This window comes from Rutilus rutilus, assembly GCF_951802725.1.
Source record: "Rutilus rutilus genome assembly, chromosome: 7".
NCBI lineage: Eukaryota > Metazoa > Chordata > Actinopteri > Cypriniformes > Leuciscidae > Rutilus > Rutilus rutilus.
Genome location: NC_140221.1, coordinates 21754982 through 21886525, shown reverse-complemented (window position 1 = coordinate 21886525; position 131544 = coordinate 21754982). Strand labels below are relative to the sequence as shown.

General features: G+C 38.0%; 4 protein-coding genes across 15 annotated transcripts; 3 read left to right on the top strand and 1 right to left on the bottom strand.

Annotated features, from left to right (window-relative positions):
- The first annotated feature begins 11727 nt into the window (after positions 1 to 11727).
- Positions 11728 to 27601, top strand: aqp3a (aquaporin 3a). 3 transcript variants are annotated; one of them, XM_084415247.1, is made up of 8 exons: positions 11728 to 11797; positions 21937 to 21991; positions 22756 to 22894; positions 25232 to 25358; positions 25496 to 25633; positions 25724 to 25848; positions 26410 to 26627; positions 26746 to 27601. In XM_084415247.1, the coding sequence occupies exons 3-8, from the start codon at positions 22787 to 22789 to the stop codon at positions 26918 to 26920; spliced, it is 891 nt and encodes a 296-aa protein (XP_084271373.1). In that variant the 5' UTR covers positions 11728 to 11797; positions 21937 to 21991; positions 22756 to 22786; the 3' UTR covers positions 26921 to 27601. The 3 variants fall into 3 exon arrangements, with proteins under 3 accessions (XP_084271373.1, XP_084271374.1, XP_084271372.1); XM_084415248.1 differs by lacking the exon at positions 11728 to 11797 and adding an exon at positions 17047 to 17127; XM_084415246.1 differs by lacking the exon at positions 11728 to 11797 and adding an exon at positions 19008 to 19077.
- A 9710-nt stretch (positions 27602 to 37311) lies between these two features.
- Positions 37312 to 41267, bottom strand: LOC311293175 (uncharacterized protein). 3 transcript variants are annotated; one of them, XM_084413256.1, is made up of 6 exons: positions 41103 to 41267; positions 40941 to 41006; positions 39870 to 40373; positions 39182 to 39310; positions 38834 to 38888; positions 37312 to 38580 (listed from the first exon to the last, which is right to left on the bottom strand). In XM_084413256.1, exons 2-6 carry the CDS (start codon positions 40996 to 40998, stop codon positions 38373 to 38375), a joined length of 954 nt encoding a protein of 317 aa, XP_084269382.1. In that variant the 5' UTR covers positions 40999 to 41006; positions 41103 to 41267; the 3' UTR covers positions 37312 to 38372. The 3 variants fall into 3 exon arrangements, with proteins under 3 accessions (XP_084269382.1, XP_084269383.1, XP_084269381.1); XM_084413257.1 differs by having other exon boundaries at positions 38798 to 38888; positions 41103 to 41265; XM_084413255.1 differs by having other exon boundaries at positions 38798 to 38888; positions 40941 to 41266.
- A 3828-nt stretch (positions 41268 to 45095) lies between these two features.
- On the top strand, positions 45096 to 49612 carry wdr54 (WD repeat domain 54). The gene is made up of 9 exons (XM_084414952.1): positions 45096 to 45876; positions 46049 to 46111; positions 46189 to 46255; positions 46394 to 46450; positions 46577 to 46704; positions 46830 to 46930; positions 47639 to 47801; positions 48013 to 48087; positions 48704 to 49612. The coding sequence occupies exons 1-9, from the start codon at positions 45643 to 45645 to the stop codon at positions 48833 to 48835; spliced, it is 1020 nt and encodes a 339-aa protein (XP_084271078.1). The 5' UTR covers positions 45096 to 45642; the 3' UTR covers positions 48836 to 49612.
- A 14454-nt stretch (positions 49613 to 64066) lies between these two features.
- On the top strand, positions 64067 to 120766 carry rhobtb4 (Rho related BTB domain containing 4). Of its 8 annotated transcripts, none has more exons than XM_084414658.1 (13): positions 64067 to 64171; positions 64563 to 64684; positions 64772 to 64857; positions 90702 to 90903; positions 91315 to 91418; positions 100108 to 100293; positions 101039 to 101840; positions 102178 to 102397; positions 104230 to 104348; positions 114537 to 114687; positions 117001 to 117089; positions 117318 to 117423; positions 118233 to 120766. In XM_084414658.1, exons 4-13 carry the CDS (start codon positions 90712 to 90714, stop codon positions 118412 to 118414), a joined length of 2151 nt encoding a protein of 716 aa, XP_084270784.1. In that variant the 5' UTR covers positions 64067 to 64171; positions 64563 to 64684; positions 64772 to 64857; positions 90702 to 90711; the 3' UTR covers positions 118415 to 120766. The 8 variants fall into 8 exon arrangements, with proteins under 8 accessions (XP_084270784.1, XP_084270782.1, XP_084270785.1 ...); XM_084414656.1 differs by having other exon boundaries at positions 64086 to 64171; positions 64769 to 64857; XM_084414659.1 differs by having other exon boundaries at positions 64087 to 64171; positions 64563 to 64688.
- The last annotated feature ends 10778 nt before the right edge of the window (positions 120767 to 131544 follow it).

The following is a 131544-nucleotide window of genomic DNA, read 5'->3' as shown; positions in this document are numbered from 1 at the left end:
ATCATTCCTTCTCTGTTATTGTTTGACTGCTGAATCTCCATGGTAATTCAACCAAGATGTTTTTGATTTTTTTTTTTCCTCTCTTCAATAGGAAAGTCAATAGGTGAAGGCTTTTATGTCTCCTTTGAGTTTGAAATCCCCCACAAATCATTTCGGTTCCACAAAACAGCAATGAACAGATTTCTCTGAGCCTGCCAGAGGATAAAAGTATAAGCGAGATCAAAAAACTTATAGCAAGGATTGGTCTTACCGTGTATATACCGCATGGGGCTTTCTTTTTTGTTATTGACTTTTTAGTTATTTTATCATCCCTGTAGCGTATTTTACGCAGAGGCTCACTTTTAAGAGAACTAGCCTTTTTCACATTCTTTAAAAAAATTTTATAAAAAGACTGGCAAAGCAATATAAAATCAATTTCAGCCCTTAACGCTGTGACATTGCCATCGTGTCTATAACGGACACGCTTACATGGCATTTCTTCATTGCAGTAATGAGCAGGAAAAGCACTGAATGGATGCAGTGTTCAGTGAATGTTTGTGACCCGAGGCTGTGTTCAAGCGCTCCTTCAATTTTAACACCCAGCATGATCCTCAGTGCTAAGAGAGTCAGGGACAAGTTAATCCAAAAATGTATATTTCCATATTTCACATATTTCCAACATGATTTGCATTGTTTTTTTCTTTCTTTTTTGCAATGTCCTGATTCAAGTTTTTAACCACCGACTTTCTAATGCAACACAGTATATTTGATCCACTCGGTTCAATATCCACTCGGTATTTTTAGAAGAAGGACCACATCAAATACTTTCATAATTGTGTCAACTCTCTCCCCAATTGACAAGATAATTATGTGGTGGCATATGAAGGTGTCGAATGCACAAGCTTTACAAGTACAGGCTCACACAGATGCCTCTGAGGAGAATGAGAGCCTAAAATAATAGTGTTTGACATGCCGAAATGTGATAGAAAACAACATGGCAATGAGTAGGAACGCACAAGAAAACATTCCTGGCTTTATCTCAGTATGTTTAATAAACATACTGCCTGATGGTCTTTATCTTATTAATGAACACCTGATGGTTTGGATACCCTCTGGCCTTTAACAAATAAATGTTTTATAATCATTTCAGAAGAATCTGAGAGATTTTCTGATGCACACTATACTTCCTAAGCCGAGGAGATACTCCTGAGCCGTAGAGCAACAACCTTTGTGATGACGAGAACTCAAAACGAGGAACCTCCTGCCCACGTACACACTCAAAATCACACCTGGACATCATTATGTTAATTAGCTTGTGAGTCTGAAAACATTCCCACTTGTGGGTGTGCTGCGCCCTGAACTGACATTAATATTCCATTATAATGCAGCTTTACCTTAAAAGAGAACTCCGGTCAATTTCAACATTGAGCTAATTTTTTTGTACATTTGGAGTGCTGTCAGTACAGAGAACAACGACAAAAATCGGTGTTGCCTACACCAAGTTATCCTCTTTTTAAAATTTGCACCCTGTTGACTTCAATGGGGCAAGTTTTAAACCTGCTTTTAGGCTCTTAACATCCTTGATGTGTCATTACAAGTGCACAGGTCATGTGAGTGATTTCTTCGGAGTGAACGCGGGTGAATCTGACTGCAGTAGATGTGAAAGATATGAATAAAAATGATGTTTATTCAGCCAGCGCACATACCTGTATTTACATCTTGTTTTCAGTCGAAGTCTACAGTAGTCGATTGTCGAGTTCACGCGCATAGGTTTAGTACCTATGATCACGCGCGTGAACTCGACAGTCGACTACATATCTTTCACATCTACTGCAGTCAGATTCACCCGCGTTCACTCAGAAGGAATCACTCACATGACCTGTGCACTTGTAATGACACATCAAGGATGTTAAGAGGCTAAAAGCAGGTTTAAAACTTGCCCCATTGAAGTCAACAGGGTGCAAATTTTAAAAAGAGGATAACTTGGTGTAGGCAACTCCGATTTTTGTCGTTGTTCTCTGTACTGACAGCACTCCAAATGTACGAAAAAAATTAGTTCAATGTTAAAATTGACCGGAATTCTCCTTTAATGAAGGCACAAACAAAGAGTTCTGAAAGGATGTGAAAAGAAATGAGCGTGAGGGAGATATTAACATCCTCTTTCCAAATGTTCGCTCGGGGAAAAAAAGGTATTTTTGTCTTAGTTACGTAAGTCAAAATTTTCTAGTGACTGGTCACATCTCAATTTTTACATTGGCCCAAGTGCAATTCTTGTTGCAATAGTCTGTTAACATTGGCTCAATGAGAAATAATACATCAGACTAATTGAAAAATGTAGATGTGACCAGTCACTAGAAAATTTTGACTTGGGGATGTTTTTTTTTTTTACAGTGTATGTTTTCGTAACCTCAGGTCTTTCCACACAACTCATTGAATGTATGTGTGAAATATTTATTTTAGTCTGCTAGCTTACACATTCAATATTCCTATCTGAAATATCTCTGTACATTTGTCTATAGTAAAATAATTTGAAGTATACTCTGAGAAATAATTAAATACTTTTCTATACACTGTAAAAAAATTCTAACCTCCCTAACTCAAAATTTTCTAGTGACTGATAACATCAACATTTTTCAATTGGCCCAAGTGAAATTCTGTAAATTATAAAATTAAATGTACAGATTTTCACTTGGGCCAATTGAAAAATGTTGATGTTATCAGTCACTAGAAAATTTTGAGTTAAGGAGGTTAGAAATTTTTTACAGTGTAGTTTTCATTCTTCACTCACACTATAAATGTAAACTAATTATGTATTACATGTAATATGTATTAAATACAGTATGAATTACCAATTAACATTTTACATGCAGTATAGAAACAGGAAATTATTGCTTTATTTTAAATTTCCTTTCCCACACAACCCTTCAGAGGACAAGCTGTTTGAAGAATGGATGTATGGAAATGTTCTTTCTTGGAGTGTAAGAACCCTGCTGTTACGAATGAGTTTCTGTTCATGCAGGTCTATGTTCAGACATGCTTAAACCATGTCATCATGTCAGTGGTTTCTCTCTCCTCTTATTTGATCTAATGAAATTGCCCCAGGTGTGTTTTTTTTATATTTTTTTTATAAAAAGAAGGGACGATTTCTTGGAAATCTGAACATCCTTTCAGTTTGAAAACAGTAACGAGTATATATAGTTCAACCCACACATTGATTTAATCTCGTTCTCTTTGCTTCAAGGTGGAAAGCAGTATGCTGGCCTGTTGGTTCAGGTATGGTATCTTCTCTGAAAACATCACTTTTCCAAGAACACTTCATTCCATTCATCTGTCAGCACAGAACTTTGGAACACTCGTTAGAACTTGGATGAGTTTCAGGTGGTAATAAAGTTTATGTAATCTCTATTCTACAGTGAGCTGATCTCATATTTTCATTTTAAAATCTCTCAAAGTTGTATTCACAAAAGTATTATTTTACTTAATGTTGTTGGATCTAGATTAAGGAGGAGGAAAGGATAATCTTATGGATAGATGCGGTGCAGATCCATCCATGGACAGTTCAGTTCACACAAACACATCACTACATCTCCAGGCATGCGGACATGTTGTTAACGAACAAACATTTTCCATTGGCGTGCCAAAAAAAAAAAAAAAACGACACTAAAATCTAATTAGTTGGACTTACTTCAAAAAAGCATGTCAACCGATTGCCCTAAAAAAAAAAACAAGTAAAGTGAAATAGGAATAGTATGTGGTACTGACAAATACTATAGTTCACTTCGCAAGAGTTCTAGTAACCAAAATCGAAACTAAGAGAGGAAAAAGTACTTGATAATTTACTTTAAATTAAATATTTTGCAGGCTGAATGTTGAACTCTGTGTGACTCAGGTATGATTAATTGCAAGCTTGTCACAAATATAGAGGGATTATATTAGATTACAGCAACATAATTATAAAAGATCATTAATTGACATGAAATATAGTGTTATACATGATTCATTCATATATATATATATGATATTTCCTATATTTTCCTTTGAATCCGAATAACTGATTTCTTGTTGCATTCGCTGCATCAATGGAAAGAGAATTACAGTAGTATAAATGAAGTTCCAAGTGCCCAACCAAAGGGATCACTAATCGCCATGATGGTGACTAAACACATTTTAGGAAAATTAACATCAATTTAAGTCAGCTTATGTGATGTTCTCTCAGTTGTATTAAAATTTCAACATTCAAGATGACTTTGGGAAATGAGTGAATGCAAACAGAGAAAAATAACTGCAGAAGTGGAGGAAATTAGTAAAAAGTCCATGATTTTCCCCGCCTCAAAAACCACACTCAAACCAATCAATTAATCTTAACTTGGGTTTTCTTAGTAAACAAAGCATAGTATGCAAATAGTACAGATTACTAGATTTTTACAATTAAGACATTAAGTAAAGTTAACTAAAAAGTGTTAGTTAGAATCACTGTTGGATTTTACAGTGAAAAAGTAGGCTAGGGTGATTGCTCAGACAATCAAATCAGAACTAACTGTTGTATATAAATTATTTAAATGTGGACATATTGTGTGACAATTCTAGGGTTTAATAACAAAGAATGACCATGGAAGAGAGTAAGTGCAGAGGTCTGTATGCAACAGCTCAGACATAATGAAGGACAAGCAGGAAAACTGGTGATTGAAAGTAGTATTTAACCGTTGTGAATTATCTGAGACAGGGATAATTTGAGCTGACACTACAGCATGATATATATAAAAACTCTAGCTCCTCATAGTTTTAAATATATTGCAATCTAGCATTGTTTTCTTTTGGATAAGACATTAAAATATAATTGTAATGAACAAGGTGGGAGGTAATGAGAGCACCAGGAAGCTACTTTAAAATTGTAGGCTAGTTTGCCAAGATACAAGCTACTCAAAATGTAATGTAAAGGTTATGTTTAGGTAGGCTATAACAAAAGTAGCTGAAGTTAAGGGGCCAATATCTAGTCAACTATATAATACTTTACAATGTATTCAGAGCCGTAAACAATAGCAGTTTTTAAATTAATTAATATTTTAGTTAGGAAAAAGTTAACGCTAAATAGCTGATGAGCAGCAGTATTTCGTTAAACTAAGACCTAAAAACAGAGTTGCCAATGCTCACAAGACAAATAAGCAACTCCAGCTTCAGAAACAAGCCCAATATTATTATATTATTTATTGTCATCAATTTTATTGTCATGCTAGGAAGAGAACAGACTTTAATGATAAATCGGATGATGAACTGCGCCTTGAAGAGCTATGTATGTAGCACTTAGGCCGCAGTATTCCAACATATCTGCAAAGTGCATAGGTGTAATTCGCCAGATAACAGTTCCCCTTTAGGTTCAGCAAGTGGCGAGCGGTGTAACTTAAAGCCATGCATGCAGGAGGAATCCACACCAACAGAAACCTTGATTTCCAAAAGTTGATTCCAGCAGATAACACTCAGAAATAAAAGCAACAATCCAACAGGTGAAATGTGATTCCGCAGAGTTCAGCTCCAACCCCAATTAAACACACCTGAGCTGGAACTACCAGAAACTTCACGGCAGGAAGCTTCAACTCAGCAGGACAATTGCCTTCCAGGACCGAGTTTGGACACCCCTGTGCTCATCCCACTCCTACATCTAAACACCAACCATTTCTTAAAAACTATATACAGTATAAATAAAAACATAACAGACAGTAATCACCATGACTAATGTATTGCTAAAATGTCAAAGGCAGTACAAAAGTTGTCCAAATGACTTGGTGTTAATGCATAAATAAATACTTTTTTTTTTTATGGTCGTTTCTTGAGTCACAGCATAAGAGAAAAATATTTAGTGTCCCGTGTTTAGATTATGATGCGATGAAGAATGCTGTGTTGCGCACTTACAAATTAGTTCCTGAAACGTACCGTAAAAAAATGAGGAATCATGTCAAATTCTCAGGACAAACGTTTGTGGCGTTCGCTCGTGATAAGGCAACTTTGTTTGAAAAGTGGTGTTCTGCGAATAAAGTCACAACTCTACAACAACTCAAGGAGTTAGTTTTGCTGGAAGATTTCAAAAATTGTTTGCCAGAGAAAAGTGTAGTTTATTTGAATGAACAGACAGTGTCTACTCTGTGTTTTCTCTGATGATTTTGTGCTCACTCACCGGTGTTTTTTTCATCACCTACTAAGCGCCATTCTTATGTTCGTACACAAAACGTTAAAGATGTTGCGACTGAGTAAAAAGAATGCAGGTAGTGACAATATGGAAAGCCGCAAATGTTTTAATTGCCATGAGGCTGGGCACCTTCTTTCAGCTTGTCCTGCTTTGAAATGAAAATCTAGCAGAAAGCCTCTCTTCAAAGAGTCGAATATTCGATAGTCGAATATGTTCAATGTGTCCGCATTCAAACCGTTCATTTTTGATGGAACAGTGTCATTTGATGAGTCGAGGTCTGAAGCCAAACCTGTCCGCATCCTGAGGGACACATGGTCGGCTCAGTTGTTTATATTAAAGAGTGTACTATCCTTTTCTACCCATTCTAGCTGTGGGGCTGATGTACTAGTAAAAGGAATTGATCTGGCTATTGTTAAAGTTCCCCTGCCCAATGTATTTTTACAGTCTGGCATAAGTCCCGGGCTTGTCAAGTTGGCTGTTCGTGCTGTTACCTGTTAAGGGAGTATCGCTCGTTCTTGTCAATGATTCGGCGGGTAGGAAAGTTTTCTGTTTACCTGAAGTGATTGATTACCCCGTTGATGTAACTAAAGGTAACAATGTGTTACATGAAACATTTCCTTATGTGTTTAGTGCTTGTGCAGTGACTCATGCTCAATCTCGTAAGTTTGAGGAAACTGTGGATCTTTCCGAATCTTTTTTGTCTACTGATGTTCCTGATCAACCTGCGATTCCTAATTTGAATCTGCCTTTAGGTAAACTGGAATTGATCAAAGCGCAGCATGCTGATCCCACTCTGATCGCTTGCTTCAGAACCGCAGTGAAACAAACTGCCTTGCTTAATATTGCGATGAAGAGGTGTTGATGCATAAATGGTCTCCGCCTAAAGCTGAGGAGGACTGGAGTACTGTTTACCAAGCTGTGGTTCCAAAGCCTTATTGACTACAGGTATTAAGCGTCGCACATGAACATGAACTCTCAGTCATGTTGGCATCAGGAAAACGTATGATAATTTGTTAAAACATTTCTTTTGGCCATCTTGTAGCAAAGTTTTGTAAGTCATGTCATTCCTGCCAGCTAGCCAGTAAACCTAACCAGGTTATTCCCCCAGCTCCGTGAAAACCAATCCCAGTGCTTGGAGAACCACTTGAGCGTATTTTAATTGATTGTGTTGGCCCTCTGCCAAAATGAAAATCTGGAAACTCGTATCTTTTAACCTTAACAACCAGATTTCCCGAAGCAATCCCATTGCGAACTCTTAAAGCTCCGTCTATTGTTAAAGTCATTGTCAAATTCTGCACTACGTTTGGTCTGCTCTGGTATATTCAATCTGATCAGGGTAGTCATTTTATGTCAAAGGTGTTTGCAAAAGTAATGAAGCAATTAAACGTCAAACACCAAGTGTCTAGTGCCTATCACCCACAGTCTCAGGGCGAGACTGTACACCTGTGCACCTGTACTTTCTGTCCCTAATTTCGACAAAGCTTTCAAGTTGGAAGTTGATGCTAGTGGCACAGGTGCCGGTGCAGTTTTAATTAAGGCTGATGATACTGGAATAGAACACCCGATTATTTTTCTTTTTTTAAAAATAAATTTCTGAATTAAAACACTATAGAAAAGGAAGCTCTAGGGTTGTTTCTTGCCATTCAACATTTTGAAGTGTACATAGGGTCTAGTGCACAACCAATTACTGTGTACTGACCACAATCTTTTAGTTTTTCTTCAACGCATGTCAAATGCAAATCACTGGCTCATGCGTTGGGCACTAATTTGTCAAGGTTTTAATTTGAATATCCAGCATAAAAAAGGAGCTGAAAACGTGATCGCTGACACTCTTTCACGTATCCATTCTTAAAAACCTATGGTTTTTATTTTAAGGGATACAGCTTATGTCTTTTAGAAGTATGTGTTTCTGAGTGTTTCTGTTGCAGGAGAAGGTGTGGCCTGCACTCAAGCCAGCAGAGATCCTGATTGGTCTGATCCTGATTGGTCTGGTCTTGATTGGTCTAATTTTGGTTCCATTAGGACCACCCCAAACACTATGAGGCTGAATGCATGCCATTTGTTTTGCTCTGTCTTGATTTCCTCTGTGATTGTGTGGCTTTTGTGAAACTTGCTTTTGTTCATTCGATTTATAACTCTTAGGTTGTTTTGAGTTACTTTGGCCTTCAGTTATATTGTGTAAATATTATTTGTAAATACTCAATTTAGGGGAAGTAGGGAGTGTGACACCATTTCTTTTGCATATATGTTTAATCTGTGTTTTGGGTTAGGGAGTTAGGGAAGTTGTTACATTTTTCTTTTGATATGATTTATTTTTTTAGGGAATTTAGAGGGTACTAAACTAGTTACTTTTGATTATATTTTGGTCTTGTCCACTCCTGAATTTAACCCCTTTGTTTCTGGTTTTCACTATGTTTTTGTTAATAAAATAATATTTGTTTGAACATTATCTTTGTGAGTGAGCACACATTTATTTATGTTGCGGCTGGCCCTAGACGGCTCTACCTGCAGCAAAGAAAATAAATGTTGTTTATTTAAGGTTTTAAATTATAGTCTTTTTCAACATCAAGTAATCCCTTGAAATGTGTTGGCACCATACATCACACAAAACAGATTGAGATGTTAAATAAATGATTTAAAACAAAATCTCAGTGATTATAAATACAATAGTATCAACCAGTTAAATAAATTCCAAGTTACTGTACCAGTTTTAGTTGCAATAGGCCAGTGAGTGACTTATTCGTCATAAGTTGAGAGTTCTAGATCTGTGATGTGATCTGCACTGTGGTTTAACTAACTGACATGATTTAGATCTCAAAAGTAAAATGCCTTGTCAGAGGATGAGCTCAGATGGGCATACATCGACTTATCAAGAAAGAAAAACATGAATTTCAGGTTTTGTTCTTGGTGTCTCAAAACAACTGTCAGTGTAAACATAACTGTCAATAAATTCCTTTGAAGGATGTTGTGTTCACTGACATTTTGTCTACTGTTTGTTTTATACAATTGCTTACACAATTGTCCTCTCTGAGACGTACGACGACACTTGTTTTGATATGAAAGTCTTCTTGGTCAATCATTAAAAGATGAGCTATATTTAAAAAGAGGGTAATTAGTTAAGAGAGCAAACAAAGTTTGAAAAACAAGTTTAATGTATTATGTAAAGACAGATAAATGTTCTCTGCTATACTGTATTCAGGCCTGTGTTTCACTGAGCGTAAAGTCAGTATGTGTCCTTGCTGACATCTATTGTTGTGCACTGAGTTATCAGGGACAATTGCACTTTTGGACGACAGCCCGGACAGCAGCGCAAAACTTGTTTAGGCGGAATTTGGATGAGGTAATTAGAGAATCCGAAGACAGATTAATGAGACTGTAAGCTCACCTCCTCAGTATGTAAACAAGCAGTAGTCCCAGTCCCACGTCATGTGTCAATATTGTAATCAGTTTGCAGTTGGTAAAATAACTGATAACTTCTGTGTGATAATTCGAGGTTGTTTAACATTAATCTAATGTGTGACATTGCTCAGTCTATGTCACACTTTAATCTAGGGATTTTCTAATTTTTCAGACCCAGTGATGATGACCCATTTTTGACTATCGGCCAGTACGTTGTGGATATGTATTCAACATCTTTTTTTTGTTGTTGACAGAATTGGGAGATCTATTCAAATACATGAACTAATAATTAAGACACCAATAACATCTAAAGTAAAAAATATAATGCATTTATAATGTAGTGCATATATTTAACAATGTATTTACCACTGTTACCAATGTTCTTAAAGTGTTTTATTTTATTTTATATAAACTCTAACAAGATATGGGCACTGAAGGACTTTCCTGAGATACATGTAATGAAAGTTTGTTCACAAGCTGTTTTATTCACGTCTTTCCACCGTTGAAGATTGGGTATAAGTTGTTTCAGTAAGTTGCCTATTTCAATGCCTTCTGAAGTTTATTCATGTTTATTTCATTTCATGTTGTCATGACTCAGGTCACTATTGTATGTTTTAGTATCTATATGCAATCATAATGTATGAGTGCACCACATTTGACATAAAATGCCTATAAATACTAATGAGGTCACGCTATATAATCACATACATGAAATTAATGTTTTAGGGAAAGTTATTTTTTTTAAAGTAATGCATTACAATATTGCGTTACTCCCTAAAAAAGTAACTAATTGCGTTAGTTACTTTTTATGGAAAGTAATATGTTAAGTTGTTTTCACAAGATTTCACAATGTCCTGACAGAAACCTAACAATATATGATCTGTTAGTCAGAAAGATTTTTAAGTTTCAGTATTTCAACCGCAATTCAGTTAATGAGAGCACTGTCCTTGGCTGGTTTTGGCTGGTTTTGGCTGGTATTTACTGAACCACAGGAAACAGTTTTCTTTATAGGGCTGAAACATGATCTGATAAATGATCTTTGGCAAACGTTCACAGTAACCGTAACCCCATGTTATTTATGCAAAAGAGTACTTGCAGGTTAATCGGTAAATATAGCCTATGCAAATTGTTCAAGAATTTATTATTAATATTAATATTAATATCTTTATTCAGCAACTGTTCTTCAGCATTTATAATGTTACAAAAGATTTATACTTCAAATAGCCTAAATGCTGTTCTTTTGTACTTATATTCATCAAAGAATCCTGACAGTTTCCATATTAACTAACAATATTAAAATAAAAAAAGGAAATGTTTCTTGATGACCGAATCAGCATAATGATTTCTGAAGGGCCATATAACACTGAAGACTCAAGTATGATGCTGAAAATGTTGGGGGTCAAAATGACAATTTTCACCTGAGATTTGGAGTCAGATTGCAAAAGCACTAGTCTACTTTTGTTTTTTGACCAAAGTTTGTAGGCTATGCCTGTACCTCATATTAAAGACATCTAAATATCCTTTTAGATTCTACTTCTTAACAAACTTTTCTTTGGGTTTCTTAATTTTAAAGGCCCACGAGTAACACATCGGTACACATTTTCAATGGTTGCACATTTTCTGAAGAACAAATAATGTTGAAACTAGAAATGTATTTCAGGTTTTTTATCTATAAACAATTAAACATTCTGGAGTGCCATAAATAGTAGCATAGGCTATTTTTTCCCCCAAAGTTTGTCCCTGTAACTGTAAAAGTATCTCAATATCCATCTATATTCTCTTTCTTAATAAACTTTAATTTTGTAGGCCTAGTCTTCATTTTAAAGGCCCTATATGGTTAAATTATTGAATTATGTATATTATGTCTAAAATGATAGATTTTTACCCATTTTCAATATAGGCTATAGCTACACCAACGGATATTATTGTAAATATCATCAACCTCTATTCAAAATGATAAACTTAAAATACTGCTCCCAATAAGTGACAAAATAACGCCAACATTTTCCTATTTACATGTTGTGATTTGTATAGTCACAGTGTGTACAAATACATGGGTCACATGAGACACAGCCATCTTCTAACCGTATACACGGGAACTATATTCTCAGAAGGCGAAGCACTGCCACTTGGGCGGAGTGATTTGCTCGCAGCACCTGAGAAGCCCATGGTGAGGAGCAGAGAGTTCGCTCAGAGTTGGAGTAAATCACTCCGCAGAAATAGCAGTGCTTCGCCCACGTATGAATACGGTTAGAAGATGGCTGTGTCTCATGTGACCTTGTTATTTGTACACGCTGTGACTATACAAATCACAACATGTAAATAGGAAAATGTTGGCGTTATTTTGTCACTTATTGGGAGCAGTATGCTAGCTGGAGACGTTTACCTCCTGTCTTTGTGCTAAGCTAACGCTGGTAAAAATCTAGAAGTCTCTCATTCACCGCTATAGAAGTTTAATCAACTATTACGACTTGCGCTTCTGAGAAACTCGGAAATGTGAAAAAGGTATATTGACTCAATTAACACACCGGTGTGATCAGTCTAGGCTGGTCCCTGGAGCATGATAGCACTGGTGGTGTAATTAGAACGGTCAGTGTATCACGTGATCAACTAAATTCAAATGTGCTTTCGTGCGTTGGCTCGGCTGGCCTGAAGCCTGGTTATACTCGATGCGTCCGCACGAGCGCGACCCCCAATTTCCACCAGATGCGGAACGGCTGCGGAACGGCTCCGCTGCGTGACAGCTCCGTGTTCCGTCGTCCATCAATACCCACCAGGTCCGTATTTGTTGCGGAACAGCTGCGGTCATGACTGACAGCTGAAGTCACAAGGACCCACGAGATCTCGCAAATTCACATATGATCGCGCGATATAAGCGCTGAATTGCTGCGGAGCTCTCCGGCATCCGGCAAAAATAGAAGCTCTGCGTATCTGCTCCGGAGGGCTGCGGATCGCCGGAGTCGGAACGCAGCTGTACCGCATTCAGTGGAAATACACTCATTGACTTTAATGGAAACCTATTGACTCTGCCGCCGTGCCGGAGCCGTAACGCAGCCGGTGGAAATTGGGGGCGAGGGTGCGCGCGGCAAAAATGACATCATTGCGGTGTGGGCGGTCATGCGCGTTGGGTTCGCAAGACCCAATTTCGCCTGGCAGTGTGCGCGACATTTTTTGTAACAACGCGCGCAGCGCCGCATCCGAAGATGAACGACTTCGAGCCGAATCTGGCCGAGCTCGAACTTCTCACCACACCGGCACCCAGTTTGCACGTCTAAATTAGTTGCTTACATTTAAAAAATGAGCATACAATAGCATAAAGAGATATTTTTACTGAACATAAACGTCCATGTTTAATAAAAATGTTCACAAAACTTAATTAAATGTTTAGTGAAATTAGAAAATATGTAAGAGATTGTTAATTTATTTATATTGTATACACATTCTCATATCCATATATTTTGTTTTATTGTCACTAGTAATAATCTCAGGGTTTACTGGGGTTTACACGATTCTTTTTGTAGTGTGGTATTGGTGGAGGTGTACTAAAATAAACATTGTCACGTGTATAGCTTCTTCTTCTAACCGCTGATTCCTGATGGTTTAGAGGACAATTACTCGAGTTGCCCCCTATCGTTTCACAGAATAGTACAACGGCGAGCGCGTCAAGTATAAACGCCTCGTCCGTTTGCGGAGGTGCGCGCGCAGTCTGCGGAGACTCGCGCTGCGGAGCCAGGCGAAAGTATTCACCTTATTTTTAACGGAAATACGGACGCAGCCAGTTGACGGTATTTTGTGCGAGACTTCCGGTAAGGCACTTCCGGTCACTGGCGAGCGTTGTTCGTAACAACAAACTCATCGTTATGGCTTCGAGGAAGACCGGGATTGTTTGTGCAGTTAGAGGTTGTCATAATAACTGGCACAAAAGAAAGATTTACTTGGAGCAGGAGTGTTTTAATCATCGAATTATTGACATTTTAATAATCAGGCGCCCTATACGACCGGCGACACACTGGCTGCGTGGCGTTTCTGTTGCGTGGTGTTTTCTATGTCTTTGCACACCAGAAACGTCTCTGACGAGGCGTTGCTGCTGCTAGGTGACATGATAAGCCTCATTGGTGATATATTCAACATATGGGGAGAGAGTTGTGGAAGGCACTTATTGTTAAACATAAATATATAGCAGCAAAGACAACGTCGGCAGTATTGACGGCAAAATAGGCTACAGAATATTTCGTTCTGTATTGACAGGTGCAATATTTGAAAATCGATAATATATATATATATATTTACATTTAGGCTATATCTGCATTTATGTCAAAACCTAAATTCAAACATCAAAATGTCATTAATATGTATTCATATCAAAATGACATACAAACATATTTTCCTATTCTATTTTGCCTGGAAACGCTTGCGTGTCGCGTGAAAAATAGGCATCGATTCTATTTCTAGCATGCACGCATTTTCCCTGAGACGCGCGTGTCACGCAGGCAGTGTGCAAGCTCTAAATTAACCTGTTAACATGGGAGCCGAAATAACGGACACGCCACGCAGCCCATTTGAAGAAACGACCGTATGTTTGTTCTTTTCATTTCGTGAACACAAGACCTACAGAAGACCACCCGATACCAGAAAAGTGGCTGGGCTATGAAGTCTGCATAAAAACTCCAAGGAGAAACAAAATCATTATAGTAACCCCTGTATAAAATCTAGTCATCATGGCATGATCATCATGGCATTTATTTTGTATGATTTATAATTATTTATAGCCATCTATGATCTACTTATTGCTATCATGTGCTTTGGTTGCATTCTGATGACATTATTAATACATTTGACATGACAAAATAGCCTACCTCCATAGATATATTAACCCTCAGAGAGTCTTCGTTTAGCAGTCACACTCAGTGCCTTCCCGGTCAGAAGTGACCGGACACCTAAAAATGAAACTTCCTCCATCCCAGTAAAAACCAATGCAATTTATTTTTGTTCTATAATATTTATTCTTTTTAATTTAGTATTTTGAGACAATTTGATTGAACTTATTAATATTTATGCAATATTTATAGTCCATTTTTTGCCATTGAAAATAATGTTTTTTTTTTTTAATTATTATTATTTTTTATTTTATTTTTCTATGCGGTATTTTCAGTTAAAATAGAGACTAGGCTTTCAGAAAAAAAAAAAAAAAAAAAAAAATAAATCAATTTATTAAACATAAAATTAAATAAATCATGTTATTGCATGGGTTTACCACTAGATGCCTGTAATAGCTCTAAATGGAGATGCTTGTGAATTCTAGTTGTTTTTGGACCAAATTACTTACTTTTAAGATGTGGATTGATTGTATTTTTTTTTTAAATTGTCAAATAATACTTTTTGCCAAGGTTTATAACATTTTATTAATTATTATTTTAATAATTTTAATAATTATTATATTAATTATATATATATTTTAATTATAATTATTAATTATGTTATGTTTTTCACTCTTGATGTTTTAGAGTTTCACCCCTTCATTGCTGAGCACTTTTTTTCTGCATCGTGGCCGATTTGTAGAGAATTTTTGTGTTTTTGTCAATTTCCCATTCATTTCCTATGGGGGTCATTTTTGACCGAAGACCATGAGTGTGACTATTTTTTTTACGACCACTTAGCATTCTCGGATCATGACCTCAATTTTTTTCTGTGTTCACATACCTAATGCCAGAAAAGTCACCAAGTTTCGTAACATTCCAATGAAGCTGTGATTTTTAAAAATTCAAAACAGATTTTTTGTAATCTGAATTTATTGGTGTGTATGTGTATAAAAGTGTGTTTCTATGTGTGTGTGTGTGGGTGGGTGTGAATTTTTTGCACTCTTGATGTTGTAGAGTGTCACCCCTTTACTGCGGTGTACTTTTTTTTAGAATCGTGGCCGATTTGTAGATTGTACAGACAAAAATTCAGAGAATTTTTGTGTTTTTGTAAATTTCCCATTCATTTCCTATGGGTCGGTCATTTTTGACCGAAGGCACTGAGTGTGACTATTTTTTTTACGACCACTTAGCATGCTCGGATCATGACCTCAAATTTTTTTTGCATACATATACCTAATGCCATAAAAGTCACCAAGTATCATAACCTTCCGATGAAGCTGTGATTTTTTAAAATTCAAAACAGAATTTTTTTCGGTCAGAAGTGACCGAAGACTCTCTGAGGGTTAACTTAGTCCAGCGTTGGCTCGACCGTGTTTAGGGCGGTGCTGAAGGCGCCGGCGAAGTTTTGTAAGGATGGCTGACGCGAAACAGTCGTTCCGAAGCTTTGCGAGATCCCGAAGCGCAGATGTTTCGAAACACTGATCCGAAGCGTGATTCAAAACACCTATGTCACGTGATTATGGCCAAACGAAGCCTCGAAGTGTTTCACTAAGTGTTTCATCAGGTGTGGTCCGCCGAATCAGCGTTTGATTGACACGGTCGGGAACAGACCACACAGTCGCACATCTGTATAAAAGTGAAATCAACGCATCTTGGCCTCGTGGGTTTTTGTGAGAGGAGTTTGATTTTGAGATAGCGGATTTTTGGTGATATAGTGACATAGTGCGATTTGATTAGTTATAGGCTATTTAGGCTTGCATTTAAATTTAACATGAATTTAAATGAAACTGGAAAGAGATAGCTGTAATCTTTCCTCATTTGTATGTCCTAGCTAAAAAAAAATATCTTCGCCGTCGGCGTCAATGGCCTCGTGGTCAGTGCGCCGACATGTAGCGCCTTTGCACTCGGGCGTCCCGAGTTCGAGTTCCGGGCCGGCTCGTGGACCTTTCCCGCCTCGTTTTTTTGTCATCTCTCTACTGTCCTGTCACAATAAAAGGAAAATCACCAAAACAATATATATATATATATATCTTTGCATGCCAGTAACAAGTGTCCCTTGTGAGAGGATTTTTTCAAAGGCTGGAGAAATTATCTGTAAAAAAAGAAGTAGTCTAAGTCCTTCCACAGCAGAGAAATTAATATTTTTGAATAAAAATCTCTAAAAAAGTGAGACATTGTGGCTTGATTTCTTTTATTAATATTCATTTTGCAAGACCAAAATAACATTATGCACAGTGAGGAGCCTATAGGTTACAATCTTCACATATTAGAAAATTATAATAATAAAAAAACAACACATTTTTTTAATGGCTCGTCAAGGTTGTTTCAGATCAACACCTGCAAGTGACCACTAGGTGTCACCGTTGAGACGGGTGTCGGATTGATTCGAAGCCTCGAAACAATATGGCACATTTGGTTCAACTGTTTCAATTGCTTCACGAGGCCTCAATCTGGCCATCACTAAAGTTTTGGCAATCTGCCAGCTAGATGCATGAGTGTTTTCAACCAGGTCCAGTACCCGACCTGGGTGAGGCGGGGCTTTAGTTCTTTGTTGTATTCATCTGCTACGGCATGTGTAACATTTTTCTGTCAACTCTGCATAATCCTTCGCAATCGATATCGTTAGTTAGCCCAGAGAAGCGAGGAAACGGAAGTGCCGCACAAAAACCGGAAACTGGACCCATATTTACTTCCGCGTTCAAAAATAAGGTGAATAAACAAGGCTTGAGCCAGAGACAGACGCGCTCAGAGTTTAAGTGTAAGTGTTTTCAACCACATAAAGTTTATTTTAGGTTTCAGACATACACATTCACATAAGTACTTAAAAAACAATACACGAGTTTGTAAAATACACACTGATGTCTATGGAAGAGGCAATAATAATCCTTTCCATTATAATTAGACACGTTTTTTCATATTAGATACACATTGCGTAAGTAACTTTAAAGTTTACTCTGTTCTTCTCCCAGTTCACCAGCCACTTACTTTTATGTATTTCGGGAGAAGTGGATGAATTCATGTGTTGTAAATCCAACAGATCCGATTCTCTGAACTGCGGCACAAACTAACATGGCGGCGCCCATCGAGCATACAGTTCGACTAACGCGATCGTTATAAAGGTGTTTAAACAACAAAACACTTCCACTTGCATATATTTGACAATCGGAATATCAGATATTTCACGCCATAGCTAACAAATTTGTGAATATTTTGATTAAGGAAAAATGACATAAAAGCAGATCATCATTCATTCAGCGCTGTTGTTGCTGCGGTGTGTCACGTGACAAGCAATGACGCGTCACCATGGAAACCATAAAGCGACACATTCTAAATAACAGTCGACCCACGCTGGGGGATTAGGCAGAATAATTTAAACTTACTATTTCTTATCTATCTATCTATTTAAAAATTCTAACGCTTGCTTCGTGGAGGTTTGACTTGTTTTATCCAACTTATTTTTCAGGTAAGAATAGTGCGGCCATTTGTAATTTTACCCTGTCTGGTTTCCGGTGTCGTTCGCTTCCAGTTATTTTAAGCAGTACAAAACTCTCGTTATGCCTCTTGATATTGCAAACTGGTATTTCTTACCAAATTATTTTATTGTTATTCTTCTCGTTATTTCCCTATAGCGGCACATTTATAGAAAACACCTTACTTCCGTGTTGAAACATAAGGTGGATAGACTCGATGTGGTGCCCCCCTCGCCACACCTGCTGTGTCTGAATACACTAATTTGCGGTTTGAAAGTTTTCTAGCTTGTTCCAGCCTGTCACAGCCCTCCCTTTAGACAGTAAACAAACTGTCTCGCAAATTGCTTTACAATGCACCTATTGCACTCATTGCCATACAGTGCAAAGTCTTAGAAGCACTGTTATGCACATGAGCAAGGTTAAAAAAAAATAACAGGACGATATGTGGCTCATAATTCCATCCCAATTTCATAAGGAGCTGAAAGTGTTATTCTTATACTGTATTTCTTGATCACATTGTAAGTTTTCCCCATTTGGACAGGATTCTGTAGAGCTGCACTTGCACGGACTTGCAATTTGTAACATTACCTGCACAGGGGTGCATATCTTGTATCAGTTTCTGTTCATAAATTGTGTCATTCAATAATCATTAGTCACATATATTGTAAAGGTACAAACGTAGACATATTTTATTAATTTTACCTTTTTGCTACACTCATTCAACAGTTATCTCACAAGAAAACACTAACTGCTATTTAGTGAAAATACAGCAGTGAAAGCCAATGTTGCTGTTCAATTTGGATGAAAAGGCAATATGGAAGAGAAAAGAAAGATGAAAAGGAATATGATGTAAAAAAACAAAAAATAAGAAGCTATACGAGTGTGGATTAAAACCCATAAGCTCTGACACGCTTGGTAAAAGTTCTGCCACTGGACCATTTAAATACACTTTTGTAATAGTCGGATCTATGTATTTATTCACGTGAAAATTCTCGTCACTAACAACATATTACACCTCAGTAAACGAAAAGTTAAACCCAATGTACTATTTAAATATTATTACGATAATAATATTATATTTGTCATTGTAATGTTTTTGCTATTGTGCTTTTCATTAAGAATAACAATGAACCCATCATTCAAGCAATTGCTGCCCGAAACCCACCCCCTGGTGATACCGGTACTACCGGTAAGAAAAATTTCCTCACCATCACATCCCTATTTGAAGTGTATGCACAGCACAGTCTAACCAGATTGACTTGTCTAGGGACTGCATATAGCTTTAAAGTCTGTGTTGGAAAATGTGCTATAGCCCAGCCATTCCCAAACTGTGGTCCGTGAGGGTACTGCAGGTGGTCCGTGGAAAGGCAAAATAAAATATAAAATAATATATATTTTTTACCTTCATTTTACCAGGAAATTCCCATAAAAAAAAAGCAAAAAGAATATGTAGGCCTATATTTATATAACATTTTAATTAAATTGTCAAGTTATTGTGTGATTACTAAAATAGCCTAGTGGTGTTCTGCCGTGACATTCAAGTTCAGTGCCGTTAGAACCACAACATTGGTTCGGTGGATAGCAACAGGTTCTCTGAAGAGAAAAGGGCAGAGACAAATCTCATCACACGCATAGCCTTTAATGGTGCGTTCACAACGGACGATATTTCGCTCTTGACGCGCGAATTGATCGCGTATCACTAGACGCGGCAGGCGCGAATTTGACATATGATCCTTTTTTGAATTTGACGCGCTATTCGCAATCACATCCGGTGTGAACGCACAGTTAGGCAAAGGCAGTTTATATGAAACTAAATGTTTATAAATGGAATGAATAAGGCCTGTTATTATTTTAATTTCCAGTTAGTTGCTTGATTTCGCGTTTCTGAAATGTTTTGCGGTTGTGCTGTTAAGTGGACAAACTCAAGCCTAGGTACTTTTTGAGGACTTGTAAAACTCTGAAGATTAATAATCCCCTAAAATCGCCAAAGGTTTTGAAATGTTGACTATATTCCAGTGTTCTTATTACTGTATGGATTTCATACTCCATTTCTATGGAAATAAGCCTGTTGTTCAAATGAACCTGATGGTTCGGGCGCTTGAGTAAATAAATAAATTAAATATGTGGCAGCCGTAGTGTGCAGTAAACTTTCTTTTAACAAGCCTGTTGTACTGATATGATGACCAATGATAGTTTTAGTGCTAGTAAGCCTATTTAGAGGTGCGGATTAATTCAGGTAGGACTCTGAGACATATTTTATTATGAGGTGGTCCAGAATGAATGGGTACAGACCGATTGCAGATATTAAGTTGGGCAAGCTACAAAATCCTTTCAAATTACACCCTTATTATAGCAAATGCCTTAATAACGAGTTTCTTTAAATCTATAGTTACTTTCTTTTTAAATGAAACAACTAAAGAGTGATACAAAAAAAAAAAAACTGATATCAGGGAGTTTAGTAGGGCTCCTGTGCAACATTATAGTGTGTGTCATTTCTGTCAGGACCACTATCGTCAAATACGATTGACAGTCATGTTGACAGTTAGCAGACAGTTAGGATTGGCGGTATGGTTCCGTTCTGGGCAAGAGCTCCCTGTGCATCCATGCAGCCTAGCGTGGATAAGAGCAGGGAGAGCAGCGATAACCCCCCCTTAGGGTAAACAGAACAGAACCAACATGAATATATTGCAGATATAATTAATGTCAATATTTTAATAGACAACATAATTCGAGAATTTAGTCTGATTCAAAGGGGAATCAGAATGCCAAATCCTGACTGGATGAGAGGAGGAGCTGGGGATGGAGGACGGTTATTAGCTCCTGAGAAACATGATGGGCCCTATCTTGGACCCAGCGCAATTGACTTTGTACACCGACGCATGTATCATTCCTATTTTGCACCCGCGCACAGCGGACTTTTCCCTCCACAGACGCACGTCGGTTAACTAAGAAATACACTTGCGCTTCCCGGGGCGGTTCAGCGCAAAGAGGAGGCGTGTTCCGGCGCAAACGTTCCCTCATGCTATTTTGCAGGTTTAGAAAACAATTCCGAAAAAACCTAGTTTAAAGTCAGTGGCGCGTTGCGCATGTTATTCATATGCTATTTTAAGGGCGCATGCTTGGCCATAATCAATATAGCGTGTGCACAACGCGCATACACTTTGATTTTCTTATCTACACAGAAGCAGCAGTTTTCATTTTTGCAAATCATGCATTATTACGATAGATAGATAAATAGATAGATAGATAGATCATAGATAGATAGATAGTTTATTATAAAAGCATACATCTAGCTTACACATTTACCCAAATTATCATACGCCTGTTTAACCGAAGTTAATTTGGGTGTGTTTCTCCATCCCCAACGTCACTTCTCTGTCTTTTACGGCTCTGACGAGAACGTCGGTCTCCTCGGCTGTGAACCTTGTGTCTGGCAAATCCGCTGTTATAATAGGACTCCGCTATAGAACAAGCGCGTCTGCTCTTAAAGGGAATGTGAGATGACGCTCTGATTGGTTTATTTCACGTTACGCCCAAACCACACCTATGAAAAATGAAGCTACTTCAGACCAACCCATTTTAGATTTGCGTCGAGCGCAAGAGTCATTTATCCTGCCGGTATAATAGCAACAGCGCCCAAGACCCGCCCACAAAGTTACTTGCGTTTCGCGCTTGATACTTGCGTTTCAGACCGTTAAAATAGGGCCCGATAGCTACTGATTATACTGTAGGGGCTTATGATTGCTGTGATAGGCATTGTATTCCTATAGGTAGATGTGGATCAGCAGAGAGTCAGCTGATGTGAGCTTGACTAACATCACCTGCCAGAACTAATAACTCTTGATAATTACAGACAGGCAATTGAATAAATTTGAATGCATAAAAGGTGTATATAAAGAACATTATTTGACATTTAGAAAATAGCCTTGGCTATTTGATCCACAGTGTGACTAATTCATTATTAGATATGTAAGACTGCACACATAAAAGTTAATATTATGTAGGCTAGATGTATTTTTTATTAATTCGGGTTTTTTTTTCTCAACAGCTGTATTGTTGAAGAACCTGTATGTACTGCCATCTGCTGAACACGTAATTTTGAGGTAAACTACACTTTCTATTTGTTTTATTTTTTCCCCATTTATTCAGAAATTTGCCACAGTCTAAAATTGTTAGTCTTAATACACTTTTTCCATTCAAGTAAACATTTGAGAAATGTTGTCAAAAGAATTCTCATGTTCTGCTGTTTAAATAATTTCAGAATATGTATGGCCTAATTGTAAATACAGAAAATATAAATCTTTAAATATAATGATTGTTTAGATGAATTAGTGCCTAATCAGCATCATTGGTAACAAATTACTTTTATGAATCATACTACTAAGCAAGTGACCCTGCCCGTTCCTGGAGCCAGAGCCTTAGTCATGCTTTATGGTAACTCAAAATGAAACTCTCTCCTACCACTGGCCATATCACTTTAGAGATTAGCCAAAAATGCTTCTAAAATGTTACACACAGGCCCACTTTTAAACCAAAAGCCTTAATAGTGGGTGATGAAGTTTCAAAAATGCATCAATGTGAGAGAAAGGGAAGAAGGGGAAAGACATGAAGAACCTGTTCTATAATAGAGAGGAACAGCACAGGAATGCAGTGTGAAGGGGTGTGAGCATATATGAATAATACAGGGAGGGATTGAGGGAGTTAATGTAGTGTATAGGTGAGTGTGTGTGTGTGTTTGTGAGATAAAGAAGTGTGTAAGGGGGCAGGCCATGAAGGGCTGGTCCTGGTCCATCGTGGCTATAAGAGCAGAGCCCTGGCCTTCACATGAGTATACGTCTTTGAGGACATACAGGTTTTTTTCACACAGTCAGAGGAAGACTTCCACACCGGGCTGAAAGATGGGTTGGCAGAAGGTCATGCTGGATAAGCTTGCACACACTTTCCATATCCGCAACAAGCTGCTGCGCCAGGGATTGGCTGAGTGCTTGGGAACTCTCATCCTGGTGGTGGGTATTTCTCCTTAATCATAATTTAGTCACTTAATAACAACATCTGTAGTAATAGCATCAAAGCTGAGGTCGGTAGAAGTTAATAGAAATGCAGTTAGTCATATGGTCTGAAACAGCATGTTTATGTCTCACATAATCTGTAATAAAAGTCAAAAATATGATTTTTTTTTTTTTTTAGTGCAATGTTACATGTAGAGCATCAGCTGTGGAGTTGCACACTCTTGCTCTTCTCACTCAGATTGATGAAAAAGTCAGGGTCTAATGGGCACTTTAAGCACATGCAAGAACTCACATTTTCCTTAAGCAATTAACTGAATGATAGATTCATGCAAATTAGCATTGAAATCTGTATTATTGTGCACACAGTGGTGTGGAGATCTTACATTAGCATGTTTTAGTTTACTGCAACTGGTCTTCAGTCCAAAAGACTGTTCAAATTGAAAAGTAAAAAAAAAAAGAGCCAAACCTGTGAGTTTCTTCTGTGGAACACAAAATAAGTATTTTTTTTTCTATACAATGAAAGTCAATGGGGTTGTTTGGATCCCTCTGACTTTCATTGTTTAAAAAAAACAAACAATTGAAACATACACGGTGAACCAATAAAGGAAGTGTACTGCACTGTATTTTATTGAAAGTACATTTGAATGATAAATATTCACTGAGGAACTATACTTAAAGGAAGTAATCTGCAAATAAACAAGAAAGAAGGGTAGATATAATCTTAGTCCTGTTCGTGAGAAACAAATGCTCTTGACATGCATGATAAACAGCAAAAAAAAGTACTTGAACATCCTCTAATTTAATGGCAATTTTCTCTGTGACAAACAGCGCACATAATAACTAAGTAATGCAGCTTGTATCGGGAAAGAAGCGCATACCAAAGCTTTCGATGAATAGCACTTGTTTCATCACTTCCATTATAAAACCACAATCCACGCGTGAGAAACAACACATGTTGAGGTTTAATGAATCATCTCAAGGCATCAAGCCAATATCATCAGAGTGCATTTGCCACACCAATAACAAGGATTCATTTTTTCTTATCCTAAACATGTAAAATCTATATTTTGGAAAGGTTTGACATTAATGCAACCATATTTAGTGGCTAGATATTTAGATATTCACCAGGATGAAAAAAAGATATATTATTAACTTGACAGACCCACAATTCCCCACCAGTTTACAGTCAGAAATGTTCTCAAACATTGTGATAAACAGGATGTCTGGTAAATGCACCACAAGTGGCAGACTACAACGAAGAAACCGCCGCTGTAAGAGATCAGGGCTGTGTGTGTGAACGACAGTCACATGAGGGGTATGAAATATGACTCTTGTTAAAGAGCACATTGACACCAAACTGCTGCTACAAAATCCTCTCAAGGCAATTATGTGATTTTTACAAGCACTTTAGTAAAAACTTATTTCAAGAATTGCACTCATAGTTTGCTTTTAAGGTGGCCCGGGGTTATATGAGAGATAATACTTGAACAGAGAGGTCATGCGATAACTGGAACACTCAACAGGTGTGATGTTTGCTGTGTGGCAAAAGGTATTCGATGTGCAAGTTACTTTGAACACAGTCTTTGTCTGTGAAGGTCAGAATTGTAATATTGACTTTATCTGCAAACGTTCTTCCCAGAGCAGAAACAGGAACCATTTCTCTTTGGTTACACAATAGGCTTACTGTGAAGGAAAAAAAGGTTAAATAAAAATGAATAACACAAGGAAATGTATTAGCATTTAACTGTCGTAACTGAAAAAAAGGAAATACTTGTCGGGGCCACGCTTAGGTGATAAATTGGTTTTGTGAGATGCCATTTTTAGGCCTGTGTTGACATTGTTGCGGAGATTTAAACTTATGAAAGCTCTTCAATGCTTCCTGGCAATTACATGACTTTAGTATAGCCTTAGCTTGAGTCTGATAACTTGATATAATGCCACGGGTATTTATTCACACTGAGGTGACCTGTCAAATGGAAACTTCAGCCACAAGTCTGAACAGCAACTTGTAATTGCTTTTTGTCAGAAAGGACTTGTAATGACCTGTCTGAAATGTTCTGTGTGAAAATGTGCAGACCAAAGTCACTATAGATTTGTAGTGTTTCAGCAAAAGGGAATACTTATTTTATTTTTAGCAGAGTTTGAAACTGCAACCTGCTATTCTCATCACCAGTTTAAAGTATATGTTGTGGCTCACAATTTGAATGCTTTGAAAGGCCTGCTCTTAGATGGTAAAATGATCATTCATAGTGCTGAAAGAAATGGCACGCTTGAAACAATGTGTGGTTTCTCAAACCGTAATTAACGCATGTTCTTATTTCACATCATTCACAGATGTTTGGCTGTGGTGCAGTGGCTCAAGTGGTACTAAGTGAAGGATCTCACGGACGCTTTCTCACTATAAACCTTGCTTTTGGGTTTTCCGCTACCCTTGGAATCTTGGTTTGCGGCCAGGTGTCAGGTAGGCAAACTCCTCTAAAATTGCATCTTAAGCTGTTGTTGTGCATGGCTATAAAACAGGACTGAGTTTTTATAAAAGATTCTTTGTGGATGAACTTTTTGGATGAGAGAACTTTTTTTTTTTTTTTTTACCTTTAGGCGGACATTTAAATCCAGCAGTTACATTTGCTCTCTGCCTCTTGGGACGTGAAAAATGGAGAAAGTTCCCTGTGTACTTTCTGTTTCAAACAATTGGATCCTTCTTGGGTGCCGCAATTATCTTTGCTGAATACCATGGTACATGTTACGCAATATTAATGTTCTTTCTTGTCAAAAGTGTATATCATGTTTATCTTTTCTGATACTTTATTTTTGTATTTTTTTTAGATGCAATGTATGAGTATGCTGGAGAATCAAATCTGTTGCTTGTAACTGGGCCAAAAGCCACTGCTGGGATTTTTGCTACATACCCCAACCCTCATCTCACCATCTTAAATGGATTCTTTGACCAGGTCAGTAACTGCAGCTTGTAACTAACTTAAACCAATTATAAAATCTCTCATTAAACCATCAAAGACATCCTCTGTAATGACTACATTTTTATTTGTAAATATTTCAATTATATAGTTTTTATTTAATTACTGGGCACGACTATGAAATTACATGCCTTTAAAAATAATGCAAATAGAATATTTCCTAAGGGCACATAGTGAAGGTAAAAATAAACAAATACAAGGAAAGGTTTTTCAAGCAAAACATTTTTTTACCATCCCCATGTTTCAGTAGGACAGGGGTGTCCAAACTCGGTCCTGGAGGGCCACTGTCTTGCAGAGTTTAGCTCCAGCTTGTCTCAACACTCCTGCTTGGAAGTTTGTAGGATGCCAAGTGAGACCTTGATTAGCTGGTTCAGGTGTGTTTAATAGGGGTTGGAGCTAAACTTTGCAGGACACTGGCCCTCCAGGAGCAGGATTGACACCCCTGCCTTAGGGGGTTCTGTAAAGTATAATGAATATATTATTTTTATTATCTTATATATTTTTGTACATAAACCATAAATATAACCATCTTCCCAGGTGATAGGCACTGCATCTCTTATTGTCTGCATCCTGGCCATTGTGGACCCCTACAACAACCCGATCCCCCAAGGTCTTGAGGCCTTCACGGTGGGGTTCAGCATTCTTGTCATTGGACTCTCCATGGGCTTCAATTCTGGTTATGCAGTTAACCCAGCTAGGGATTTCGGGCCTCGTCTTTTCACCGCCATTGCTGGTTGGGGTGGTGAAGTCTTTACGTAAGTGTTTACATTTAATTCCCATAACATGAACATATTATGTACTGTGCAACGCTTTTTCAAGTTTTTGCTTCTGTCATTAAAAACTAATGAGACTTTCTATTTTGTTTTCCAAAAGTACCAGAGAGTGTTGGTTTTTGGTGCCCATCTTCGCCCCCTTCCTGGGATCCATTATTGGTGTGATTGTGTACCAGCTAATGGTGGGGTGGCACGTGGAGGGAGAGGCACGGGACAAGAATAATAAAGCTAGGGATGAGTCTTTGAAACTTAATGACGTCACCAGCAAGGACTGATCTGCGTGAATTCCATCAGCCCTTCGTACCATAAATCCACATAAGCTTTCTGCTTATGAGTCTCTGGGTTCAGTGAATGTCTTGTACCACACAAGACTCCCTCTTCTGTTTCAGAGCGGATTCTGATTGTCTTGCAGGCCATCAAATGGACTTTAAATGCTGAACATGTCTAGATTTCAAACTTTTGTTAATTGGTCCATCAAACATTGTTGTTATTCTTTTTATTTTTTATAACAATGATTCTTTTCTTTTTTTCACACATCCTCCAGAAGGGAAAAAGGTGTTTCTTCAGCAACACGAATTATATTAATTCACTGTTTTGAAAAGTTAGTAACAATGTTGTGTAGTTCTACTAAAAACAGGTACAATACTTAGCTTTCTTTCTTCTTTTTTTTAAACATTTTTCAGTGTAAATATTTTTTATTCTCATCTTCATTTAAAGCAGAATTTTTTCCTATTACATTTTAGGGATTGCAACTTAACGTATGCATTTTAGGAAACATGTTACAGTCGATAGTGTAGTAATCCTGACAATTGCATCATGACATTACAGTCTAGACTAGTGTCATCCTCTTCTGTATCTGTTATCAGGTTAGTTTCCTAACCAATGTAATTGTGATTAAATGTTTTGAAGCAATTTATTGTTATATTAATAAAGGTTTTTGTTTTAAAAGAAGTCTCACACTGTGAAGTTTTGTCATTTTAATGTTTAGTTGAAACCACCCTTTGTCGTTCCTTTGTCTTTAGGGATGTGCTCATTCATGTACTCCTCCAGGGGCTGTTGGTGTTAATCTATATTAGTTCAAAAAATGCCAAAGCCAATCATTATCAAAACCGTCGCAAGATGAATTAAACAAGCCTTATGACACAATAGGTATGGCCCACTGGAGTCTTAAAGTATACAAAAGAGTAAGAACATTACCAATCTCTCAGGTTCACATTCATATTAAGTTTACTGGGAGAACATCTGGGTGTGTGCAAGTTCGTATATAATACATTCCACCTTCAAGAAAGAAAACAATCTTTAAAAGTGATCTAGTAGACTACAATAGCTTCAACCAAGCCACAACACGCCAGGTTAAAGTTCTCAGACCTCAATTATATCATTTATTATCCCTGCTTTATTTCCCAGAACCCTACAAAAACAAATTGTTGCTAACAACACAGGGTTGTTGACAGAGCAATAACTCACTTTAGTTACATTTCTAAAAGCAATTTCAAAACAAAGGAAGACCAGCCTTCTCTATACACTTTAAATTGGTGCATTAATTCAAGCTTGTGGATTGATGTGTCACATTGTGGTTGAGGGCATGAGGAGGATTCAGGCACAGAGTTCTATGGGCTTTTTATTTCATTTTAAAAACAAAATAAAAACTCACAAACCAAGGCAAGGCAGGGAAGGACTGAAAACATGGGTAACACTACACACTGGAACATTAGACGACAAACTGGCACAACACAGATAATGCAGAGAGAATAAATAGGAAAGCAAATGAGAATGGTAACGTGGCAAATGAACTAATAACAAGATAACAGGTGGAGTCACATTAGACAGGGAAGCACATGGCACATAGAAACAAATGTAAGGGAAGCCATGTGCCTCACACCAAACATCATGACAATACAGGAGCACGTCCAACAAGCCGGGTGCCCAACAAAAACATACGTGCTGAGGGAACAAACACTCAAGCCGTGTGCTCACAACAAGACAAAACATGGAGCATGCATGAATGTCTGGAGCTCGACCCTGAACCGAAACCCAACTAGGCAGGTGTGCATGAATCAGAAGGACAAGACGATACAAGATTGTCAGGAACTCAAGTGATTTGATTTTCCTTTCTCCATAATGTGATTACTACCGTTCGAAAGTTTATGGCTTTCTTTTTTGAAAGAAGTGCTTTATTCTCACCAAGGCTGCATTTCAGTAAAAACCGTATTAACTTGATACATTATTACAATTTAAAATGATTTTATGTGATGGAAAAGCTAAATTTTCAGCAGTCTTCAGTGTCATCCTTCAGAAATTATTCTAACATTTCTTCTTATTATCAATGTTGAAAACAGTTGTGCTGTGTAATATTATTGAGGAAACCATGGTATGTTTTTCAAGATAGTATCCATTTCTTTTTTTAAAATGAACAGTAAACCTAAACTTTATTAATCATCTACATATGCTACATGTTTTTTTTTTGATATACATACATTCAAGTCAGATATATCAGGAAATCTTCTCAGCCATCTCATATTCCACCTTTACAAAACCCTCTCTTTTGAGTAAATGTGACTCCCTTGCCATTGCGTCCTTTTTCTCCTTTGGGTACATTAGCACAGATTGCTTCTTTGTGCCTGAGGCACTTTCAGATCCTGGTTTCATTTTTCAGCGAAAAAGACCACTTCCCTGCGACAGCTCCTGTCTTAATTTCCACTCAAACAAGTTTGGAAACAAGATGTGGGAAACAAACAAGTTTGGATACAAGATGATGGAAACAAGTTGAACAAGTACCATGACAAAAACACGCGCCCTGTTTAAACTCCATAAAGCTTATCTTATTGGACTGGCATCCAGCGCTGGCTTAGAGCCCACACACCTGCATGGAGGTCTCCGAAAACGGGTTTCATGTTGGGTACGGCACGGGTAAACTTGCGTTTAGGGAATGCATGCCAACTTTAATAAGGCGTGAAATATGAAGTTATTTCAGGATTTTTGCCATGTTTGGATTGTTTTATGAACATTTTGCTTGATAACATAAAGCTTTGTCCTTGGGTGTGGGGTTCTTACGTAAACAGGAATCTACTTAGCAATTACAGTGTAGGCCTATGTCCTAGTCCGAATAAATTTCCTGTGCACAATATTAGACCGACAGAGCCACACATTTCGCATGATGGCTGGCATGGGAAATGCAGAAAGAATTAGTTTTTTGGTTTCTAGTTTGGTAAAATGATCTAAACAATAAATGATCTTCTTTCTGCAGCTTAAGACTGTTTTGTAACCTGAGACAGCGTAGACCTCGACTAAGAACGTGAGTGGTTCTAATAAAACGCCCAATGGGATGATGCCTCGTCTTTTTTTCTTTTTCTTTTTTTTCGCAGAAACTTGTAATTTATGTGAAAATCCTCTTGAAAGACTTCACAGCTGGAGCTATAATCACTGGCCTCAGTAGCCTACCACATGTGATGTCCAAAAGAACATTATGTCTTTTCATCTTTACACTATGTGCGTAGTTTGTGAGGGATTCATTTTTTATTTAATTTTTTACCTTAGTGAAACAGTAGGCTATGGTTTAGAGTGTACCTCTACAATATTCTCAATATTCAATATTCTTTCAATACAAAATGTACAGGTCATGATTCAGTTGCACTCTTTGAGGTCCACAAGTACTTGTAAAGCACATTCCCAAGTTTACTATGTTGTTTCCTGTTGTGATGCACCAAAAGTGCCTGAAGAAATGCTTTGTAAAGGGTCACTGCTTCTGTAGATGGGAGCTAAAACATCACAGCTCCCAGATACCTTTAAGATGCTGCCAACCCATATGCTGCCCACATGTGGAAAAACAAGCTGAGAGGAATCCATACTGATAACACTTTTTTCAGATGTTTGCCAAAGAAATTGCGATCAGATCGTAACACCTGTACCTGATTTTAAATCCCTTGTGTTTTATTTTTTTTAGCAGGAGCGCTCTGTAATTTTTCAGTAGGCCTATAGCTGATTAAAGCATTGATACAGTAATAATAATAATAAATAATATAGCATACTTTAGCAAATAATAATCAAAATGATGTGAATTGTATCCCGCACAAGATGATTTAAAACATGTCTAAATGACTCAAATTTTGAGTCCCTTACAACAACAAAAAGGTAGAAATCAATCTCATTTTCTTCTCTGATACATCAAAATAACTTGTCAGAATGCCTTTAAAGGATTTTCTTATCCGCTGGTAACATGACAATTATTTTATACAAACAAGGTCCTTTGGTGTAAGGGTAACAGTTCAGTTCATTTTCCTCCACAAGACATGGTTTATCTGTTACAAATATGACCACCTTTTCATAGTTTAAATGATCTGCAAGACAACTGTTGTCAGCAATGTTGATCTGACTGTCATATTGTGTGTTGGCCTTACATTGGCTTTTCAGATTTTGTGGCTTTAACTTTGTTCTAATGCGAACAATGCCTCTTTTTCATTTATGACCTTTTGTGTTCATCCTCAAACAATAACCTATTGTTGTTTCAGAGTTCCTTAGAAAAAAGGGGGAAAAAAGATGACCACAAACCAAAACTTTCCTACACGATAATTAAGATCCACTTTCACTGTACATTCCTTACAAAACAGAGCATCATTTAGATGCTCTGCACATAGTGTTTCGTCTATTTGTTTTCGTTAAGGGACTTTAGCCAAATTAAACTAATCTTTTGTAAGGAATTATCTGATCATCCCTCATTATTTCAGCTCCCTGGTGCATTTTAATGAAGCAAACTACGTGCAGTTGGTGCACATGACAATTATGACTAATTTCCATAACTGCATGCTTCTTGGAGGACAGAAAAGATTGCGATCAGAGATACAAATGCACAGCCAATGAAAAGAGGGCGACAGAAACGGATAGGAGCTCAATCAGTGAATCGGGTGCGGACATCCTCTTTTATCCTGATAGGTATCCTATGGGAGAGCCTCTGCTTACAAAGACAACTGCATTGCCCATGGCCCTGTCTCATGTGTGTAACGTATACCTATATTCAGTGGTGTAGTCTAGTTTTTTGTAGTGAGTATACTCTAATATAACACCCCCAGACCCCCCACCCCCCCCCGCCGCCGCCGCCGCCGCCGCCGCATACTCACCCATCCCAGAGCGTCACCCCATAAGCACCACCACACTCACTAATGCATACAGTATGCATCGACATGTAATTGAGAGCATTATGAAATACTAAGTGTTATCAACTTATTTATTTAACTTATTCAACAATTTATTATAAGCAAGCAACACAAGACTTTAACAGCCAATGACATTTACAGCTGGGGAGACTGGACTGATTTTCTACTGTTTAGTGTTAATCACCATCTAACTCAGTGAGTTAAGAGCTACCTTTAGATGTTATATGAATATGGTCCCTGAAGCACAGGTTTTATCAGTTGACAATTATCAACAACAATAAAAAAAAAAAAAAACATTATAGGCACAAATACAAATTTACTTTTAGAAATGGTGTTTTTGAAAAAAAATAATTTTATTTTAAAATACATTTTACTGTGCAATTCCTTTCTAATTAATATGAGTTAGACCGAACTTTTATTTTGGTGGGTTGTAGACATTTGAGTTTCTGTGTGTTTTAATAAACTATTATTATTATTATGAAGTATACTCTGTGCAATAGTAATATATTTCTGTTATAATTTATTCAAGTTATACAGAACTTTTATTTTGACAGGTAGTCGTAAAGACATAACAGTTTCTGTGTGTATATGAAACGAATGAATGACGATAGTTTTATCAAATGAAATGGTGAAATTCTCATCAAGTGACTCTCATAGCAGCTCTGCGATGAAATGCACATGTGTAGCTTACATCATGTCTCAATACAGTTGAAACGCTGAAAACACCACGAGCGTGAGTCACGCGTGCTTCTCTGTGTGTGTGTGTGTGTGTGTGTGTGTGTAGTGGAGCACACACTGAGCGCTCATTCCCAGAGATGCGTAGAACAATTGCAGTCTCTTTTAGCTTTAATATTCATAGACACTAGTCCATATCGAGATTTGATTCATTGTACAGCAGCTACTTTTAATTTATTCATTCAAAAATAGCCTAATTCCGTGACGTTCTGCTTTATATATTAAGTTCCATTTGTGACTGGATTCCGCGATTCGATCCGTTGCTTAGCAAACACAGACGGGGTGAATTTATGAATGAAAGTGTAAAAGTTCTGACACAAAAAGAAGGTGATACGTATCCTCACGCTTTTTTTAAGTGGGTATACGCAAATCCTTGGCCTTTTCTAGTGGGTATACGGCGTATACCTGCGTATCACGTAGACTACACCACTGCCTATATTTGAGAGCAGGGAGCTTGTGCTCTACAGTATGTTGCACATTTTGAATTCTGCAACACATTTGTTGGGAAACAGATGAAAGATTCTTTATAAATGCTGGTATTTCAGGGACAGTTGTCACAGGGACTAAAACACTCAAGATTGTAGATGTTGCGTTTTTGGTTTATTTGCATAGCAGCACACTAAATTGAAATCTAAAGCAATGATAACAGAACAATAGAGATGTAATATATACATTCAGTGGTATAATGCATAATGATGGCCATTTTAAGATATCTTTTCTCTGGAAGGTGTCTGCATCTGTCATGGTTCAACAATGACGGCCACAATCCAAATATATCTATAGTATTTTGTTGTAACAAAATGATAATGATAATAAAACAAAACCAACACATTTTTTTTTTTATGTATTTATGCAACCTGCTCAAATACACGCCTGCTTTCAAAAAGCTATCACACCCTATCACTTGCCCAGTCAAGTCTTCCACTTCTTGGTGGTTATCTTGTCCTCTTATCTTATAAAGTTTTAAATAAATACAACTCAACCAAAAATTATGTGACTGTGACTGTTGCCAATATGCTTAATGCATGACAAACCATACAACTACAACCACAGTGCCAGAGTACCACGGCATTGCGGTGGAATGCAGCTTTCACATACTCTATAGGCCGTATCTCTGTGAGCTGTCTTATTGTGCTGCAAAGGTTTAAAATCATTTTAGAGACATTTATTTAGAAAAAAAAAAAAAAAAAAAAAAAAAAAAAAACGGTTTACCCTGTAAAGAGATAAATACACTACCGTTCAAAAGTTTGGGGTCAGTAAGATTTTTAAATGTTTTTAAAAGAAGTATCTTCTGCTCACCAAGGCTGCATTTATTTGATAAAAACAAAAAAAACAAAAAAAAACAGTAATATTGTGAAATTTATAACAATTTAAAAATGACTGTTTTCTATTTTAACATATTTTACATTTTGTCAGGTTTGTGCAGGTTGCTGAAGACAAGGGAACAGAATTTCAATGCAGCTGGTTTATTCACAAACTCAGGTTACAGGAAGTTACAGGAAAACACAACCATACAAAGACAAGAACTGACAAACACTGAGGGAAAACACAGGGCTTAAATACACTGGGGCTAACAGGATAATTAACAAGGTGATTGACAGGACACAGGTGAAAGACATGACTAATTAGAACATAGGAGAAACTAAGCCTGCGTCCCAATGTGCATACTATCCATCCTATATAGTATGTGACATTAGTAACTGTCAATACTATTTAGGGCAGATAGGGCGGATAGTATGCACATTGGGACGCAGGGTAAGTAACAGGACTAAACCAAAAGCACAAAAGACAGGGGAAAACTAGATAACATAACTAAACCAAAACAAATTTATTCCGGTGATCAAAGCTGAATTTTCAGCATCATTACTCCAGTCTTCAGTGTCACATCGTTAGCCTCATAGCATAATTGCCAAAGTAATATTTAAAAAAAAAAAAGGACTTAGGCAATTATGCTATGAGGCTAACGACATGATCCTTCAGAAATCATTCTAATATGATGATTTGATGCTCAAGAAACATTCATTATTATTATCAATGTTGAAAACAGTTGTGTACACATTTTTTTTTTTTAATTCTTTGATGTTCGTGAATGAGTTCAAAAGAACAGCATTTATTTAAAATAGAATATTTTCTAACATTATATGTCTTTACTGTAACTTTTGATCAGTTTAACTCATCCTTGATGAATAAAAGTATTGATTTATTTTATTTCTTTCCCCCAAAAATAAAATTTAAATTCTTACTGACCCCAAACTTTTGAACGGTAGTGTTTAATGTTACAAAAGCTTTAGATTTCAGATAAATGCTGTTCTTTTGAACTTTCTATTCCTCATAGCATCATGAAATAAAAATGTAAATAACTGTTTTCAACATTGATAATAATCATAAATGTTTCTTGAGCATCAAATCATCATATTAGAATGATTTCTGAAGGATCATGTGACACTGTAATGTTGCTGAAAATGCAGCTTTGATCACAGGAATAAATGATACTTTACTGTATATTCACATAGAAAACAGCTGTTTTAAATTGGAATAATATTTCACAATATTACTGTTTTTGTTTGTATTTTTAATCAAATAAATGCAGCCTTGGTGAGCAGAAGATACTTCTTATAAAAACATTAAAAAATCTTACTGACCCCAAACTTTTGAACAGTAGTGTAGTTTTTATTGTATGTTTTGTAGAATTTTTTTGTTTTGTTTTGTACATATATGCTTCAAATTTCTCACACACACACATTACAATCCCTAACGATTCAGCACAGCACTGGCCTCGAACGATTCAGAACTACCACAGTACATGTTGAAGAAATCTTCTTAGATGGATCTTCGCACCAAAACAACACATCGTCAGTTGTGTACCACCGCCTCATTGGATGTTTCGGCCTTTTATCACAGGACACCCTCAGCAGAGGCAGGCCCACCACAAGCTGATCAGACCTGGGTGTCTGATCTGCATGGCTGGTAATTTGGTGGCCCACACCGTATCCTTTCGTTTCAGCCACAGCCAGTGACTACTTACTTCGGCGACAGTGGCAAGTTCCTTAATTACTTTCCGCTGGGCCTGGCCTCTGATACCCACTTCCTTCAGCAGCCTTATGATGGAACCGGCCCACCTGGACGCACCCTCACCTTCCAGCCCTGCTTCAGCTGCCAATAACTGCAGCTTCTTCCTTTCATAAGCCTCCTCGAAACCATAATAAATATTTATTCAATATTTTGTATGCATGTTGTGAAGTTGTGCCTGGAGTGTAAAACTAATTGTACGTGTTCCACGTTTCAGTTGTATCATTTGTGTGGACATCATTATTGGGCAATTGGTCACACCAATCTTGCACTCATTAGAATTCAATAAATCACTATGTAACTTAACTATATTATTACAGCCATTTTGTGGGTTTTAGTGGAAATGACCAGATGGAAGGAGCTGTCCTCTACAACCAAGGAGAATATTGTTGAAATGGCTGGTCAATCATTTTGGGATATTTCTCATGTGTAGAATTACTTCAAAGCACCGTGAGACCACTACCATACAGAATGTAAAGTGCTGTGGCTGGTCAAGAAAGACCATGAGCATTTTGACAGGATGGAAATCACCTGAATGTGGGACCACCTCAATTCAGCTTCTAAAGACATTCTTCTTTTCAACCTCCAATTTCATCTTGAACTGTAAACCAAGGGCTACAAAAGGGCTGGACTGAGAGGTTGGGGATGCATGTTTGCAGCAGGTGTTGGAAGGATGTACAATGTTGCTGGCTCTTTCAAAACGGACCAATACTTGAGAATCCTATACTGAACACAATGAAGCCAAGAGTGGAGGATCTGTTCGGAGATCAAATGTGTCTTTTCCAACATGATAATGATCCCAAACACACCACGAATGCAACAAAGTTGCAAGCAATGAAAGTGCTCGTGTGCTCAGCATTTTGAAGACTTCAAGTGGCCTCCTCAGTCCTCTGACCTTAAAGCCATTGAAACCCTTTGGGAAATGATAAACCTGAATTGTGATGAGTTATGCAGGTCTGCAATGACACTTAACTTTCGAAAGAATTTAAGGAGGATTGGAAAGAAGTTGCATGACAAATTCAGAAAGTTCAGTGAGTCAATGCCCAGGAGAATGGCTGCTGTAATCAAAAACAAGGGAGAACCAACAAACTATTAACCTTTTTTGCATAATACAATAAAAGTCATATTTAATTATATGCTGGAGTTTGCCTTTCTTGCCAAACAATTTAATTACCTTAACAAAGTTTAGTGTACTTGTTCCCAATGTAACATACTCCTCATATTGTTTAATAGAACCTGAAGTGTCATTAAAAGCAAATATTATGCAAATTTACCCTCCAGACTGATCACTACTGTATATCAAATACTTTGTTTAGTTATCAAATTAACACTGATTTATAAATGTAATCAAGTACATGTCCTATACGTGACATGTATATAGTCTAAAAGTGTGAATAAAATATCACATACTTTTCAAAGAAGTGAGAATGTACAACACCATGTGTTTCTGACTTTGGTTTCATGCTTGCATGTCAACCTCACATTTACCTCTCTCTCCTCAAAATATGTATGCTTTACACCCTAACAACAAGCTTGCACAGACATGTTTTTCATTTCTTAGCTCGTGTCCTCAGCAGAAGAGCTGTACAAAACAGTGAGTCAAAAGAAACAGGTAAAGTTAGTCTGATAATAAATCTGAAAAAAAAAAAAAAACAGTTAAGGTGGTGCCCCTCCACCCCTTCAGTACAAGTTACAGCAAGTTTAAGTGTAAGTCAACAGTACTTTATTGGAAATGTGAAATGTAACTATTACATGATGTGATATTTAATAATATTATTATTTTTATACAAAAGGTTTTCATATATTTGACATTAATTCCTAATCACACTAACAACAACTTTCTTCAGTTAGGCTTATGCAATTCAGAAATAATCTACATTACTGCTAAAAACATCACTTGTTATAAAAACATTCAGGTTTCTTCAATGCCAAATCAGTATTTTAGAAGAACAGAACATTCCTATTTTACATGCACATAATATAGAATGCAGCTTATATAACCATTCACTGTTAACTACACAGAATATCTTTTAAGTTTGATTTGTATTTGACCTGAAGTTACCTCATATCTTTTTTGGCAATGTACAGACTATTGTCTTTGATCAGAACCCAACCTCAGTTTTTCAAAATTCAACAGAGTGATGGCATTCTGCTTGCAAGAGCACAGTACACCCAACAGATGTGATTGTTTTCAAGATGTTGGATATGAAAGGGAGAACGTATAGTCAGACGGTCATTATAGCAAAATGAATCGTAATTTTTCTTTTAAAAAGGCACATGAAATATTGATTTGATTTTGAATTATCTCAAGTGAGAAGCCTTTGCGTTGGATTCCGGAAGACTAGTTGTACAAGTTAGAAATCAGTTTTTTTTCTTAGTAAGTTACATAAAAATGTAGATTGGTCTAATTTGATACAGAAAAGCAAGACTCTTGACTAACTGCTAGTGGGTCTTATAAGTTCTTAAGACATTGTCTTAAACTAAGGCTATGCAACTGGCCCCTTGGTGGTAAAGTTGTGATCATTTCTTGCAATAACTTTATACCACTTATTCCACGGGCTACACGACAAATAAATAAATACATGGAAATTGGGCATGAGCATGCAACTGGCAGTGATTCCCTGGACAGCGGTCAGTATCAAGAAATAATATCAAGAATCAGAATCAAGCATTCCGTGTAATAAGTTAATAAAGCCGCCAATTCTGTTCTGTCAGTTTTCTTAGGAATGATACACAGGTCACTCTCACATTTATTTCTTCTACATAATGCTGTTTAGTCGGTTAGATACGTTTCAAACAGTGGCGTGACTGTTCCATCTTTCCATTCAACAAGGATCTCGCCTCGCTGGATGGAGGGGGACTGAGCAGGTTTCATAGGGTGTCGGGTTAGAGGGGCTCTCTCACTAGGCACCGGAGACCCTGGCTGACTGACCTCTCCTGTCGGAGTGTAGGATTTCAGCACCACCACAGTCTTCTTCCTCCTGTGCGTGAAGACAAAAAGTATAGATCAGCCACTCATAAAGGAGGAGAACTTGTTACTGAGTATTTCCTTGTTATGAAACCGATTTCAACCAGCATAGATCAGTTACATAACAATGAAAAACAGATCAATTTCCTCTCTATGTGTAAAATTAAATGCTGCCATTCAGGGTAGCAATGCCTTGAAGGTTTATTTACCAAAAATGAGAAGAATCTTACCTGTTCTGGTAAATGTTAAGAATGATGATCACAAACCCAAGTAACAGGGCCAAACTGCTTAGAAGCAACATTGTCATTTTCCAGCCTGTTCCTGTTATTAAAAACGTTATACATCACCAACTAACATTCTCTTTTTTTTTACCCACACCATTTTCTGTATTTTTACTCATTTTCTGTCATTAAAATTCAGTAATCTTTCATTGGCTCGTGACCTTAGACACGGCACCGTGTTTAGGTTTCCTCTCCTCTACTGCCCTCATGTGGACATAAGGCAAATTAACTATTCCAGGGGGGAATGTAATGTTTTGAATGTTTGATTGTCCTAACCGATAAGCATTCAACTGTTAAAACGAATCAAACTTTCTGAAACAGATGAGAACTTACCATAGTCTGTTGTAAAAACATTAACAGAAGGTCCCCCAGGCTCTACGCTACTTTTAGGTTCAACCGATGCCTCTGCAGTCCGTGTCGCTTCAGTTGACTTTATTTGTGAGGTCTGGCCATTACTCCCAGCTTAAGTAAAGTAATACAAAGATTATAAAATGATGTTATATGTGATTATTAGAAACAAAACAGACAATGTACACACAGGAACCTTGTCATTTTATACCATGATCAGAGATTTTTGGGAAGGAATTCCATTCTGTATGTCAGGTACCAATCCTTGGAATTAAGATATGTAAATATGTACAATTAATAATTAATGATAACTTATTTGTGTCAGCCTGAGATTTGAATGTGGCTCAATTGAGAATTTGGCTTTCTGACCCAATTCTAACCAAAAATAGTCAGTGGCATTTTATTATACTTAAATATCACTCAATCTTCTCTGATATTTCCAGGTTTTCCAATACTGTGGGGACCCTGGTTCAAATTTAGTAGGACAAGATGAGAAAGTAAAAAAACAAACACACATGACAGAGGATGATATGGTCTGGTATGAAAGGAGTGACCTTCAAGAGACGCTCAGCTGAATTCTGTGGAGTTTTAACTGAAGAAGTGGATGAGATGTAATTTATCAAAACGATGGGATGACGGAATGCAACACAAACTCCTAATCTAACTCTCTTACAATGCCAATATCGAATTTGAGTGAGGATTCGGGGTCCAGTTGAAAGTGTCTGCTGAGACTCTTGCAACACATTCTGGCCGTGATGTGTGCTGTCTGTATCCTCGCATACCGTTTGATTAGCCATTGTCCTCCACTTGCTGCCTTTCCCACGATCTTTGGAAAGGAAGACCTTGGAGGAATCGTGACGTACGCTCAGGTGTAGACCCTTGCTGTGTAATGTCAGGAGACCCTTTTTAGAGCAGCTCCAGGTCTGGCCCTCACGATCCTCCTCCTCAGAGCTGCAAGCTTGCAGCCAAACACTCTCATGCTCCTGGATCTGGGGTGCAGTTAGACACCCTCCTGTCTGCGGGTTGCTGAGAGAACGTGTCTCTGGGTTCCAGTGCCACTCTTGCAGAGCTGAATCTGCCCTGCACTCTTGCAGGGTTAACCTGCTGCTGACTTGACCTTCATTTACCTGTACACACTTCCTCAGCTCTTCATTCCTGATCATGAGTCCTGTAACTTCTATTAGGGAAAAGAGATATTATTGTAGCTTATAATACTTAATATGTTAGGTAACATTGGCAAATTCATATTGCAAATATGGACAGTATGTGGTAAAATACATCTTTAATCATGCATCAAAACCTCACATATACAGTATCTGTGGCTAACAGCACAACAAACAACTTGACAGTCTTGACCAAGTTAGAAGACCATCCTTCCCTTTGAACACTATAGCAAATAACATATTTGCCAACTTTCATATATGTGGAGCTGTAGTCTACTAAGTGTGAACAGTCTGGGCTTTTTTACAGAAACATCCTCAAAATCCTATGTTTTTAGTAGCCTAACCATCTTAATTTCATTTAGGAAGCTGCACTTTTTAAAAATCTTAAGTCAAGTTGCCTATTAAGACTGGAAGTTTCTGTAATACAGCCAAGTTAGCGACTTCTACTGACAAATGGTAGCTACTAATATGATGACAACATTGTTTAACAACAAATGCGATTTGTTCTTTTTAAACGATACAATAAAAACACATTTTATTTCAGTTTAAACGTTGAAATAAAGATAGCACATGCTCTTTACCTTCAAAAACAAGCGTTGTGAGAACAAAAGTGCACAATCCTCTCCAAACAACATCCATCACCCCGACTATAACGGCGCAATAACAACACTAATATTAGACTTTCATATTACAGTTAGCTGTTCTGATACAAATACAGAGTAGGCTAAAGTAATAATTCTCACCGCGCCTGATATCCCCCTAAAGGAAAGCAGAAAGTGAAGAGTGACGATGTTGATCCACCCGACAGTTGACACTGTAGCGCTACAGATTTTCACTTGAAAGAAGACTGGAAATTTATGGCGCATGAAGCGCAAAAATGTTTAAAGAGTGAGTACAGAATACTAATTAACAAAAGACGATGAAAGGAAATGAAGTGCTCTGCTAAGTTGGGGGAAAGACAGTAAAACTAAGGGAATCACGACAACAACCATTGTGCACATTAGCCTACATGAAACTCGAGTTTGCATATTAATGTAAAAGACGTGTATTTTCAACATCACCAAACAATAATAGTGTGGGGAAACTTAACTGTAATCTACAGAAGATTTACAAAGAGAATGCTCATTTTATGAGGCTCAGCCATTTGAATGGCATTCCATTCAAGCTGAGATGACAGAGCTTCTGTTCCCGTTGCTGTGTTGTTGCTAAGTTGGCGTCGACAGAGTCACACGGTATTTAAAAAGAATGGGAGTGTGAGCAAAAACACTTCAGAATTGTTCCACTTATTTGTGTTTCTATGCTGCAGACAGAGAAAAAATAATGCTACAAAGTCACTAAGAAATGCCACTTTTGAAAAGGAAATAAACACTTTTACTATAAAATAAGTACTTCAATTACTATTTTGCTAACCAAATAGCCTAAATTAGCCTTTGGCTGACAAGCGATAGAGCATGATGCTACATCCATTCCACACCATAGGTCTCAGTCAAGAAGACAACTGTCATACCAGCCAAAATTCAGTCAAAGATGTGATCCATGAAAATATCACATCAAAGTGAGGATATTTGTCTATTCTGAGCGTGGAACAAAACTTTAAATTAAGAATTGTGTTATCAGAGTAATGTCATTTACACAATGCTACAACATATCCTGCAGATGATGAGTTTTCTCAAGAATGTTCTTACAGAATCTGAATTGCAGTTAATAGGCCTACTATTTCTGATTGAGATCAGTAATTGGGCAGTTTTCTGTCTTCATCACATGGTCAAAAGATTACCTGGACTCTGCCTTCCCTCTCTCTGATGCCCATTACATGATGTGGCCCATGCTCACTATCACAAGCTACACAAGATCCTTTGTACCTCCCACAGAGTGCTAACAATTAGATCTTTCACAACTGAATATCAAAAGAGATTTTGATATCTGTATGTAGGAGGGTTACAGGCAGCCTCTTGTTAGTCAATGTGCTGCAAAAAGTGTAATTAGGATAATCTTTATATTTTTGTATTTATTGGCAACCCCCAATATTTGTTTGTTTGAAAACTATGAACCCTTTTACACATGTGCAACTATGCCATAATGCACATAGTGCATGATCCTATACACTGCCACCAAGTGGCAATCCTTTGTGGATTTTTTTTCCTCCAAACCAAGATGGCCTTCGGAATATCCATCTATTCCTTCTATCCTAGGAGACTCCATAGACAGTAAAAGAAATGGACACAGCGACCCCATTGGATTCAACGGAGACAAAGTGAAGCCCATTAGAAACTTTTACTTCCTGGGGGTCCAGCGTACTGCGCAGACTCAAACTGAGCTCGACGACGTAGATGTGACGTGAGCAAACCGTCTGTCTTCTAGTGGCTGTGCCAAGATCAATCTGAATCATTACCTTCCGAAACTCGCAGAGACGGAGAGCGTGAGTAGGAGCTGTCCATGATCTTGGAGCAGGAGAAACTTTTTGTAGGTGTTCTGATTAATTACTTTGTCATTTTGCCTCGACGTCCTCCCGATTGCCCGCGAGCTTCTCTTCCTGTCCATACGGTAATTTCCTACTGTGCGACAGAGAGTCGCGTGGCTGTGACGCAATCGTTAGCCTACTTTTACAAAAACTGCTTCTACAGGGCCATAACGTAAGCTACAAGGTAATGGAGCCTTTTATACATTTTCGTGTTTCTTTAGAAATAAATAATGGACAAATGGAGTCTTTAAACGCCTCAGATGTGAAGTTATTCGCTGTCAAAGTGACGCCAAAATGAATGGGAGTCAATGGGATGCTAACTGCAGGTGGGGTTCCGTTAGCCAATGGCGGCGTCCGGGGGTGCTTCAAAATAATACAAATCCCTGCCCCCTTGGGAGACTCTTGCAGTTAATAAAATAAAATAAATTGTTGTAACATCAAGTAACATCCAAGGAATTGTGTCATTGTTGAATTGATAACATATGTGTACAATTTATGTAAAATGCAAAATATGTGTAAAAAAAAAGAAGAAAAAAAAGTTAAAAATCTTGTTTTTCATGTCCTAGAAGCAGCAAAAACACATAAGGAAAAAATCCTGACTGTGGTTATCATAATTCATGCATTTAAGGGTTAAGGTAAAAAACAAAACAAAACAAAAAACACCAGAAACAATAATCATAAAATATATATCTATTTTTAATAATGTAACTTTAATAAAGTTAAAGCACTTGTTTTGTATTTTGGGCTGGGGAATTTTTTTTATACATAAATAGCCTACATACATTTATACATTATACATTGTATAATATTATAAAAAAAATTGTTCTATCTTCACTTAATGCAAAATCAAGCAAAAGTATCTTATTCAGGCAGATTAGTGCCATCTGGTGGAGGGGGGAAAACTGAACAAAATGTAATGACATGGTTTAACCACTAGAAGGATGTATATTTTCCCAAGCTGTTGAGAAGGTGATGATCTGCATCATAATCCTCTTCATCAGAAGGCTATTTTTGTGTGTGTGCTCCTCATCAGACTGTCAAGGAATGTGTCATCTTCTTATGAGGGGTATATTTGTGCACCAGTGTTCTCTAGCTCTACCAGTTTTTTTTTTTTTTTTTTTTTTTGGTATAGCTACCCTCAATTCCAGGAATGATTTATTTTCGTCCACAGCACAAAGAAACCAATGGAAACATCCAGCATGTTGAAAAACAGTGCCATAGGCCAGCAATTTGTCTTCTGTGGGAGCTCTCTGGCTTGTTCCTGCACACAGTTCCAACCATGGTCAATTTTCTCTGAAGAAGCTCTGTGCAAAAGGCATGCAATGTGAAGAAATCGCACGTTGTGTGTCCCTGGAGAGCAGCTGTCACTTGGAGTACAATGCGTCTGCCCTGATTTCTTTCAGGCTGTGCCCCACCAATTTCCCTGTGTAGACTGGCAAATTCCAGGCATAGCTTGTATACTGGCATCACAGGTTGCCAAGATTTGAATGCAATATTTGACAGCTTTACTTGTATTAAACCCATTAAAGCCATTTTCCCCATCTGTCACTAACAGTTTGTTGTGTTCTCTCCTGGCACATCGTTTCTTTGTCATCAAATCGGATGACCCTTAACAATTTTTGAAAATTGCACAGTGGCAATGGCATGATGGCCCGAAAAATCACCCTCCCTGATTCACCATGCCATAGTTGTGGCTTCATTGTGAGATTTGTAGACACCAGCAAACATGAGGAGACAAATAAATGCTTGTATATTAGTCCAGTCTAAAATCAATCCATTAGAAATACAGCAAACACAAATTTGTCATGTCAACCATCAGAAAAAATAATTTTGATGAACACCGCCCATTTTAGCACTGCTGTTTCAGAACATCTTTTACAAAAAGGTTAGGGCTCATTATATTGTACAAAATATGGTTTAGCATGGTAATTAGATATTAATTATAAATCCAATATTTTCCCCAAACAATACAACCTATGAAACTATTCAAATAATAGCATCTGTTTGAAACAATATATGGATATTTTTTTTTAGTGTTTTTTGAAAATGAACATACAGTGATATAACCATACAGAACATAGATAGATAGACAGACGACAGACAGACAGATAGATAGATAGATAGATAGATAGATAGATAGATAGATAGATAGATAGATAGATAGATAGATAGATAGATAGATAGATAGATCAAATAATAATAATAAAAAAGCTGTAGCCTGTGTCTTTAAGACGCTCAGAAGCGTGCACCGCAGATAATTGTGACGTTCTACACAGGTACACATGTCTGCTCCGTCACTATGGCTGCAAGAGACGCGAGATGGTGATGAGACCTTGCTTGAATACAATTAGACAAAAAATATCCATTATACCTCTTCTCCGACGTTGACTGGTCTAATAAGATGCGAAACTGCATATGTTCTTTCCATATTAGGCGCCATTCTATCAACTAGTTGCACTGAAACGAAGAGGATTAACAGGAGAACCCAGTTGCCTTCATTCAGGCTTGGCTGTAACGTTAATTACCGTTATTTATGTCTCACGCGCGATTACATGGTAAATTATAATGTCTGGGATTAATTAAATGTCAGTGTGTTGTTACTGGAAAATAAGCAGTATTTTATACTTTACATCTTGCCGCGTTGAACCAGGCTGGACATAAGTTACCTCTAAAATCCGATTTAGTGTTTTGTTTGAACAGCACCGCCCTAATTCTCTAGTCTAAAGAAACTCTCAGGATTTACAATTGCCCATTTTGTTTGGAACTGATTTCCAAGTCCTGCTTCGCATTTCGGAAATAACATCCCTAATTACTCTTCAAAAATGGCGAAAATGTACCACAAAGAGAAAAGCATTCCGATAAAGAGCAGCGCGTCCGCGCTCTACAACAACCTGAGCGTCCTGCGCATCGCGCCGCGCTGCCTCACCTATTTCACGGTGGTCCACGCCAACGTGGTAAACATGGTCAGTGCGTCCTGGGACGGCCTGAACTATTCCCACCGACAGCTGCAATCTAAAGAGGGCAACGTGACCACCAGCTCCTCACTCATCATGCAGGTAAGAGGATTTGAGTCCTACTAAACACTGTTGATTATCTTGTTTTAGTGCAGTTTTGTTTGAATGCTGTCACTATTTTAACACCCTAAATTGGTAGGCTGATAGTATTTGTACTTTTCATTGTTTTAACATTTAACCCTAGATCATAATTAACTCTTGATTTGTCTTACAGGCAGCCTGGTGTGTCCTGCCCTCAAGAGATCTTCTAGTTCTCACTTCTCAGAAAGGAATTCAGGTGGGTCAAGTGTTATGCCATGCTCTTTACATGCACGGGAAACGTGACTTAAACTAGGGCCTATGTTTATTCATCAGATGTATGAATCAGATGGATCGATTATGGTCTATTGGCATGCCCTGGACACACCAGAGACCCCCACAGGTTAGTGCACACCTCTGCCTCCGTAAATAACGCAAACGTGTATTCATTTTCACCTAATTTGAAGAAAGAACTGTGTGAAATTGGTTGTGATTAACTGCGTACCTAATAAAACTGACATTATCTGTTGTAATTTCCCAGCTAAGGCAGTGTTTGCCCGAGGGATTGCAGCGGTGCGGGAAAAATACATTTGTGTAGGTAAGTAGCTTCATCTGTCAGCAGTGGATATATAGTAAATATCTGTCTGTTCTAAGCAAGCCATTTATGTGTTTCCTTAGTGTGTGTACTAAAAGTGCCCCTTTCCATTCCTCACACTTTTTTCAGGGGTCTCATCTGGCTCAGTGCTGGTGTTTGACGTTCCCAGTAAAGGCAGTAACATCACCCTGTCTGAGGTTTTGGAGGAACACAAAGAGGCCATTACAGACATGGCCTCTGAGTGCTCAGGAAGTCTGGTATTAACTTCTAATAACTTTAATTTGTAAACCATTTCATTTGTTTTATTTGTCATGTTTGGTTCAGTTGATTTAAATTACTGGTGGCTCAAATGTTTTAATATTAAATTGGCCTCTTTTTTCAGGAGGGCATTGCTGATTTAGTAAGCGCTGATGACTCTGGTCTCCTCTGTGTGTGGAAATCAGGAGAGGATTTTCAACTGCTCAACAAGATCCCTGGTTTTGAGTATGTTAGGAAGTAACACTCACTACAAGAGACTATGGGTTTCATTCATGACATTGAGTGTATTCTATATAATTTGAACGTAAAGTGGTCCTTCCCAAAAATTCTCCTACGGATTTGGAAACACTTTGTAAACCTGAGATTTGATAGTCAAACAAGTGAATTCTAATAATTTATAAATAGGGAGCATGCACGGCATGGCATGCACGCTTATTTGTAATTAGCATACTTCCCGCCCATGAATTACGACAATATGTGAATTATGTGTACAAGAATCCTGTGGGATCTTTTGGACTCCCTTCTTAGGTTTGGCACCAGTATATTGCATAGATGCAAGATAATAATTGGCCATATTTTTAACAAAACATGTGTTAAGCTTGCTGACAAATGCTGGTGCTCCGAATAATCGTGTTCTATAATAAAAACTCACTGATTTTTGTTTATCAGTGAAATTTATAGTTACATGTAATTAATTGGATAATTAATTAACTTTGTGATTATATATTGTTATGGTAAGTGTTATCAAAATGCAGTGTCAGTTTGCCTAAAAATACATAAAACGCACCGCTTCATAAATCCGAAAATTTACATCAGAACGACTTTACAAACGGTTTACACAAAAATGTATTCTGCCTGTGTTTCATGAAGTATACCAATACATCATTATAGTACATATACAGTATTATTCAAATGTGTATCTTCTTCTCTCAGCACAAGTTGTTCTTCAGTAAAACTCTGGAAGGGCACAGTCATTGCCGGCTATGGGACAGGACAGATCCGTCTGTATGAGGCGGTCACGGGTATACTGCATGCAGAGGTCAATGCTCATGCACGCTGGATCTACACACTGGACATTGCCCCATTCACTGGCCTGGTGAGAAAAGATGTATATAGTCTGTGTGTTTTACAATTAATGTATGGATCAGTACATATGTGCACTTTGAGTCTAGTAATCGTATTATTTAAATACATTTTGAGCACAAAATAGGCTTAATTAAATGAAGTTTTTCAGATTCAGATCATGTATTCTTAATATGGTAAACTCTCATATACTGATATTGTTTTCCTTTGTTTAATGAAAAAAGCTGCTCTCTGCTGCAGAAGACTCTTGGGTTAGAGTGTGGCATCTGAGCTTGACCCCAGAGACTAACAGTGTAGAGGTAAAACCCTTCACAGACATACACTGCATTTCAAATTTTGGCGTCAGTTTTTTTTTCTTTTTTTTCAGCAAGATGCATTTAATTGATCAAAAGTTACAGTAAATGCATTTATAATGTTAATATTATTTCTATTTCAAATAAATGCTGTTCTTTTGATCTTTCTATTCTTCAAAGAATCTTGAAAAGAATAATGGTTTCCACAAAAATATTAAGCAGCACAACTGTTTTCAACATTGATAATAATAATAAGTGTTTCTTGAGCAGTAAATCAGCATATTCGAATTATTTCTGAAGGATCATGTGACACTGAAGACTGGAGTAATGACTGTTAAAAATATAAAAATAGAACACAGTTATTTTAAATTGTTATTATACTTCACAATATTACTGTTTTACTGTATTTTTGATTAAATAAATGCAGCCTTGGTGAGCAAAGAGACTTTCAAAAACATGAAAAAAAAAATCTTAACAAACAGATTTTGTACGGTAGTGTACATGTTACATTAAATGAAACCATTTGACTTGATATTTTGTTCTGGAGTATTCAGTGTTGCAAAGCACTTTATGTGTGTTCAGCTGATTTCAGATAGACTCTGCATTTCTCTGCCCTTTCTAGATCGAGCACATGTACAATGAGTGTGTGACTGACACGCAGATCTGTGGAGCCAAGTTCTGTGATGGGGACGGCTACGCATTTGCAGTGACCGGCTATGACTTGAGTGAGATCATTCGCTACACGCAAGCCTAATCAGCATTACATCATGCTAGGTCATGTCTTGACAAAATATTTGTGAATAAATTGGTGTGCAATTCATGATAGGCAGTGTCAGGGGGCAGAGAATGTTTTCTTAAAACCAAAAGACACTACCTGAAATTGCCTAAACAGCCCCACTTGAACACCAGGAGGCTGTGTTAAGTATGTCTACATGACTGACAGTTGTAATGCATACAAAAATACACTTTTTGTGTATAAATACAAAATACACAAAAGTGTACTTTTCTGATATTGAGGTAAAATGCATAACAAGAGAACATATAGATTGCCTTAGAATCTGGGTAGAGAAGTATTAATGTAAACAAATGTTAGAAGAGGTAGTTCTGTTGTTTTTTTGCTCCTTATATAATTTGTTTAGTAAATATATTTACTAAAGTGTTACTGAAAAATGTATTTTACCTCAATGGAAAATTTGAGGTCTGCAATTGAATCAAATGGAATGTAATCATATTTGTGATTCACAACACAGAAATGATGGAAATATATTTTATTTAATGTGTAATATTATAAAAATTGCAGAGGCTATTTTTTTCCAAAGGGAATTATAATGTTCTTTATATTTGTCTAATAGCCTTTGAAATAATCACATTGTACCTAGATAGTTATTTCAACTTGACGTAAAAGCAAATATTTTATATTTTGTGTCGTTGTCTTAGTTTTTATTATTCTCTGTTTCATTGTAAGCAATTGTCAGTGACAGTTCAGCAAACTATAAAAAAATAAAGAAATAGGTTTCACTCATTGACGGTGGCTTTTATTGCAATTAGAAATGTGTACCAGTAGATGGCAATAGAGCTTATATCTTTAATGTTTTTTGAACATTTGAGATCAGTATTAAAACATATATAAAGACGTATCATAGAACATATCCAGCATAAATTAGGGTAAGAGTCCTGTGTGCAATGGTTTAATTGTCTCCAGTGTCATCTCTGTGAACTCGTACATTTTTGATCAACTTCAACACATTTTATGTTTTTGTAGTTTTCTAACAAGAGATTTTTTTTATTTAAGCAGCATTTTTTTAATCCTTGACTAATATATTCATCACTGTTAAATTCAGTCCCTTATTTGCGTCTCTCTGTTTGCCTTTAAAAGACGAAGAGGAAGACTTTGATTGTCCTTCATGCACCTGCCATGAGGCCATGATGAGTCGTTATGACACTAATGTTTTGTTGTCATTACATCATTCATCTGTGTAGGTTGTAAAAGCAGAACACCAGAGGAATGCGCATTATCACGCCAAGCTATTTTATCAGTAATCTGTTGAAATGTTTTATGCTCATTTGACTGTATTTCCACCATAATATTTGTGCCCGTACTGTTCGTCTGTTGTTCCCTCATGTATTATCCACACATGACCTCCCTTGCCAGCTTGTTATTGATAAAACACCCCATGCTCTCTTATGCAAGACTTTTAACTTTGTCCTATGGATGACACTGTGTGTGCCCTATATCTGTTATTAAGAGAGAGTGAATATCAATGACACATATAGGGACAGACCTAATAGACTGAGAAAAGAGCGCTGACCATCATATTTGATGGTGGACGGAGAGGAAGAGAGTCCAGGGAGTGTCGATGAGACCTCCATTAGCTGTGGGTTTAATGGAATTATGTAACGCTGCCGTGCGGCATTGGAGCACAGTGAGATGTGTTTAAGGTCATTGTGTTTAGTGGGATCTGTGGTAATAAACACTATGGCTGGTTTACAGGCTGTGTGAAATTCAATAGTGCTTTCCAGACACATCAGATCTGTGGCCTCCAGGGGGTCGCAGTGTTTTCATATGGGAACCGCCAGTCTGCATGGCACAATGCAATTCCAGTGGAAAAAACCTAGATGCTCATTTTTTACACTTAGGTGGATTTATTGCACTTAAGTGGAAGTAAGAAAGATTATATTCTGTGCTTTCTATGCATGTGATGTGACAAGTCTTCAACTATGGGCACTCTTATGTCCAAGGGATTGATTTTTAATGATACAATTTAAGTTTTCTTTTTGACCTTTCAGATGTCTTTATGTATAGATTTACATTGTACACTTGATCCAGACCCAGAAAAATCATCACAAGAATGTTTGCAGTGCATCATTTCCACTCAAGCTGTAATATTGTCAAAAGTATGTTATTGTAACATGTATGTTCTGTTTTGGTTAAGTTTTCACTATTTCTGTTCTTGTTTGCCTGTGTTCATTGTTCACTTTGCTTGTCAAGTTTCCATGGTTGTTAATTAGTTCCACGCACCTGTTTCTGTTCAGATGATTACAACTACTTGTGTATTTAAGCCCTTAGTTCTCCACAGTGTTTTGTCTTGCGTTAATGACGCAAGTTTGCGTCATGTTTGTTTAGTGATTATTATTCCTGTTCTTGTATTCTCCTGAGTGTCGGTTAATTACAGTATATATTGAATTCTCTTTCATAGTGTTTACTGACCAGCAAAACATGGCAATATTGTGTACAGTATTATATTTTGAAACTGACACATAAAAATTAGCTATGACTTTTAGCTTTAGATTTAGGAGTCAGCTAGTTTATCAACAAAATGTTTAAATGTCATTTCTATAACACAATACATCAATGTGCTGGAAATGACAGTTAGGATTGTACAGTTAGGAAAATAAAATGTTAAAAACTTAAAATGTTTTAAGAATGTTATAAAGTCAGTATGGAAATGAAAATGTATGTATTTTCTAAATGCATGTTATTGATCTTATTGTGAACGATTGTCAGTGTTATTTTAGTATAATTTAGACACTATTATAGTTTTATTAAAATTATATTTTAATTTCTATTTGGTTTTTAGTAATTTAGTTTGTTTTTAAAAAATTTGTCTACTGTAAAAAAAAAGTTGCGACCTTAAATTTTTAACTTGGATGTTTAAAGGGATGCCCTTTTCACAAGATGTAAAATAAGTCTCTGATGTCCCCAGAGTGTGTATGTGAAGTTTTAGCTCAAAATTCCCTACAGATATTCTTATATAGCATGTTAAAATTGTCACTTTTTGAGGGTGAGCAAAAAATGCACCGTTTTTGTGTGTGTCCCTTTAAATGCAAATGAGCTGCTGCTCTCAGCACAGGGGGCGGAGCTTCAAAAGCTCATGTCCTTTTACCTCACACAGACATGCAATGGAAATGTCAGTGTTTATGTTCAAACTGGAGTCAGACAATGATGGAGAGGCTCAAGAAGAAGTGACAACATGTAGAATGCAACAGGACGTTTCTGAACGGTTAGTTGATGAATTTATGTAGCTTATGTGTAGTTATCTTCTAGTCATTGATTAGCATATTCTGTCATGATAATCTATCAATCTTGTTCCCAGGGGCGGGGTTTATGTAAATTATAGGGTTAGTGATGTCACTAACCCGGGAGGAAGCTTGTGTAGTCCCTACCAGCCATTTGCTGTCCTTAAAGGTGCTATAAGCGATCTCTGTTGGCGTAACCCTTTTGTTGATGTTTGAATTATTATCAAACAAAACGGAGGCTAGCTAGACCCTCCCTCCTCCTCATCCGCGCACTTACCCCCGAACCCCACCCCCACATCATTCTTGTCGGTTATTGGCTGGAACAGTTTGTTATGTTTCGTGGTGCGGGTCGCTCAGTTTGTTGCTCAGTTTGTTTTTGCTACAGTTTGTGGAGCGTGGGCTGTCTGCAGAGACCGTGTCTTTTTACAGTGTGTTCAGGGGACAGGCAGCTAGCGGATAGTGAGGAGATGTTTGCGGTATGTGAAAAAAAAATGTTTTAGCCTAAAAAAACGCGTGAGATCGCTTATAGCACCTTTAATAAACGATTTCTTTAAAAGCAAATATCTTCCTTTGCTTTGAACTTTGAGCGTTGTAACTTTGCAGATGTTGTTTATACTCGAACAGCAACATTACACACTAACTAAAGTTAGAAAAGTGAAATCATAATCAACCACCCCTTTAAGTCTTACTTGGATGTTTAAAGTGATACTCCACTTTAAAATTAAAATTCTGTCATCATATACTCACCCTCATGTTGTTTCAAACCTTTATGAATTTCTTTCTTCTGCTGAACAGAAAGGAAGATATTTAGAAGAATATCAGTAACCAGACAGTTTCTGGTCTCATTGACTTCCATAGTATATTTTTTTCCTACTATGGAAGTCAATGAGACCAGAAACTGTCTGGTTACTGATATTCTTCTAAATATCTTCCTTTCTGTTCAGCAGAAGAAAGAAATTCATAAAGGTTTGAAACAACATGAGGGTGAGTATATGATGACAGAATTTTCATTTTAAAGTGGAGTATCACTTTAAGTCTTAAATGACATAAAACTGACTTAAAAAATGAGTTGAATCTTGTATAACTTAAATTGCTTATTTTGACGAGGTCAAGAAATGTAAAAAAGTTGTCATAACTTATTTTTTACAGGATTCATTTTATTTAAGTTTCAAGTTAAACTAAATGGAAATGAAAAATGTTGCCTATAGGCAACTAGCTGAAATAAAACAATTTTAACTTTATATTGATATGTATATAATATATAATATTTATATTGATTCATACTGATTAATATTTTAATTTTGTGTTTGATTTGATTTCAGTTAACTTTTAATTCATTTCAAGTAACAATTTTTTTAAGTGGTTTTTAGGACCTTTTCATTTTTAATCAAAATGTCATACCTTGATCTTCTGTAATGTATGCAGTACTTCTCCAATCATTTAGTCTGCTTAAACCCTGTCCTTTCTTACAACTGACAGCAAGCTCACTTTCAGATCTGCCTCCATTCAATCATCAACCGATTGATGGAAGCAAGTCCTTACTTTTCTTTTTCTTTTTCTTTAATCCGTTTCACTTGGATGTGCCTAACAATACAGAAGAAAATATCTGTTGCTACTTCAGTTTCATCTTGACTTAAAATGTGTTTTATATTTTCTAAAATCCCAGAGGGAAGTGCCCATGCATTAGTTGAAGAAACACTCATAAATGAGGGCCTGTTGCACTCTTTTTCAACTTGACAGCTACACATGGACACATCGTTTTATCTTTAATTAGCCCTTGGGATTTAAATAAACATGCATTAGTTGTTAGCTGGCTTCCGTACTTGATATTAGCCAAACGAGAGGCTCATTAGTCTGAATGGAATATGTTTTAATACAAGATGGTACATGTTTATTCATGTAAATGAGATGGAGAGAGGGTTTTGAGGACAGTACAGACGCAAGTGACTACAATCATAATACTCTGCAGACGCATGTCTTTTTATTCATGAAGAAGAGATTGAACTGGCTTTGAATTGTGGAGAATAATCTGTCCATATAAAACATGACAGTTTATTCACTTTCTGTCCTGCCTGTTTGTCATCATATTTTTAGCAGTAGCTGAACCCAGTGACCAGGCTTTAATGTTCAGCAAACAAAAGCCGCTGGACGAATCCCATTAACGTGAATGATTAATTTGGAGATGTCTGGGTGGAACACGCAGCACTCGCTCTCCCTTCCAAAACTTTCCAAAACCTATCGGCCTTAGCGCAAAGCCTGCTGGGAAAGCACTGCCTCACAGGGATTGACAAAGTAATTCCTCACCAGTCTGGAGCTGAGGAGAAAACAGACGCAAGGAGGAAATTGGGGAAAAGTGTCTCCTGAAAATAGTTCATATAAATAGACTGGAATCAGCAGGAGGGGGAAGGGGGATCAGACACACAGACAAATGCCGGATGAGAGAGAATGACTGGATAGAAAGTGGAGTGAGAAAGAGGTTATGATTCATCTGGTCATCTGGAGATTGAGACGTTTGCACACTCCACCCGCTCCAACAGCTGCCTCCGTCTCTTCTGCTGGGGTGCTGTGTGTGAGAAAAGAAAACAGAGAGAATGAGCTGTTTTAAAGATATGTCCTACCTTTGGAGCACTGCACAAAAACAAAAAGCATCTTAGTCATGCAGTTTCATGGTCACACCTCGAATCTGACTTTCATTTATCAAGTAGGCCTATTTCATTTATGAATCAGACAGACAGTGCCGAAGCTGGTTATGATCACTGGTCAGTCAGGTCTTAAAACCTGTGCTTGAAATAAAACAATCAAATCAATGAAATAGGACTGGAAAATATTCTCAGCATTGTCACAAACGTCAACCAAGACACGTAGCGAGAATAACTGACGATCAGAAACATGTCATGTGAATTCCTCATGAATTTGTCAGTAACTGTCATTACCTGTGGATGTAATTTCAGGAAATTCAAACAACTTCCAAAATGAGCCGTCCAGGCAGTGACCTCAAAAAGTATTGGAACACCTTTGGTAATTCCCTTCTGATGAATTTAATTCCATTATGCAAAATGTCAAACCAAGTAGCATCTGCTATTTCTATTCATTTATTTATCTTTAGCCAATGTGATTTTTGCACAGGTATATTAGAGTAACCACTTGTAGCAGTGGTTTTCATCAAAGAGCATACAGAATTCAATTCTGTATGTATTCTGGAATCACAAAATGAATCATGATTCATGAGTACCTTTGCCCATATAATCTTTAAGCTAATAAGGTCAAGTTTATTTGGCCTGCTGTCCGCAGTGGAAGGGCTTCAACTCAAGCTTAGATATACTCCCCAGTGGGACTGCTAATGCTTGGGTGATGAGTATATGGTAGCAAAATGCCTAAATCATGTTGGTGGAGTTGGGGAGGTAGAGGGATGCCAAAACAGCTGATGCCAGATCAAGATGAGCGGCTGCTTATGTGCTCTGGCAGTTGATTGAAAGATTAGATGGGTTCATTCCTCCCGAAATTACGTAGTGAACTTCACTTAATTAATTTAATACATTAACACTCACAGTTTCTGTTCATTAAAAAGGTTTGAAAACAAGTAACATTGTCATAATTACAGTAGAAATGCCAGAGGAAATTTCTTAGTCATAATGGGGTGACTTTGTTGGACAATAGGAGTAAAAAAGGTTAAGACCCAGACTTAAGAGGAGGATTACAAATCTCAGTGGAGATCCCTGGAAATAGAAATATAAAGAAAGATTATAATAACTCCTCATTTTGCCTTTCATTATAATTTAATTAAATACAGACACACAGTCAGTATCTTACCTGAGAAATCAGTGCAGAGAGTGAATATTCTACAATTATAAACCTCACCTCTTTCCCATTGTTGCTAATATTAATTGGCTGGCTCAAGAAACATCCAAGTGTTTTACTGTTAAATAAACATGCAAGCTGTAGTGAAATGGTAGCGTTGCCAGGCATAGATATTAAAATAAAAATATTCCAATGTCTATGTTTAATCTGGTCATCCTTAAGCGTAGCTAGAGACAAGCATGGAACAATGCCTGCCGGTTTCTCAAAGCTTCATTAAAAGTGGTAATTGTGTATAAAGATCAAAGTGTTCATTGTCATCGGGGTGAATTTGCACCTCAATTATCAGACACGGACATCCTGAGGCAGGTGTAATCAAGCACAGCAGGATAGGGCACAAGGGCGTGAGTTTGGCACAGAGAAGTGAACAGACAGCCCGGAGGCTTGTCACTAGCAGGCAGGCATCAGAGATCAACACGTTAGCAGGGGCAGAGCACTTGACGGTGGAGTGCTGTGTGTTTGAGTGCTGGGGTTGTGTTGGGGGGACTCGACCGTGACCTCACACTTTGGCCCTGAAATGTGAGATAACACTCCAGTAGCATGTGTAAGTGTGTTTGTGTGTGTGTGAGAGAGAGAGAGAGAGAGTTAAAATATGATCTAGGAGGCTATATAGACATGTATATGTGCGTGTGAAATATCATTCAAACTGTTTCACAATAAAGTTTGGAAACTGGTTCTAACATTTTTTTGAAAAATCAGTTGGTTGTTCAGCTGATGAAACATCTTTCCAAAAGACTTTCTGTAGACATTAACCTTTATAAAACCGTTTTGAAAGGTAGAAAATTGCATGTAATCTAGGACCTGTACAGCACATGCCATTATAAAGACTGTTAGTCTATATCTTCACAGCCTCATTTTCATGCTAGTATTATTTTTATCTACCCTGACTAAAGTCTATAGTCAGGGTTTCCTGGCGTGCTTCTCAATACTAAGGCTGCATATCTGGGCTGCCACATCATCGAGCTTTGTCGAAGGACGTCTCAATTTGAAGGATTTTTTGAAGACAGCAATTTGGCATCCTTCATTCAGCTTGTTTTGAAGGATGCATCCTTCAGTCACCCACAATCTTTTGCACACATTCCAATTCACAAAATGTCACTACTTAATAATGCTATACAAAACAATTATTTTGGAGATGAAGGCATTGTTCTTTTGTGTGTAAATTAATTATATAATGCTAAACCATATAATGTAAGCCACTGGGAAACCACAGACGGTTGTGTACCTGTACTGCATTAATAGAAAAAGATGTTTCATACAAAGTCATTTAAAATTATAATTTTAATAGTATTTTCGCACTAGAAACATTTATGACGTAACCATGCGCACTTATACTAGACTGCAGTAGGAGGACTGGACTAGGAAGGACACAGCCTCACTAGGAGGAAGCCTTCCGTTTGAGAAGCACCCATGTACTACTATTCGGTGATGCCACGAGACCGCTAATTATACCCACTGATTGTGCAATAATCCAATTATTAAACCAACGAGCCGACTCTTTTCAGTGAGCCAGAAATGTACAGCGGGACATAGCAGTCCGAATTACTCGTGTGTCAGTCGAAAACATGCAGCTCAACTAGTCTGATTTCCAAAGGAATCATTCGAATGAGTCGGTTCTTTAATTAATCAAACAAACTGTTGACAACTAATAGGTACTGACTGGTTGTTATGACATCTACCCAGCAAGCAATAGCCGTCATTTCACCATCTAGGTTAACTATAGACCCGGCTATGAGTAACCCACTTCTAGCCAAAATAACTTGGTTACATGTCGTTTTTGCCAAAATAACTTGCGAGATGTATGATATTCCATCATGTAAGCAAAGTAAACAGTGATTAGGTGTTCGGTTTCATTTATTCACTCATTTCATTTCTTTGTTATCTAACTGATGACTAGTCTATTCTTGGGCTACGGTCTAGATGTCTTACATTTTCAATGACAGCCCAAATTTTGCCTTCTGGCCTGTGTTTGGATGGCTATTAGACGTCTTTTAAACGCAAAATTGCCTGCTGGGTAAACTGGGTAAAATGCCTGCTATGTATGTTGTCTTAAGTATTTTATACACATTACTGAATGAAATATGTTACCACATTGTTTGTTTAATATTGTAATGGTTAAGGTTCTATTGGATTGAATTTAATCAATACATTCTTTATTAGAATTCTTCCCATACCTATTCACAATTTCAGTTCAAACAACAAAGACAAAGTATGTTCTCAGGCTTGAATGCACTCCACCCTTTTGAACTTAATGTTTTAGTTAGATATTTAGTTAGATAGCCGCTTCATGATTATGTCAACTAATAATGTTTGCAGAGCAGCAAGGTCTTTCCAGGGAGTTCCTGGTATGTTTTTCACAGAGTGGTGAGATCTGGTTTCATGTGTCAAGTTTTAAAGTCAATATATTTTGATCTGCATCACATGGGGAACTGGTGACTTCATGGAGCAGTTACATGTAGTCATCCATAACAGACTTCAATGACAAGTCAAATTTCTGAATTATCCAAAAAGCAGCGCTAGTATTTGTTGAATCAGGAACAGGACTTTGACATAGCAGTGTATGCAATATTTTCCTGTCTCAATATTGCATGCAAAGATTGTTATTTTTTCTTATCAGTGTGCTTGTGCAAACATTCACTCATTGGCTAAAAATAATAGAACGTTGAAGAGATATTGCCTCAAAGGATGTAGATTTGGCCAATGTTTTAACATTAACAAATTAAAAAACAATGACGGCCCCAGTGAACTGGCTACAGGCCACAACAAAGACATATAAATTACATAATTTATATTACCATGAGCAAACATGGGAGTACTGTGGGTTATTTTCTTCTAAATGTGTGTGTGTGTGTGTGCTCCAGCTGTGCTGTCACTCAAGGAAACCCACTACACTCGTAACACACACTCGCCTTTGGCCTCTGAGAGGATCTAAATTTGCTGTGCTAAGCAGAAATTTAACCTAGTCATAATTACATGCAAACTAAAACATTAACCTGAACCCCAATCCTCTCAGCCCCCCTAAAGACTGCTTGAACTCTTTAGTCTGTTTTCCCATCCAATATACAACACAAAACACAATGTCAGAATTGATACACATGAAGTCAGATTTAAATTTGAGGCACATTACCAGTCAGTGTTCTCTATTCCCGACATCACTGTCACAAGATCCTAGAGGCCGTGACATCGGCATGCCCTGTAAATAGAACACATATACAGGGAATTCTCCTCTTGACTGGGTTTATATAGGAGACTGGGTTGATGGACTGTGTGGCCTCCAGATGGGCACTCAGTCCTGGACAGCGTGATCAGAGGTGAACAAAAGCAGAAATCTAAATGGAGCAGAAAGACAAACACGCCAGCCTGTTCATTTAGTCTTTCCAGACAGTTAATGAGGATGGACAACCTGATCTCACGGGAAAACGTACAAATTCTACGAGGTGGCTAATTCGTACGAATTCATACGAATGACCTACCCCTGACCCCGCCCCTAAACCTACTCATCACGTGGGTTTAGACAAATCGTACGAAGTGAGGTCGTACGAATTAATACGAATTAGCCAACTTTTTATCATTCGTACGAATTCGTACGAATTGGTCGTGAGATAGTGTTGGGATGGACACTAAATGAAAGTGGTCAAATGAAGTGCAAATATCACAATTTAGCCTTAAAAAGTGTAAGAGGTGGGCTTCAATGGTAAACATTTGTCTTATATCATATACGGTATTCTCTGGCATATGCTGCTTACACTACAAGCAGTAGATTCTATCAGTGAACTAAAGTTTTGCAATAATCCAAAAGCCAATAGAAAAATCCTATTGGGTTTTGCGCGAACCAGGGTGATGCTAACTTCTGGGTTGGACTACTAAAAGTATAGGTAAACTCCTTTGACCCTCAAATTCCAGAGGAAGACTCTCGCCTGTGAGATTTGGAAATATGCTAATCTTGATTGGGCGTGATATGATGGTGTCAGGGCAGCGTTAGCTGTATTTTGTCCCTGTTTCCATGGCAACCCCAAAGTGCTGCTTGGAGGTGTGACGCTGCTCGAAGTGTGGCATGTGCCAAAGCCTACTGCTTATCTCTCGTTCGCTAAGTTTCTATTCATAGTGCTCAATGGTGAGCCATGCTGAGGATGGGCATGTGGTGGGTACAGTTGGGCTACGCAGCCCAGCCCAGATCAGACCGTACCATGCTGATTTTAGAGAAACGCAGGGTAGAACGCGAGGGGGGTTGGCAGAGCGCAGGTGTGTGAATGGACTGCCTGCAAAACCTCAATTCTCAGTAGTTCCGTTCAAGTCTAAGTAACACCTGCTATCTAACAGTGATGGGCTTTAGTGACACAGTTTTCCCCACATACAAATTTGTAGGATCATTTTGGAATAGGAATATTCATTTTGCTCATGAAAAAATAGATCAGTCTTCAAAAATTCACGTTTAATTCAATGTCTTTTATGAAATTTACTAGCAATTTCAGAATGAAAATTGTTTCGATGTAAATCCTACACCATTATTTTTCAGTGTGCCCTGATTTTGTATTATTATTGTAATAAATAACATCACATATTTTTTATTATTTTTAATTTAAAAAAGATATAGCTACCATGAAATGTAGAAAATATAATTATTCCTACAATTATTTATTAGCTGTCATATCCTTCAAAAGCTTTCATGCATTTACGGCTCAGTGATCTCGACTCTGTTATGCGACTGGAACCAAAAGTCAGTGAGGAGAGCTCTAACTGTCACTGAATATGTGTTTTTTTGTATTTATTTTTTGCAGAGTGGATGGGCCTGGGGACAGAATCTATGTAAATAACAGCTTTTGTGGGTGATTGTTCAAGCTCAATTGGCACCTCTGTAATGGGCTTTTGTAAAGTGGATCAGTGAGGAGAATGGCACGGCTCTATGCCACAGAAAACAAGCCATTGTGGGCTCTGCCTGTTCAGAGCCAGGGACACAGAGAGTTGCTGAGAGAAATTGATCTGGCCGGGCTTAACCCCTAGTCTTTCATGTGTCTATGGCTTTGGCCAGAATTGGCTTTGTTAGAATCAGCCTACGCAAGGTCTTTCCGACCCAATGATCAGCACTTTACCCCCCTGGGAGAAGGGAGAGAGGCAGTGGACTGCACTGAAGCCACCTTTATTCCCCATTGTGCCCATGCACGGGTACATCAATAGTGTTGGGTAGAAGCCTGAGGAAAAAAAAAAAAAAACTGCTGGGAAAGACACTTTGGAATAAAAACCCAGGGGAATCAACAACAGCTTGTTGTTGTAGGCTGCCTATACACAGACAACACCCAATACAAACTATTTTACCAGTTTAATGAGTAGATTGAACAGTGTTTCCATTGCTATTTATGATATATTGATTTAGAAAGCACTAAAAGTGTCATTTGATTTTGTGGAACCCATGAGTCGGTGCAATACTTAATTATTTCTAGATAATAAGATGAAGACAGATTTCTCAAATGCTCCAGGGACACTTCATATTTTAACTGAGAGGGACGAGTCTGGACACATCCTACTATGGCCTACTTCAGACGGCACTTTGTGGAACACAGTGGCAAGTATGAGGGAGCTTTTTTTTCTGGGAACAGATCCCAGGATGTCTGAAAACCCTAGTGAAATCGCCAATTGCCACAAGGTTAAATAAACTGGGTCATTTAGTTTGTACAGCGACTGGTATTTTAAATAACCCCACCTGAAAATACCTCCTGATCTATATAGGTTTGTATAACTCAAACTATGCTCTTAAAAACAACGGTTCCAACAGGGGGTTTTCACAGCGATGCCATAGAAAAACCATTTTTGGTTCCCTAAAGACCAGTGCTTAAAAGAAACATTATAAAAATCCCCCCCCAAAAAAACTTTTGTGGAATGGAAAGGTTGGACGTCAGTGTTTCTTCTAGCACTGATACCATTAAAGAGCCTTTATTTTTAAGTAGTGGGTGAAAATATCCTTAATTTCACATTTGGAAAATGTACACTGATTACCAAACTTTTCATAAATATATTGATTAATGGTGTCATTGAACATATATGTACTCCAAACAGCTGAAGTAGACAGTATTTTAGAGCTAAGCTACTGTTTATAAATAATTAAATTAAAACCAATATACAGCCCTATATGATAGCATAACAATCTGAGACATAACAGATCATACATCAAAAATATTTGGTACAAAATTTTTGTGGTATACAAAAAAGCTGTAACATAGACCTGTTTTAAAAATTAGGGTTAAAAACATTAAAGGCATAGTTTACCCAAAAATGAAAATTCTGTCATAATTTACTCACCCTCATGTTGTTCCTCTATGTCTTTCTTTATTCTGGATCATTCACCATACAATGGAAGTCAATGGAAATTAAAGCGGTTTGAAATTCTTCAGAATACCTTAAGAAATAAAGTCATACAGATCTGGAAAGACATGAGGGTAAATTTGATGGTGGAATTTACATTTTTGGGTGAACTGTCCCTTTAAGGGAAGTTCTAGGATCCATGGCAGTTTGCAAATGGCAAATAACTGTCCTAACTGATAATACACAAATCTTACTGTTGAATAAGCTGATATGTTTCTGCCACCCTGTTCATCTGTCATTCGGGTTCAGCAAAACCAGTGTGTGACATAATTATTCAGAAAAACTCAAAGGATGTTACTTAAGAAGAAGAAGGAATATCAGGTCACTTCTCAGAAAGTTCTAAGATCAATGAACAGTAAACAGCATCACCTACTGATTCTCATTCATTATAGAACAGTGTACTGTTTTGCAAACAGAAGGGAAAATCTTGCTTTGTCAGTGCCATGACATAGAAAAAAACAAACATTTTGTGACTTTCTGAGCTGTTATTAGCATGATTTTTTTATTTCATTTTAACATCTTTAAAGAACCTTTAAGTACAGATTAAGGAATTATGGCTTTTTTAGATTTTTGATGAGAATACTTTGTGTCTGTATTTCCCAATTAAAATTTTAGGTTCACCTTTTTATTTCATTTATTCCACAGTTTAAGATTTTGTATTGTAGATTTTGATAGTGTTCATTCAAGTTTAGTTTTTGCTTAAGAATGGATCAGTCTCCGGTTCATGTGGGAGTAAAATGTCATGTGTTCGCTGAAAGTTGCTGTAATGTTCTAGAATAACAAACCCTGAATGTGCCGCAGGTGTGTTTGTAATGAGATGGAGCTGCATGCGTGTCACTGATGTAGGCCATATGTGAAGCGTCCTGACATGCAGGTCCAGCAGAGCCATCCACACAGACGTGAACCTACGGCACAGTTTAATGCTTTAATGCTCAGTGCTCACCCTGTGGGTCTGTGCTATGTCAGTACTGTTTTGTAAAATTCAACTTTTTGTAAAAGATAACAAGGACACAAAAGTATTGCTCATAAATATCCCTGTCATTTCGCACAAAAGCATGTTGTGTAGTCTCTATTTTCTGTAAAAATCTGATTTGTTGCACAATGATTTCCTTATACTAATAGAACATCGGCATCTCCTTTGCTTATGGATAGGAGGCATTGTGACTAGTCAGCAGACTAAATTGGGAAGTGTGGCAATCCATTGTAATACTTTCTGTGTATGACATTAAGTTAAACCATCAATATTCAAGAAGAAACCCACCACTAAAATTAAATAAATTTAGAGTTCGAGTGAAATAAAATCCTTTGCAATGTTTTGTTTACCCTCTTTTTCATATTTTGATCATAACAATTATATTTATATTTTAAATATTTACATTCCTTTTATTTATTTTGTTCTTGTACTGAAAATATTTACCTTCATGCATTCCTTGAGAGGAAGTCAATGATTATATGAAAATAAATTCATTGACAGTAACGTTTACCTTAGTATTATTAATAGCATTTACTTAATCACTAGAACGTGAACCCAAATTAGCTTTTAGCTAAATATAACAATTGACATCTATGTTTAGCACACGTCCCATTCCATCACTTGCACGATTTCAGCCTTTGAGTGGCGACACAACACGCGCCGTAGACTGTCCACGCGCTCTAGCGCGAGCTGTAGGCAGAAGCTCTCGCGCTCCACTTTATGAATGGATGGGAGTGGCCCTGTAGTGTCAGCGTCCGTGTCGTCACGCTGTTAATAGGCGCTGGCGTTCGTCAGTGGACTTCACAGGACAGCAAGTGGACAACATATGACAGCAGCCAGAGCGAGACATAGGGGCATTAGGGGCAAAAGGCGACTGGAGGCGATACGGTGAGCGCGCGACTGTGACAGAGGGGCAGTTCACACATGTTACAGGGTGGGAGGATGGGATAGGGTAGACAAAGGAATAGCAGGCACGTAGTTTAATTGGCCGCTCGTAGACTAGGCTACTTGGACACGTTTACGGACTGAATAATAAAAAGTTTCATTCCTTGTTATCACGCTGATGGCCTCTCACACGATTCACTTCGACTTTTTGATTCGCGGGATTCATTTTTACTCCAAAACCACCTGAGAGTGCTGCTTTTTCCCCGTCATTTTTTGTGTTTGTGTGAGTGTGTGTGTGTTTATGGTATACTTTGGTATGACTGGATATCCCGAAATGCATTCCTACAGAGTTGTGGCAAAGTAGAGATATAATTGTACGAATCTCTTTTCAAAGGCGTGACAGAATCAAAAGGGCGAGACAGAAAAAACTCGCATCAGCACCACGCGAGCACACTTCGTCTGTCTGTCTGGGAGAGACTCCGAACCGAAGAGCCTTCGTTACAGGATCTCAGAACTGTTGGTCTGCATTTACTGTCCCTCCCAAGAGTTTTGGGGCTGTTCCAGCTCAATGACTAACTCCCTTTTCTTTTATCTTGGAAGAAGGACACCAAACTGTATGGTTTAGTAGAAGGCAGTGAGCACTTTACTGACGCGCGTACCCGAAAGATTCACGAGGCGAAATCACAAAGGTAAGTACGGTTTTTATTTTTGTTACAAACACAACACTTTTTAGTTTGATATGACATTTAGCTTAGTGTTTTGTCGCCTGTAGGCTACTGTTTAGTGTGATCCACATTTTTTAGCCCAAATGTGCATTATTTTGCAGGACAGATTTTTTTTCTCAGATTTTAAAATGTAATTTCATCTTGTCGTGATTGATGCCAATATGAAGATGACAACTGACAAGACTCTCATTAGTTCGCTTTGAAACATTGCAGCCTATTATAATTGTTCTAAAATTAACTTAAATTGTTGCCTTAAATTTTCAAACGAAAAATCAAAGTGGTGCCAACAAGTGACAACCTGCAGTGGTGTTCATAGCACTTTTTCAACCACTTGAAACAACGATAAAGAAAACTGAGTTGAATTCCGAAAACACAGAAAAATGTTATTGACAAATTATGACAAGTTAATGATCGGAAGCAAAGAACCTGTAAATATAACGATGAAATCCCTTTTACAGTGTTAAAAACACGACTATAAGTGAACTAGACCTACATTTGTTAATGATTGTTGAATTTTGATACATTGTTGAATTTTTTTATTTTATTATATATATATTTTAATGATTTCTTCGCGAGTTTACCGTGAGGTTGTTAATCTGAGGTTGTTATACTAGGGTTGTGTCTTAAAACTGCTCAGATGACTGACCATTTCCCCTAGGCGCGTTCTGGTCAAAAACCATTGCAATGAATGCTGCTAAATAGGCAGCGCAATAAGTTTTGAGATACAGCCAGAGCTTTGTAAACAGACACCAGGTCTGTGAGTCACTCCTGTAATATGGGTTCAGGATTCAAATCCTCAAGACCTAAGGGGTCCCTAATATTCAAGGGGGTAAGTGGGTCATGACATAGTGACAGCCCAACTATATCTAATTTAGATCGTTTAACAATCTGTTGAACATTATAAAGTAGTTCATGTTTTTTAAATCAAAGTTAATGTAAAAAGTCCATGAGTTAGATAAGAGTCCGGCTATAGAAGCCATTGGCACTGTAAAGGTTGAAAACTCCTCAGCTAGAGGAACACGTAATGGACATTCACAATTACAGAAATCTCAGTCCTTCTCTTCCGAATGGATGTACGTGGCACTTTTATATTTATATTACTTCCACATTTCTCCACATAGATTTGGAAGATTTCGCACAGCTGAGTAAACACTGACTGTCCGGTCATAATCCACACCGCATCCTCACTGCTGTATTAATAATGAACGCATGATAATAACTAATAATGATATTTATTGTGGGAAACATTCATTAAATATATTAACATTTCAAATGATACAAGAGCAGCTACAGAAGGAAATTCTATGTCATTGCACTTTGATTTGTGAATTAATAACTTGTTATGCTACTATGCATATCTAAGATTGAGTTAATGTAAATATTTAAAGTTAACTTGCCATGGCAAATATTTAAGCTCAGATTCATATCTGTAGGTTTGAGGCTGATCATGTTGTTTGGACAATACAAACTTGACACACATTGGAAACAGTAACTACATGATTACTGGCAGTTAAAGACCGTTAAGGGTACAATTGCATATTTTTCCAACCGTTTGTTATCTGTCATGGAACTAAAACCATTGTTGTTTGGGTGAGGCAGATTGTGGAATATGTTACCGCCCTTTCTTTCTTTCTTTCTTTCTTTCTTTCTTTCTTTCTTTCTTTCTTTCTTTCTTTCTTTCTTTCTTTCTTTCTTTCTTTCTTTCTTTCTTTCTTTCTTTCTTTTCTTTCTTTCTTTCTTTCTTTATCTACTTCATCTCCAAGAGATTGTTGTTGGTGACTTGAGCTTTCCAGCAAGCTTGCACTCCAAACATTCCAGGCCTCTCGAGCACCGAGGAGCTGGCCAGCTCCACACAGCTGGGAACTATATAAGACCCGGGGCCAGTGTATTGAGCAACATCTTTAACTTGGTCTTGCACTCCCTATGGCCTGATACAAGAAGGGGGAGGGGGGCGTTCCACATTCCACTTTCTCTACCGGGGCAAAGCGCCATCCAGATCCCAGTAGGAATACATAGAAAGGTAGAAATTCCAGTGTGCAGATAGATGGATATGTCACAACACATGACAGGATGAGTAAAGCATGCACATGGCATACATCTGTATGCTGAATGCACAAATGACATTACACAGACAAGTGCTGTTCATTCCTGAACTCTGCACACATGCATATACAAACATGGGGGTAAACAAACATGCATCATTTCCCCAAAGCACATGATGTCCGTCTGTGCTGGACCAATGCAGTTTAGAGAGACGGTCAATACAGTGTTCTGTCTCCCTCTGCGTTTTTGGCTGCTCTCGCAGTTGTTTTTGAAAGGGGAGAGTCCGTGTGCAAAGAAAGTTGAGGCCAGGACAGCGGGCCGATAGCGAGAGAAAAGAGTGGGAGAGGGAACTGGAGGAGAAAGAAGAGAGTAGATCCTTGGAAAGACTTTGCAAGGGGTTGCGGGGGAAAGGATCGCGGCTGAATAAGGCACAGCTGCATACTAAAAGACAAAAAGAGCATTTGAAAAGGAGAGCGAGAATGAAAGATAGTTACAGCAAAACAGCTCCTTTTATGTCTTGTAACAGCAATTACGAGACAGTATGGGAGGTAGGAAGAGGAGGGATATTAGAAAAACAAACTGTAAGCTTTAGTAATGCAGTGAGAATGAGTGGAGAGTAAGTGGACTTTTGAGTTGCGGTAGAAGTCTGGTCCTTATTGCAGCCTATTCTGGCCAAGAACACACTTAAGCCCCTTTCACACAGAGATTCCGGAAAATACACGGATAGTGTGTCCCGGGATCGTTTGAATTTGGTTCACACACATCCCGTAAAGATCCCGTAAAGACACGTGACGTCAGGATGTGATAACTCCTGTCAGATGTCAGTTCTGCTGAAAACTCCTCTTCGTCATTTCTACACGAAGACGGGTCCATACTCCCCAGTAGCGCCACTGGCTTTACCGAGTGGCTTGTTCCCCATATGCTGTAGCATAGGTTGTAGAAAGGCCCGGGCGATGGCATGTGCGTCATCACTACGACACACCCCTTACGGCATTGGTCCTGGCTTTTGTTCACACAGGCCGCGTTCTGGGACTGATCCCGGCAATGTTACTAGGTCCCCATCCCGGCATCAATCCCGGGACGTGTTTGCGTTCACACAGAAGGCTCTCTAGCAATTTTACGTCAATTTCCCGGGATCAACTCGCTATGTGAAAGGGGCTTTAGACAGGAAGAGACCATCTGACCAATATGTACATTTTATGTGCAGGGTTATCTATATTTATGCATTTGGCAGACAATTTTATCCAAAGCAACTTACAACTTACACAGAAAATACTGTAAAAATGAGTATGACACTGTCATCAAAATTGTTCAATCAAAGGTTTTTTTCCCACATCTAAACTAAATTATGTTTTATTAACAAAGTTCGGGAGGAGCATGCTCAGATAATTAAACCTAATTAAACACATGTGGAGCACATTCAGATAATCAAACCTAATTAGACACGAGTGGGGCACACTCTGTTTATCAACCCAATCAACAAGTTAAGAGGTGTATATATACAGCAAACTTGCCTCCGTTCGTTGACAGTTTAACAGCATCCCTCCACCACCCCAGCTCCTCACTTCTAGTCCTAAATACTCTTGCAACAATGGGGGAGTACTCTGGGTTCAGGCAAAAATTCTGAGCTCGGAGCCCCGCCCCCGGACAGCACGCCAAATACGCATAATCATTACTCTTTTACTTTAATTGATTTAAGTGTTTACTCGTGAAGTACTGATTATGTCACAGACAAATATTAGCTTTGCCCATGTATCAAGTTTACTTGTTACTAAGTCCCGGTTTCACAGACAGGGCTTAGACTAAGGGCCAATCTCATTTCTCTGTCTTACCCCTTCCCCTTCCCCTACCCCTTTGTCTGCGTCTTCCCCTTGCCCTTCGATACCGAGTGAAGGGGGGCAGGGGGAAGAACGTTTCTCTAAGAAATGAGACACTCGATTACCGTTTGCGTCATCTTCCCTTTCCGCTAGCTGGCTGCTACGTCAACAGAGGCGATACGCGTTGACATAAACAAACGAAGATGCCGTCGTCTCGGGTTGTGATATCGATTGCCTGGTCTCTCTTTATCTTTGCACGCTTGTGTGCCATCAGTCAAAGACATTGTTTCATTGTATTTAACGGCAGCGCCGGCGACACCATAAGCAAAACATTAGCAAACGGCAAATAGCGTATAGCTGCTAGCTAGCGGTTAACTAGTGATTCAAAACAAAAACATTACAATTAAAACCGCTTGAACGTTTTATTAAAGGTATCATAAAAAACGAGTGTCATGAAACTGCTGAAAATACATACATTTGTGCGACTCACTTCTGAGAAATTCCTACCCCTCTCTTTCAAGTGTGGTCCTCCGCAGACTTCGTTTCAAGGGCTATGTAGCCCTACGCCTTGGCCCTAGCCCTTAATCAAAATGAGAATTGGGACACCACTTAAGACAGAGTAATGAGACGCAGCCTAAGGCAGGGTTAGGCCTTAAGTTCAATTAGAGCATTTTAGTAGCTTTTATAAACGTGCCTTAGAAAGAAAAACATTACTGAAGTGGCAGTGACATATTTTAAGATATGTCAGTGCAAGTTGCTTTCAGTTAAAACAGCCCAAACATGAATTTTTGATGCATGTGGATGAGGGCCAGTGTTAAGTGAAACTTAACTGATACATGCTGTGTACTTGATGTGCACAACTGATTCTTGATGAAGGTAGTGCCAGCCATTGTGACATGTTATTTTTGGCAGTGTCTTAGTCTTTTTTAAAACTTCTTTTTACTTTTGTTTCAAATGGATTGATACAGAAGCCTATTATCCATTCATTACAATCCTGGAAGCACTCCTAATAAGAGATGCACTCCTCACAGTTTTTATATTTATTTAAAAAAGTATCATTATAATGATTTTAAATATAAATAAATACATAAAACATATTTATTTATCTCCAGAACCATTTAGAAAGTGTAGCTCTCTGCTTTGTTTGTGAAACCTTCAGTGGCTTAAGCATGTTTTGTGCACACAGACACACACAGTCCATGTGACATTGCTGAGAGACGTGAGGACAGGCAGGTGTTATGCAGGAATTGCTTAGTGATAAGGTCCTCACCCTGTCTCCTCCCTGTCCTAATCCAGATTCCCTTTCCTACTCTCCGTCAGTTTGTTCATGTGTGTATGCTTCGAGTTCAACGGAGACTGCAGATAGGGTTGCACATTGCACAACTATTGACACACTTTCGGGGAGCGTGAACTCAGTCACCCAAGACTGCTTGTCTCTACAGGAGTCATTGCCTCCTGAAGTTATAAGATATTCATGACAGCATTGGTTTAAATTTGACAAAGTTTGTATTTTTTTACCCTTTCACATATAAAAAGTAAACTTCAAGTTCATTTTACTAAGTACTGTATACTTAAGTAAAGGTCAAGTTAAGTAAAGGTATATTTATGTATACTTTATGTAGTAAGTATACTAATATCAATGTACTAGTATTATACTTGTAAGTGTACTGTACTGCTTGGGACTAAATCGGCCCACTTTTTAGTGTATAAAAGTCTAAGTTTAAGTATACTTTAAGTGTAACAGCAGTAAACTTTGAGTGCACAGCTATATTACAAAAATATTTTTTGTTTGTACTGCAACTATAATTTACTAGTATACTTGTAGCACATTTTTTTTGTTTATTTTTTTAGCTCTATTTTAACAATTTGAAACGCAAGTATCAACTTTGTGGGCGGATCTCGGGCGCTGTTGCTAATATACCGGCGGGATAAATGACTCTTGCGTCCGACGCAAATCTAAAATGGGTTGGTCTGAAGTAGCTACATAGGTGTGGTTTGGGCGTAACGTGCCATAAACCAATCAGAGCGTCATCTCACATTCTCTTTAGAAGCAGGCGTGCTTGTTCCATGGCGGATTGCTATTATGATGGTGGATTTGCCAGGTGCACGCCAGGAGCGGTTCACAGCCGAGGAGACCGACATTCTCGTCAGGGCCGTAAAAGACAGAGAAGTGACATTGTATGGGGATGGGAGAAACCCACCCAAATTAGCTTCGGTTAAACGGGCATATAATAATTTGGGTAAATGGGTAAGCTAGATTTATGCCTATTTTTTCACATCTTCATGGACACCACAATGATTTCCCTTGTGTGGTAATATTTTTCCTTGTAATTATGTATAGTTTGTGTGGAACTGCTGCATTTGTGTAGATGAGAGAAGCAAAGTGTATGCGTGCTGTGCACACACTACATTATGGCCAAGCATGCGCCCTTAAAATAGCATCTGAATAACGCGCCACTGACTTTAGACTAGGTTTTTCCTGGTCTGTGGCTGAATTGTTTTCTGAAACTGCAAAATAGCACCAGGGAACGTTTGCGCCGGAACACGCCTCCTCTTTTCGCTGAACCGCCCCCGGGAGCGCAAGTTCATTCCCTAATTTACAGACGTGCGTCTGTGGAGGGAAAAGTATTTATATAAAAATATATACTTAGACTTTACTGTCAGTAGAAGTATACTTGAATGTAATTTAAGTATATTTCTGAGAAGTACATAAAAAGTAGACTGAAAGTATACTTTCTTATTTTTTATTTAAAAGAAGAATACTAATAGCACACTTGAATAAACTTCTTTCTTGTGATGGTATGTAAAAGAAAAACCTTTGGGTGCATAATTCCTCCACCTCTTTTCTTTTTCAATACTAGATATCAAGGTCTGTTGTGTTTGCAGTATGCTTTTTTTTTTTTTTAAGTCAAATGATGTTGTACGGAAATGTTAAATATTTCTCCAGTTAATATACCGGTTTATGTACTTCAGGTTTTGCTGCTCTGACAAAACTGATAGCTGTTGATTATATGTCATATTTAGTTTTAATTCTTTTTCTGAAGCTCCAGACATTTCAAATACTTTTCAAATAGTTTTGCACAATCAATATGATCTTTTTAGTGCAGCCTGTGTTCTATATGTGCAAATTCTGAGTGTAATCCATGTGTTTTGCAAGAATAATTGCACAAAAGCAACATGTGAGCATAGATTTGATGCACCCATATTTAAATGAGGCCCTCTGCATGTGGTAATTGTGTGTGTGTGTGTGTGTGTGGCCTGGTAAACCCTACATTACACAAAGATGGCAATATCCGAACTCCTTGTCCTTGTGGGAAAATTGTTTGGTCCCCATGAGGAAAACAGTTTATAAATCATACTAAGTAATGTTTTTTAAAAAAATGTAAAAATGCATAAAGTTTGTGTGATGGGTAGGTTTAGGGGTAGGGGTAGGGGTAGGGGTAGGGTTAGTGCAGTATGTACAGTAAAAAATTCATTATTTCTATAGAAAGTCCCCCCAAAAACATGAAAACACAACATGTGTGTGTGTTTGTTACAGACTGCTTGCATGTTAACATACACAAACATTTTTGACTTTCCAGACCCAGAGTCAACACCAGTCTGATCCAGTCAGTGCACCACATTTTTATATTCATCAAATCACATAACATTTGCTTTTGGATCAAGACACTGTGGCTTCAGTAAATGACCATGTTTCCTTGACTGTTTGAGTTTACATATCTCGCGTAACTACCTGAGCCCAAAAGTTACAGCAGTGCAAAAATGTTGTGACTCATTTAAAAAAGTTTTCATAAGGCTCTCTTGAATAGGGGTGGGATTAATTAAATGAGAATGAAGCCACCCTTTTTGCACTGTGCGCTGTGTGTACTGTACTATATCGACGCGTATGTTTGTGTGTGAGAGTGCAAATCTGAAATCTAAAAACCCAGTTATCATGACATCTCCATCTTGTTTGACATTCTTTATTTTACAGTGGACATACCTCATTTTGTGATGAGATTACAATGCAGTTTCTGATTTACAGAGCGCAGGAAGACACACACATGCACACAGTGTAAAATATAGAAACACATTAACTTTCAAATCATTTGCTCTTTGTAGAGTAGATGCAAAGCAACCTGACCCGATGTCCCGGCAGTGCCTGAAAACCACATTCCAAAATAGCACACCCAACTTGATCTGTGATCCCATAAAAAGCACATATACAGTAGTAGTAAGCCAACACACACAATGAATCATGAGGAAAACCCTGTTGAGCAGGGAGTGGCTGGTGTGGCATTCTGTGCAGAACACCCACAACAGCTTCTGCTGTAATTCTTCTCATAGAAGCACAAAACATAAGGGCTGACAATGCATCTCACTGTATGACCGTCATCCAACACATAACAGACTGCTTTATTTGTTTCAAATTAAGTTTTCTGTATCTCACATGTACAAATGTATGAAAGTCATTGCATGATCTAACAATATCAAACCTTGTGGCATAATGCACAAGCTTTTCATGCAATGTATTTCACAAAAAGAAGGCTGTTTTAAATGATAAAACAATATATATTTTTAAGTGTGACTTGACTTTAGGTTCCAAATAGTGTTTTGAGGCCACTGTATATTTGCAAGAGTGGACAGTACTTGAATAACTGTACTGTAATTGTAATTAGGGAGTGTTCAGGAAACCTGTTTACTATCAACAGTAAAAACTTTTCTTTTTTTTTTTTCAATTCCATTACATATTTGAACTTTTACTCAATTACATTTCCAGGGGTTGAAAATATACCCTTTACTCCTTGAAATTTTTTTTTTTTTAGACATATTCTGCAAGTTTTTTTTTTTTTTTATGACTAAAAAGTCTATTCAAGGTTAAATACAATGTGCATCAAAGTTACTTTAATGGGACAGTCTCCTCTGTTCCTTGAACGCATGAGTACATTTCTAAAGACAAACCTTAATATTTATTGTTAATACTTAAGTACAATTAAATGTGGATACTTTTGAATACTCATAATACGTTATGAATTACATTTTTTTACACAGTACCAATAAAGCAGGTGCAATTTGTCTGCACTCTTTTGACCCCTGGCAAGTGCTGATGTGACAGGCACAGAAATAACACCAATATAGATTTTTCCAGTGCTTTTTGGAGATGTTGTTTTAAGTGTTCAGCAGGGTGCCAGACAGTCAATTTGTTGTGTGTGCATGTGTTTGTGTCCATATTCAATGAGTGTTTGTCTTTGATTGTGTTCTGTGTGCATAGCAGTTCCTCTTTATTTGGTAACAATTTTTCTATTTGTGGGCCTAATTTGAACTATTTACCCTTCTAATCCCAGTTCTAAACAGTCTATGGAAATACATTCCAAAGCGATTACATTGACCTGTTCTCTCTGAAAACCCTTTGCCCAAAACAGAGAGAGAGAGAAATGAGGAGTGACTGAGAAAATGTGAGACTATGAAACAAAATCACAGCAGCATATTGGCCTTCGGTTTGTTTCCAGCAGGTTCAGCTCCTATAGCAGAACAGCAGTGCAGTGTACTTCCTCATTCCCCCGGCGGTGGACAGCAGGTTCCGATTTGGCCTGTGGTGCTTCAGAGATGTTTGTTTTGGCATGTTAACGTTAAATTAGCCTGCTTTTTTCTACTGGACCCTGTGACATTTTTTAATGTCACGTTATAGCTACTATTTTGCCATTTGCTTGGAATACAAGATACTTTCCACTAGGTGTGCTTTATAATTACTTTTTGTGAATTCATATTTTATGTACACTGGCATGCACCTGTAAACACCATGTGCCAATTCAATTATTATTATTTTATTTATTTTATTTTATTTCTTAAAGGTATAGCGGAGGATCTTTCCGAATTTTAGATAAGAACCGCCACTTTTTGAAAAAATGCACATGCGCAACACTCGGTCTGTTCCCGAGAGGAAACGCCTATTAAACGTGTGCGAGGTTCTCCTCGTGCACGCTCTGTTTACAAGTTGCTGTCGGCATCGCTCATACAAGATTACTTTCCAAAAAAAGATGTGCATTGTGCACTTTTTCTCCAAATAGCATGCCAAACTTTACCTGTCGAGTAGAAACTTCACCACTGAGGCATCAGTGGGAAGCCCAACCTGTGTTTTCAGCGCACGCCATCGTGTGAAACAATCTCCCAAAAACACTCTGATCTTGTTTCTCTCTTCTGAGGCCTTTCTCTTCTTCTCATACAGTTCGTACAAACTTTTTCTCTTGCGACCCTCGGACATTTTCAAAGGACCCGGTGAAACGGCGAGCTTCAATGAATGGCTTAAACCGTAGCTCACCACACATAAACAAACCCCTGAAAGTGCACATGCGCAGAAAGCGAAAACTAAGGGACGAGCACGTACGACGGCCTTACGTAAACATATCACCAGAATGATTGACACTTAGGTGGACCAATAGTTTATACTACCCACCCGGAAAAAGAAAATCCTCCGCTATACCTTTAACTGCATGAATTTCCATGCTGGTTATTGCTGGTTTCGAATTGATCTAGCTGGCGGACCGACCCAGCTGATGAGTAGCAGCGTTTCCATTACCCTTCAAATTGCGCAAATTGAAAATACACCCAATGGAAACACGTCAATTTCGCGAAAACTCCCATATATATCACAAAAAAAAAGGTTTTACACTCGCATAAGGTGGTTTTTCAGATAATTCGAAAAAGGTATATTTACCAAAACTGCGATGGAAACAGTTTTTGCGGATTTACAGGTCACCTGACGTAGAATGGCGCGGTATGTTTGGACAGAAGACAAGGCAGAGTTCTTCATTAAACTCAAAAGTATTACGGGAATACTGGATTCTAAACAACAAAGAAATGCCACAATATATCAAGACCTTGAAGCAGATGGAGAGGGAGAAACACCTCATATGTGCCGCTCCCAAGTGTAAGGGGTCTTTCCTTGCCATTAATGCTTGGATAATACGCCTATGTCTCCCTTCGATTAAAAATAATGGCTGGTGCGGTGGCTGAGATATACGTAAACCCACCAACATCCATTGCCATCATTTTTGGAATGACTTATTGCAAGAGGAAAAAATTACGTTTTAGTCTCATAACATCGGTTAATGGAAATGCCGTCATTTCGCAATCGTTTTTTTTTATCGACATTTAGAAAATTTCGCAAAAGTTTTGCTCAAATCTGTAATGGAAACTGGTAACCCAAGGTTGACTTGCTGGTTAAAGGTACAATATGTACGATTTTTTAATCAAAATATCCAAAAACCACTTTCACAGGGTTATATATTTAGTGTAATTGTGTACTTACATTATCCTAAATGTTTCCAAGAATTTCTAAATTCAGAGAAATTCGCAGTTTTAAATAGTGCCTGTCTCTTGTCACTTGTCGCCTGTCAATGACGTGATATCTGCGTTTCCGCTTGTACTGCCATAGTAACCATGGCAACAGACATGTGTAACGTCTAGCGGCACTCTGTTGTTGTTTTGTTCAAACATTATGGACCATGGCAAGCAGACTCTGGGACAAATGGAGAAATAAAATGAGGATCAATATCAGCGTGGCGTTTTCGGGACGCCGCTTTTGCATGTGCTCTATTAGACAGGTGAGCAAATGTACATAAAAAGAATCAATGTTATATAGTTCAACATGATGAAATATTAGAATATCAACAGTATGATATTCTAATATTGATCTAGCTTACTGCTAGTCTCATACAGCCAACAAACTAACACATAGAATAATAATAATATAAGAACATTATAACTTTCAAAACACTCAAATGCAGTTTAGTGTAGACCAAGTGAAACAGTGCTGTTACCTCACAATTTTAATTCATCAAATAAACTGACTGGCACGTAATCCGAACTTGCAAATATATAGCACATAAAATATTATGGATAATATAAACGTGCCTGCAGGCTGATGTGGCTATTTTACGTTGTTCAGAGTCAAGCAGAAAATGTCCATACAGAAAACATAAAGATAAATAGCCAACCAGCGCTGCCATCAGTGTAATACTCTTTGTGGGTTTTGAGGAATCCGTGCTTGGCGAGTATTACGTGTGGGTTCCTGGATATTTTCTGTATCTGTTGTGGCCACTGGATAGAGGAGTCAGACCAAGACTTCTGTGCTCAGAACTCAGTGTTTATTTCGACATTCCTTTAACTGTGACTCTTCCTCGTTCCACCCAATTACATAGTGCATTTCCTTCTCCCCATCTCTCTTTGTCTCTCCCCCTTCCCGTTTTTTCCCTTACGCTCGTGATATCTCGCGTAAAATCTAACTTTATTTAAACCTTCCCATTTCAATTCTTACAGTAGTAATTCAGCTCTTGCGGGTAGTTCGGTAGGATGAAATGTCCTCATTCCTTTATATCCCCCGGGACTCGCGTGTGGCGCTGATATCTGTCTGTCATTAGCAATCGCGCCCTGCTTCATACCACAGTCATGTTAAAAAAACATGAATGTTTTCACTTATCCATAAATATTATTTCCCCATAAACATTATTAGATCCATCGGCATGACGACAAGTTCCATGATTCAATGCTCATCAATCTAAGCCTTTGTTATTGTTTTGAAGAGGTTAGCTATCCCTAACGGCGAAAAAATACATATTGCTAGATATTTTTAAGCTAGATATTTACTCCAAAGAATTCAAAGGAAAGTTTTAACATTAGATGTTCCACTGTCTCTATTAATTTAAAGTAGTAAAATAAATATTCTTGGCAAACACAGCCCTGGAGTGTATCCACACCCAGGTGTGATGGTCAGTCCGGAGAATAAGAACATTGCAGCATAATAGATAAAATAGCAGCACTGAGTAACTTCATTCCACAGATCAGAACAAAGATTGATGGGCTAAACAAATAATTAATGTGGTTGATTATTTGCACACACAAAAAAAGTTCATTTTAATGTCTTTTCCTATACAGCAAGTGTTCATCCCCTTAACCCTGTGGGTAGAAACTAAATGAAATGGTTTGTCTGTCTATGAATGCAGCTTTTGTCTTCAAATGAATGTAATTCCAGAGAAGCAGTACTTTGACTTCAGGCTAATCACACAGTTCTTTGAGTTCAACTGGTAATGATGTCATTGACAGACATGATATGAGGCTTAAGGGAAAAAAGGTCCTGAAAACTAGACTTGATATTCCTTTCATTATCTTTTGTGACAGGTTAAGTGTCATTTTCCAAAAATGGGACGTCTGGGTCCTATAACGGTCATTATAGTCCCAAATTCCAAGCTATATGTGCAAAATTATATTACTCAGTTAATTTAAGCCGAAGTTTGGTAATCTTGAAAGGAACTTGTGCCGTACTGCACTTGGCCCCGGTGTAGCTCTGTGATTAAACAGCTGAGTAAAGGCTTAATTAGGTTAGCCTCTTCATTTGAGCAGGTTCTGCTTAAAGATGTTCACATTTAATACATGGCACATCCTGCTAAGAGTGGCAACGCTTCTGTCTCCTATTCTACTATAAGATTAGATGTCTTGCTAATAGTAAAGATATGAACTATACGCAGCAGGGGTGGGGGGGATCAGAATCACATCTGACTCAAGATGTCTCACCCATTATGGGCCTATAAGCAGATAAGGCCTATAGTTGCTCAGAGTGCTTGTTAAAGCATTTATCATGTGGGTAGATATTAATTGATTGCAGGAGAGCAGAAGTGTCTGTCAATGGCTTGAAGCGTCTGAAATACCCTTCCTAATGAGGCCTGGAGATTTAGTCTTGGCTGAAGTCTAGAGCATGGCTAAGCTCACTTCATCTTCATGTCACCGAACAATGCAGGGAAACCACCTTAAAGCTATCTTACTCTCTCCACTGTCATCTTTTCAAGCCCGTTGATTGGAATAGGATGGAGGAGTGTAGCTGACGTCACGCAAACAACATGCGGTTCTCTTGAGCGCTGGGTGGATGAGTTGTGTTTGGCAGGTGGTTTTGCCATTGGACGTGTCAGATGAGTGTCTGCCTCCACTTGAGACTCGCTGACTTGGGGATTGTGTTTGTAATATGGCTGGGTATCCATACAGATGTCTCAATTCGATTCATTAGGGTACATTTGATTTATAATGTCATTCTGCTTACATATGAAATAAATTCTCTCTTTGATAAAGCTGAAAATTTGACATTGTTTCAGAATGATTTAAGTGGCAATTTGTATTTTGAACTGTTCATTGACAACTAGCTCATGAGAGTTGATTGGGTCACGCTGTATGTTTTTGATTCATTAAAAACAACCAGCTCATGAGAGTCGTTTGTTAATGAATCGGGTCACACTGGTCACCCTGTATGTTTTTGATTCACTAAAATGAACTAGCTAGTGAGAGACGTTTGGTAATGAGGTCACCTCTGGGGTCACACTGGTGAGAGACGTTTGGTAATGAGGTCACCTCTGGGGTCACACTGGTCACCCTGTATGTTTTTGATTCATTAAAAACAACCAGCTCATGAGAGTCGTTTGTTAATGAATCGGGTCACACTGGTCACGCTGTATGTTTTTGATTCATTAAAAACAACCAGCTCATGAGAGTCGTTTGTTAATGAATCGGGTCACACTGGTCACCCTGTATGTTTTTGATTCACTAAAATGAACTAGCTAGTGAGAGACGTTTGGTAATGAATCGGGCCACACTGGTCACCCTGTATGTTTTTGATTCACTAAAATGAACTAGCTAGTGAGAGACGTTTGGTAATGAATCGGGTCACACTGGTCACCCTGTATGTTTTTGATTCACTAAAATGAACTAGCTAGTGAGAGACGTTTGGTAATGAATCGGGTCACATTGGTCACCCTGTATGTTTTTGATTCACTAAAACAACCATCTCATAAGAGTAATTTGTTTGTCAATCAGACTATGTTTTTGCATCAAGCTCAGTAGATGTTTTGTGCAGTTATTTTGCAGTACACAGTGATTTAATATTACATTAGTGGACCAGTGCAAGGTTTCTGAAATAAACACAATATACGTGAAACCTATGACCGAATCACTCAAATATCTGTAACACAGACTGAATATCACTGGATACTGCTTTATTAACAAACACTACTTTATTAACACACAATGTGCTCATGTTACAAGAAAATATCAATATCAATTTTGTCCCCCCCATTATGTATGAGAATGCATTTTTTACATACTTTGGAAGAAAGTTGACACCTAGTGTGCTGTACATAAATCAGAACAGTAAGTAGGTCACATGTAGCACACTGACAGCTGGCCTGAACTCATAGTGTTAACATACTTGGAGAGCTTAAAATTGTGGGTTGATAAGACAGTGTGGCCTGTCTCAGTGTTGTGGAGATAAAGCCTGTCTCACATTCTCCCCTCTTTACCCCCCTCCATCATACCCTTGTCCCTTGCCTGGCTTTTGTCTATGGAGAGATTCCGTTCAGCTTTTTGACATGATAAACAAGAGTGGATGTTGCCAAAGAATTAATAAATAGTTCACAAACATACACACACAGATACAAACATGGATGCAGATAAACATAGCCTGCGGTGGGTGGAGAAGTCCTGTATATGTCACCAGAGAGAAGCCTGTCATTTTCACCGGATGATATAGTCATGAATCAGCAGTGAAAGTAAAGTTTTAATGATGAACTCAGCAGAAAACACGTTGGCACAAACATTTTCTAAATCTTACTGATTCAATGAATCAAATGTGACTCCCCTCCTTATGTGCATAAGATCATGATGATCATGTTTGTAGCTACAGACTCACAATTTTATAATTAATGGCTATTAATAGAAAAACTATAGAAACCCAGAAATTTTTCTACACTAATTGCCATTTTCTTTCATTTTATCTTCATTGTTTTCCTAAGTGTTATCTTTGTTTGGATGTTCTGCACACAACCTCACAAGCCTCTCACATGGGCAACACCATGCCACTGTTTGTGTACTGATACCAGGAAACCTCCCTCTGTTCTCAGAATGTAAATCTCATCTTTTTCCTTCACGTTATGCACTTAAGGACTTGTTTGGTGACTTTGTGTCCATGGCGCTAAATCTTATCCCTTCTTTAACACAAACTATTAGTACCCATGACAGGGGTGTGCCTCATTCAGTTCACCACCGTTCCTAGTCAAGATAACAGTTTGTCCGCTGCAATTGATGTACTGATGTAGTCCTATACTTCCTGTTTATGCTTTTTTGTGTGTGTGTGTGGCTCAACTTCATTGCATTTATGCTTCTTAAAAAGATTCCCCATTGTATAACAGGTCTGACCTACTTTGCCTAGTCTGAAGATGAATATGTTTGCAGTAAAATGTTGCGCATCCGATTATGATAGCTGTGTAAAACGCAGTTTGTAAGTTTGCCACTTGCATGATCACAGGATGCATCATGTTAGCAACTTTATGCCAAGTGAGAGCTACGTGTGAGTTTGTTTGATATGAATGTGAAAGACGGTTTTTAATGTGCATGTACAGTGCGTCTAAATGTGCGTGCTCATGACCTGCGGTTCACATCCAAAATCCACAATAACAAACATAGCTCAACTCTGCAGGAGACACTTCATAATGTTTCCCAGGCTCACCCTTCATCCACCCAGCCTAATTTATGTTTCTGCCCTCCATTTGCTTTGCTTTGCGCTGTCATAATGCCAGTATAAGAAGTCTGACTGTACATTATAGGCTCAGACACTTTGACTAACCTCACCTCATTATACATTCCATGTAAACCCTTTCATAGACAAATCCCACAATGCCCACATGTCCGAGCTGCACATCTCTCAGTCTCTCACTCTCATTCTGGGTGCTCCAGAGAGGCCACAGGGGCATCATTTTCTCAGGGCCCACTGAGGCACTGGCACTGGCATGCCTGCTAGAGTCCAGCTGGGTCTAAGATGGATGGCAGAAAAGGCTGTATTGACTGAAGTGTGGGAACAGGGGCTGTATGTGCTTCACTAAAATCTGTGACTGACATCACTGGCAGGCTTTGTGCAATGACATCATGGTCAGACCCCATCCGCAGTCTAGATGTTTGAGAAAAGAGTTTAAGTGCTCATTGTTTCAAAATTTAAATACTATAAAAATAGGAACACCATGGTGATGGGTGATATTTTCTGGGTGATGGGTCTTTCTCAGCACTTACTAGAGGTCTGTGTTGTGTTTTATACCAGTATTTATCACTAGAGGTCAGTATTACTTGCTGTGCCTGTTAAAGTATTGCAGGAACAAATATCAACGAGTTTCCCTGTCACCATATTAAAATGTTATTTTCAAGAAATGTTTTTCTTTTAAGGCCCCTCCCCCAACAATAGTTCATGTTGTTGTACTTCTGTCTTTTTTAAGGAATCAAAAGTGAATTGATGAATGTATGATGAATCGTTAGGCCTACTGCAGATTAATAACAAATATTTTCATTTGCTGAGACCCTCTACACTATCCCAGATATCAAACGTAGGCCTACATCGCAGAGATTTGATGTGCGTGTTTTCATCTGGAAGAAGACGTAGGCTTACTGCTCACCTGCAACGTGTCTATGAGATGTTTCCTGTCAAATGTTAAATAGACATTTAGAAAATGTCTTTAAGATGCTTATACTCTAGAATGTATGTAGGCTAAAACTGACCTTTTAAAAGACATTCATCAGATACACAGCAGAAGCTTTCCAGACGTCGTGTGCATATGCTTAGTGTTTATATAGATCTTTGTTGAGACAGGGGCTTTCTTTCTGATTATTTCCTGCACAGAATTAGTAATTTATTCACAGTGCAGCTGTCACACTTATGTGGAAATGACAATTTTAATAATTAATACACATCTGAATACAGATCGTAATCTTATTTTACCACGTAAACAGTTATCATTTACGAAAAAGAAGAGTGTATAATAAAACACTGCAGTGTTCCTGACTGTCCTTCCTTATGACTGAAACCTGAAGTTACTCTACGCGTCTGATAACGTCTGTATCTATTGAATATGCGCCTTTTAAGTCCAATGATTAAGTAATGTATGTATGACACTAGTTTTCAAACGCAACTACAATGTGTTACGGGACTTGCAATGTAAAAACATAAACCGCTCCGCCTGTCAGGGCGTGTTTCAGTCTAAACAAATGACTGGTAGATTGTGGGTTAACGGGCCGAGTGTTCCAGACGGGGCGGGGCCATCGGCCGCGATGGATTTGATTGGCTGCCAGTCACAGTGCCATGGATTCGGGGTGAGTTCAGTTTACGTGACGCTCGAGTAGGGGCGTGTCATTGGCGAAATCAGCTGTAGAAACAATAACACACCAACGACGCCCCAAAATGAGAGCTTATCTATAAATGTCAGTAATTTCAGGAGAAAGAGGCGTCTTTGAGAGAGTGGGGATAGATGTAGCGCACTTCATGGTCGAGGTTTTCCACTGCATTTTGCAAACTTGTTTCAAGGGATCTCTTTCAGTTCCTCAGAGAAAGCGAGTGTGAAGATGCTGCCTTTGTGTCAGCCGTGACACGCCAGCGAGTTGAACACACACAGTCGAGAGTTTTTCAGAGACGTCTCAGTCATTTAAAGGTTTGATTTGATCTCCTGCACCCGGTTTAACGGGAGCTAGGAGGGAACCACGCGAGGACTGGCATGTGGGTCAATTCTGGAAGCGTCGGAAGGTAAGGTGAAGAAATTTAACTTTGTTTCACCTCGCGACAATCATGCAGCATTTGCGGATTCTTAGTTACTGTTACATTTTTGCACTGAACGATGCATCAAAACTGACTAGTAAAAACACCACCGCCCATCCTTAACGCTTGATGTTGGAAACTTATGGCAAGCTGTTTTAACATGTGTTCATTCATTCATTCATTCATTCATGCAACCTGCGTATTTTATTACTGACTAGGATCTATTCAGTTAGTCACTCACTTTACCATTTCCACTCTGTGGTTCACATATCAGCTGTTCACTGTTTACTAGTTACCATTTTATTATGTATTCACCAGATTTATGATAGGATAGATATCTCATTTTTATCAGTAACATTCTCTATATCACTAGATACAGTTGCTGGTTTATAATTAATAGAATCAATAGAATTGCTACTTTATAGTTCAATGAAAACTCTTACACCTTGACCACACATGACGTGACAAAGTGACCAATATAAATCCATTTGTCCTTAAATAATCCAATAGTAATGGGATTGATGGCTAAATCGGATTGAAAAGCCATGTAAACAACTTAATCGACCCGATTGAGCTCAATCTGAATGAAATTTCGATCGGATTGAAGGGGTCAGTTTTTTCCTTTTCTAATCAGATCCGAGAGAACGTAAACACTTGATTGGATTGAAAACTGAAACTGGAAAGGATTGCGCATGTGCAAAATGCATTACTTAAAATTCTCCTACCACTCATCTTCCGTGAAGTGAAGTAGAACAACATCCCATCTATCCTCACTTCATACTCTCATCCACAGACACTTTATTTTGGGCTCGGGAAGGATGTTTTTAACTGTTTGATAACTATAAGCAGCATGGCAGACCGGTTCATGTACTCCTTGTCTCCAAATCAGGACCTGAAATTGAAAAATAAAGAAGGGGGAAACTGTATATTCATGCAGTGTGCTCATGTCAAAAAATATATTCTGATTGGAAGCTTGTGACATAGAAACGCGCACATCCACCCGATCACTTTATTTATCGTTCGTGCAAACACTACGTTCAGATTCATCAATCGGAATGAAATTGAATGGGGCATCAGTTTACTGTTTTGGATTTGTCATCATTTGTCAATATTGGCAGTGACTAGTAGCAAAGGAATACGTACTAATGAAATATATGCTTGTTGCTGTTGGTATAATTATTAGTATATAGTGAATAAGTACTACTATATAGCCTAATAAATAGTTACTAATAAAATTGATTTTTTTTTTCTTTCTGCTCGATTAAGTACCAGTAGCATAACAATAGTTAATCTTAAAGAATAAATGGCTTGCCATAGGAAGTGTGTCTTTGTATCGTGTTGCGGCAGCTGAAACTCTCCACCTTTTTCACTTTGGCCAGTTTGTTGCTATGCATCTTCTCAGTCTTCATAGTACCGTGTTTTATGTGTGTATGTATTCATTTTCCACAGCACACTCTGATTCGGTGGCGAGCATGGGCTTGGCTCACCTTTTCTCACCTATCTTTTTCTTTCTCTTTCTTAAATGAACTCACATTTAATTCACTGGCATTCTGTTTCATCTTAAAGCGAGGAATCCTCTTACTGAGAGAATTCACTACTGGTTTATATTTCTCAATGAAGCACATTCTGAATGGGGTGCTGCATTAGGGCTTTATACAATTATGAATGGGGGTTTGTCAATGGCCGCCCCTACATATTTTTACACTATACTTTTACACCTGATCTAATCACAAGAGAATATCTTGAGCATTTTAATTTTCTGAAATTCCACCATGATGTTTTTTTTTTGTTTTTTTTTTGTGGCTTTGCATGCATGAGCCAAGTTCTCCCGCTAATGCTATTGTGAGATCTTACTGACTCTTTGTCCATTATAATCCAGGGACAAAGTGAAGTGTTTTAGTCTTTTGCTGATTCAGCAATCATTATTTTATGATGTGATTGTTAGGCTATATTGTACAAGCATTGCTTGTCAGCAATAAACTGCTGCTTCACACTCATTACAAACTGCAGTTAACATCATGCTCTGTCATGCTGTTCAGAAATTGCTAACACTAGTGTGTTCTTTCGCTTTTTGTGTGCTCACCTTATCTGACAATATTTTATCAGAATGACAAGTGCTGATAATCATAAAACAAATACAAATTGTTGTGCGATCATCCATACCAAAAATGCTCTCAGATAAGCCAACCCTATCAGCGCTATTTGAATACATTCGCTTTAGCTGGTCCATTGAGAGCTGAAGTCTGGGGACTCTACCTTTCCTTTTTTTTCCATGGGCTGACTTTAATGAGTCTCTCATTGCTGAATTTGCTCTCAAGGGTAAAGGTACAGTTGTATTTATAGTGCACATGACAGCTTAGGTCCATAGGACTCATGACGCTTGTAGTCCATGTGGGCCACTGTGCTAAATAGTTAAACTCTTTTTGAAGACTTAATTGGTGGTTCACTGTTATGTATCAGCTTAACTTGTGCACATCTTGCTGTAATTACTACTTTGTTCTTGCTGATGTGAACTTGTTTGAGTATAGCATGGAGGACATGAGTGTCAGTTGGCAGCAGTTGCGATCAGTTTAAGGATCATCAGAAAATACTGGCAACTATATGTATATAGCCTACATATATTTGCTAGTATTTTCTGATGATGGCACGACGTCACATACATCAACAACATGTGAAGCAGCCTCTATGGAAGACACTAGCATGCATTTCAGACGTGAATCATGGCAGAGTCGACGAAGAAAGCGCGGTCGGAAGAGTCAAGGAAAAGAAAACGACGGCTCTGTGTGTTTAGTATTTACGACAGTAACGTTAATACAAGCACTCCACAGCGACTCTAGGGGTCGCTGTTTGAGAAAAACGGAAACTGCATAGTGTGCCTTTAAGTTGCACTTAGGTAAGAAAATATAAGTAAATGTCAAACCATCTGGTATGTAAAAACAAATGATGCTAGTGTTTTCTCAGAACTAACTTCTCTTTTCAGAGCTATTTTCAATTACTTTTAACTGATGTCAAGGGGATATTTTGCAAGTAGAGTCATAAATGTTGTAATTTCGAGTTCTGCGCATGTGAATGACTGAACAAAGTTGAAAGGGATGTATCAATTTGGCATATTACAGAAACACTGATCTGTATTATAGAGAACATCATAAAATATATCCATAATAATCTATGTAGAGGGCGAAAAGAAAGCCTGTAGTGCTTTATAATGGATAATTATGCAAGTCATTTTAATTTTACATGTTGTATTTCAATCAATTTAAAGGTGTGGTGTATGGAGTGATATAAATGTAGTTATTTGAGTTAAATACTGTTCATAATTTTGTTTTGTTTAGGCTTTGTTTCTAACTTGAATGGGTGACATGTCATAACAAAGGCCAAAATCGGAGGTATGAATTTCCCAGGTGCAACCTAACAGATTAATTTTGTCCAATGTTTTATCTATGTGCTATAGTTCTTTTAAAACCAGTTATCATTTATTAATAATTGTTTTTTTTTGTTATAAAATGCAAAGACATTCATACATGAAATGGGACTTAAGCATCCAGACACTTTTTGTGGCTACTGCATGTGAAGTAAATAAAATGTCCCTGATGCTATCACACTGACAGTAGATCTCAGTGATTCAGTGGTTAATTCCTCCATTACCCCCCAGTGACTGATGGCATTAAGGGGAAATATCTAACTCATTCTCTGATCTGAAGGACTCAGCACTCTGAACGACTTTGTGGCCTGGCTATAAAATGTAATTGATCCACTAAGAGACATTGACTCCTCGCAGTACATAGGCATGTGGTGTAAGACACTCCAAGGTTCTATGCTGCAGTGGTACAGTTTGCTCAATGCTTGCTATTTTGAAGCAGTCTAGTATTTGGAAACAATGTAAAGTCTGGTGTGCAGCAAAACACTGCTCCACTTTAACCTGTTTACTGGCAAGCAGGAGACCACCACGTTACATAAGTTGTCTGTGCTCATGGCATACCCTTGTCTTCACATGTCCCCTCTATAAACACTTAAAATATGCGTGTATAAACACCAAAGCGGACACACTCAGGGCGAAACACTTGGCATGATGCATTAATGGAAAATACAGAAATCAGGCTAGTTCATTATGATAGGCAGGGGTTAAGCCAGTGTATGTGTTAATATGATTTGGGTTGATTTAGTTTGTATATTTGGATTTTCTTTTTATAAAAAAGGGAAGTCTGATTTCCGTGTAAAGGACTGGGGCTTGCAGGTGCTCTCTAAGAGCGAGGCTTAATCGTGGATTCTGGTTATGTGACGGCAGAGAGAGCAGCCTTTGCCACTGGAGCTGTTATGTAACACACACACAGTGCAGGAGGGGTGAGTAAGTCTCCGCTGCCCAGCTGTCTAGAAAGACAGCTGTACAGAGAGGGAAAGGACAGTCAAACTTACAGAAGAATACTCTTGTTTGAGATTTATCTCATGAGGAGATCCTGAAAATGTTCCATTTGAATCCGTAATTTAATTTTAGTGGTTGCCACTAGAAATATGTGGAGAGTGCTCTACTAAGTTATTATAGCCTACCAAAAGAGTTTATTGTCCATTAATTGCCATATTTGCTTGTGGGTTGTAGTTGGTCCACAATGCTGTGATATTCTTCTTTCTACCTACCTACATATTTAGATACACAAACACAAACACACACACACACACACACACACACACACACACACACTGAGGCTGGCAGGACTGAATACAAGCAGACGAACTGTTGTGTGGGCCGTACAGTGTTTGTGAATGGAGTGGGCGTCTGCCACGCGTCTCATCTCTCTCTTTCTCTATCTCTCGCTCATTCTTAGACCTCACCTCCCACTGTTTCTATCACCGCCTGTCACTAAAACAAGCGTTAGTGTGGCACACTGCTCGTCTCATTCCCCATGACAAAACACTGACTCACTCAACTGACTCTGCTAAAAGCTTCATGAGACATCCATGTCTCTGGTATCATTGCTTTTATTATACACATTTGTTTGTTGTGTTTGTGTGTCACAAACGGAAACTATACTCAGTTCGTAGATATTCTGACCAAGTGTTCAGGGATAGACAACACTATAAATTGTCATAATTTAAAGGGTTAGTTCACCCAAAAATGAAAATGCTGTCAATAATTACTCACCCTCATGTTGTTCCAACCCCGTAAGACTTTCGTTCATCTTCGGAACACAAATTAAGATATTTTTGATGAAATCTGAGAGCTGGCTCACTCCTTCATAGGCTGCTAGGTAATTGCAACTGCCGGCCCAGAAAAGTTAGTAAAGACGTCGTTAAAATAGTCCAAGTGACTACAGTGGTTCAACCTTAAGTTTAAGCGACGAGAATACTTTTTGTGTGCAAAAAAACCCATCTAACCCTTTAATCACCTACATGTTGATTCAATTCTGAGAAATACTTTTACAATTTAAAATGACTCGTCGTCAGTGTTTTGCTGCTCAAGAAACAATTATCATTTGTTGAAAACAGTTGTGCTGCTGTATATTTTACTGACCCTAAACTTTCGAACAGTAGTGTATTATAAAAAAAAACTAAAAAAAATACAGGTTTGGAAAGACAAGGGTGAGTAAATGATGACAGAATTGTCTTTTTTTTTATTGAACTATCCCTGAATGTAATTTCAAACATGTAGACCTATAGGAATTGACAATGTGTAGAGAGTTAAATAGTGGAAACATTGTGGTTGATTGTTCAAAGTGCATAAGCTTGCACTCAAGCTCTGTACCACCGCCCCACTTTTTGCACGCTGAGAAAACTCAAGTCTGTTTCTTTGAAAATTTAGTAAAGATCTCCCAATTATTTATTTTTTTTAAATATGCAGTCATGATAATCTTCACCTTAATAGCATCCTCTATAAATGTTGGTGACTCTCACACAACAGGCTATAAAGATTGCTGTTAGATAACAGAAAGATCTAGTCACATTTACAGCTCAGCTTCATCAGCCCGTAGTGCCACCGTTATGTAACCTGTTAAAGAAGCTTCCTCCAGAGCACCCTTAACACTGACAACATTTCACAGAGATGTCTCTGAAACCTTTGCTGATCCAAAATCTCAAAACTGGCTGTAACATTCCCCTCATGAGGAATTAACTAAGCACTGCTGCTCTAGATAAAACCTATTGTAGGCTATTTTGACACATTACTAATCTTTGTCTGATTGCCACCTTGCTACTGAGAATGAATTGAGTGAATGAGAATCATTTTTAGTCCCCAGTATGTCACTGGAGGCCAGAACTGTGACGTCTTTGTCAGTGGAACAATAAACAGTGGCGTATTAATCTTTCATGAGCTCTTTTTATGGAATGTTAGCTGTCTTGGACAGCGGAGCTCAGAACGGGTTGTAATGTATATGGCTGTATCACTTTAGCGGTATCAATAGAATGCACGGCTCTTAGTCGGCCAAGAGTGTTGCCTGTGTGTTTATTCATGGAAATGCTTTATTGTTTCCCGGAAAGTTAATTGATTTGTGCAGCTCAGGACACTTTTAGTGCATTTATCAAGGGTAATTCAAGCCATAGCGGGTGCACTTTTAAAGCTACAGAGGAGTTATGGTTCCCAAAATCATTTGTACATAATTTTATACAGCCTCTTTTATCATAGTGTTGTATTAATATATAATTTTTTTTTTTTTTTTTTTTTACAGCTCATTTTACAGCTTATTGAACAAATGTCTGCATTCATTACAAAACAAAAATCTCTCATTGTTTTAGGGAAAAAAAGCACATCTCACGTTGCTTGGTTTTGTTTGAACCTAAATGAGAAGTTGCTAGTTGTCATGGATATTAAGTTACAGTCGTATGTGTTGGCACGCAGGTCTCCTAATGATTTGTTTCAGATGCATCCCTCAGCAGGTTTTTTCTCTTCTCTTTTCTCTGCAGTCTTGATACTTAGGAGGTTTAAGTCAATGTTTATGTTCAGGAACCCGGGCAAAGCGTGAGAATTAATGCTGTCTGGTTTAGCTGTGTTCTCTCAGGGCTTTGACCTTAGTTAGCTTCAGGTGGATTCTTCCGAAAGAAGGAAAAAGTGCTAGATGCACTTGTTCACGTCGACTGGCGCTGTACAGCCAAGTGCAGAACTGTGTTGGCTGTCTTTGTTGTTCCTTCCTCAGACAGAAATAGCACCTGACCCAGATTTTTGTTTAAACTTTGAACATTTGGTGAATGAGTAGTCAGTATTGATGTGGATGTTGTTTTGAGTAACCACAATAATTGGAGTGAATTATTATCGTTTTCCTACCATCATTTTTTGTTTGTTGTAACTTGTTTTGGACTTTTTGTCCAAATTATTCAATATAATAATGATTAGCAGTACTTAAACTATTTCTCTCTATTTTGCTGTCTTTCAGGGCCCTCTCCATGGATATAGACACAGATTATGAGCGACCCAATGTGGAGACCATAAAGTGTGTGGTGGTGGGTGATAACGCGGTGGGCAAGACTCGGCTGATCTGTGCCCGTGCTTGCAATGCCACCCTTACTCAGTACCAGCTGCTTGCCACCCACGTGCCAACTGTCTGGGCCATCGACCAATACCGTGTGTGCCAGGAGGTGGGCAGACCTTTGGCATATTGTGTACATGTTGAAGAACATCAAGTGTTGACATAAATAGTGTACTATAACTGTACATACATGGCAATTGAGTACAACCTGTTTAACCAGTGTATTTACTGTATATACTTTAGTATATCAATATATTCTTTAGTTTATATAAATTAGTTATAATCGGTATAAAAATATATACGATTTGTTTACTTGTAATATTTGTTCTTTTATTTGTAATATTTATATTAAGCTCATTTAGTTTTACTTTTTACCTTTTGTTAACTGTCATAATCCTAGCCAGGCAATTTCAAATGTGACATTTGTTCTTTATAAACTTGCCAGTTTAATAAAGCTCAATATAATAAATATAATGTGCTTGCATTGGTGTGCTGGTAAAATTAAACCTTACTTAACTAGGTGCTGGAGAGGTCACGAGACGTGGTGGACGAGGTCAGTGTCTCTCTCAGGCTGTGGGACACATTTGGAGATCATCACAAAGACAGACGCTTTGCTTATGGCAGGTCAGTTACACAACATGGAACTGGATTTGAACTCATAGTGCTCAGTGTGTCGTCATTGCACTATGAGTTACCAATAAACCATGTCACAGAACTCTTGCCTTGATACACACACACAATTCATGTCCCACAATACCGTTGCTCAGATCAATCTTCCATTTGTTTTTTTTCTGATATCTCTCCTCTCTTGGCTGTGGCATGTGCTGCCCTGCCAAGCTTTGGTTATTGCCCTAATCCTCCCAGCTGGGAAGGTAATGTGCTGTAAGCCTAGCCAAAGAGCACTGCGTGGAGGCTCTTATTCTCAGCGCAGTGCAGGGCAGCGGAGGATCAATGGATCAGCAGTGGTGCTTTGGCTCAGGGCAGTGCAGCAGATCACAGTAGCTGCTAAACCAAGCAGAGAGATGGGTCAGAGAATGAGGGAGATTGACACTGTTTCTAAATGCTTATATCTAAGGGTGTGTTCACACTTGCAGTTCGGTTCCCTTGTTTGGACCAAAAATTTAAATGATGCATTTAGTCCTGGTTCGCTTACATGACATGCACACTGTCATTTTTAAGACCAAACTTAAAGATACAAAAACAAAATAAACGGCTCTCATGACGTACATTTTGTGACAGAACTTATCGAACATCCAAAACAATGCTGTGTGCCGGGCTAAACGCATCCATATGATAGCATTATTACCAGCTGAGAACTCATAAAATCAATTATAAAAGAGTCAAAACAGCGCCAGGAACAGATCGAGAGACCCAACTTTTCAGCGGTCTGAATCCACTTGTTTGATGAGCACCAAGGTTCTGATGGCAGTGTTCACACTTATACAAATGAACTGCATTCATTTGGCAATCAGGCAGTCACAGGCAATTTGCTTTTATCAAACCAAACCAGCCATAAAACAATTTCATTGCATTAAATACAAACTATCAAGCAATAAATATATTTAGTGGATGCATTTTGCCCACATATACTTATTTCTTAATATTATGTTTTTCAGTAAATACTCATTTTCTGAGAAAAAAAACTGGGACTGAACCTTTTCCAGCCCAGATCTTTAACCATACGCACAACCGTTCAAAAGTTTGGGGTCAGTAAGATTTTTGTACTGTTTTGTAGAGTAAGAAACATTTCTTATTACTATTAATGTTGAAAACAGTTGTGCTGCTTAATTTGCTGCCAATCATTTTTTTTCTGAATTCTTTGATAAATAGAAAGTTCAATAGAACTATTTATTTGATATAGAAATCTTTTGTAACATTGTAAATGTCTCAAATACTTCTGATCAATTTAATACATACATGCTAAATAAAAGGATTCATTTATTTTCTAAAAAATCTTACTGACCCCAAACTTTTGTATTGTAATGTACATAGTAGACTAAGAGGTCATGGCAAGTGAGGTTTTGATTGTTATTCATCAATAATGTTATAGCATTGTGAATGTGTTTTAGTATTACTTGTGTGACAGACACAGAGAGAGAGAGAGAGAGAGAGAGAGAGAGAGAGAGAGAGAGAGAGAGAGTGCAAGACAAAGAGAAATCTGCGTGGATGAATCAACAGGATGTGTGTCTGTGAGATCAGACACGTCCTATGTGTGTGCAGAGTACTGAGGCAGATGCAGTCAGCTGATAAAACATTATTAATGGTGGTGCCCTGTTATGGAAACAGAATCAGGTGACCTTCACCCCCAGTGTCTGTTACTCAAGCTAAATACACACCCACACAGACACGTTTAACATTTCTTGAAAATGTTTATCAAAGCCTAGCTGAGTCCATTAATTATTTGTGAACATAAACTGACAAAACACATTGTGAAACGCAAGTGAAACGATCCTAACTTATTTAGATGTTTAGGTAGATGAGGAAAAAACTTCTGGAGGAACCGTGACTCAGTGGGTAAGTCCTCTTCCACGAGCTGACACATATTTATACGTGCATATCATCACACACGCGTTGTGTTTTCATGTTTAATGGAGACTTTACATAGACATAATAATTTTATACTGTACAAAGTATATTCTATCCCCTTACACTAACCCTACCCCTAAACCCATCACACACAACTTTCTGCATTTTTACATTTTCAAAAAACATCACTTAATTTGATTTATAAGCTTTATAAGTTTTCCTCATGGGGACCAAAAAATGTTCCTACAAGGACAAGGGTTTTGGATATTGCCATCATAGTGGGGACTTTTTTTCCCCCATAATGTAGAGTTTACCAGGCCACACACACACACACAAAATGATACCATCCTCGTACTATGGTACTGCCACAAGTTATATTCTTTGCTTTTTAATGTTGATTTTTGTTTGTTTGTTTGTTTTTCTTGGAATATTTAGGCTTATTTGTATGTTTAGATGTGTCTCTGTGATCGAGACTCTGTTTACAGTGTAGTCAAGCAGACCCGTAGTCAGGAGTTTGAACTTAGACATGCTCTACATAGCGCTACAGAACACCACACACACTGATTACATAACACAGTCCTGTATGACCCTCAGCACTCGTTTTTACAGCGGTTATTATTCACTGAGAAATGGTGAATGATTGTGGATACATCTGTGGTTGTGGTGTGTCAGTCTGTTTTTTATTTGTCTTATCGCTGACCCATTTCCACATATTATTGCAAACGTTCCCATGTTCATGAACATACACACACTAACAGAGACACAGACAATCGTCGACTTTGACCCCTGGAGGCTGCAAGTCTATTTGCACATATACCTAGTATGCAGGGTTTGAAATGAACTTTTTCACTCACCGGCCAATTTGGCAACAACATTTTTAAGTTACCAGCCATTCAGAACTTTTACTAGTCAAAAAAAAAAAGAAAAAAAAATGACCAGATACAGCGGGGGAAATAAGTATTGAACACGTCATCATTTTTCTCAGTAAATATATTTCCAAAGGTGCTATTGACATGAAATTTTCACCAGATGTTGGTAACAACCCAAGTAAGCCATACATACAAAGAAACAAACAAAAATAAGTTCAGAAATTAAGTTATGTGTAATAATGTAAAATGACACAGGGAAAAAGTATTGAACACATGAGGAAAGGGAGGTGCAAAAAGGCATGGAAAGCCAAGACAACTGCTGAAAACTTACAGTAATTAAAAAGCAATCCAGCCCCCTGTTAGTGGAAATTAATAACAGCTGGTTCAGTCCCAAATGATGGCCTACAAAAAGGTCTCATTGCCAAGGTGTCACACAAGACACATCTCATGATGGGTAAAAGCGAAGAGCTGTCTCCAGACCTTCGCAACCTAATTGTTGCAAAACATAATGATGGCATTGGTTATAGGCACCATTCTAAGCTTCTGAATGGTCCAGTGAGCACTTTTGGGGCCATAATACGGAAGTGGAAAGACAATAATTTCACCATAAATGTGCCTCGACCAGTGCTCCTCGCAAGATTTCTGATAGAGGAGTGAAAAGAATAATCAGAAGAGTTGTCCAAGAGCCAACATCAAGTTGTATGGTGTTTTTAGGGTAATGTGCACTGCCATTTCTCCTCCAAACATGGTGTGTATTATGGCATCCAAACAGTTCAATTTTGCTCTCATGTGACCACACTATATTCTCCCAGTATTTCACTGGCTTTTCCAAATGTTGTGCAGCAAACTTTAAATGAGCTTCAACATGCTTTTTTTTCAGTAATGGAGTCTTGCGTGGTGAGCGTGCATACAGGCCATGGCGGTGGAGTGCATTACTTACTGTTTTCTTTGAGACAACAGTACCTGCTATCTGCAGGTCTTTTTGAAGCTCTCCACAAGTGATCCTTGGCTCTTGGACAACTCTTCTGATTATTCTTTTCACTCCTCTATCAGAAATCTTGCGAGGAGCACTGGTCGAGGCACATTTATGGTGAAATTATTGTCTTTCCACTTCCGTATTATGGCCCCAAAAGTGCTCACTGGACCATTCAGAAGCGTAGAATGGTGCCTATAACCAATGCCATCATTATGTTTTGCAACAATTAGGTTGCGAAGGTCTGGAGACAGCTCTTCGCTTTTACCCATCATGAGATGTGTCTTGTGTGACACCTTGGCAATGAGACCTTTTTGTAGGCCATCATTTGGGACTGAACCAGCTGTTACTAATTTCCAATGACAGGGGGGTGGACTGCTTTTTAATTACTGTAAGTTTTCAGCAGTTGTCTTGGCTTTCCATGCCTTTTTGCGCCTCCCTTTCCTCATGTGTTCAATACTTTTTCCCTGTGTCATTTCACATTATTACACATAACTTAATTTCTGAACTTATTTTTGTTTGTTTCTTTGTATGTATGGCTTACTTGGGTTGTTACCAACATCTGGTGAAAATTTCAAGTCAATAGCACCTTTGGAAATATATTTACTGAGAAAAATTATGACGTGTTCAATACTTATTTCCCCCGCTGTATATTTATATATTTATATACTGCACATACATACATGTATGTATGTATGTGCAGTATATAAATATAAAAATATATCTGGTAAATTTTTTTTTTTTTTTTTGACTAGTAAAAGTTCTGAATGAGACACATAGGCCTATATATAATAAAATTTGTATTTCATACATTCATTTCTTATTTAACAAAAATCCTGTCATCCAGCCATCTCCTCCCTTCTTCTTTCGTCCTCATCCTTTTCACCAAAAATGTGTTTTACGTGGACAGATCAATACAGTACAAAGAACATCAATACAAAGTTGGATGTTGGAAAATAACAATAACTTTTCTGTTAACCAAATGCATTTTAATCTTGGCTATTGATTCAATTCAAATGAATGATGTGCATGTTGAAGGTTAGTAAACATTATAAGTAACCCGCCAAATTGGCTAGTGATTTGACAGCGTTACCCGCCACTAGGGGTGTAACGATACCCTCATGTCACAATTCGATACATATCACGATACTGAACTCACGATACCATATTATTGCGATACTCTAAGACATATAGTAAAAGGTTAACAATTTTTTTTACTTTTAATTAAAATGCTGAATTTGGTATTACATTGGGGGTGGAAATGAGTAACCCAATGCACAGGACAATAGTGACACCAGAATAAAAATATTCATGATTCTGAAGCGGAAAACAGAATTATTTTAGACGAATATGCTTGCACTCTGTCACTGACTATATTATTAGAATTTATTAGGATTAGCCCCTTGAGATGTATCATCTCGTTTTCGAGGGGGTCCTTACAATGAAACACAATTACAACTTAAAGAACATAACAAGATTACAATTAACAATACATCAACAAACAGACAAAACACAAAAACACCACCCAAAAAATAAAAAGAGCAACAGTACACATAACAACAACGACAGTTTCAATGATAGCATGTGCAATCTACTTTAAAATAAGATAATATAGATTGTTTAAACAACCGAAAAGAAGTAATGGATCTAATATCTACAGGCAAATTATTCCAGTCTAGTACAGCTTTAAACATAAATGCTCTCTTACCAATTGTTTTTCTAACACGAGGAACGAGAAAGTAAGTCTGAACAGAATGCCTAACTTGATGGTTTGAAGAAAAGAGTACAAAGTATTGTTGTAAATAACTAGGATAATCAAAGTAAATACATTTAAATATAAATTAGAGCCAGTGAGTCTGCCTTCTCACATTCAAAGATGGCCACTGAAGTGCATCATACATTGTACAGTGGTGAGTGGAAAAAGAACATCCTAAAACAAATCTGCAAATTCTATTATATGCCGAATTAAGTGAGACAAGATCAGATTTTAATGCCGTCTGATAAACCACATCACAGTAATCAAAAAACGGAAATATTAATTGAGCAACTAGTTTCTTACGAACACTATAAGAGAAGCAATTTCGAGATCGATGCAAGATACTCATTCCAACATTGACTTTTCGTAAAACATGATTAATATGTGGTTTAAAGGAAAGTTTAGAATCGAGCCATAAACCAAGATATTTAATAGTGTCAACTCTATGCAGAGGAGTACCGTCTTTACATGATACAACACAAGAACAGGTTTTAGAATTAAGTTTATGTCTAGAACCAAAAATCATAGTATATGACTTGGTTTTATTAAGCACTAATTTATTAGCCAAAAGCCAGTCTTGTAAACTATTAAAATCCGATTGAAGAGATAATTGAATTTGTATAGGATCAGAATTACATGTATATATGACAGTATCATCTGCGTAAAGTTGAACCTGACAGTTTTTAAGAAGTAATGGTAGATTATTTACATAAATAGAAAAAAGAAGTGGTCCCAGAACTGAACCTTGAGGCACACCTCTTTGCTGAATCAGAAAATCAGATTTATTCCCATTTAGGACAACGCATTGTTTCCTGTTGTGCAGATATGAATTAAACCACAAAATTGTATTTTTTGAACAACCAATAGCATGAAGTTTATCTAGAAGCAAATAACGATCAACCAAATCAAAAGCTTTAGTCAAATCAAGAAAAATAGCACCTGTGAGCTTTCCATTATCTGAGGCTGAAAACACATCATTTGTAAACTTAAGTAATGCAGTAGTTGTGGAATGATTAGACCTAAAACCAGATTGAGATGATGATAGAATATTATTGATAGATAAATAATTTGAAAGTTGTTTATAAATTAATTTTTCAAAAACTTTAGATATAGAACATATAATAGATATTGGTCTATAATTATTAATATCAAGTACATCACCTCCCTTATAAAGCGGAGTAATGCGTGCACATTTCCAGATCACCGGCAACTCACATGTAGACAAAGAAAGATTAAATAAATCAGCTAGTGGATACATAAGAATATGTGAAGTTAATTTAAGATACCTATTTTCAATTCCATCTAATCCTTCACCACTAGTCACTTTTAATTCATCAATAGCACTCTGAACATCAATTGGAGCAATCTTCCCAAATGAAAATGAACTATTACATGATGCAGTCTCATTACAAATATCAGTATTCAAGTAAGAGGCGGATACTAAAGTAGACCAAACTGAAGAAAAATGCTGATTAAATTCTTGCGCAATAGATAAGGAGTCATGAAGTATTATATTATTATTAACTCTAATTTGATTAACTGAATGTTTATTTGATGTATTAATAATGTTTTTAATTTTATTCCAAAATTGTTTAGGATTTTTATAATGAAAAGAAAGACATTCTTTATAATAATTAGACTTTGCATTTCGAGTTTTTGTTTTGCTCAAATTTCTCAAATGCCTATAGACTTCCCAATCAGCATATATATATTTAAAATAATGTAGGCCACTTTTTACTGGTAACATAAGACATTTGGCATTATCATACATTATATTCAACGTTATACATAGTAGTTAAATGTAGTACTGACACTAAAACTCTGTAAACTTGAATTTTTATTTTGGTTGAACTATACACAATATATATTGTCACTTATCCACGATACATATTGTTGCATTTTTGTATTGCGATATATTGTGATACGATATATTGTTACACTCCTACCCGCCGCAGTAGATTTTTACCCGCATTTGGTGGGTTGGCGGGTGTTAATTTCAAACCCTACTAGTATGGCTTAAAATGCTGTCTAAGTTTAGTAATGAGGCTTAGCTGATCTTGCTCAGACTGTATATGGGCAATCCCATTGCAATGTCAACATTACCATATATTTTCTAAAGGAAGTCAACATGTTATAATTGTCCACTTTGCTAATTTTATGTTTTCAGGGAAATTCCATTGTTTAATCATCACACATGAGGTGTTCGCCAATAATAAAGCAAAATTTTTGAGAAGCCATATTGTTTCAAAAAAGTAATAGTTCTAGATTTTCACTTTGTTGTCAATAAGTATTTCCCAGAAAGATTATATCAAAGAAAGAAAGAAAATCTCTCAGAAATGTTGTCTGAGAAACACTCTCTGTCATATTATATCTATAAACCTCCACATGAGCACTTTCCAGTGTAAATGCATAACTGTGATGAGATCCGCTAGACCAAGTTTGTTTACATTGCAACAACAATGCAGTGCTCCATTAGTCATTCTTGTGTATGCTGGTCTCACATGATGAGCTTGTGAGTGCAGCTGTGAAATATGACATGGTCGGACGACTCGCTATTATTAGACCAGCGCTGGTTATTTAGTCAGATGAGATGCTTTAATAACGTGCGCAACACCTTGCATGCAGACACATTCACTGGAAGAGCACACGTGCATTAATACACACGCAATCACACAATCATTACTCTATTTGTCTGCTCACTCGCTCACTGTTTCTTTATGAAGTTCATTTATGCCGCAGGGGAAATGGTCATACCGCGACTTTCATTATATAAAAGACTGATTATGATTAGTGAGCTGGTGATCTTTGGATTTGCATTTATGCAAAAATCTCATTTATGAATGAATGTTAAAGCCATAACTAATAGAATGGTAAATAAATATCACTTTGCATATAATTGTGCCACAACAATACACTTGTCAAATCATTCTCCGTAATATAATATAAAAATATATGATAAGTCTGGACTTATGACATTTGGAAACCAAGGAAATCTCTCTGTAGCTAACACAGTAGTTTTGTTTGTTGCATTTCACAGTTTTTATTCCAATAACAGTGATTCACTGTCCATTTTAGAGCCTCTGTGTAGGATGATTAGTGTCCAGGGTTTGCCAATTTCCTGCCTATTACATGATTCCTTCGGATGTATTCTCTTTAAATAAATATATTTCTTTCTCTGTGTGTGTTTAGATCAGATGTGGTAGTGCTGTGCTTCTCTTTGGCCAATCCGAACTCCCTGCGCCATGTCCGCACGATGTGGTTCCCTGAGATTAAGCACTTCTGTCCCCGCACCCCAATCATCCTGGTGGGCTGCCAGCTGGACCTGCGCTATGCTGATCTGGACGCTGTTAACCGGGCTCGCCGGCCTCTGGCCAAGTATGACCACATCCTACACCCACTCATAGCACATATTATGTTGTTAAACTTCAGTATGAAGAGTTTTTCATTCTTTTTTGAGCTTCCGTTTTGAGAGGATTCTTGTGCTTTTTTGAATGTTTGTGGTCAGTTATGCATTTGCTACATTTGCCTTTGATGCCTTGTAGGGTAAGATGGGTAATATACCCCCATATATTGTATATAAAATTGTAAAAATGGTTGGTACGATTTAAGAAAAAAAATACTTTAATTTAATTTTAAATTAATACTTCAATTCAGTAAGGACACATTAAATTGATTTAAAGAAATGACAGTAAAGACATTCTATTTCAAATGAAAAACTTTGTTCATCCAAAAATCCTGAAATTTTTTTTATCATGGTTTCCACAAAAATATTAAGCCAAATAACTTTTGTCAACATCAAAATTATATAATATTTTAGTGATAACAAGAAAAAAAGTTTTGACCACTATTTCTGAAGGATCATGTGACACTGAAGACTGGAGTAATGATGCTGAAAATTCAGCTTTGCCATCACAGGAATAAATTACATTTTAAAATATATTCAAACGGTTCTTTTAAATTGTAATATTATTCTGTTTTACTGTTGTTGTTTTATTATCTCATAAAAGCAGCCGAGTTTTTTGATAACATTACTATCAACAAAAAAACTTTTGAATAGTAGTGTATAGTCTGTCTGGCTTTAATAATGCTTCGGTTTTTTCTTTAACTGTCCCCCTCCTAGACCCATCAAACCTACAGATATCCTGCCCCCAGAACGAGGCCATGAGGTCGCTAAGGAACTTGGCATTCCATACTATGAAACAAGCATTGTCGCTCAGTTCGGTGTAAAGGATGTGTTTGACAATGCTATCCGTGCTGCGCTCATCTCTCGACGTCACCTTCAGTTCTGGAAGTCCCATTTAAAGAAGGTTCAGCGTCCCCTCCTCCAGGCCCCCTTCCTCCCCCCCAGACCACCACGACCTGTGGTGGGCATCCCCGATCCTCCTCCCATGGATGGAGAAGGTCCGGACTCTCTTTTCTGCCAGCTGTTGTGTGCAGACGTCCTGTTTCTCCTCCAGGCCGGGGCCACTCGTGTCTTTGCCCACAAGATGTACCTGGCCACTTCCTGCTCAAAGTTCTATGACCTTTTCACTATGGACCTTGGAGCGGCAGGGCTGGAGAAGGAGGATGAGGAGAGCTCGGAGGGGAGTGAGGAAGAGGAGCAGAGCCGAAGAGGAGCCAAAGAACAGGCTGGGCGTACCAAGAGCCTGGACATTGATAAGGAGGGTGAAGGTGGCAGTAGGGGTTCAAATAGGCTGCTCATGTTGCAGCAGGGCTCACTGAGGACTTCACAGAGCGATAACGCTCTGCCTGCCAGGGGCCAGTGCTCTTTGGGACCCCTGGGAACAGGCCGTGCTCTTTTGGGATGGGGGCGTGGTTTCCTGGGGGTTTACCTGGAGATGGTGGATGACCCTGTGACAGGTCGGCCGAGACTCATGACAGTAGTGTCCATGGATGAACTCATTCAAAAAGGGCCTTTCCAGGTAAGAACAAACTTAAGGCCAATTCACACTGCACCAACAGATGCCGACAGACAGCAACAGATACTTTATCGGGTTTTGTCAGATCAGAGTCGGCGTCAGTCGGCTCTTGTTTAGGCCAATTAAACGTTGAATCGCTGTTTGTCACGTCGGTGAATGTCTGAGAAGTGACGTACTGTAATCAGGTGACTGTCGCCGTTGGTCTGCGTCTGTTGGTGCTTTAGATGACATACAGTATTATAGCGATGACCATGATGTCATTGCATGTTTTTTAAGAATCTCTATGAAATCTCTGCGGCGGTGTCACATTATCTGTTTTCTCTTGTCTCGGCTCTTTTAGGCAGTGCTGCAGTACCTTTACACGGGTCACCTGGATGAGAAACGTGGGGATCTGATGCAGGTTGCCACCATCGCTGAGCTTCTAGAGGTCTTCGACCTGCGTATGATGGTGGCCAACGTACTGAACCGTGAGAGCTTCATGAACCAGGAGATCACCAAAGCCTTCCATGTGCGTCGTGCCAACCGCATCAAAGAGTGCCTGAGCAAGGGTGCCTTTGCTGGTAGGCAATCTGAAATCAGGGTCAAACATGCATTACGTTTTTCTCTGAGGACACATTAATATAGTATCTATCGATCTATCCATCTTATTCAAAGCAGCGCCATCTTTGATTTTCAATGGGAATGAAAGCGAGGCTGTGAGGGATAGACATGCAACTCTTCAGTGGGTTGTACTGTTATTTAATGTGTTTTGGGATTGTTCTGCTGAAGAAACATTGCAAAAATATCCTTCCAAGCTGTGGAAAATGATAAGTGATCTAGGCGCTTTATATAGCTTTTTACAGCGGATGCCATTGAAAACACAGCAAGTCTATCACTTACAGCCCCGCTTTCATACCTTTTAATGGCGCTGCTCTGAATAAGGTCTATATTGTCGATGTTAGATTAAAGGAAAATCCGTTCATATCATTTTGTGACACAAATGTCCTGACAAATTTTATCTATCGTATTGTGAAAATACCCTGCTATCTATCTGTTTTATCGTTTAACACTGAGCAACTGAATCAAATCTCTCCTCCAGTTTTCAATCTTCAACTATAATGACTTTTGACAACTTTTGATGTTGCTGAGGGAATGAGAAAAAAATTAATGAAGTTCTAATTGATTTTTTTTGACTAATTAACTGTCCTAATTTGTATAATTTTGATTCTTCTGGAGGTTCTGGTGTTATTGACTATATCTAATCTCACATTCAAAAGGTTTTCATAGTGACACCATTGACTCGAGCCTCATGAGTTATATTTTCAAATCCAGAATCCTGTGGAATTGGAATAGAATAGTTTATACTCTAGAGCAGTCAATTTGTCTTTCCTTTCCTTCATTCAGTGTCTGTTTTTTGTTGTTGTTTTGAGAAAATACCCAGTGGTGTGCTTTAAAATATCCTTTCATTTGCTGTCAATTAATATTTGCATATTGTAAACGTGTTTGCATTTCTGCTTTGTGGTGTTCTGTGTCGCTTAATCTCTGTTATTGTCATGTCTTGTGTGGTGTGTGCATGTTTGTCATATATTTAACCTTTTAATAATTAACCTCAACACTCCTGTACTCTCCACTTACACCTGTTTATTTCATTGCATCCTCTGCAATTGTCACAATCTAATTACTCAACCATGAAGGTGCTTCTCTCATGTTTGAAAACCTGAATGTTTTTCATCTCCATTTTGGCCAGAGGACTACTTGTACATTTCCTAAAGCCGGGGACATACTTAACGACTGTAAGGCCGATTCTGAATGTAATTTGATAATTACAACTGATCATACCCAAACGCGCAGAGTCAGTTGCGTTCAGTCTGTGTTCAGTCGCTGTTTAAAATGTGCTCCAGTCGGTGGGTGTGTTCAGTTCAGTCTTAGAATGTTTCAGCTAGTCATTAAGTGTGTCCCCAGCATAAGGGTATGCTGAAGATTAGAAACCAAATCATTAGAGATTTATTAATTTGCTTTCCCCATCAGAGTCAAAATCAGCATTGAATTTAATTAGGTGCAGTTTTCCCATCATGCCCTCCTGATACCCACAGCATAATGCTAAGCAACCTTCCAACATCATCTGTTGTTTAACGTATTTAGTGAGCAACAGTGAACATGTGGAGTCATCCAAGACAGTCTCTAAAGGATTCGCTGCTAAAATAAATTTGCCCCCTATATGGTCTGGCCCTCCCTTCACTTTTTTCTGTCTTCTTATCCTTAGCCTTGTCAATCTGTCTATTTATTATCGGTCTGTGTGTCTATTTGTCTTCTCGTCTGTCTCTTTGTGTTCGTCCGTCCACCTGTCTCCCCCTCTGTAGCCTCGACTCTGTGACACACGCCGAGATGTGTGCTCTTTTCCTCCTGGTTTTAGATGTGGTGTTTCGATTAGATGACGGATATCTGCCAGCCCACAAGCCACTGCTCATCTCAAGCTGTGATTGGATGGCAGCCATGTTTCGTGGATCCTTCATGGAGAGCTATATTGAGGAGGTGAGTAGAGATTTTAGTGATTCATATTTCATTAAAGCAGGATCATGGCGCTGTCTATGTTAAGGTCATAGACAAATACTGATATGCTTAAAAGAAGATTTATCTGAGAAGCAAAACTGCATAAGTATTAAAGATTTTTACTGTTGCTTGATGAAATTTTGTGGGGAATTATTATTTTGCCTGATGGACTTCTGGTGGAAATTTCCCAACACAAATTTTATTGAACTTTGGCACATGACCAATAGGAAGCTGCTTGTTTTGAAAGTGACCTTTATGCATATCTACACTATTGACCATTTTTTATGCATTGCTTCACTATTGAATTAATTTTGTTTTGTACAAAATTTTGCTGAAATTTCGTGCTAAAATGTGATTGGGCTGTAAGAAGTGTATTTTGTCTTACTACTGACACTGCCACTGCCAGATGTTTCACTTGTTTTTGACTTTTATACTTGGGTTTAAATTAAATCTACCAGTGCAGTAAGACAAATACACTTGTGGTAGGTATTGTTAATTTTTTTTTACTCTCACACCATGTCAGTGTCAGACCTCCTGGGAAAACTAGGTTGCTGCTGGAAGAGGTGTTAGCGAGGCCAGCAGGGGGTGCTCACCCTGTGGTCTGTGTGGGTCCTAATGCCCCAGTATAATGACGGGGACACTATACTGCCAAAAGAGCACCGTCCTTCGGATGAGACGTAAAACCGAGGTCCTGACTCTCTGTGGTCATTAAAATCCCAGGATGTCCTTCGAAAAAGAGTAGGGGTGTAACCCCGGCATCCTGGCGAAATCTGCCCCTTGGCCTCTGTCCATCATGGCCTCCTAATCATCCTCATACACTGATTGGCTTCATCATTGTCTCCTCTCCACCAGTAAGCTGGTGTGTGGTGGGCGTTCTGGCGCAATATGGCTGCCGTCGCATCATCCAAGTGGAGGTGGTTGAGGAGATTCCCCCCTTCCATATGTAAAGCGCTTTGAGGTCTCAGAAAAAGCGCTATATAAATGTAACGAATTATTATTATTACCATGTCTACACCAGATGCGAGCGACACAATACGACAAAAGCAAATAGAACCCATTATAATTAGTGATGCTGTCTACACTGGATGCAACACGACACAACAAATCCCAGAAACTGATGTCCCTATTTCCAACTTACTCCAAATGCTCGTGATACTTCTGATACGAAGAACAAATAGATTTGCAACGGTTGCTTTGTCCGTGACAACTGTCATGTCCAGTGTAGACACTGTGGTAGTTACCAGTATTTTTGACATCAGTAGTCTGCCATATGGGTTTGATTTGATCTTTGGCTACAACTATTTCACATTTTTAGAGTTTCACCTAAATTTATTTATGGACCCACAAAGTAATGATTAGACTCACACATTGATCCTTTTCGTACCCTGGAGCTCTGACAGATCCCACTAAAAAAGTGGCACAGGTAGTTAAAACTAGGCCACCTCTATGACAGCCTGACCCACATTGATGCAGCTGCGACTGGAGACCGTCTCATCCATGTGGAGGAATTTAACAGCCCCGCAGGACTAAACAGGCCTCTGAGGAAAGTGCTTCAGGCAGACTGATGCCGAGACTGAGAGGAGGTCCTGTGCCAGCGGGAACACACGCTGAGATATATCTGCTTTCTGTCTGCTCTCTTGTATTCAAAAGAGGGACACTAGAAGGGGTCTAGAAAGATTTATTTGCTGTGATTGAGGTTGTAGACCAACTTTAGGAGTTGGTATAGTTTTGACATCATGGTAGAGTCATATTATTATAGGTTGGAATCAGTTGTAATTGTTTTATTACTTAAAAAATTAAGTCGCTATATGAGTTTCCTTTTGAGAAAGAATGACATTTTTTAAAATAAAAAATCAAGTAAAAACAGTAATATTATGGAATATTTTTGCCATTTAAAATAACTTCTTTCTATTTTAATATATTTTAAAATGTAATTTACTTCTCTGATGGCAAAGCTGAATTTTCAGCAGCCATTTCACCAGTCTGATTTTCAAATCAGAAATCAGCTGATTTGGTGCTCAAGAAACATCTTGAACATTATGCTGCTTTATATTTTTGTGGAAACGTGATGCTTTTTTTTCTGGATTCTTTGATGAATCGAAAGTTGAAAAGAACAGAATTTATATGACAGAAATCTTTTTGACATAGAAAAAAAGTATTAATTCCTTAAAAAAAAAAAAAAATTGCTATTGATCAGTAGTGAATATAAGTTTCCAAATCAAAAGGTTTAGAGCGTAAATGGTAGACATATTTTCCTAGACAAGGTAGATCAGGTACTTTTTTTTTTCCAGCTGTATTTTGCTTATTTCATTTCCATGTGATATGTATGGAGCCCTGCACATTAATTGTGGAAAAAAATAAGTATATCATGGCCACAAATTGACAATTCATTCCCACGACTTATAGTTTTATTAATTCGTTCCCTCGTTTTAAGTAAATCTTGTGCACAATATACTAATTTGTTCCCTCGTTTTACTAAATCAATATGGCCACGTTGTAATAAGTCGTTCCCTTGTTTTAGTTAAATCAAAACGAAGGAACGAATTAGTTCAGTGTGGCCATGATTTACTAAAAGAGGGAACAAATTCTTAATTCATGGCCATGATTTACTAAAACAAGAGAACAATTCTTAATTTGTTGTCACAATATATATTTTTGTCCACATGTTATATGCGGGGCTCCATCAAGATACGATCCATGAGATACTGTCTTTTTAGATTATGCAAAATCTCTTGCCAAAACAAGCTCATTTCTTTGTGTGTGTTTCGGTGCACTGCATAGTTTGCAGTAACAGGAAGTCTGTTAAACTGGGCACTTCCTGAAATAAAGGGAGTCACTTCCTCAGCACCATCATGTGTAAAGTAAGTTTTAGTCTGTGTTTCATAGTTAATTGGACTCTTAAAGGGATACTCCACTTTTTTCGGAAATATGCTCATTTTACAACTCCCCCAGAGTTAAACAGTTGAGTTTTACCGTTTTAGAATCCATTCAGCCGAACTCCGGGTCTGACGGTACCACTTTTAGCATAGCTTAGCACAGATCATTGATTCTGATGAGTCCAGTAGCATTTCTTTCAAAATGACCAAAGAGTTTCAATATTTTTCCTATTTAAAACTTGACTCTTCTGTAGTTAAACCGTGTACTAAGATCGACGGAAAATGAAAAGTTGCGATTTTCTAAGCCTATATGACTAGGAACTACTCTCATTCCGGCGTAATAATCAAGGAACTGTGCGGCTGTACCATGAGTGCAGCAGGCGTAATGATATGACGCAGCGCCTGAAAATAGGTCTAATAGGTTAGACAAACTTAGTCCCGGTCACGTTGGAAGAAGTTACCGAGCTGGGGACTATTTTCAGGCGCTGCGTCATATCATTACGCCTGCTGCACCCATGGTACAGCCACACAGTTCCTTGATTATTACGCTGGAATGAGAGTAGTTCCTAGCCATATAGGCTTAGAAAATCGCAACTTTTCATTTTCCGTCGATCTTAGTACACGGTTTAACTACAGAATAGTCAAGTTTTAAATAGGAAAAATATTTAAACTCTTTGGTCATTTTGAAAGAAATGCTACTGGACTCATCAGAATCAATGATCTGTGCTAAGCTATGCTAAAAGTGGTACCGTCAGACCCGGAGTTCGGCTGAATGGATTCTAAAACGGTAAAACTCAACTGTTTAACTCTGGGGGAGTTGTAAAATGAGCTTATTTCCGAAAAAAGTGGAGTATCCCTTTAAGGTGTATTTTTCAGCAATGTTTAAATTAATTTCATGTTAAATTAGCACATGATAACCATTCCACACAGGTTTTGATAAAGTTACACTTGTTTTCTATGGAATTATTCTGACACAGTTTCTGCTTGGCATAAATTTAGCTCATGTATTTTTCATCCAAAACTATTAAGTCGGGTGTCAAAGGTAAGGTTTCGCTGTATTCCTTTCTGAGGCCGATCTCACCCGCACACTCTTTCCAGGTCTATCCCGTGCACGCTCTCTGATTTCTTTGGGCTACCATCTGTCAGCTCAAGTTCTAGAAAGACAAGCTCTCTGAGGGCAGGAACTCAGAACCAAGCTGACCAACACCCGAGGTAGAGAGACAACAGGCTGGGTTATAATTGTCCAGGCCTGCCGGTGAACAGGATCGCCCTGTATAACATTACAAGCATTACAGAGAGCTAGATTTTCAGCACAAGTACAAACTGATGTGGGAAATAGGATGCTGTCTGCTTTTCTATTCTGACAGCATTGGCTGAGAGTATGTCACATAGAGAGCAACACAAGGTGGCCAGAGACAAGTAAACTTGGTTCTGCTTTGACAAGCTCGACATGCTCATTGGTCAATCGTTGCATTTTAAGGAGTATAATAGAGTTACTTCCCCCAAAAAGGAAAATTATCTCATCATTTACTCCTCCTCATGACGTCCCATGATGTATACACAAAAAGATTTTTAGAAAAATAATCCATCTCTGTGAGTCCATGCAAGTGGATAGATTCCTTGACACTTCAAAAACATGCAAAACGAACACAATGGTAATCTAAACAACTCGAGTTGATGAATCAATGTCTTCTTTAGCAAAACGATAGGTTTGTTTGAGCAAAATACTAATAAATACATATGTGATGTGAAAGCACGAAGGAACACCACTTCTCATGCGAGTTTCACAACGCGCTTACATCAAGCATGTATGATAGTTGGCCGAAAGCGATAGTTTATAGTTTAATATGTTTTTCTCAAGCACGTTTCGATTCAGAAGACATTGATTCATTAACTGGAGCTGTATACAGTAGATTATCTTTGTGTTCGTTTTGCGTGGTTTTTGAAGTGTCAACTTTGAGGGATGCATTATATGGACTCACAGAGATGGGACATCTGGGACAGCATAAGGGTAAATGAATGATAAGAGAATAATTTTGACAGTGAAATAGCATCTATATTCCATTAGTTAGTACAGTAACTAACTTTGAGGTAGTGTTATTTCTATTTTGTCTCTTATTTGTGCACAGTGCACATTTAATTCAAGCAGTTTTGGTGTGAGCAACCAAGTTACCAAGTTTTCTTAAAATTCTTTGTATACATACCATTCCACTTGAAAGTGTCCCTCCTCTGGTGCCTCTTTCTTGGCTTTAAGCAAAAATTGCTTTGGAAATGCTCCGAAATGTTAAAGAAAATTAAGCCTGTTCCGTACATTACAGTAATGATGTGTGGCAAAGAGCAGCCAAATGGCTTGTTCCTCATCTCCTCTGGTCTGGCACATTGGCCGTGTAGCGACTGGCTGTAGTGAACACTGTACTATTTTTAGAATGAGGTTTTGAATAGAGCGAGCCCTTGTCACTGTCTGCACGGCAGCCGGTACAGAAGATGTTGTATAACCAAATTTAAAGCCCTTGCAAGACCTCAGGGTGGCAAATATTTAGAAAGTGTCATTCAGTAAAGCCTGATCGTTCACCCGTAAGTGGATTTTTCAAGAGTCTGTGCTCAAATGTTTCTTGTGTATAGCTGCACATTATTGTTGCGCCTCAGTTTGTGATGCAGAGTCAAGAATTGTCCTTGAATGGTCTACCACGTGTAAGCTTTACTATTTGTAACCCTGAGTTCAAGAAAGACGATGATGGAGGTAATACGAGGTTTATAAGATACATACAAAGATAATAGGCAACATGCGAAACAGCGTGCAAGCATAACAGGAACAAAGAACTGAACACAAGCAGGAACTTAAATACACAGAGATGATTCACTTAAAGACGAACAGCTGTGAAGATGAGTGTTATTGACCATGGTGACTGATGAGTGGCGAGTGAAAACCAAAACAAACGGTGACGCTATTCTAGTACCTGCTCAGAAATATGTTTCAAGGTTTTTGAGGTTAGGCAGCGAATACGTATTACTGAAGACAACTTTAACAATCCATACAACTTCTGCACTGCTTCTGCATCTGAATGTTATTTATAGGGTGTCGCGATTCTCCAAATCCTCGATTCGATTACATTTTCGATTCTAAAGTCACGGTTCGATTCAATTCTCGATGTCAAAAAAATATTATTATTAGAGTAGTTTTCCAACACTGAATAAGGTCGCATGTCCGCGGCTATAAATACTCCTAGCGCGCTTGTAATTGCCTTTGCACGTGTTGAATTAGTTTTTATTCCAAATGAAGACGGGAGAGTCGTTTGTGTTACAGTTGTCGGTTTAACAGATAAATCTATGTTTTTGTGGTGCCTGCGGAGATGCCCTGCCATGTTAGTCGTGCTGCCGGTGGAATAATGTGGTATACGTAGATAGCAGAGCTTGCAAACTCAGAAACTGTGGGGTTTTTTTTGACAACACGAACGTTGTCAACATAACTCACTGGAAATCCAAAAATACTTCCACACCGGCGACTTCAGTGAAAGAGGAGGGGGTTCAAGTTCTGTCGACGGGTCTCCTGCGTCTGCAGTTGCCATTCTATCTTTTGGCTGGTTGTTGTAGCTGTTAGGTTGATTCGAAGCACGTCAACACGTGTGTTTTTTTTTCACTTGGCAAGCCGAGCTGACGTGACATGGGGGCGTGGCAGCATCGACGATTCCATTTTTTGATTCGATAATCGAGATTGAGCATTAATGCGAAATTGTGACACCCTTATTTATAGGTATTTTATGTTGTACGTTTACATCCCATGAAACTCAATGTGAGTCTCAGGAACTGTTCTCTGTTGTTTTGTTTCTCTGCTTTTTAAGGCAGGAAGTGTCTGAACATATGGGAGACGCTCAGGTGTCAGAATTCCTTTCAGCAATATCATACTTCTGAGTGTGATTAGCACAAGCCCGAGCGGAAGCTCAAATGTGAGAAGCTGTCACATTTTCCCCCGTGAGAAAAAGACGAAGTGAAAATGTAGACAATGAAGGCAGAGACTGTGGTGTAGGCCACTGCTTTGTTAGTTGATGAGAAGGAGTCTGGTGGTTTTTGATAGGTGACCACTTCCTCCGTAACACACATTGCCCTGGGTCTTGACCTCTTTTTCTTCTCAAGGTAGTTTCTATGTAGGTTAATTTTTTATTTTTTTTTCAATTCTTCTTCTTCCAAGGAACAAATTAAACATGCTAAAATCAGTTGAAAATAAAACGCTAAAACCTTGTGAATTTAGGCATCACATTATGAGGTACAGTATGAAAAATGGATGTTCATTTAGCAATTTGTTATGTAATGTACATTACATTTAACAGTGCATTCAGTAGTTCTTTAGCAAACATTAACATCGCCGTTCTTCTACTTAAAGTACCGATACCACACTGTTAGACGCTGCACTGCCATATATTGACATGGATCATCACTGTTTTGTGTAAATTACACTGAGTTTTAGAGCGGTCCAGAATTGTTCATTCCCTTATCTGTCCCACAAAAAAGAAGCAACTTCTTGGGCATCATAGCATGATGCCCATTCTCCAGCATCATAAAATCGTTGTCTGTCTTTCTATCTTCTGGACCTTTTTCTGCATCTTTGGCCATACAGGTACTGATTCTCCCATTGTCTCCACTGGTAAAGAAAGCATGCGCGTGTTTCGTTGTCTAATTTTCGCTCTTCGCGTCACCAAACTGTGCTATGCTACTAGCGTGTCTACAGAGGTGGCAGCCAATGAGCCAGTGAGTGTCCGTTTAGTGAAACATCGCAGATCACGTCATTTTAACATGGCGAAATACATAAAGAGGGGGACCCGCACCATCTATAATTAAAACACATTTTATAGAACACTATTATGAGAATAGTCTCATGTGAGTGTACACAATTTATTTGTACACAATTACACAACACAATTTATTTCTTAATGTGTAAAACCTTTTAAATTGGCCCCAAACTACCGAATGCACCTTTAACAGTCTTATTATAATACTAGTGTTAAAATCGTATAATCTGATAACCGATATTGGTATTTACCGGTATATACTGTGCCCCTGTGTCTGCAAAATCTATAGAGTTTGTTTGATTGTACTTGGAGGATTGAGGCAAACAAAATTTCCATTCACTCATAGCACCATTGTTATCTTTGGGTTTTAACAGGAAGTTGTTTTACTGTGTCTCCTCTGCGTCTTTTAAGTCTGCCCTTTAGCCATAATGAGAGGTCATATTCACACTGACATTCTGTTAATTGGCTTTGAGACAGACAGGTGGAGGGCACCCCTAGGCTTCTGAAGTACCGCTGAGTGTCATCTTGTTACCCCCCAATGTACCATCTCTGACCTATAGAATCTGTGTCAGCTTACAGCCGCCGAATCCCACAAACTCATGTGGCGGAAGCAGTACAGATATTGTTATGAGAGTTGTGGTTTGATGCATTTTGAGTCTTGCACTTGTTCTTGTTTAGTTCACAACTCAGTGCAGTGTAGAGTAAGTGGACACATCTTGTCATTGCTTAATTGGATGTACATGTTATTTGAAGCATTAAGATGTTACTCATGTTGAGCACTATTTTTAGACGACAAACCCTACACAAGTGCCAGTGGTTTCCAGGTTGCTAAAAAACATCTGCGCCATATAAGTGTTCAGTTCTCAAACAGGGGCAATTAAATCCACTCCATCCTGTCTTAATTCACAGAGGAACAACTGCTTAGTCTGAGCATGACGACAGCGTTAGGAGAAGGTTGCCATGGATTGATTCACAGGCCCGGCACTTTCCTCTTTGTGTCCCTGCTGAAAGCTCTCCCTTAATTCCTTGCCTGTTCCTTGGAGCTGAAAGAATAAGCATGCCTTTGTTTGCTCTCTGCTCTTTTTGGTGTATGTGATTTTGGTTATGAATGGTGTTGGATGTGGGAAATTATGTCATGTTGCCTCCAGGGAACTCACCAGTGTTATGTATGCCCCTAAATCTACCATAATAGTACAATGGTGCCAAAATTGCAACTTTCTATGAAGGATGAGAAAAGTGGTCCCACAATAGAGATTCGTTTTTGAAATGCAGTGCTGTTCAAAAGTTTGGGTCAGTAAGATTTTTTTTTTTACATTTTTGAAAGAAGTCTCTTTAATTTGGTCAACAATACAGTAAAAACAGTATAATTGTGAAATGTTATATTATAATAATATAATTAAATATAATTATCATTTAAAATAGCAGTTTTCTGTTTTAATATGTTTTTAAAATGTTATTTATTCCTGTGAGGACAAAGCTGAACATTCAGCATCATTACTCTACTCTTCAGTGTCACATGATCCTTCAGAAATCATACTAATTTGCTGATTTGCTGCTCAAGAAACATTTATCATTATTAAAATAGTTGTTGAAAACAGCTTAAAAAAAAAAAATATATATATATATATATATAATGAAAACTTTTGATCAATTGAATGTGTCTTTGTTGAATAAAAGTTCAAAGAAAAATCTCACTAACCCCAAACTTTTGAAAGGTAGTGTGGGCTTGTACTAACATCCATTCACTAAAAGCAGAATAATACAGTAATAATAATTTTAAAAAAGTTAAGTGGTAATGAAACACCATAAATTACATTTAAATTGGTGCACCAAGTGGCTATTTTAAATATGATGACAAAATTTGGCATATCAGTATACAGGAGCTGAAACTTACTGAATGTTGCGTATTATTTCTGTGAAGCATATCCTGTGTTCACAGTTTACGTATATGATGACAGTCTCTCCTGTAGGCTGGTTTGTTGGCTATCATTTATGCAGAGGCCAGGTTTCCCGTAGCGACAAGCCCACAGAGTTATTTTTCCACAGCTTTAAGCTGAGACTGTCAACGGTTTCACACAGTGCTTTAATCTCCTGAAGGATGAAAGACCCCTTAGGGAGGCCGCTGCCCTCGCCCTTCTATCGCTCTCCCAGGCCCTTTCCTCCACTAGCCTTCCTGGACAAATACATCCCTTTCTAACCGCTTTTTTGGCCACTCCGGGTCCTGCCATGTCAACAAGAAGGCCTCTTCTAATGGTCAGCAGCCAGGACCATGCAGGTCTCAATAGGGGAGAGGTGTGGAGCAGATTGTTTCATCCCTGGATCAATCTGCTTCCCGAGTTTCCATGTCCTGGAGATGAGCTATGAATAAACATCCCTCAGCGTGGGTTATGAAATCTGTTTCCACAAACTTTTCTCAACGTGGGCTTTTGTTAATAACCGTGAACTTGAAATATTTAGGGTGTTTTTTTGCTAACCCACACGTCTTTTTCTTTCTTTGTTTCTATTTTCAGGTGTCAATCCCCAACACCAGTTGTGCCTGCATGAGAGCTGTTCTGGAGTTTCTCTACTGTGGTGTATTGACACCATGCCCTGAACTGGAGCCAATGGACCTCATAATACTAGCTAACCGCCTCTGTCTTCCCCGTCTTGTAGCTCTAACAGGTAGGTTTGGTAATGGCTCTGTTTACCTGAAGGCAGACAGTGTACCTTGAAAAAACACTGTATAGTGCTGTGGTTAATGGGCCTGGGGAGGAAAAGAAAATCTGATATCTTTTTCACACAACTCTTTGAGCATGAATTTGCAAAGACATGATTCTGTTGTTTGCATGTGCCAAACACTAAAATGCTGGTTAATATTAAAAATGATAGCATTTAAACTTAAAAAAAAGTGAATAAATAAATAGAATAAATATTATCTACAGCTAAACAATACTGTTTAGTATAGGTTCTGGTAAAGAACCTATACCAGAATGTTTTTTCATATTAGGTACAGTTGTGGTCTGAATTAATGCACCAATCACCGACAGGGGTTGGTGTTGTGAGGTTTTGCGCTCGTGCACGGCTGCCTATGACGGCTGCACGCGAAAACCTCACAACACCCACCCCTGTCGGTGATTGGTTGGAACACTATTTATTTTGGTTTTGAGTGGTGGTGAAACCAACTGTTTTTGTGTGCAGATCTCAGAGCCTAGGCTGCCTACAGAGACGGCATGCTTATGGGGCGGGTAGCTAGCGGATCGTTAGGAAAGATTAGATGAATGTGATCATTTATGTTTGGGCCTGAAATCGCTGATACAACTTTTAATGTTGTGGGCATATTTTTCTGCTGGAGGTCCTGGACATCTTGTTCAGATACATGGCATCGTGGATTCTATCAAATATTAACATAAAAAATCAAAACCTGACAGCTTCTGCTAGAAATCTTATAAAGGGCCATGGTTGGATCTTCCATCAGGACAATGATCCAAAACAAACTCAAAATCAACTCAAAAATGTGTCAATGAGCAAAAAATAAATCTTCTGCCATGGCTGTCCCAGTTCCCTGTCCTGAACCCTTTAGAAAATGAGTTGGTTGAATTGAAGAATGAAGACTGTATACTACAAATCCATTAACATATTTACTGACATAAATATTATCTACAGCTAAACAATACCTAGTGAAAAAAAACTATACCAAAATGTATTTAAAAAAAAATATATATATATATATTTTTCATATTAGGTATAATACAAATCCATTAACATATTTACTGACATATCGCTTGAGACTTGATGTAAATATTATACACTTTTTTGGAGTACTTCTTTATTGCACAATGCACATTTATTAATATTAAGCTGAAAATATGTTTTAATATCACTATTAGTAGGGATAGGATGATCTCTGTATAATATCATTCTTTAAATGCAAGATATTTAAAGTGTATCTAAAGTATATTTGCAATAGTTCCACTTTAGCACAATCAAATATACTTTAGTTATCCGGTCCAACTAAGGATATTCGTAAGTACATTACTTACTAAATTAGTTGTTCGAATTTAGCAGACTTTAAAGGTTGGGTCAGTAGTTTTTGAAATATACTGTTTGCCAATGTTGATATTTGAAATCAACCCAAACAAACACACCTCTTCTTCATTGCTCCGCCTCCAAAACTCTCAATCCAATTATACCAGCCCTGCTCTGAGTCGGTCTCGAACCCCGACCCCCTGCAAGCGAATAATGCTTCACAAAAAATAGAGCATAATGAACGAATGACAAGGAAGCACAAAAAATGAACGTACAGTACACAATAGTAATTACAAACAAGAGTTGTTTGTTAGTTGCCAACAGCACAGCAGCTCCAGACACACAATGACACTCAAAACCAGTGTTACTCACGTGTGGAGCGAATCAAAGCGACGTCTGCGTCTGTTTTCAGGCCTTCCCATTTAGCTCTCTCCAGTGCTGGAAAGCTTTTCTAATATTAACGTGGGTCCTAAAGCTCTTTCCTGATCATAACCCTTATTTTCCAGTGATTTCTTCTGGGCTTTCCTCTTTTGTATTCAGTTCAAATCTCCCTCTTGATTGTTCTCTCTCCTCCACCGTCATACGGCCCCTAATGCTGATTGGCTGACACGTTTGTTGTTGTGTCGGACTGACTAACATCCAAACAGCATATTTCAAAAACTACTGATCCCACCTTTAAGTATATCAATTTAGTATACTAAAAGTACAATTGCAGGGTATTTATATTCAGTACATAAATATGTAAATGTATTTGTAGTATACTTAGTATATGTATTTTAAATATATTTTGGTATATTTATTTTTCACTAGGGATAGCATGTATTATTTGTTAAAGGTGAAGGTGAAAAATGTTTCACTGTTGACGATTTTGTTGTTATGGAATATTTCCCCCCCGTCAAACTATTAACCATTAAGCCTCACGGCTGACATATTAACACTTGTTGTGTGGTGTTTTGCCATGGTCTACAGAGCAACATGCCATTGAGGATCTGTTGCTGTTGTCCGTTAAAGGGGTGGACATTGATGGACATGTGCTGGCCTATCTGGAGATGGCTCAGGTAACATTAATAAAGATGAACAAACAAAGCCTTTTAATAGAATGTAAAGAACACTTGAGTAATGAAGTGGCAATATAACCATTGGAGCACATTACAGAATTACCATTCATTCATAGCAGCCTACTTTATTCTAGTTCAAAGGATGAACACACTTTGCTTTTCAAATGAGCTTCAATGAGAGAAATCCCACTGAACCAAATTGCCAACTCTGTTTTCTGTCTGCTGTAGTTCCACAATGCCAAACAGCTCTCTGCCTGGTGTCTGCATCACATCTGCACCAACTACAATAGTGTTTGTCGCAAGTTCCCTAAAGACATGAAGACTATGTCTCCTGGTAAGAGGCACATTTTATTTTTTTTATTTTTTATAATGGCATTTATAATGGCAATGCAAAAAAACGAAAAGATCATCAAAGAATCCTGAAAAAAAAATGATCAAAGTTTCTACAAAACTATTAAGCAGCACAACCGTTTTCTACGTTGATAATAATAAGAAATGTTTCTTGAGCACCAGATCAGAATATTAAAATGGCACTGAAGACTATAGTAATGATGCTGAAAATTCAGCTTTGCCATCACTGCAATAAATGATTATTCTATTTTAAGATAGGGAAAAAAAAAAGTTCTATCTTGGTGAGCATAAGAGACTATTTTTTAGAAACATAAAAAAAATATACCAACCCACACTTTTGCCCAATTATATATGTTTTTTATGTATAGTGTATTGTAGTGTATGTATTTAAAAAATATGAATTCTATGAAAATTAATAGAATTCTGTCAGTTAATTGTCCTGTACTCTGCACTATACGCTACATTATTTTCTTTATCAGTATCAGAGTAAACAAAAATAAAATATCAGAATATTTATTACTTAAGATGTATATAAATACAAAACTATTTGTCACTGCGATAAGAAAAATAAACTTACAAATAAACAATAAATTTATACAAAATAAACCATTTTTATGACCATAAACCTAGCTAAATTATGTCTTAGCTATACAACACATAGTATCTAGCTATGTTGCTTCTCAAGTAAATGTATATTGTTGCAAGGATCTTTAGATATTTTTACTGAAAACAAAAACAAGACACAAATACTGGACAAGAAAATAATTTTCATCTTCTCATTTGTTCTTCCAGAAAATCAGAAACACTTTGAGAAGCATCGCTGGCCCCCTGTTTGGTTCCTGAAGGAGGAAGACCGCTACCTCCGTTCTCAAAAAGAGCGAGAGCGTGAGGAAGAGATTCTACGCAAGCAGCACACCAAACGGGGCTGGTGCTTCTGGAGACATCCATCCTCTTCAGCACCCCACATTTCCTGAGGGTCTGTCTCCATCCATCCATTCAAAACCCCAATACCCCTCACCCTCCTTTCAGTCCAGACGCATGTAGCCAAGCCTGGGGAGCCCTGTTTTTGCTTCAGTGCGTCCGTCCCGACTGCTGGAAGCTGGGGGCCTCTTTGCCTCTGAGCTTTTGTCTTCCCTCCCTGTGCCGGGCCTTAGCGGGATGCTGGCCACAAGAGCTCAGAGCGTGTGTTTCATTAAACGGGGAGAAGGCTTGAAGAAAGTCTTAAATCTTTCTCACTCTCAATGTTACGTGTTCTGCTGTGCGAATGCAACAGGTCTTGTCATAGGGAACGGCATCATTGCAGTGACCTGCTTTCGCCTCTTAAGACTGTTATTATTATACAAGACCACACACACACACACACACACACACACTCACACCAGCACACCGTCTGAGCGCTGGCGCCCGGGCACACGGATGCTGCATGGTGCTGCTGTGTTGAGCTTTTCTCTGTGAGACCTATTTCTGGGAAAACCGTCATGTCCAATGCCTACAAGCTGAAACATAGCTTAGCTTTGAATACAACTAGCAACTAAAATGGCGGCAGGGATATATACATTTGTGTTGTTGTTGTTGTTGTTGTTGTGGTTGTTAAAAGAAAGGGGTGGTAATTGCCCCCGCCTACATTATCAGTAAAAAAATTCTCCATTTTGGATCTTCCATAGCCCCATATTGGCTCTGAATACCAATTGTGTTGCCTACTGAAGAACTATTTTTCAGATAACTTGTCCTGTCACTAACTTTGTTCATGTAATAGAACAGAAAGTGTGGGTAGTTCAGGTCTGTCGCTCACAAAAAGGCTCTAGGACAGCACCAAAGACAGACAGGCAAGTCATTCAAACACAAACGCCTTACCAAAATCTGCTGAAATGAAAACTTGACAGCAAGTAAACTAAGAAATTAGGGCTATTTTTACCACTGCCAGGAGAGTATTAACAGTCACAGCTGTTAGATGGCATTCTGTTCGATTGAGTTTTGTGATATGACCACTAGCAAGCTCTTCAACTTGCTTGCCTTTCACCTCCACCACTGGGGGGGCGCCCATGCCTTCTAAGTTTACCCTGCTTTAGAAAGTATTAGCTACTCATTTGTTTGTCAATTCTGGGTCAGATCTTCACATCCTTGTGAAATACACTCGTTTTTGTAGCACTAATTCATTCTTGGCTATTGGCGAACCAAAAAGTATGTTGCGCTGCAAAAAAAACATGAGGCCAAGGCACTCAAGAATGTAGAAAAAATATATAAAAAGCCTTTATTTAAGTTGCGCTGTTTCTTATTCCTTCGCCGCTCCCCTCTGTTATTCCTCTGCTCCTCTACCTCTGCAGTTAGCCAAACTGAGGGAGAAACTATCGATCCACTTCCTGTAGTGTATGATGCGTTGCAATGTGACGCTTCACTTCGCACTTTACACATGCAGATAAAATTGGTGCTCAGGGTTAGCCTGCTAAATGCCACAGCTTTCAACCACTAACACATTATCTCTTCAAGGGACGGTCATACTTGAGTTTGAGCTCACCAACGTATAACTCTATATCTAAAATGTGAAAATATACAATCTACTCCACTTTCATGCAACGCAGCAAACCTGCAGATTTAAAGTTTTTGTTCTTTTAATTCGTTGTTGTTCACAGGCATTCACGCAATACAACTTGGCAGGTCAGATTTCAACAAATTTGAATTTTGGGAAGCAGTGAAACGCAAAACTTCTTTGCCTGACCTTGCATTTCCGGTCTCCAGCATTCAAATCAGTATGAATGGAAGTGAACGGAACGGAAAGTGTAGTGTGACCGTCCCTTTACACAAGTTTACCTGTTTTGACAATCTTAACAAAATATCCCGACGTAAGCCGTAAATCAAAAGTGTATCATCCTTTTTTGATCGAAAAGCTTTTAAAATGTCAAGCTTTTTCTTCATGGAAACAGGTTTTGTGGTTAAACTGCCAGTTTGGTTCCTGCTTTCAGATGTGCAACGTGAAGCGTCATTAGCATCCGTTTGCTAGAATCTTTCTCGACTCCCTTCCATCCGAAAACATGAGTGCCTATGACCATGTTACACTTTCCCTTCTACATTCAAGTATTTCTCGGTGAAGCATGTTTGTTTTGCCTGTTTCGTGCCTTTTTAACAAAAGTGTTATTAGCTACTTTGGGAGTGAATGAGAAATCAGAGACATTTGAAGTTTTCCATGCCACCCTTTTTCTATTTCTGGCTTTCTGGGTTTGCTTCCTCAAGGCTGCACCCTGCTTTTCACACCAGACGAGCTGAAATCATCAACAGCTACAAAAATAGACACGGAGAGCCAATGCGCTCAGACAGGCCGATCTGCGCATAAATAATAAATAAATTACAAAAGAAGAGGGAAAACAGAGAGCAGTCGCTTACCATCTATATGCTAACGTTTTGACATTCACCTTTAAGGGAACTACACTGTAAAAAGTGAACAGTTGGATCAACTTAAAAAAATGACTTCAATTGGTAACACCTAAAGAAATGAAGTTTTCTCAACTTAAATTATCACGTTTTTCACGATAAAACGTGATAATTTAAGTTGAGAAAACTTAATTTCTTTAGGTGTTACCAATTGAAGTCATTTTTTTAAGTTGATCCAACTGTTGATCCAACTGTTCACTTTTTACGTATAGGTTCATCCCAGTAAGGTCACCGTGATTTTGCCAAGACAGACATGTTCCTGGATCAACATCTATTGTTGATCCTGGAACAACATTCCTGTGCAAAAAAATAGTCCTAACGCTATCCCTAACCCTACCCATAACTTATCCCTAAAATCAGAGGGGAATGATATGAATAACACTGATGTAGAAGCACCTAACACCCGGTTGTAAGTCTAAACCTGACGTAAACTGTAAACTTGTCCCTCAAATCTGATTGGAAGGTTGTTCCAGTGGCGTTACTAGAGCCCCTAAAGGGACATGGTGAAGAAAAAAATATATGGCGATGCTTTTGCGTTCTCTCGCAAATGTTTTGCGTTCCCCTGGGAAACATTGCGTTTAATACCTTCTAGTAACGCCACTTGTGCAGTATTTATTGGGGCAGGCAAATAAATGAATGTTTAGAGATTCCACTATGCCTAAAGGCTTTATAATTATGAATGTATGACCTTACTGTGTATTTGCAGACTGGCTCTGCGATGAATTATGATCACAGCTTTTCTGCCTGCCCCTTGAAGTTAAAAATCATCACCCCATGAGCGCTTCGAGAACACTACAAACATCGGCATGTTTATTGGGATTGAAAGCATCGTTGCGGTGGTGATTTCGGGCTTGTTAGCACTTTTTTTGTTCTTTTGACTATTTGCTTTTGCACCTTTTTTTATTTCTTATTTGGTCTGCCTTTGATGTGCATGGCATTGACTGTTTCTAAACTATTGCTTTTTAAAACATTTTGTAGCATAGAACGGTTTCTTCCATTAAACGGTGCTCCTTACGTGTTCTTTTTTGATCCCTCATACTTGCTATAAGATTTTTATGTCGGTTGCTCAAAGTCTTTGTACCTTGTGCTTTAATCAAATATGCCTTCGTTAACTTTGACTTCGAGGACATGTGATGTATGTTTTTTTGTAATAATTAAGAGGCTTAGTTGATGTCATATAAATAGTATTAGAAAAGGTCAATTTGCCTGTAAAGGGATTGTTCAGCCCAAATGCTTCTGTCATTTACTCACCCTCCTGTTTCAGCTGTTTTGTCTGTATAATGATCTCAACTCAACTTTATTGTATTGACAAAACTAAATATATTTTGTGTTCCACAGAAGAAAAAAGTTTGGACCGACATGACAGAATGTTGCTTTTTGGGTGAACTGTGCCTTTAAAGTGAGAGATTGGTTCAGGCACTATACAGTGGCTAACAAAATGAAAGATCCCTGCTAACAGTAAAACTGCTTGTTAAATATGCACTTTAGCTTCAAATTTGATACAGACAATGTTCTTTGTCGATTTACTTTCAATTTAACAATAGTCTTGACTGAGTGACACTGTACAGTATTTATCGGTGCACGTTTACAGGTAAGATGTGCATGGGAATGGTCTAAGCGCTAACTTGTATGTAATTATAAATAACTGTAGCTTTCATTACTAAGGAATTATCATGCACTTTTGTCTTGATGAAAGAGAAACTAGCCCTGATTGCAAAAGTCCATCCAGAACTCTCACAGATCATTTAGACTAAATGTTTATCATGTTCATTATTAACAACACATTATACAGTAGTTCTGTTTATTTATTAGCAGTACAGCAAAGAAACCCAGTAGTTTATAAGAAAAATGAGCGCGCTTGATAATTGTGGTCTATTCTTGTGTTACTGTGCCTTTAATTAAAAAAAAAAAAAAAGTCTTTCTGAAGAGAGGTCACTGCCTTTAGTTTTGAATAAGGTAATTGTAGTACACACACACACACATTTCAGCTGACAGCCAGCAGACCACTGTATTGCTGCTCCTGCATGCCTGTGGCCAGCATGTAGCAATACCCTCTGTTCTTCGAGTGCTGTGATATATTTATATCAAATATTGATATAAATCCCCCCCCCCCCCACACACACACACACACACATTGTGGGTGTTTTTTTATCCCTCTTTGGTTGTGCTGAATGGAAATCATGCTTGTTGTGAGCAGTGATCATACTGGTTTGGATGAGAGTGAACGTAAACACTTGCACACTAACAAAGTCAGAGGCACACTTGCGCCCTCTACAGTTAGCAGAAGTTTTGTTTTTGTTTTTTACATTATAAATTAATGTAGGGCAGGGGGATATGTGATATGTTACACAATATGCTCTTTGGAATACGATTTTGTTTTGAGTGTATTTTTGTAACATACTAATACCAGACAGCAGTAATTGCAGTGATTGTCTCTGATTTTTGTTTTGTTTTTGTTTTTTACTGAAAACTCTCACATTTTGTATTAAACTGGAACAGGTAACCACATCTTAATGCTTGTAAAATTAATAATCTGACCTCAGGTCATAGGCAGAGACCACTTCAAGCCCTTGTTATAGTTTCTGTGTTTGGTTTCAACAAAAGGGCCGTATTACTTCTCTGAACAACGTCTGTCAGTTATAGTGGAGCTCTTGCATTCCCTTTGGCAGACGCTGTCTCTCTTTCCAATTGTGTGGTGAGGTGAACTGTCTTCTTGAGGTGAGGTATAGGTGTTCGGCTGACCCTTCCCTTGACCTCTCTTCCTCTTTCAAATCTGTGACTATTTAAAGCTGTTTTGCACTTTGTGGTTTTCTTTTTTAACTTCTTGGTTTGATTAATTATTGTTCCTGTCCTAAACCGAAAAGTTTCTGATTCTGTAATTATTGTCCTTGTTCTGAACCAGAAAAGCACACACACACATACACCATAAACACTACTAAGGGCTTTTAATATACAAAATCAGAATGTTTTTGCTGCTGTTGCAAAAAAAGAAGAAAAAAAAAAAGAAAAAAAGAGAATAGAAAAAAGAAAACGTTTTACTGAATCGTTTGTAATATTTTTGAACAACTGTGATTTGTACAAAATGGAGAAAACAGGGTTATCTGTTTCAGTATTATAATGTTTGCTTGGCTTTTAATAAAACTTAACTGAACTCTTTGAACTCATTATTTCTTTGTGTGTTTTTTATATTTTAGTACATTTGACTGTAATTATTGGCCATAATTAATTTGTTACATTAACATTTTAGCATCTTTTTAATATCAAAATCAGTTTCATATTTACATTTACTGTTCTCTGGCTTGCATATAAATGGGAAACGTATGTATTCTACCTTATGTGGAAAGTCACTACTGTTAAATGTCCTGTAGAGGGAGACATACACGGTTTCATACAACTGTTTTTAAGCACTTATTCTTGTTAAACTCTATGTTAAATATATTTTAGCATAAAATATAGCCTTTAAATAATATAAATTATATTGTAATTCGCACGTTCACAATCTTTTTATATTCCCAGTTGCTCAGGTTTGTTACAGTAGCTACTGTTATTCATCTGGCGGTTGAGTTGACTACTTCACAATGTAGCTGACTAAATAGCTGAGACATCAAAAAGTTACTGCCTTCCTTCCCAAAGTCCCTCAAATGCCTAGACCGAATCAGATCAAAATCTCTGTCTCTAGAGGAGATTTAATAAAACCGTTGTAGTATGAGGTTTTTGGTTGTCATACAAACAGTCATGTTTATGATTTCAGTAACATTTACAAATAAGGTTTCATTTGTTAACATTAGTTAACTATATTAGTTAACATGAACTAACATTTAACAATTATTCTACAGGATTTAATCATCTTAGTTAATGTCAATCTGAACATTTACTTATATTTTCAAGATACAACAAGGCAAGGCTTAGATTAAAGGGTTAATTTACCCAAAAATGACATTTCTGTCATTAATTCCTCACCCTCATGTTGTTCCAAACCCGTAAGACCTTCGTTCATCTTCGTAATACAAACTAAGATATTTTTGATGTAATCCGAGAGGTTTCTGAACAGCAGCAACGTCATAACCACTTTCAAGGTCCAGAAAGCTAAGACATCATTAAAATAGTCCATGTGACTAGATCAACCTTAATGTTACTACGCGATGAGAATATTTTTTGTGCGCAAACCAGTATAGGCCTCCTGCGTCAGCATCACACGCATGTGTCGTGGTGCTCACGTGATCTCAGATTCCATCAAAAATACCTTCTTTTGTGTCTTACGGGTTTGGAATGACAAGAGGGTGAGTAACTAATGACAGAATTTTCATTTTTGGGTGAACTAACCCTTTAAACCAGGATTAGGCCTTAGTTCAATTAGGACATTTAAGTAGCTTTTATAAACGTGACTTAGAAAAAGCATCTTGAGACAGAACAATGGCACTGACATATTTTAAGATATTTCAGTGCAAGTTGCTTTCAGTTAAAACAGCTCAAACGTGCATTTTAGTCTGGGACTAGCTTAAACCTCGTCTAAACCGGAGGCTAAAGTTGTATTTGAAAATGCACTGTGAACTAACATGAAGATTAATATTTGGATTAACTAACATTAACAAAAGTTAATTAAATTAATGCTGTAAAAATATATTTCTCATTGTTAGTTAGTTAAAACATTATCTAATGTTAACAAATGAGACCTTTTTGTAAAGTGTTACAATGATTTCTACACATCACAGGAAATAAGTCATCTCCAAACACACACGCACACTCACACGCAACATTTCCAGTAACACTTTGAAGGGGCAAAGCCAACACATATGCTGTAGCCCCAAAGTCTGTGGACGGGTGGCTTACAGACCAGAAAGTGTTTTTGATACACTGATTACAGCCCTGGTGCTTGTGTCATCAGATCTGTGACTAATGTGTTCGGTGGTGCCACGGTTTGATTCATGACGGCCAGAAACACTGTACGAGAGTGTGGTAACTTTCTCCAAAAACTCAGTGCCATGGTGGACACCTAGAAAGCTTGTTCTTTCTGAACTAAATAAAATGCTTTTGTCTATCCCCTTTTTTAAAGTTGTAGGCTTTTATACAATAGCAAAAACATTATTGTTATAATAAGCTAAATACATGACCTTGCCATTGCATTCCTCTTCCATTACAGCATAGTCTTATCCCACTTTAAGCAGGGGGCTGAACATTTTTTCCCTTCATACCATCAAGAAGTAAAATGTCCTATAAAACTTGTAAAACATGAGTAAATGTCTGAAAAGGCCAGTGGCATTGAAACGCGTTTTCATCTTTTGCGGCTAGCAAACATCTCACAAACAATGTCCGATGGCTGGTACCACAGTATGCTCAGTTTTCTCCATTAAACTTTCCTTTAAAGTCTTGTTTTGTTTGATGTAATGTCTCAGACGTAATGCAATCATAGATTGTATGGGTTACATCTCATTGTTCTTAAGATTTTATTGTCCAGAATGGAATTCCTCAAAATTATAATTTAATTAATGTGTTAATCCAAACCATGAAATCAACAAAGCAAAGTCACAGACATTCCTGACTGGCCCTGCAAGTCTAAACTCACTCACCCCCTCATCTTATAACAAATTCCTCTATATAACTGATGTCCTTGTGTCTTAATACAGGGTGAATGGCAATGGTTCTGAAAGCAAAAAACGTAATATCTGGGTACGTTTAGTCTTTCTTTGCTTCCAGTTAGTCAGCTATCTGTTACAGATAAATGAACTGTTTAATGGGAAGTTACTGGACTGCAGAGTGTAAATCAAACCAGTGAGACAATCAATTGTACTAAAGTTAAATAATATATGTATATTATATGTATGTACTGTAGCCCATTGAGCTGCAGAGACACTTAAAACTTTTTAAAACTGTTTTGCAGATGTTACATTGTGTTGCATGAAAAAGTCACAGTCTCTTAACCATTAATATTGTCAAAATATGAACCACGTGCCTTTGTAGGGATTCTACAAATCTTCTTTTACTATTTATGCCTCTGTCGCCTTCTGCATTGTAAAAAAAACAATATGTTGTTTCAACTTAAAAAAGTAAGTGTTCATGCACAGTAAAATCCCCAGAGTTAAATTAACTCTGCTCAGAGAACATTTGGTCCCTCTCTACAGAGAGTTAAAATAACTCTGAAACAGAGTTAAAGTTAATGAGAGACTTATGTGATTAATTAAGTGATGATTGGGCATTAATTATGAACACCTGCTGTCAACAAGCAGAACCACTGAATGAAAGAGATTCAATAAGAACAGAGAAAAAGAGAAACACAACAACTAAAACTGACTTCCAGCCACAGTGTTAGATGAAAATCTAAATAAAACATTAAATCTCTCAAGATCTCAGCAGAGGAGGATTAAACAACTCCACAAACAGCATTACCCGCTTTACTTATTACTAACCAGATTTACTTTATTTCTGTCATACGTTTACAGAAGTTCTTATTGAGAATTAACAGAGGTTTAGATGTTGACGATTTATTGAAAATGGTTGGTCACCATTATGGTGATGAGTGTTTCCTTCAGTTGGGCAGTTTGACTCTAAGCTTATTTTTTTGTGAGTTTGGGGTTTTTGTAACAGCTTTTACCAAAACACGTAATTTGTTGCAAAGAATGCCAGAAGCAAAGATGTTCAGGTGATCTAGTTTTCAACAACAAAAAGTATAATGATGCACTTATCTCATCACTGTCCAAAAGTGGTCATTTGATGTTAATAGATTATGTTCACTAACAATACTCTCTTGTCACAGATTGGACATTTTGAATTTTTTAAATACATAATGGGGGATTGTTTTTTTTCTAAGGCACAGACATCAAGAATCAGCATATGAATCTCAACAATGGTGACATGCTTCATGCCGCAATGCATCCTGGGAGCCATGAGTTTTATACTATTGTGGCTCCCAGCATGCATTGCAGCATGAAGCATGTCACCATTGTTGTGATTCATATGCTGATTCTTGATGTCTTTGTCTAAAAAAAATCCTATAATGTATTTTAAAAATCTAAATTCAGAATGTCCAATCTGTGGTTGGAGAGTATTGATAGTGAATATAATCTATTAACGTCAAATAATCACTTTTAGACAGTCATGAGATAAGTGCATTTTTCTACTATCTGCTGTTAAAAACTATATTATCTTTGTTTTTGGCTTTCTTTGTAACAAATTACATGTTTTGGTAAAAACTGTTACAAAAACCATACACTCCCAAAAAGAGCCAAACTGCCCAACTGAAGGAAACACTCATCACCATAATGGTGATCATACATTTTCAATAAATCGTCAACATCTAAACCTCTGTTAATTCTCAATAAGACCTTCTGTAGACGTCTGACAGAAATAAAGTCAGTCTGGTTAGTAATAAGTGAAGCTGGTAATGCTGTTTATGGTGTTGTTTAATCCTCCTCTGCTGACAACTTGTTGACAGCAGGTGTTCATCATCAATGCCCAATCATCACTTAATTAATCACTTAAGTCTCTCATTAACTTTAACTCTGATTCAGAGTTATTTTAACTCTCTGTAGAGAGGGACCAAATGTTCTCTGAACAGAAATTAATTTAACTCTGGGGATTTTGCTGTGATGCTGCCTTAAAATTTTAGGTTTAGTCAACTCAAATATCCAAGTTGTCACATAGTACAACTTCACATTTCAAGTTGACTAAAGTTTTAAGGCAGCACTTACTTTTTTAAGATGAAACAACAATTTGTACAGTGTGTGTTGGTAATGTCTTATGTAATCAAGTTTATGTTATACTGCTGTTATTATTAGATAATGTTACAAGAGGTCATCTTGGCATTGTTCGCGTATTTGCGTCCAATATACTATGTTCAACCTGACCGCACTTTGGCAGCTTGCGCCTGTGGTCATATTATATGTGTGTAAACATATATCCACACAGACACTTCACCTGCAATGAGCAATTTACATATATCAACTAACGTCTCCTGTCAAAAAAGAAGGGGAAAAACATCCTGCTTTGGCTCCAATTGGTGTGATGTACATTAATGGAAAATGTAATTAACACGCACAAGAATGCCAAATGTGGGAGTGCAGACTGTGACAAATAAAGCATGAGATCTTCATCTTCTGGTGTAATGAGCGCAGCACAAAAATAATGGCTATGTAAACAGGCTGGAACCAGTGGAGGATGTTCCCTGAAGCCTCCTCACAAGAGTGTGATAATATTGGAAAAAGTAGCAAGCGTTGTTTGACCTCTTAACGTCCTTATGTCATGAGAAAGCAAACACATATTGCTTACTACACAGAAATCCAAACCTTTGAAGCAAACATGTTTTCCTCCCCCGATTGGGAATCTTTGCCCCCGTATTACTTTAAACTTATTGAGCTGAATAAAGTCATAACTTACGCTGTGACATTGTGGGCAATTTTAGTGTCACACAATTTTAGATGGGTTTTTTTTAGGGTGGGGTGGGGGGGGGGTCTGACAATGTACAGCACCATAAGATATGGGAATATGCTGTATGTCTTGGACATGTAGGCATTTCAAAAGGTTATGAATTCCCAGGAAGTCAGTCCTGATAATGCTAGCATTTACTTAAGATAAAGCATTCAGCATGCAAGAAAAGAAAACACAGTATCAAAAGTCCAGGAAAGGTTGATGAAATGCTGGATGCTTGAAAGGGATGGAGAGAAGCAAAGCTAACAGAAAACATATGATGAAAAAGAGTAATGACTACGAGAGGGCAGAGGTCAAACTATAATCCTGGACTCAAGGCATATATCTTTGGTGTGTTGAACTTTGACCTCTTTCAGGTCTAAACACATCGAAGTATGACTGTGTGCATTGCATGTGTTTAAGATGTAAAGGCTGTCAAATATAGCAATGCTGTAACAGACAGGACTGGTCCTGAATGTCTGCAATGCTGCATTCAACTTTTTATGAAACTTAAAAGACATTATACTGTAGTAGAGCAGAGCAAGGTCCCCTTAAATATGATGATTTGCTGACCAGGAACAAGAGCGTTTATATGACTAACATACTTTTTTGCATAAAAACAAATCTATTTATCGTTGACTGCATAAGGAAAATATGATGTGTATAATAACGACAATATCTTCTTGCGCGGTCACATTTACTATTGCTCTGTGAAATTTCACGGGTCAGAATCCAGACATTCTTTTGAGAATGTGATAATATTGGAAAGAAAAACACCCTTTTATTTCAGGTTTAAACATCTGAGAGTTGGTCAACTCTGGTTTCGCTGAGCAAATAACACGTCCAGTAGAAGTCACTTTCAAACCAAGAAGCTTTCTGCTGGCCAGCAAGGTGAATTTGCATGACTAACTTGAATATGAGCAAAATTTGCATGGGGAAATTTGACCTTTTTTGTGTTTTTGACCTTTTTCTCCTGAACACATAGAACCCTTATGACTTTCGCAAAGCAACAGTAAATGTAACTGCACCTTTAGAGTGCTTTTAAATGTTTTAATTGTTTTTTTCCTAACAAATTTATATGCAAAGTAATTTCTTTTAAAACTAGGGCTGCCAATAAAATAATTATAAGGATAAAAAATGTGTTTAAATGAATTAAGCATATTTAATTGAAGGGATTATAAAGGGATAGGGAAAATTATACCATGATTTACTGGTGGTGGTGGTGGTGGTGGGGGTGGGGGGTATTTTGTTTTCTTCACTCAAATTTTGTACAGACATGCCCTTGCTCTCACTTTCAGTTTGAAAAAACTATCAAGGCCAAAGTATAGAAAACACATCTGTCGACTTGTAGATGACCGGGACTTCTTCAGGCTCAGTCAGAACACAGAGGAACCAAAGGAGAGCTTCATCCTCCATGTTGTGTACGCTCTAACATTATTCCAGTGCTAAGTGTATTCCTCTCAAACATTACAGCACTTTAAATAATCTTTCATGTCACTCAAAGGAAATACCAAACATGCTGTCATGTCAAGCACAAAAGCATAACGGTTAAAATCTGTCAACAGGGAAGGCAACATGAGGCAGGAAGCTACTTAGATCATGAAGGAATTTGAACATTTTAGACCATGTGCCTCAGCTGGAATATTTTCTATTTTAAACATACATTTGAAAGGGTTAAACAGCATTTTAGACAGGCAGTGGGGGCCCTTCACAAGCAGAGCTCTACAACATGCAACTAATTAAACCATAAAGATAGATGATGTAATGTTTAAAGAGTCAGACGGAGGAAAATGTGGGTTCAGTTCCCGTTCACGGCTCTGTGTGTGTGGGTGTGTGCAGAGAGAATGGTATTCCTAAAGAGTAATATTGAACTGACATCAGCAAGGAGGAGCTCAGTACGAAGACTAAACTTTTCTTCTCATGTGGGTCAGTGTCTCTTAAGCATCTTTTATCATTATGTGGAATCCTTATATCTCAGTGATACTAAAATAACACTGGTGTGTAGAGATAGAAAGAGAGAGCAATAGTATTAAACTGGGCATTGCAGCAACAAAGCCAATTTAAATGGTTTATCAAGTTCAGTTCCCATGAAATCAGCCCTGCTGGGGCAAGGGTCCCTCCAGAGATCAATGCACTGTAAATGGCTTCTCAGCTGGCTGCCAAGCGCCCCAAAGACTGCTCACAGGAAGCCTCTACAAAAAGAGACTGGCAGCTCAATAGCGTGCCAAGCAGGACCAGCGGACTTCCAACCAAACTTACACTCATTCATGGACAGGCT

Coding starts and splice junctions, on each gene's coding strand:
- rhobtb4 (XM_084414655.1), top strand. CDS start 83,303: ATGTGGGTCAATTCTGGAAGCGTCGGAAG. Junction 90,904..91,314: donor AATACCGTGTGTGCCAGGAG/GTGGGCAGACCT, acceptor TTACTTAACTAG/GTGCTGGAGAGGTCACGAGA. Junction 101,841..102,177: donor TTCAAAAAGGGCCTTTCCAG/GTAAGAACAAAC, acceptor CGGCTCTTTTAG/GCAGTGCTGCAGTACCTTTA.
- wdr54 (XM_084414952.1), top strand. CDS start 45,643: ATGGCGAAAATGTACCACAAAGAGAAAAGCATTCCGATAAAGAGCAGC. Junction 45,877..46,048: donor GCTCCTCACTCATCATGCAG/GTAAGAGGATTT, acceptor TTTGTCTTACAG/GCAGCCTGGTGTGTCCTGCC. Junction 46,931..47,638: donor AACAAGATCCCTGGTTTTGA/GTATGTTAGGAA, acceptor TTCTTCTCTCAG/CACAAGTTGTTCTTCAGTAA.
- LOC311293175 (XM_084413255.1), bottom strand. CDS start 40,998: ATGGATGTTGTTTGGAGAGGATTGTGCACTTTTGTTCTCACAACGCTT. Junction 40,374..40,940: donor CACAACGCTTGTTTTTGAAG/GTAAAGAGCATG, acceptor TTTCCCTAATAG/AAGTTACAGGACTCATGATC. Junction 39,311..39,869: donor TCAAATTCGATATTGGCATT/GTAAGAGAGTTA, acceptor ACTTTACTTAAG/CTGGGAGTAATGGCCAGACC.
- aqp3a (XM_084415247.1), top strand. CDS start 22,787: ATGGGTTGGCAGAAGGTCATGCTGGATAAGCTTGCACACACTTTCCAT. Junction 22,895..25,231: donor TGGGAACTCTCATCCTGGTG/GTGGGTATTTCT, acceptor CATCATTCACAG/ATGTTTGGCTGTGGTGCAGT. Junction 26,628..26,745: donor TGGGGTGGTGAAGTCTTTAC/GTAAGTGTTTAC, acceptor GTTTTCCAAAAG/TACCAGAGAGTGTTGGTTTT.